General features: G+C 42.5%; 5 protein-coding genes and 1 pseudogene across 21 annotated transcripts in view; 4 read left to right on the top strand and 2 right to left on the bottom strand.

Moving 5' to 3' along the window:
- TMEM59 (transmembrane protein 59) overlaps positions 1 to 24313 on the top strand; it is a 27195-nt gene extending 2882 nt beyond the window's left edge. Inside the window, exons 2-9 of one of the 4 annotated variants that reach the window (XM_055307130.1) lie at positions 1095 to 1127; positions 2097 to 2202; positions 4178 to 4272; positions 7333 to 7485; positions 8689 to 8770; positions 9216 to 9300; positions 13334 to 13442; positions 24012 to 24313. In XM_055307130.1, coding sequence (XP_055163105.1) covers positions 1095 to 1127; positions 2097 to 2202; positions 4178 to 4272; positions 7333 to 7485; positions 8689 to 8770; positions 9216 to 9300; positions 13334 to 13442; positions 24012 to 24167 — 819 coding nt within the window. In that variant the 3' untranslated portion in view covers positions 24168 to 24313. The remainder of the gene's footprint in view (positions 1 to 1094; positions 1128 to 2096; positions 2203 to 4177; positions 4273 to 7332; positions 7486 to 8688; positions 8771 to 9215; positions 9301 to 13333; positions 13443 to 24011) is intronic. The other 3 variants (XM_055307131.1, XM_055307132.1, XM_055307133.1) reach the window with 3 other exon arrangements.
- Positions 14592 to 24004, top strand: LOC129497800 (heat shock protein HSP 90-beta-like; annotated as a pseudogene).
- Positions 24314 to 32218: 7905 nt separating the features above from the next.
- Positions 32219 to 40827, top strand: LDLRAD1 (low density lipoprotein receptor class A domain containing 1). Of its 2 annotated transcripts, XM_055304664.1 has the most exons (5): positions 32219 to 32239; positions 32764 to 32815; positions 37215 to 37352; positions 38994 to 39122; positions 40679 to 40827. In XM_055304664.1, the coding sequence occupies exons 1-5, from the start codon at positions 32219 to 32221 to the stop codon at positions 40825 to 40827; spliced, it is 489 nt and encodes a 162-aa protein (XP_055160639.1). The 2 variants fall into 2 exon arrangements, with proteins under 2 accessions (XP_055160639.1, XP_055160640.1); XM_055304665.1 differs by lacking the exon at positions 37215 to 37352.
- An 18031-nt stretch (positions 40828 to 58858) lies between these two features.
- LRRC42 (leucine rich repeat containing 42) lies at positions 58859 to 79715 on the bottom strand. 5 transcript variants are annotated; one of them, XM_055304877.1, is made up of 9 exons: positions 79259 to 79290; positions 78282 to 78313; positions 73675 to 74161; positions 67965 to 68096; positions 66692 to 66810; positions 65362 to 65450; positions 65091 to 65204; positions 61222 to 61306; positions 58859 to 59364 (listed from the first exon to the last, which is right to left on the bottom strand). In XM_055304877.1, the coding sequence occupies exons 3-9, from the start codon at positions 74145 to 74147 to the stop codon at positions 59090 to 59092; spliced, it is 1287 nt and encodes a 428-aa protein (XP_055160852.1). In that variant the 5' UTR covers positions 74148 to 74161; positions 78282 to 78313; positions 79259 to 79290; the 3' UTR covers positions 58859 to 59089. The 5 variants fall into 5 exon arrangements, with proteins under 5 accessions (XP_055160852.1, XP_055160851.1, XP_055160854.1 ...); XM_055304876.1 differs by lacking the exons at positions 78282 to 78313; positions 79259 to 79290 and adding an exon at positions 79587 to 79715; XM_055304879.1 differs by lacking the exon at positions 78282 to 78313 and having other exon boundaries at positions 79259 to 79307.
- Positions 79571 to 111388, top strand: IFT25 (intraflagellar transport 25). 9 transcript variants are annotated; one of them, XM_055304889.1, is made up of 9 exons: positions 79817 to 79929; positions 82220 to 82343; positions 87168 to 87265; positions 88668 to 88738; positions 89588 to 89700; positions 104396 to 104502; positions 106090 to 106158; positions 109317 to 109360; positions 111176 to 111388. In XM_055304889.1, exons 5-9 carry the CDS (start codon positions 89603 to 89605, stop codon positions 111287 to 111289), a joined length of 432 nt encoding a protein of 143 aa, XP_055160864.1. In that variant the 5' UTR covers positions 79817 to 79929; positions 82220 to 82343; positions 87168 to 87265; positions 88668 to 88738; positions 89588 to 89602; the 3' UTR covers positions 111290 to 111388. The 9 variants fall into 9 exon arrangements, with proteins under 9 accessions (XP_055160859.1, XP_055160866.1, XP_055160865.1 ...); XM_055304884.1 differs by lacking the exons at positions 79817 to 79929; positions 87168 to 87265 and adding an exon at positions 79571 to 79698; XM_055304882.1 differs by lacking the exon at positions 87168 to 87265 and having other exon boundaries at positions 79818 to 79929.
- Positions 111389 to 123210: 11822 nt separating this feature from the next.
- DIO1 (iodothyronine deiodinase 1) lies at positions 123211 to 139861 on the bottom strand. Its single transcript, XM_055304881.1, has 4 exons — positions 139497 to 139861; positions 131820 to 131963; positions 126625 to 126824; positions 123211 to 124134 (listed from the first exon to the last, which is right to left on the bottom strand). Exons 1-4 carry the CDS (start codon positions 139816 to 139818, stop codon positions 124042 to 124044), a joined length of 759 nt encoding a protein of 252 aa, XP_055160856.1. The 5' UTR covers positions 139819 to 139861; the 3' UTR covers positions 123211 to 124041.
- Positions 139862 to 143429: the final 3568 nt, after the last annotated feature.

The raw sequence follows: 143429 nt of genomic DNA, 5'->3' as shown, positions 1-143429 counted from the left end.
TTCATACCTTACAGACCTGGTGTGGGAATTAAAGATAATGTATGTGGCACTCTTAGCACATAAAACCAGTTTGGTACATACAGTATCAGTGGTGCTAAATATTGAGAATAGTTAGCTTGACTTAGCTCTGAGCAAGAAAATGCATATATTCTATAGATAATTATCATTGAGGTACCTTCTGATTATTTAGTTTCATTCATTTTTGTGGGGAGCAACATTTCCTTGTGCTCTAAATCTAAGGTACATTTAAGATAAGCTTGTCAATCATTTGAGATACATAAACCATGAAATGTTTACTTAGAATGATATTATCTAGTACATGATTCTTAATAGCTACCAATTGAGTCCCTTCTCTGTGCTGGACATTGTATACCTTAAGTGTTAGCATAGTGTCTGGCACATTGTGGGTGCTCATTAAATATATTATTATTATGCCTATTTGTTAGATAGTATAGCATAATATTCATGATACTGTGTATATAAAATGTGAAATCCTTGTCATAAGAGTATTGTCCCCATCTTACAACCAAGGAAACAGGCTGAAAGAAATTGTCACTTGCCAGAGGTTGTACAGAATAAGTGGTGAGGCTGAGCTTCAAAGCAGGGCTGATTCCTGGATCTAGGTTCTTTGCAGCATGCCATACTCTCTTTTGAAAATAGGACTGGGGGGCTTACTGGCTTGGTTTAAGGGAAGAAAACCTACCTGAAAATGCAATGGCATGCATTATAGCTCATACTAATGAGTTCAAGCTTCCTCTGTGCAGTATAAGGAGATGTGGTGCTCCAAATACATAAGAGAATTTCTTCCACTGTTTTACAAAGCTTCAAAAGCTACTCAGGTATGAAGTTTATCTTAATTGTTAAAATTCTTTCAGTTTCACCTTAACAATAAATGCAACCAGAACTGAGGTTCAAAAAACATGCTAGCTTCAAAATTGCAACACTTGTTTAATGTCAGACTGCAGCCATCTCTTCTTAATGGGTTATTGGTGCTGCATAAATCTTACTAATCCTTCTGCTGTAAAGAAATACATACCTTTCTCTTCCATTGGTTGTTAACTGGTATATGCACATGCTATTTGCTTCCTTATTAGGTGCCTGCCAATTTGTACACAGTGGATCACACAGTAAGTTGAGAGGACTCCCTTACATGTACTGGTTGTGTTAAACACTGTGTGTATTTCACCTAACAAAAGCTTAGTGAAGACATTGTCATTAGTCTTATTAAGCAGTTCACGTTTTCCAGTAATGAAGAATCAACCCTATCCTGAACTCCCATAGATAGATAATGTTGCCTATCACTGTTGTCCTCTGTCTTAAAAATCTGTTATCGTGATTAACACTACTACCTTTTATTGAGCACCATCTGTGTCCCAGGGACTATATCAGGAATCGCCATGTTCCAGCATTATTGAGGGGTTTGGAGGTTATGTATAGCCATTATCTCCTTTTCTGATGAGAAAACTGAGATTTAGATAGGTAAAGTAATTTATGCAGTGTCATTCACCTGAAAGATTTTAATCCAGGTCTGGTAATTCCAGAGGCTTTTCCTGTACACCACACTGTTGCTCTTGTTTGTGTTTTCAGTCAAAGTAAGCAAAGTTTAAAAACACTTTTCATAGATGTATGCTTCACTTCTTGCGGGCCTTTATTGCACTATTTGCCATGTGAAGCTAGTCATGACCCTTTTTCCTGAGAAGCCTGATAATTATAAACATTTATGTGGCAGAAGTATGTCATTCATCAGAAGGTACTTGCTTACTCATTTCTACCTTTGTTAAAATTCTGATTATGTCACTGTTATTTTTATTTTTAAAATTTTCCGTCAAAACATAACCTTGGAATATGGGAAAAGGAGATATATAATTTCCCCCCACTAGGTTTCTTTCTTGAATATCACTTTTAAAATAAGAAATTAAATCCTCTTTATGGCAAAGGTCTTGGGTATTACCTGGTTCCTACCGTATTTCTTTCGGTTATAACCTTTTATTGGACATTTTAATAGTAAACCTACTAACTTTGTTTTCTTTTTAACTTCCCCCCCAAGGGAAAAATAATATTTTTTTGGTAATCCTCCTTCTTCTTGAACTCCCTAGGAAGAGGAGTTGTATGCATGTCAGAGAGGTTGCAGACTGTTTTCAATTTGTCAATTTGTGGATGATGGAATTGATTTAAATCGGACCAAAATGGAATGTGAATCTGGTAAGATGCTATGCTAAAAGTATATAACATTGTGGGTTTTTTGGGTTGTGTTAATACTCTTTATATATGTTCCTCAGAAAATGATAGGCATGTTGTTTAAACTAATTTCTAACATATTTTAAGAATTATGAAGTTAGAGTTTAATCAGCTGCTGCTACAAATTTCATGGGCTTTAAATTTCATCTTTAGGGTTCCCTGCTATATGAAAGTAAAGCATTCCTTTGAAATCTCTCCTAAGCCAAAATGGCATAAAGCAAAGAAGCAATTACCATTAATTTATATGGAAAATTTTTTGACTGCTCTTAGATCCAAAAAATAACCTCTCTTAGTCTTTTCTAATACCTTAGGACACATCTTGCTAAGATGCATAAAATAAATCAAGATAAAATACAGATGCTTACACAGTTCAAAGCTATGGTGGCCTGATGCCGAGCTTATTTCCCAGGGAAGGAGCTTGGCAGTGCCACTGTTGCTGCTCAGGAGTGTGTGCTGCCTCTGTAATGGCTAGCCACAAAACAAATGCTGAACACTGTTTTCACTTTTTTTTTTTTTTCATGAAAGCATGAATCCTCTTCAGATTTCTTTTGGTTTGTAAAAATAGATATGAACTTCTGAAAAGTGGAGGCTACTTCTATTTGTTGAGACAACGTTTATTTTGTACTATTGCTAGGACACCTTTGTGTAACGAAGCATTTGGTTTAATTACCCTTCTCATAATTCATCACTACTTTTTCAATGGATAGTATAATTTTCCTAAGCCTTTCAATCAGGCCAGTTGATTTAGCTCCAAGGTCCAAGGTTTTTTTTTTTTTTTTTTTTTTTTACTGAATCAAGCCTTTGACTCACTATTTAATAGTGTATTCTTTGTGGGTCATGCTGATAAAAGAAGTAACCAGAGTCTTTGTCATCTCTTAAACCACTGTTCTTACCTTTTGCTAAAAGAGATGCATTTAATAAAAGAAACCTGTAATCAAGACAAAATTGACATTTAACTTTTTAAAGAAACCATAATGGAATTTCCTCCATTCATTACATGATGCTGTTTATTCAAGGTAGCAGGAGGTACCTTTCTCCCTGTCATTCTGCCATGACTTCTGTCTAAGTCTCCTTGATATCATGACCTTGTTTTTTTGTGGCTCAGTCTCCAACTGGCCACCTTTATATGTGCATAATGCTGTTCAACTTATTGTCTAGTACCTTTGAGAAATATATTACAAATATATGACTGGGTTGGAAAGAAAAATTGTTACAGTGGTAAAGTGTTATGTATCACAAGAGCGAACCAGCTCTAGTGAACCAAATGAAGAGGGTGTATACCCACTTCAACTTTAGAATCCTGCTGTAGAGCATATTCTAAGTTCAGTTTCTCAGAATTTAGGGTGTTAGATTAATTGCTTTGTTTTATTTTTCTTTGCTATGAGAATATCCTTGTTTCTCAGCAGAGTGATCTAGTTCTTAATGTTAATATTGTGTATTTGTGTAAATCACTAAAATATATTGTTTTGTTCAACTCTATGACATAGGTGATGGTAATTTGGTATTTCCATTTTAAACATATAGAAATCAATAGTTGAAGAGGTTAAATAGCATAGCCTAGGTCATATACACAGCCAGACGTGTATGGCGCCAAAACTTCAGGATGCCAGACCACTGTTTTTCCCACTTTGCATACCATAGTGGTGAAGATCCCTTTATGAATGTCATCATATAGCCTGAGCCTGAGTGTATAATCAATAGGTTTATACCTGAACCATCTGACATGTGGGAGGTAGAAGATACAGAGTTTATTAAAATAATATCTTTGCTACTGTTACTGAATTTGAAAATTCATATTGATAAAACGCTTTTTAAGAAATTTTTTTATAAAATGCCAAATCCCTTCTTTTCTATTCTTCCCCCTTTTCTTTCCTTCCCTTCTCTCCTTTTCTCTCTTTCTGTCTCTTTTCCTTGTAATTTGACTGTTTTTCTCTTACAGCATGTACAGAAGCATATTCCCAATCTGATGAGCAATATGCTTGCCATCTTGGTTGCCAGAATCAGCTGCCATTCGCTGAACTGAGACAAGAACAAGTATGAAACAATACTGCCTTTCAGAATTGCCTGCTTAAATTGCACTGATTTGTATTGAAATGTTTATCACCCACTTAGATACTATTTTAGTGTTATATTTTATAATTAGTTTTCAGCAAACAAATTATATGTTTGCAAATAGGAGTGTCACTTGCATAATTACTTTTGTATAATGCTTCACTGTTAAAAGTTACATTTACATCCGTAATCTCTTTAGTTTTTTCTCTTGGTCCAATAATGATATTATCCTCATTTTGCATATGAAAAAACTGAGGCTCAGAGAAAGAAGTTCATAGTTGTGAGTCATTTTTTTCCTACCCCAACTGCCATTGCCTTAGCTTAGGTCATCATCATTTCTCGTCTGTATTGCTAAACTTGCAATCTGTTTTCCCACTTGACCCTTTCTAGTCCATCCTTTAGTATATGTTCAGATATTTATATTCTAAATAGAAATCTCACTGTGTCATTCTCCTGTCTTATATACTTCAGGACCCACTTACAGGGTTAAGTCCAAACCACTTATCATGGTCCGGCTCCTGATTATTTCTCTTAGGTTATCTTTTTTTTCCCCACCCCCTCATACTCTGTACTCCAAATATACTAGATAAAGTTTGTTAATTTTATTAGCTTTTGCATAGGAAGTACAGCCACATGGTATAGAATTCAGAAGGTAAAAAGAATATGTAGTAAAAAATCTCCTACCCCTGTATATCCTAGCCATTCAATTTTCCTTGTCATGTAGCCAGGGTTACTAAGACAGACGTATTTTATGCAGATACAAGGATACATATATTCCTTCTTTTTTAAAATACAAGTATACGTAAAGAATATCTATTCATTTCTTTTTTTCACTGTACAGTCCATTGTATGGATGTATCATTTGTTTAAGCAATCTCTTATTTGGACATATAGGTTTCTAATCTTTTTCATTTATACGCAATGTTGCACACCTCTCACATTTATATCTATAGAATAAAATCACAGTAGAATTGCTGAGCACAAAATATTTGTGTGTTTAATTTTGAGAAGTAGAGCAAAATTCCTCTCTGTGGAATTTGTACCAAATTTTAATAATTGAGATAAAATTCACATACTATAAAATTCACTCTTGTGAAGTATTCAATTCAGTAGTTGTCAGTATGTTCACAAAGTTTTGCAACCATCATCACTAATTCCAAGCATTTTTACCACCCCAAAAAGAAATCCCATACCCACTTCTCTCCTTCCTCAACTCCTGACAGTGTGCCACTTTTAATATATTTCAAATTTGTGTTTTTCATATTACAGGTAATGTTAAATGTGTTTTCTGATTTTTAAGAGCCATTTTTGTTTTTTTTTTTCTCTTAGTTGTATACATACTGAACAGTTCTTAATTTTTAAAGTATGATGAGTTCTTTCATGGTTCTGTTCCTTCTACTCCCCATCCTTTTATTGAATCCCCTTGATTCAGGGCAGGTGTCATTTCCTTTGTGAAGCCTTCTTAACACCTTCTCACCCAGGTTTGGGTTAGGTGCCCTTCTCCATACACACATATTAATCAATTTTTAACCTCTGTTCTATATAGATTACACAGATTAAACATAGGTATACGTTGTTGAGTAAAATATACATGATCTGATCTCCTAAAATTTTTAATCTCAATGAGTACTTGTTTGGTGAATTAATCAGTGAAAAATTTCAGAGCTATTAGTGGGAAAATTGGATCATGAATATAGATCTTTTGATTCAACAAATTGATCTCTTACTCCATAATGCCTCTGTTTTGAAATATAGCAGCATCAAGGCTCTCCCTAAAGTACAGCAAAAGGTGTCCCATACTTATGCTCTGGAGGGGCCCACTGCTGCTAAATAAGTAAAGAAGTCAGAACTGGGGGGACATGATACCCATTAATGTTAAAATCAGTAGCTTACTGTATATACTCAGCCCATAAATACTCTTATCACACTGCCCTGCTATCAGATGTCTCTATTTTATGCATATATGCTTTTGGTTGATTTTTTTTCCCTTCCCCTTTTCCATCAATGTTTATTATAACATGATTTGTTTTACATGAAAGCATTAAGATAGGATGGTATAATTAGTCTCTGCCCCTTCTACCTCTTAAGGCCTTGCTAATCCTTATTTTAATCATATCTTAAGATTCTTCACAATTTTGGACCTGATTTAAAAGCCTGTTATTCTTTTTTTTTTTTTTTAAGATTTTATTTATTTATTCGTGAGAGACAGAGAGAAAGAGAGACACAGGCAGAGAGAGAAGCCAGGCTCCATGCAGGGAACCTGATGTGGGACTTGATCCCGGGTCTCCAGGATCATGCCCTGGGCTGAAGGCGGCGCTAAACCGCTGAGCCACCTGGGCTGCCCTAAAAGCCTGTTATTCTGATAGAGGTGGCAAAATGAAGTAGCCTGGGATTCTTTTTTTAAGATTTTATTTTTATTTATTCATGAGAGACACGGAGAGAGAGACAGACACAGGCAGAGGGAGAAGCAGGCTCCCCACAGGGAGCCCGATGCAGGACTCGATTCTGGGACTCTGGGATCACATCCTGAGCGGAAGGCAGACGCTCAACCACTGAGCCACCCAGGCATCCAATAGCCTGGGATCTTAAGCCTTATCACAGTTCATTTGCGTAGGAAACTGTTTAATGCTAGTTGTTGTGGTAGAATCACTTAACTTTTTAGTCCCTGTCCCAGTAACGATTTGGAGAAACTTGATTAAGTTTGCTCTCTCTCTCTTTTTTTTTTTTAAAGATTCTATTTGTTCATTCATGAGAGACACAGAGAGAGAGAGAGAGTGATAGAGAGAGAGAGTGAGAGGCAGAGACATAGGCAGAGGCTCCATGCAGGGAGCCCAATGTGGGACTGGATCCCGAGACTCCAGGATCACGACCTGAGCCAAAGGGAGTTGCTCAACCACTGAGCCACTCAGGCTTCCCCATGTTTGCTCTCTTGAATATATATATATATATATATATATATATATATATATATATATATATATATATATAAGTCATATATTTTTAAAATAATGATTCAGTGTTTTGTTTTGTTTTGTTTTTAAGCTCATGTCCCTGATGCCAAAAATGCACCTACTCTTCCCTCTAACTCTGGTAAGGTCATTCTGGAGTGACATGATGGACTCTGCCCAGAGCTTCATAACCTCTTCATGGACTTTTTATCTTCAAGCTGATGATGGAAAAATAGTTATATTCCAGGTAACCACTGTGCTTCATAGATTCATCTAAATACCAACAACAGTAAATGTGTATGTCTTAAATGAATGTCTTGGCATAGAGCCATATATATTACCAAATAATAATTACTGATTTGGCCTACATTAAAACATTGGGCATCAAAACACAGTGTTACTTCTCTCTGCCTGTTGGAAGCCTCTCTCAAGCCCATTGGTCCTTATCAAGAACTCTGAATCTTCTAAATTTTATAGTGGTTAAATTGATAAAATGAAACCTCTAGATATGAGAGATAAGAGTAATGAATATACTTTGAATATAAATCATGGCATGTATATATATCACATATGGATATGCTATTTTCCTTTTAATTTGGTAGTTAAATTCCTCAAATGTATCACAAGCTATGTTGTGAGACTTTCTCTTAGGTAATAATTAAACCTTTTAATTATTACTAGTAACAGAACGGCTCACTGTAAGGCTAGAATGTGATTTTTAGCACTATCCTGAGTCTTGGGTCCTTTATACATATTTGGTAATAAGTAAAACATAAGGAGTTTTTTCTCTTTAAATTCATGAGTAAATCTCTATGTCCTAAAGCTAATTAGCTTAAAGTTTAAGTTAAATCTCAGAGCGAAGCCCTCATTCATTCCTCATTAGATACGAGATTCACTTTGTTTCTCTCTTTGTATCAACTTGAGCATAACTAGACTGGAGAAACTCCCACTCCAGAGGATCTGTGCTGTATGGAGGATGAAAAGTATAGAGTATTTAGCTGTAATGTATGAATTACGCATACTTAGGGAAGAATGGAATGTTTCAGATGAGAAAAATAGAGATAATAGGTGTTTAGCTCAAAATTTTGGCAGTCTGCTAAGTTATTCTTGATCTACTAGAATTAGCACTCATTTTTGCAGGATATGATATTTAATGCAGTATGTTGTAATTTGTCCCTGCTTTTTAATTTTTTTTTAATGTTGTCAGAAAGTTAAACTGACTAAATACTTGACGATGCCAGAAATCTGTCTGTTTCTTTGCAAGGCACCGGCTCTGATGTTTAGGAAGTGCAATTAAAATATATTGTGGCTAATGTGTTTTATTTTTTATACCATACTTCTGTTACTTTTTCTCAATTTGAATGTTTATACAGATGATGTGTTATAGAACTTGTTACTGAGAAAAGCATAAGAAGTACAAATGGCTTAATTGCTTTCATTATCATTTTAGTCTAAGCCAGAAATCCAGTATGCACCACAGTTGGAGCAGGAGCCTACAAATTTGAAAGAATCGTCGCTAAGCAAAATGTCCTGTAAGTTTTATTTCAAGTAGCTTGGGATAACAACATTAACAAATCTGGTTGTGGTTTGGATTTGGTTGTATGATTGTTCTTACGCTAATAGAAAGTAAACAAATAATTTTTAAACAGTAGTTTAGGATCTGGAGAGCTTGTTAAAAAACAGATTTCTGAGCCCTACAATTTTAACTTGTAGGAACATAAAACATCAACCTAAAGCTGAGCTTACCTTTTAAAATGTCCTCATTCATAAGAATTTGCAAATAAAATAGGAAATCCATAATGTGGTAGAATAACCATTCAGTTTTAACATGCCAGAGGAACTTGCATTTATTATCAATGTATCAGATTATACTTATAAAAGCAGCTGGGTATCTGTACAGTGTATATATCTAGGAGTAGTCATTTGAGACTAGCTTTTGGGATATAGGATATCATAAATTGTACCTTATTATTTCAGCAGATCTGCAAATGAGAAGTTCACAAACCCATAGGAACTATCTTGAAGATGGAGAAAGTGATGGCTTTTTAAGATGTCTATCTCTGTATGTATTCCTGTTTATTTGTATGTATAGGAGATAAAATCTGGCTTGTATCAGACAGATACATTCCTTTTTATTTTAAAATTATATTAGCTGTTCAGAAATTTAAAAAAACTTGTTTACCTTACCTTGTTCTACCAACTTGTACTTTTTGATATTTTAGTTTATTTATTTATTTTTAGAGATTTTATTTATTTATTCATGAGAGACACAGGCAGAGGGAGAAGCAGGCTTCCCCGCAAGGAGCCTGATATGGGATTCAATCCCGGATCCTGGGATCCCACGCTGGGCCAAAGGCAGACGCTCAACCGCTGAGCCACCCAGGCATCCCTATTTTAATTTATTTAAAAGATAATACACATACCACTGTAATAAAACTCAAACAGCTAGTTTTCTTCCCAGTACAAAAGCATTCTTGTTCTTGTTAAGATTCTCTGATTTATGTTAAGAAATATGTTTCTCCATATGTTTAAATCAAGCTTTAAAGTGTATCTGAATGGTTTGGGGTTGGATTTTTGTTTTTATCTACAAGACCGCACCTGAGGCTAGAGAAGGTAGATGAGGGGTACAGATTAAGGAGGGCTTTGTATTCTATACTAAGGAGTATCAACTGTATGCCCAGGATCCTTAAAGATGGCAGGGAAAGCAGGCAGGCAGGAGTAATGGGTACTTTACGCTCTACTAGGAAGGAATATCAAGCCTTCTGAAGGTCGAGTGGGGTTATTAAAATATGCATACTTCCCTTCCTCCAAAGAGTTCTGATATGAGCTCTCCTCGTCTACCTCCATAACCCCCTTCAAAAGAGAGAGACAGTGGCCCATAGAACTTACTGATAATTATCTACTGTGTCAGATATCAGGCCAAGCATTTGAGTAGAGGTGGTAAACAAGTGCTTGCCCTCACAGTGTGTATGCTCTGGTGGGCTGTTCTGTCTCTAGTGTAACACTGTAGTAGTCCAAACTGCCTGCTTCCTGCAATTTCTTATAATTAAAAGAGTTTCTTGACAGGTTTTATCAGGTATCAGTGGGGTTATTTTGGTACCTAAAGATTAATTCCTTTTACCTAACACAAGTCTTTAAAGACTGGATAAGAAAATGAGGATTTAACTTTAAATTTTCCCTTCCTTTCATTTCTAAACCTCCTTTTGACCTTGGCAGAATTCAGGTATAATTTTTCTCTCTCTGATATTTAGGATTTTTGTTGCAATTTGATAGTCTTATGAAACCTAAGTGATCAATCTTAAGTTACAGTTTATTCTCAATACTGTACTACCTGGCATCTTATTGGTGACTTATTATCCTTTAGCATTTTGTCATTGTATTTTATGTTCTTTTAAATCTAACATTTTCAAAGTAATTTTGTAAATGTTTAATTTAAGAAATAACTAATTTTATAACTAGAACTTTAATGCCTAGAAGGCTCTGTGCATAAACATGAATTATAATAGTATTCTACATTTTAATTTAAAAAATAACTCTTTAAAATACCTTTCCCTTCAGTGAGCTCATTTGACTCTTAGAACAGTACCTGTGGGGCAGCCTGGGTGGCTCAGCAGTTTAGCGCTGCTATCTTCAGCCCCAGGTGTGATCCTGGAGACTAGGGATCAAGTCCCACGTCAGGCTCCTTGCATGGAGCCTGCTTCTCCCTCTGCTTGTGTCTCTGCCTCTCTCTCTCTCTCTCTCTCTCTCTCTCTCTCTCTCTGTTGTCTCTCATGAATAAATAAATAAAATCTTTAAAAAAAAAAAACAGTACCTGTGATAAGTAGGTGGGTCAGAGATGAATTGCCCACCCCTAAGGTTATATATCCATCACATTAAAGTTCAAATCTAGCTTTTCTAATTCTGCATCTTCTACTCATCCAGTTCTGGCACAGGTGTCTGTTTCCTAGAATCATGAGTTTTCTGTGATGACATGCAAGATCACCTAGCCTCAGTGGAATCTGGTCTTTTGACTTTTAACTGCAGTGCTTTTTAATAGTACAACATAGCTGTTATGGAGGTACCCTTAGCTTCCAGAATGGAAATTGAGGTCAACTCATTTTTTTTCACTTGCCATTTCTTTTCGGAGAGTCTGTTATGTACCAGAAACTGTGTCAGGGACGTGGGACCTAGAGAAAGGTGTTCAGTGTCTGCCTATATGGAGTTCTCAGGTCTAGTATGATAGAGACAGACATGCAAACAATAAACAAGCAATGATGATTGCTATATATCATACACACCTCATATACAGAGTACAAGGAGTATACCTTCAAAGGAAGAATTGACAGAGGACATAGAAATAAGTCTTAAATAATGAAAAGAGATTTTGACTAGTGTAGCATGTTTCTTTAATTTTTTTTTCAGCTGTGCTGGCTTTCTACTAAATATATAAAGTATATTAATATGTATGGAGAGTTAGATCAGAGACCAAACTGAGTGGACAGGAACTAGATAGGAGAAGGAAAGTAATCAAATCTAAGTATGGGAAGAGGCATCTACGTGAAGGATAGAAGATCAAGTTGAAGAGCTGTGGTAAATCCTGCAAGCACTTATGAGGTCTGAATTAGGTAATGGACAAAGGAAACAAGAGATAACGGAGACAGTTAAGAATCTGTATGATTGTTTTGTTGTGGAAGTGGAAGAAGCAGATGGACTTTAAAATGAGCCCCAGTTTTCTTGCTTAATTAACTAGCTGTTACTGGAATCCAGATATCAAATATATCCTTCTCATTTCATGGAAGGAAATTCCTTAGTACTTGGGTTAGGCTGGAATATGTAAAGTGGGTGTTTTTTCATTAAAAATATTTTTTATGGGCAGCCCTGCTGGCGCAGTGGTTTGGCGCCGCCTGCAGCCTGGGGTGTGATCCTGGAGACCCAGGATCGAGTCCCACATCGGGCTCCCTGCATGGAGCCTGCTTCTTCCTCTGCCTGTGTCTCTGCCTCTCTCTCTCTCTGTGTCTATGAATAAATGAATAAAATCTTAAAAAATTAAAAAAAAAATTAAAAAAATATTTTTTACTTTCTTTCTAAATTGGAACACTTACAACACCATGTAGATATTCCCTGCTTTTAGATGCAGTGCATTTTCCAGTGTCTATCTCTTTTGCTGGGAGACAAATAATGACTGTGCATACATTTTCCTTGGCATGTTCAAGTTTGGGCAAGCCATCAAGTGAATGGGTTATGGTGGTAAGTATAGACTCTATATCAGGCAGTACTGGATGAGCACAGATGTGAAAATCAGACTGCCTGACTGCCTGTAGTAATTATCACAGCTTTTCAGAACTGGACTATTAAATACTTAAAAATAGCTTGACTTCTTCCTATTCTTTGAATCTTAATATACAGTTTGGCAAACAATAGATCAATTATGGGCAAAACTGTTGCTAATTCTTGTAACTGGCTGACTTTATGATATTTTAAACATAAGAAAAATATAACTATCTTTTTACTAAGATATACTAATAACGGGTACAGAATGGCTCATAAAAGATGTGCTCTTGTAAATTGAAATTAAGTAAATTGTGTCAGATTGTTTGAGGTATTCTAGGAACACTAATTTCTGGAAGCCTATTGTGAGTCCTTTTATAAAACAAATGATCATTTCATAATGTACCTATTGTATACCTTAAATCTTTTGAGATACTGGGTTTTCTTAAAAGAAGTATCACTATAGTGCCTTGCAGAATAATGTATGACATATGTATAGAAGCATATAATTTACAGTACACTTTGATTTGCATTATCTCATTTAGTAATTGAAAAATGCTTTTGAAAATAATTTGTTTTAATTTTATATATTTAGCAAAAAGCCAGTATATCTGATATTTTAAATTGTAGAAGTGATAGCCATGATACAGAAACTTGAGAAATGGAGGACGCTAATATAAAAGCTATTATAATATTTCCTTCTGGGTATGTTTTTTAAATAGTTTTAAAGGAGTACAATGAAGTTTCCGTTGTATTATTAAACTAAGTGCACAAGGTTAATTGCCTTTAATTATTAAGAATCTGTTTTTTATATTATGAAATTTTAACATGACTAACTTGTTTTTTAGTAACTCTGGCTGGATTTTAACCACAACTCTTGTCCTCTCGGTGATGGTATTGCTCTGGATTTGTTGTGCAACTGTCGCTACAGCTGTCGAGCAGTATGTTCCCTCTGAGGTAAATTTAATTCCAGCCCTCCAGCCATATGAACACTGAGCCTTGTGATTTACCTTTTTAAATGCCTTATTTGTGGGATCCCTGGGTGGCTTAGCGGTTGAGCATCTGCCTTTGGACTAGGGCCTGATCCTGGAGTCCCAGGATTGAGTCCCACATCGGGCTCCCTGCATGGAGCCTGCTTCTCCCTCTGCCTGTGTCTCTGCCTCTCTCTCTGTGTCTCTCATGAATGAATAAAATCTTAAATACATACATACATACATACATACATATCTTATTGGTTAACTAGAAAAACAAGGCCTCTCTACTAATAGAATGAAAGATTAGGTGGTTTTTATTTTTTGTTGTTTTTTTTTTTTTTTAGATTTTATTTATTTACTCATGACAGACAGAGAGAGAGGGGGGCAGAGACACAGGCAGAGGGAGAAGCAGGCTCCATGCGGGGAGCCCGATGTGGGACTCGATCCTGGGATTCCAGGATCATGCCCTAGGCCAAAGGCAGACGCTCGACCACTGAGCCATCCAGGTGTCCCCAGATTAGGTGGTTTTAAGCACACATGGAAATGGCAGGTGTGCAGCAGGAGAATCACTGTTTCTGGTTTTCTATGGTGCTAAATACCAGAGTGACATAGACATTGGCTGGTTTGAGTAAGGTTTCTCTCTTTTTCCCCGTTTTTTTGAGCCTGAAAAGAACCTGTTGACACCAGTTCAGTTTCTAAGGTGATCTGAAAGAAGAGAGACTTGTAGAACTACTTAAAATTTTAAATTAATTGCCACAAGTGTCAAGGAGTAGTTGCTGCTTTAGAATCAGCAAGGCTGGAGTATGTGATTTTGAGTTAATGTGTATTGATATCTAACCTGAGAGAGATGGAGAACTGTTGTGACTTCCTTGGTAATTAAAATTTAACTGGCCCAAGAAACCTAACTGTGTAAAGGATTTTTGTTTTAGGAAAAGGCTATAATTTGGTGATTCAACTTAGCTTTCAAGAAAAGAAAGTTATTTATATAGCTAAATAGAGGATAATAATGTCTATGGACATCAAATCCAACTGAAATAAACTTAAGTTTCTTGTGCCTCCAAAGTGTTATAGAAAAAGATTTAAAGGAAGAAAGGAGAGACGTTAAAATAGAATCTAATAATAAATAGTTAGCATGTGCCTAATGGTGCTTGAACAATTAGACTGTAAAGATGGCTTTTTACGGTAAGGTTTATGTATGAGTAATGATTATGATAATATTATATTACATGTTTTTTATTAAGATGCTGTGTGAAAAAAGCAGCCAGAAATTAGAACAGGATAATGTTGGTAACAATTATAGAGTTTTTTAAAATTTACAAAATATTTCCATGTATGTTCCATGTCCAGCAATATTCTAGAGCAGGTTTTGTTACTCATTTTATAGACGAGTAGATAGTAAAATGTTTAGGTAACTTTCCTGGGTTTGCACGGCTGTGAAAGTATTGAGACTGGAATTCAGCTTATATCTTTTGACTTGCAACTCTTTTTTCCTGTGTACTCTCTTCCCTAGGGCTGATAAGGTGGTACAAATAATAAATGTATAAAGGGTTAAGGAAACCAGAGTCTATGTATTGAGATCGTCAGGGAGGACTTTTGGATAATGGGGGTCTTGACCTGAATTTTGAAAAATGAGTAGTGAGGCATAGATTAGCAGAGAGAGGAGGGTGGTTAATTTTCCCAAGTACAGACAAGAATCAAATGTCAAGTGGGGCATCTGGGTGGCTCAATTTGTTAAGTGTCCAGCTCTTGATTTCAGGGTCATGCGATCAACCCCCATTTCAAGCTCCATGCTGGGTGTGGAGCCTGCTTAAGATTCTCTCTCTCCCTTTGCTCCTCCCACCCCCTCTGCACTCATGACCTCTCTTTCTTTCTCTTTCTCTTAAAAAAAAATAGCAATCAGGGAAGTACTGTAAGAAATTGACTTGATGAGAAGAACTTAAATTAGGAAATCAAATGGATAAAGTTAGGTTTGGGATGAACTTTTGAATTGTGGAAGTATTAGAGAATAGGTAAATTTCTATAGAACTCATCTGTATATGATATGAATATACTGATTACATTCTCTGCTGCATTACCTACTTGTGTTCTTGTTAATTCTGATGTTCATATTTTAATCATTTTGTTGTTACTGATAAAACTGAAATTACTTATCTTACATAGGAATGCCTTTGCCTGTTACTTCTTTTTGAGCTGCTTCATGCTCTCTACATCCTCATATTAATAAATCTTTGTTGACCCCCACCCACCCACTGTGTGGTACCTCGTTCCTTCCTTTTTGTATCATCAGCACAGTTCCTTTTCCTTACTCCCAGGTACCCCTTGTCAAAGAAAGATTCCATAGAGATCCATCCAGTTATTGTCAGGAAAGACTGAATGGCTGGCCTCAGGTGGAATTTACCTGATCAATCTACCACAACCTGGATCCTGGTCCCCAGGCCTACTGACTGATGTCGAGCACTTTCTCCCAGGCACTGTTCTAAATGTTTTATCTGAATTGGCACATCCAGTCCTTTTCCTCACAGTTCTGGAGGCTGGCAGTCCAAGATTAAGATCCCAGCAGGGTTGGTTTGGCACATTCAGTCCTTTTAGTATCTATGTGAGATGGCTGCTATCATTATCCCCATTTTCTGAATATGAAAACTGCAAAAGAATATATAATTGCCCCAATATCACTTACTAGTAGTGGCAGAACCAAAATTTGAAGCCAGGTAATCTGAAGTTTCTTTAATTAGCCTGAAATCATAAATAGGAGAGTTGATTATGTGTTTCATATCAGGAGCTGATCTCCTGTGTGCCCTCTTTGACACTAGGAAATAGATACCACCTGGACCACATGGTTCATGTTTTTGAGCCAGGATCCTTAAATTCTCTCTTATCCAAACAATTCTCAGATGGGCATATCACAGTTTTTCAGAACTGGACTATTAAATACTTAAAAATAGCTTGAATTCTTCCTATTCTTTGAATCTTAATGTATAGTTTCCCTTACTCGACTTAATGGATATGACCTCTTCTCCTTGTGGCTTTGGCTACATCTTACAGACCTAGGGATCTTTCCCTCCCTTTCAGATGACTCTTGATCTTCTCTTCCTTTCAGATATTGTCACTGCTCTAATAAATTTTGTTTTGACTGTACAGCTTTCATTCTGTGAGAAATTCTCTTGTTTTCCAAGTTCTTTGGGGAAATACCTCACTGTTCCCACATATGCCCCTAGACCCCTGTGATCATAAAGCCTTAGGCTTTATGATCAACACTACACATGGAGTTCTGTCGGCAGTTCTGTTATATGTCCCCCAGACACCTGCCATATGTTTCTTTCTCACCCCTCTCTAGAATTCTGCTACATATCCTTAACAATCAAAATTATGGCTACACTCTCAAAAGTCCTGTACTTTTCTAAGGAGATATATATTCTAGAAAAATGTATGGAAAACAGCCCCTTAAGATTCACTGCTTTTAGGCTTTTTTTTTTTTGTATATGAAACCCACTTTGGCTAGGTAATAATGTTTCAGATACTTTTTGTTTGTTTTAGAGATGCTATATATTTATTATCGAAATTTGTAAAGTACATATAAAGAGGCAAAAAAAAATTCATCCAAAACTGTTGTAGGCTAAAGATTTTATTTATTTATTTATTTATTTATTTATTTATTTATTTATTTATTTATTTATTTATTTGACAGAGAGTGTGAGTAGGAGGGATAGGGAGAGAGAATCTGAGACAGACTCCTCATTGAGTGCAGAGCCCAGAACGGGGCTTGGCTGAGGACCATGAGATTATGATCTGAGTTAAAACCAAGAGTCAGATGCTTAACTAACTGAGCCACCCAGGCACCCCTGTAGTGTTTCCATTTTAGTGGATTTCTTTTCAGCATAAGTAATTTGTAATACATACTAATATTTTGTTTCTTGTTTCAAAATACATTTCAGTGTAAATGCTCTGTCCCTGATAGTTTTTCCTCTGTTTGCTGTAAAAATAGCTTAAAACTGCATTAGAAAAGTTATGTGGTTTTCTTGACCAAAAGCTACCTCTTTGCACTTTCATAAAGCTTTTTCATTGTTTTCATTATTGAAATAGAAGTCATTTTTTATCCCTTTTCATAGTAACTTGCAACTTCACTTTGAGTTCCACAAGTATAACTTGTGTGAGCAATGTTATGTATATTTTGTTATATTATTTACATATATGATATTGTATGTTTGTAGGAAATCATAAGCCTGCTGAATGTGTGTCTTTTCAGTACTGACCTAGTATCTGGGAGCTCAAACATAAAATAGAAAAAGCTTCCTTTTCAGTCACTACAAACAAAGTTTAAAATGGTGGTAATAAGATAGAAGTGTGATCTTAGAAACTTAAAAGCAGCTTTGCTTTTCTTGTTTAAGAAAGCTCTGTAATAATTGAGCCTGCTTTGCATGTAGTGGTACCCATCATATCATTTGATTATAATGACCACAAAAAGTTGGCAAATAACTCATTTTTTTGGTTGATCTTAAAGCAGTATCATTTTTGAGTGGCTTGACTTAGATTTTGATTCTCATTTCTCTATTTTTTTCCTGTTTCTTATTTTTTATGTCATTTTTGAAACTTCTTGTGATGACACTTTGTCTTGTTGAGTTGTCTACTTAAGATAAAGAGTTGTCATTCATAGTGGTCCTAGTCAGGCAGGTCAACCTTGACATGGGAGAACAAGATGCAGCAGGATTGGAAAGCTCTTCCTAAAGATCCAGCAGAAATCTGCTATTGCAACAGGTGGTGATATAGATGCTTCCTTGGTGTTATCTCCTCATCGCTGTGCTTTCTTTTTTTTTTTTTTTTTTTTTTGTCAAGATTGTGATCCTCTGATTTCATGTGGTCAGTTAAAAAGGGTTTTAGCTCTCTTGAGCCACTCCCATGCAGCCTTGTTGCAGAGTATAAGCCAGACCCAGTCCCTGCCCACCCTGGTCTGTAGTGCTTGCAGCTTTTCTCCTTTACGAGGCCTGAGGAAGTGCACCATGGAGAGGAGGAGGTGGAGACTTCTGCCTTCCAAGCAGGAATTGCCGAATTCATGTTTCGTGTCATTGATACCTTCCATTCCAACAAGGAAATTCTCCCTTGGGAATTGATCAGTAATGCTTCTGGTGCCTTGGCCAAGATTCTCTGTGAGAGCCTGATAGACCCTTCCAAGTTGGACAGTGTTAAAAAACTGAAAATTGATGTCCCCAACCCCTAGGAACACACCCTGACCTTGGTGGACACAGGCCTTTACATAACTAAAGCCAACCTCATAAATAATTTGACAATCATTGCCAAGGACTAAAAGCGTTTATGGAACCTCTTTAGGCTAGTGCAGACATTTCCCTGCTTGGACAGTTTGGTAATGGCTTTTATTCTGCCTCCCTGGTAGCAGAGAAAGTAGCTGTGCTCACAAAGCATAGTGATGATGAGCAGTATGCCTGGGAGTCTTCTGCTGGGGTTCCTTCACTATATATGTGGACTATGGTGAGCCCATTGGCCGGGCTACCAAAGTGATCCTCCACCTTAAAGAAGACCAGAGTACTCGGAAGAGGCTGATCAAAGACGTGGTGAAGAAGCACTCACAGTTCATAGATTATATCATCACCCTTTATTTGGAGAAGGAACAAGAGAAAGAAATCATTGATAATGAGGCAGAGGAAGAGAAAGGTAAGAAAGAAGATAAAGATAATGAGAAGCCCAAGACTGAAGGTGTGGGTTCAGATGAGGAGAGTGATAGCAGGAAGGACAACAAAAAGAAAAGGAAGATTAAAGAGTAATATATTTATCAGGAGACCCATTTGGACCAGAACCTGTGATGACCTCATTCAGGAGGAGGAATATGGAGAGTTCTACAGGAGTTCTACAGGAGCCTTACCAGTGACTGGGAAGACTACTTGGTAGTCAAGCACTTATCTCTAGAAGGTGAGTTGGAATTCAGAACATTGCTGTTCATCTCCTTTTGGGTTCCTTTTGATTTCTGAGAACAAGAATAAAAAGAATAGTATCAAACTCAGTCTGCCATCTATTCATCATGGACAGTTGTGATGAGTTGATACAAGGGTATCTCAACTTCATCCATGGCTGTGGTTGACTCTGAGGACCTGCCCCTGAACATTGCCTGAGAAACACTGCAGCCGACCAAAATCTTTTTTTTTTTTTAAGATTTTATTTATTTTTTTCATGAGAGAGAGAGAGAGAGGCAGAGACACAGGCAGAGGGAGAAACAGGCTCCATGCAGGGAGCCTGATGTGGGACTTGATCCCAGGTGTCCGGGATCACGCCCTGAGATGAAGGCGGTGCTAAACTGCTGAGCCATCCAGGCTGCCCAGCTGACCAAAATCTTGAAGGTCATTTGCAAAAATACTTTGAATGTATGCCTTGAGCTCTTTGCTCTGGCAGAAGATAAGGAGAACTCTAAGAAACTATACAGGCCAATCTCTAAAAGTTAAAAGCTTGGAATCCATGAGAACTCGACTAATTGGCAACTCCTTTCTGAGCTGCTACACTATCACACCTCCCAGTCTAGAGATGAGAAGACTTCTCTTTCAGAATATGTCTGACATGAAAGAGACCTAGAGGTCCATCTATTACATCACTGGTGAGAGCAAAGAGCAGTTTGTCAGCTCTGCTCTTGTGGAGCAAATGTGGAAGCAGGGCTTTAAGTTAGTTTGGATGACCAAGTCTATTGATGTATACTGCATGCAGCAACTGAAGGAGTTCGATGTGAAGAGGCTGGTCTCAGTTGCGAAGGAGGGCATGGAGCTGCCTGAGGATGAAGAGGAGAAGAAGAAAATGGAGGAGAGCAAGGCCCAATTTGAGAACCAATGCAAACTGATGAAAGAAATCTTAGATAAGGTGACAATTTCTGGGGCACCTGGGTGGCTCAGTCAGTTAAGCATCTGACTCTTGGTTTTGGCTCAGGTCGTGATCTCAGGGTCCTGGGATGGAGCCCTGCATTAGGCTCTTCGCTCAGTGGGGAGTCAGCTTAAGGATTCTCTCTCTCCCTTTTCCCTTGCTTCTGCTTATGCCCCCCCCTTAAATAAATCTTTAAAAAAAAATAGGTGACAGTTTCCACTAGGGTTTAGTCTTCACCCTGCTGCGTTGTGACTAGCACCTACACTTGGACAGCTAACATGGAGCAGATCATGAAAGCCCCCAGGCACTTTGGGATAACTCTGCAATGGGCTGTAGGATGGCCAAAAAGCACTGGGAGCTCAACCCTGACCACTCCATTGTGGAGACACTGCAGCAGATGGCAGAGGCAGATGAGAATGACAAGATTGTCAAGGACCTGGTGGTACTGATGTTTAAAACTACACTTCCTCTTCTGCCTTCTCACTTGAGGATGCCCAGACCCACTCCAGCCATATCTGCCTCGTAGTCAAGTTAGGTCTCAACGTTGATACAAATGAAGTGACAGCAGAGAACCCAGTGCTGCTCTTCCTGATGAGCTCCTCCCCGAGGGTGATGAGGATGCCTTTCTCTTGGAACAAGTAGATTAGGAATTTCTACTTGCAGACCTTGTGCCCTCTGTGTAGTGTCCCCATGGCTTCCCCACTGGCCCAGAGTGGCCCTGGTTCCCTCTGCTGATTCTGAGCGGGTCTTTTTCTCTCCTGTCCTCTGTCTAAAGCAGGATACAAGGGCCTCAAGACCTGTCTCTTCCCACATTTGACATTGGGTTTGAATGTGTGATAATGGGTTTTTTTGTTTATTTTGTCTGGAAACCAAAGTATGCAAAGTAAAGAAGATACAGTTCTATAGAAAAGAAGATGGAGAAGAAGAAAAGAAGAAGAGTTTTGGAAGATTCCTAACAATGTTCACATTAGTAAATCGTGTACATTTTTGAATACCTTCCTGTGTGCCAGACTCTATTCAAGAGACTAGAAATACAATTGAGAATATTATGATCAAGATGAAACAAAGTGAAATGATGAAGGCTTCCAAGACTCAGTAAGTAGGGTAAATAGGTCTTAAATTGTAATAAACATTATTTTCTTTGTCTTAAAAAAAAAAAAAGACCAGGACTTTGCTGTTCAGAAGTGTTAAATCTGATAAAAGAATCAGAAAATAATATAAGTGCCACAGTTTTTAAATCCAAATTCTATTAAGAAACTGAGTTTTAGAGCTTTAAGGAGCTTATCCATGATCATGTAACTGGTTAGTGGCAGAGCCAAGCCAGTAGCCCATACATATTTACAAATTTACTTTTAACTTTTAGAGGTAATATGTGTGACCTCAATTGTCTTCTTTTTCTTCACTTCTCAGATAAACTAGTTAATAGTTTAAACAACTTTTCCAAGTAATTACTGCATTTTAATTTTATTTTTATCTTGTTATCTATTTTTTCTTCTTCTTCTTCTTCTTTCTTCTTTCTTCTTCTTCTTCTTTTTAAATCAACTTTAGACATTATCTAAGGTCTTCCTACTGAAGGATTAGGAATTTGGTTCCCTCTTACGGTCTCCCACATCATCTTCATCTCTTCACATTCTGGTTTTTGTAATGTAAATTTTGTAGACTTTTAGTGATTGCTTTATAAGTTTCACCTGGCTCCTTATTACTTCTTTTCCTTCCCTCTTTCTTCCCATACTCTGTCAATTTTCATTAGTTATTTTGACCCTTGACAATAAAATGTAAATGTTAATTCTTCTGTATATATACTTCCATGCTTTGCTACTGATTGACTTGAAAAATTAAAATCCAGTAGACAGCGTTTACAATATTATGATTATGTAAATATCCAAAATAGAACCAGATACAGGGGTGAATAGAGTCACATAAAAGCAAATATAAACCTGAATTACTTAAAATTTTCTCAAGAGAATCTTCTCACTATCTCTGCTTAATGGAATCTTCTTTTGTTTTGTTGTAGTTTTCTTCCCATTTTCTAAGTCATCTCAACTACTGCGGTTTCTTGTATTCTAATGCGTTTTGCTTTCTTGAATTGCTTTTGCTTAAGTACTTTCTTAAGTAATTTTTTCATAAAAGATACTTGGGTAGTAAACTTATCAAGTTAACACTGTTGAAAATCTCTCTATTGTACCCTTGTATTTAATTGGTAATTTGAGAATACAGAGTAGACACAAAATCAGTATACATACTACAGATTAACCAGTCATTTCTCTGCACACATTTTATACTTTCTCCCTGTTCTAGATAGCTTCTTCCACTTCGATGTTTGAAATCATTGCATCAGTTCTGGTTGCTGTTTCAAGGCCTTTAAATGCTGTTAGGTAAAGCTGTGAAAGCTTTTCTTTCACAGTGCCCCAGAGCAAATTGTGACATGTTAATTCTGGTTTTTAAGGAAGCCACATTATATCAGATTTGTGTCTGTCTAATCCATCAACCACTGAATTTTTCTGGAAGATACTCTCATATTGGAAAAGGATAAGGTCCTGGGCTCCCTCCTTGTTGCAGGATAGTCATTGCCTTGAAACTGTAAGCAGCAGACCACATCTGAAGCATGTCCAAGTAAGCAGCCATCATGACAATCACTTTTAGAACATTTTCATTACACCAAAAAAAACCCTCATACTTAATTAGTAGTCATTCCCACTGCCTCCCAAGGACCACCACCACCACCCTGAGCTATAAACACTCAAAATGTGGTCTCTCGTGATTGACCTCTTTCACTTAGCATTATATGTTCAAGGTTCAACCATGTTGTAGCATGTAGCAGTATCAGTAGATACTTAATCTCCTGAAAGTGCTCTTTATTCAGCGTCTTTAAAAATACTTTTCCGGTATCAAGTACTTTTAGGTGGTTTTTGTTTACATTCTAGTCAGTTTCCCTGAATGTCAGCACTTCAGTTCTTAATTGATAGATTCGGAGATATGTTGCTGTATGAGTTAACAAAATCTACCCATTTCCTAGTAAAAAATTTTCACTTTGCTTTTCCAAACCTTTAGGAGATAGACCTAATCCAAATAGACCTACTTTGGTAGGTGTTAGACATAACTGTTATACTCCAGGGAGTTTTAGGTTATTTACACTGATTCTATGTTATGCTTTCATTCTTTTGTTGTGGTGTCCTCTTGGATATGACAGTGATCATTTGAGGAGCTTTTATACATTTATGAAGAGATTTGTATCTGTATTAAAGCATTTCATGTGTATTCTTTGTTCTACTCATAGCCTTTTAAAATATCTTTTTCCAGTGTATTAAGTCAAAACTTACCCCCAAATCACTTGATCACTTTGTTAAAAGAGCTAAGATCTTAAAGGAATTGATCACCTAATACATTAAACATCCAGAATCCGTGCTTTTGATTTGATCACACTAACTCCATTTAAACCTGAGCAATTTTTTCTTGATACTTAGTTGTTAATACTTCTAAGTATTTTAAGTTGGGACATGTGGAAAAGTTTTCTTTGGCCATTGATTGAGGGCTAAATCACGTATCAGTCACACTGAATTAAAGGCATTCTTCATGCTTGAGAATGTCTATAGAATTTTTTGTTTTACCAAATGCCCTAGATTAAATTGTTATTTGAAGACATACTCAGAGAGGTTCTTAACTCTCCAAATTGTTAATGTGCATTGATTTTCTTTTGCAGAAGCTGAGTATCTATGGTGACTTGGAATTTGTGAACGAACAAAAGTTAAACAGATATCCATCTTCTTCTCTTGTGGTTGTTAGATCTAAAACTGAAGACCATGAAGAAGCAGGGCCTCTACCTACAAAAGTGAATCTTGCTCATTCAGAAATTTAAGCTTTCTTTTCTTTTTTAAAGTAAAGGGTTAATTGACATCTAAATTTCCATTCCTCATAGAGCTTCTCAAGATGGTTTCATTGGATATAGGGCTCAAAAATCACTTTAAAACACAAATAAAGTTACCCAAATCTGTGAAGACTGTATTTGCTGTAACTTTATCTGTAATTTCTTTTCTAGTAATTTAAGAGATGGATATTTGGGATTGCATTTTTATTTTACTAATACCTGTAGCTATTTTATTATTTACATTGTTTTTTGTTTTCTTTCTTAGCCAAATTCTGTGAGCTGATCATTGCTCTTCCTCACCTTCTGCCATAATACTGTCTGTCACCTTAGTTAATAAACTGAATATTCAATAGGACTTGATGCTTCTGCTCAGAAATGGCCCACAACCTGTATCTTGAAATTTAGCAGGAAATACCCTTTAATTACACTACATTTTCAGTTGTATTGACTGAAGACATTAAAATTTTACTTGAATAATATGTGCCGAAATTTGAGTTAATATACTCCTGATTTTCCAGACCTTTCATTTCACACCTACCCAGCCAGAAAAGAATTATGGAATGTTTTGTCTATTGCTGTGTAATAGGATGATCAGCAAACAAATTGAAGAAAAGATGACCCTCTAAGAAGTGCATTTTATGTTATTTTGTATAGGCTACAGAGTTTTTGTTGGATGAATCTTTCCAAAGAACCATTTTTCTCTGTTAGGAAGCATATCATGTATAAGTTAAAGATATTTTCAGAAAAAAATTTTCATGTTAACAGTAAGAATTAGACTCCTGTGATACAGAATTAAGTATAGATTTCACTTGGCAAAGACTTGCCATTATCATTCCTTTAACCTACAGTAATGCAGATTTAAAAGTAAGAATAACATTAGGTGGCCCAGTATGCCACAATCTTAACATGATTCAGTGTATCTATATCATGAAATGTTAAAGAACTTTGCAGACCAGCCCTTCCCTTACTCCCAGGCCATTGCTGGCACGTGCAGTAGTGCTGTCTGACCACAGAGTGAGACACACTTACCTGACAGACAGCCAGGTCATCAGCTTTCTCTGAGTCAGAAGGAAATACAGCTAACTGATCAACTAACACTTTGGTCACAAAATGATAGGTTGGATTTTTTAAAGAGCTTGTCTAGATTGGGAAGATAAAGGGTTTGAAAATATGTGATGGGAAAGAGGGGAAGAATTACTGGGCAGTCATCAAGTGGTTTATTGTCTCTTATTTCTCGTGAGAAAACAGTTGAAAAATAATGAGGCATAGATTGAAGTCACCTAAAAAAGAAAAAAATGTCTTATTTTCCCACTCATGGTACATACTTATGTCCCTTAATCAGGCACAGGCTTAATAGTAATGCATCCAGCGAAGCAAACTGAGGGGGAAATCGATAAAGTGCTACACATAGAGAGGAGCCTGAGAGCCCGCTCTTAGGGCAGGCCTCCCTTCTAAAACCGTACAAAGTAAAACCTAGATAAGGAGCAACTGGATAATTTGTCCTATATTCTTCCCCCCCCTTTCCTTGGTTTTGTTTCTCTTCTCGAACGAGTTACCCCTGAGACCTTTCTTATTCCTCTTGAAAGTTCTGATTCAAGTTTAGACAAATTTTCCCCTCTTATTTATGACACAATTCCATATATGTGAAATACCCATTTTTGTTATTTAGTAGGCACTCAAATATTCATGTTGTGCCTTTTTTAGTTTAGCATGATTAAGCCATACTGACATTTTCAAAAAGTTTTAAACAAAAGAAAAAACTCACCATCCTCCTAAAAATGCACAAGCATAAAAATGTTTGACTTAAAATTCCAACAGAAGCATAAAAACCAGTCCCTTCTTTTAAAGTTTAGCCCTTCTTGGATGGGCCCATCTTCACTTGTTCCCGTGAGACAGGCAGCACCTGCTTTCCTACTACACAGCATCTTGTTGAGAATCTTATCTTGGTCTAGGTGAATTGTCAAGACCCTTGATTTTCTGGTTCAAACCTCCCAGACTTCTAAGAATGTCCTTGGATCAGGTCCCTGGTCTAAAAAACATAGTAATTCAGCCAATTGCAGAGACAGTAATAACCACCTTAATGAATGATTCTAGGCCCAAAATTCCCAGTCTTTTCACAAAACTTTATTTGATGATACATTTTTTTCAGTAAGCCAGGAATTACCAGGTTATCTGGCCCATCAACCTTGTCTCAGAAATTTCTATGATGCATTATCATCCAACTTGAGCTGCTGATCATCATGTGAAAACCATTATTTTTACTGTGAGCTGATAGTCCAGCCAAAAGCAAACAACTTCATCCTTTGTTATTGGTGTGGCTTTATCTTAGATATATGTGCCATTTCCATTATGATTTTTTTTTTTTGAAATATACAAAATAGCTGTTTTTTTATGGACTCTTGAGTATCTTAGGACACATACTGGGAATTATTGATCTCGAGATTTCTAGACCTTTTCTGATAAAGTTACCCAGCCCCCCTTACTTTTGGAGCAAACTATAGAACAGTCATGTGAGTCCCCACACCACCACACCATGGCAGTGATTTTGTGCAGGTATCCTGTTCCAGATTCACAGTTTAACTCTCCCAGCAACCACTTGAGAGCCTGAGTGTCATGCCCTATTCTGGGTGATAGGACTTCAGCAACAAACAAGACTGGTTGCTCAAAACTCTGGGGAAGGAGACAGACTATTAATGTGATAAGGCCTATGACTAGGTGAGCATAGAGTACTATGGGAGGACATAGGAGGACCTATGAGAGGAAGTAGTATCTAAACTTAAACCTGGTGGGGGAGGGAAAGTCTAACGAAGTACTCCAGGCTGTGGGAGCAGTGTGCTCAAAGACCTAACCGCTTGAGGGTGGAGACCGCAAATCGGTTGGCAGGTTGAGATAGAGCATGCAAAAGCATAACAATAGATGTGGCTGGGCAGGCAAGATAACAAAGAACCTTAAAAACTTATGACTTAAAAAAAAAAAAAACAAACTTATGACTTGATCCTGAGCATGGTGGAAAGCCATTGGAAGATTTAAAGCAAGAGAGTTACAGTGTTTTAGAACCATCCACTTGACAACAATGTGGAGGATAGACCAGAGGGGCAAGTTTAGAAGCCAAAGATATCAGTTCTGTAGTAACCTCTGGGATCTATTAAATTATATACTTATCTAGCTACACTGAAATGGGAAATTCCATTCCCTTCCCAGAGTTTTTTTTTTTTTAATGCTCAAAAATCCTATTTCATTTTACTTCACATATATTTTTGAGCCCTTATCTATAAATCTGTCTCCCTCAAATTATTGTTTGGACAATAAACCTTAAGACTGGTCTCTGGGTCCTGGCCACAATCTAAGTGTTGCCGAGCAGACTGGGAAAGCTGTTCTGTGGAGCCCAAGCTTCTTACCAGACTTCTATTGGGCTAAATTTTTGAACTACAGTGCTAGGTCAACTTACTACCATCCTCAAGTTCTGGGTTTGCTGACCCAGCCTCTACCCACTCAGTGCTCCTGAGCCCCTCCTACCAGGGGTCCAGTTGCTAAATTGTCATGTTTACATTTGAGTATCATTAGCATCTGAGGTACCTTTTAAATCCTTCTTTCCTTAACTACTTGTTCTAGGCTAGTGTCTGGGGGTGGATGTATGTACAATAATAGAGATATTAGTCAAATAGTGGAAAACACAAACTCCTATGAGAAGCTAGCTTGTACAGTCTGGATTTTCCGACTCCTTGCAATAATTAGGTTGTGAAGCACAGTTTATATGCCTTTTCTGAAATTTGTGATTGTTGAAGTCAGCTCCGTATACTTCACGAATAAGTGTTCTCTTCCTGTGATGTTGATGACCTAACTTGCTGAGGGCAGGTGTTCATAACCTCTTTCACACCATGGACCTTTTTGGCGATCTGGTGAAGCCTGTGGACTCCTCAGAACCATGTTTTCAGATGCATAACACTAAATATGAAGGACTGCAAAGGAAACCAATTATGTTAAAATATAGTCATTAAGATATTTTAAAATTTTTGTGGTTGTGTATATATGTACTTCTTTATTAACACATAAGTTAAGGTCTAGTGGTAGTTCTAGAACCTCTGTATTTCAAAGTGATTTCAAGTTACTATTTTGAAATACCTGCAACACCTGTAATATGATACCTGAATCTCTGTGGTTTCTATTGGTGACAAAGTTGCAGGTACTGCTCATAGACTGTGGATTGTGGCCTACATTCATAGTTGAAGGAAATGCTATATTTCAATTAGAAGTTAGTAAAAAACAAAAAATTTTTTTTCCCATCCAAGTTCACTAAACCCCTGGTTTAGAGGTTGTCTAACTTTTGTCCTTTTTTTAGTTTTTATTTGAATTCCAGTTCACAGTTTTACTTTGTCATTTTAGGAGCGAAATATTTTTGTTTGCTTGTTCAATTCTAAATTATTTGGGTTGTTTTTTTTGTTTTTTTTTTTTTTTTACTGCTTCCTGTGTGCTTTTTATACTTGAATTGTTCTGCAACATTGGGACAGCAATAATCAAAGGTTTGAGTAGAAGGAAATCAGCGAATGATTAGATTTGAAAACCTTGATAATGTTACCTCAAGATATACCATCATGCAGTCATTGCTGGAACCCCACATCTGTTGATTCATAATGCATAAGTATGTAAACTTCAATAAAATGTGGATCATCTGCATTAAACAATATTATAATGCTATGTTGTGAAAGTGTCTGCTGAGACGTGTCATCATGGTGCTTGTCTCTGCCCTACACCAAGCCCTTTAAAGCAGTCTCACCATACCCTTAAATGGGTGATTGTGACATTCCTTTAGGAAAGCAGGCTGGGGCCCCCCATTTCCACTCTAGAGTTGAATAGACAGTCTGAGAGAGGAAAGGTGCCAGCCAGAGCTCCCCAACTTATGGGAGGCCTAGGGGAGGAGTAATAAATGCTAAGGCAGGGGCAGGTCTCCCCTCTAGGCAGGTCTGGAAGGAAACCTCTCAGGTCCCTGGGTCCATCTAATGGTGGTACCCGTTAGCATTCTCCAACCCAGGTTGGGCCCTGGACTAAGAAGCAGCCCTAGCAGCTCTCTATCATCGTCAACAAACCAAGGCCTCCAGAAACAATACTGTGCCCCCGAGGGAGCAGAACATTTTCACACACCTGCACTTACTTCATTCTAACCATGGCGCACTGAGGCATGTGTTCTTGTCTTCATTCTCCAGATGAGGACATAGATTTCAAGGGGCTGTGACCTGCCACCTTAAATTAGTATTAATTTGGCAGAGCTGGGATGAAGACCCAGGTCCAGAGGGTCTCTCCTAGCCACAGCCAGGCTAAGACAGAGCCCTGGACAGTAAGGTATATAGGGAAAGGTAAATCAAGAGGAGGAGGGAGAGTCAAAGAAGGCTTCGTGAAGTGAGATTTTTACCTGGTTCTGGGCACAAAAGATGGATTTAGAAAGGCAGAGGGAGCCAGCAGAAGCCCCTCTAAGCAAGTGGCAAACTACAGCCTGGAGAAATATGTAACAAAGTATTCAAACCCAGCATAAAGAAATGCACAAACCAAGAAGAAAAAGACAAACCACCCATAGAAAACTGAAGGGCAGGTATGAAAAAGCAACATGCCAAGGAGGAAATCCATCAGACCGACACACAGGAAAGGGCAGCGCAGTAGCATGGGGTCGGGCAAGGCTTCCCATTTGAATCTCCTGAGGATCTTGTTAAGACGCAGGTTCTGGTTCGGCAGGGCTGGAGTGAGACCCTCGTTCTCACCAGCTCCCAGATGATGCAGGTGCTGCTGGCCTGAGGAACACAATCTAGAGAAGTGAGGGTGTAGCTACAGGTAGAGAGTGAACTTTTCAGCCAGCCAGACCTGTATCCTGACTCTGCCTCTCTCTACGGAGAAAAGACACCTTTGATTTTGCTAAACTTAATAGAAAAAAAAAAAAAACTCTAAAGCAAAAATGACTAAATCTTAACATTTGTTAACTCTGGAGGGTAGATACATGATTCTTTGTTACCTGTTTCTTCCTACTTTTCTATGACAAGTTTTAGGGACTTTTGTTTCCAGGGGAGGAAGAAGGGGAAGAAGGGAGAGGTTAGAGCAAGTAGGTGGAGGGGAGCTGGCATGGTGTGGGGCGTCAAGTGGGGAATTCCAACTGAGAGGTCCTTTGATTGGGGCACTGCCTTTCTACAGGAATGACTGGAAAAGTTTAGAGGGGCAGATGAGAAAGCTGAAGCTCAGAGAGGTTAGCCTGGAGGTCACAGCTCGTGGCGGGGGACCCTGTGGACTATCAGCACCAGAATTCCTGCTCTCACTGGAGGTTGACCCAGGCGCAGCTTAAGCAGTCCCTCACCAAGGCCAAAGGAGCTCAGCACAGTTGCCCAAGGGAATGCAGGGTGGACATCTCCAGTCAATCACAGAGCCCCGAGGCCTGACCTCAGAGTCCGTCGGAATCCCGCGTACCAGACATCCTCTACCCAATTGCTGTTGGTGCACAAGACAAAATCTAGCTAGCATTTTTTTTTAAGATTTTATTTATTCATGAGAGACACACACACAGAGAGAGAGGCAGAGACACAGAGAGGCAGAGACACAGGCAGAGGGAGAAGCAGGCTCCATGCAGGGAGCCCGACGTGGGACTCGATCCCGGGTCTCCAGGATCACACCCTGGGCTGAAGGTGGCGCTAAACCGCTGAGCCACTGGGCTGCCCTCTAGTTAGCATCTTGACAGATACTGTGGGGTGTCCTGCCCACACCCCTCAACCTGTTCTACCTCAGGATACATCAGCCTGGCTTGCAATTACCCCCACGGCAGCGCTTCGCCTACGGCAGGCCAGAGGTGCCAGCAGTCAAAATCCTCCCTCAGCTGATGACTAGCAAGAACTGGCAAACAAATGCCCCAGTGCCCTCACCTTCAGGTGGGGTAACTCTGACGGGCGTCTCCTCCCTTGGCTTCTCAAATTCCTTGGCAGGAGAAAGTTCCATTTGTGCACAGTGGGAACGTGCTTGATCACATGCCTGTGACTGGGTCCTTCCCTTCCCGGTGTCACCTCCCTCCCTCCCCAGCTGGCATTTCCAGGGATCACTCCCAATCAAACCTACTTGCCTTCCAATCTGGTCTTATGGTCTGACTATAGGAGTCCCCAACCTAAGATGCTGCCTTCATTCAGTCTAATCCTTTTGTTTTATGGACGAGAGAATTGGGGGGGGGGGGCAAGAAACTGTTCCCTTGGCCGGCCTCCAGAGGGCTGCCCTGCGTCCATCCATCCCCTCCCTCCTGGCCCCCCATGCACTAGTGTTTATCCTAATGCAAAAGGGAAGCCAGTCCCAGGTAGACAAACTCTGGGCCTCAGAGGTGGGCTGCATAGGGGCCTTCCCCGGAGGCCCCACGCTTAGTTCTGAGGCGGATGCCTCTCCCCACTTGGTCCTCCTGCCAGTCCCTTAAACTCCCAGGGCCTTGGTCCCCTCAGCAGCAGGGATGAAGTTGCCACCTGCGGAGTGGGCAGCGGGGGTTATTCAGGTGAGCGACCCACCTGCCCCTCCTCCATCACGGGCACCGTCTCCTGAAAGATGAAAAGGTACATGGCCCCTTTTTAAAAGAAAATAATTTAAAATTATTTTGCTTTATAATTTTAGTGGAAAATGCATAGTCCCTCCACATGGATTACCTATTAAATTGAATAGAAGAACGAAAAGAAAGGGATTCCTGTATTTCAGCCACTAGAACATTAATTCTGGGTATTTCTGCCTGGATCTTCATGCACCAGTCTCATCCTTGATATGGAGGAAAGAGCAGGTCCTCCCCCTGCTGTGTGACTCAGGGGCAGCTTCTCCCTCTCTGAACCTCAGGCTCTTTGTTGAGGATCCCAACCGAGGAGCAGGCGCCTTCCATCAGAGGGCAGAGTGGAGAAGGGCCGAGCAGAAGCCTGGGAGGGATCGCCCACAGGGAGGGTGTGCCCAGGCCGGGGTGCCCTGGAGACCGGGCAGGAAGCTGCACCCAGTTCTCTGCCCAGGAGGTCCCAGTGCCAGGAGGCTGGAGCTGGGCGCTGGAGGCCAGACATATGAACAAAATCTTCCCCCAGGTAAGAGCTGCTCTAACACGGCTCCTGACCTGGGGGGCCAATCCTGGGGTTAAGGGTGGGCTCCAGTAAAGAGACGAGGCGCTGAGGTGGCCCAGGTCTCTCAGGCGCAGGGGGAGACCCAGCAGGTGAACCAGCGCACTGTCCAGGTGGCAAGTGCCGGGAGGGGACGGAGCAGTGGGAGCCAGGTGGACGGGAGGCCGAGGAGGGAGGGTCGGCATTATGGGGAGGGGGCACCAAGCAAAGTCCCTGCAGGGATGAGCCCGAGCAGGTGTGAAGGATGAACGTTTGCTGAATGCACAGTGGAGAGAAGGGCATTGCAGCCGGAGGGCCCGGTCCAGCCAGAGGTGGGAGTTGGTGGGAGTCGTAGAGCGGGCGCCGGGGGGTTGAGGCACTCAGCACTGGCGGGCGTGGGGTCCTTGGGTCCACACCAGGCTCTCCTCCACCCTCCCGCGGACCCTCTGCCGTGTGGCTCCCTGAGGCCAGCCCACAGCCCACAGAAACCCTCGTTCTGTGATCTTGCACAGGGAGATGGAGGTGACCATGCTGCTGGAACCGAAGTCCTCCCCAGGGGGGAAGGTAAAGGACCAAACCCCCAGGTGGGGCTCCCTGGAGGCTGGGCCGCTGCTTCCCTAGGGCCCCCAATGTCCCTCAGATGTCTGCCCCCACCCTGAAGCCATCCATTCCCAGCTTCCTGTCGCAGACATGCTGATAGTCACCTGCTTAAGATGGTCATTCTTTCTCTCCACGCATTTGTTGAGCGCTGTTTGGGCGGCCCATCACCTACCCCGCACCACACACGGTAAAGAGTCCTGGAGCCAAGTCCCTGACTCAGGGGGTGGCCTGGGCCATTGGCTGTACCTCTGATGGACGAGGCGGGCGGGATCACACACTTAGTTAGCACCTATGATGTGACAACCAGGACAGATTGCTTCCCCTTTATGCACTAAAGAAAGGAACACACATTTATTGAGCATCTACTACATGCCCGGTCTTGGCCACATTTTGTCAATGAGGAAACAGAACCAGGAGTAGAAAGCAATAATAATAGCTCTACAGGATCAACACCTCCCACCCCCACCCTGAGATGTGCCTGGCACTGGACAGCCTCTTTGAATCCCCAGGACAGCTCCGAGAAGGGGTCCTGTTTGGGGGTGATAACAGATGAGGCAGCCGAGACCAAGGGTGTTTGGGGAGCTTGGCCAAATTGGGACCCCACACTACCGGGAGGTGGGACTGGGGGATGGGGTTCAAATTCAAGTTGGGGTGCCCTGGTTGCTCCCCACGGGTGCTAGTTAACTTCTGGTTGGACTCCCGCGGGGCCTGGGTGTGGGGCAAAGGGCCCTGCCCCCATGTGTCCAGGGCCTCTGAGCGTCTCCTATGACACCCCCGCCCGCAGCCGCGCCGCTCAGATATTTGAGCAGCAGCTCTTGGCTGCCCCGCTCCACCTGCCTCCCTGGTGACGGGAGTCGCCCGTGTTTGCGGGTGACCACGACCAGGGAGCCCTGGCCAGCACTGCGCACTGCGGGCTCTTGGGCCCTGCCGCCCCCACCCCTGCCCCATCTGCGCCCCCGTTGGCTCCGGCCAGGCCCCTCACAGACCCCCCAGGCCCTCGGCCAGGCCTCCGCCCCTACACGCTGCCCCTGGCGGGCCTCCCCCTGCGGCCTCCCGCACCGGCCTTGGAAGGTAGAGCCCAGGGCTCCAGCTGGTGCGGGTCCGCGGGCAGGCAAAGCAGGCAGCCCTGGGATGTGAGCGGATCGGAAGGAAGTGTCACCTGAATCTCTGCGGCAGAGTAGTCACAAAACACCCATAGTGTGCCCTGCCCCTTCGGCGGTGGGGGGACCCTGGAAACACACAGATGCCAGAGACCTGTGCTGCCCCTTTCTCTGAGACACCGTGGCCCGCAGGGCAGGGCAGCCGTGGTGCCCACCCTCTCCCTTGGCCCCGCCCACGCCTTGTCCTCTAAGTGCCACAGCAAGCTTTCAGGGGGTAAGGACCAGCGCTGTGGCTGTCGTCCTGTGCCCTACACAGCAGGATGCCTCCAGGTCCCTAATAAAGCTTCCTTTCATTATTTCCACAAGCAGGCAAAAATGAAAGGCCCAAGGAAATTTGAAGGAGCAGGAGGTCTCCACTCATTGTTATTTCCAGGGTGCTTGGGATACAGCCTGGCACAGAGCAGGTGCTCAGTAAGCACTCATGGTAGCTAAAGCCTTTGGCGCCCTGACAGTGTGCCAAGCACTGCTCTCCTCGGTCAACTAGCTTAGCCTAACTCTCTCAACAACCCCAAGGTAGGTATCATGATCCCCCTTTTCCACATGAGGAAAGAGGCATAGAGGAGTCAGGTGACTTCTCCATGTGGCCCAGCCAGCTGGGAATCCAACCAGCACCCTGGCTGGCTCCAGAATGCACAGTCAGTTGGCATCACGCAAAGGGCCTAGGTTTTGGCATGGGCCCGCGTCCCAGCTCCACACCAGGTGATCTGGACCTTCTCTTCTCCTCTATAAAATGAAGGTTGGTTTTGAAAAATAAAAGTCATCACCACAAAAGGCCTGCTTTAGTTTTTCTCCAGGCAGCAGCTCACTAAGCAGGTGTCCATTTCTCCTGGTCTCCAGAGAAGTCCTTGAGGGAGGACAGCCTGGCAAGGGCTGTGGAGCAGACACCCGGGCCCCCAGCCCCATTATTGCTCACCAGGCACTGGTCCGGGTGAGGGATGGGTGCTTGGTGGAGGTGAGTCCACTGGCAGGCCCAGGACCATCAGGGCAGGCTCAGGAGCCTCCTCCTCCTGGGAGCCCTTCCTGCCCCCAACCCCACAGGTGGGGAGGCGCCCCTGGAGGGGCAGGCAAGGGGGATCCGCCACTGGTTTCCCACCCCACACTAGGCCACGGCCCCCTCTGCTGCTCGCGCCGGGGAGCCTGCCTCTCTGCCTTCTTGCTGCTCCTGCTGGTGACTCTCGCAGCCCTGATCGCCCTGGTTACCATCCTTGGACGCCCACCACGCACACCAGGTCAGCGTGGTCCAGAGAGGGTGGGCTGGACTTGCCAGGAGGGGCTGGGGGCCACAGGGTGATAAGGAACCCTAACGCTACTGGCTTCTCCATGATGAGACTGTGGAACAGTTCCTGGGGTGTGTGCACAGACGTGGCATGTGCACACACACACATGCACACACACAGAGGACTCTGAGCTGCCATTTGCACATCTGTAATAAGGGTTACTGAGAGGACCTGGCTCCTCACGTCACCTTCCTCAGGAACTCTTCCCTGAGCCCTAGGCTGGCCCATGTGCCTTGGCCCCCACAGCCCCCAAGCCCCTGGGTGGTGCCATCTGTCTGTGTGTCTGCCTCCACCTCAGAGGACAGGGATGTGTCTGGGACATTCCTGCAGCCCTGGCTTCCGTGGTGAAGCTCAACACAGTCCCTGCCTCATGGAGCTAGCAGTTGGGAGATTAATGGACATGAAGGCAGGGTTCATGGGGGCTCTGCGAGTCTGGAACAGAGGGGCTCTGACCCAGTCTGGGAGTCAGGTGGGCGCCTGGAGAAATGAAAGGGAGCTGGGCCATGAAGAACAAGTGGGAATTGGTTAGTGGAGGGCGTGGCAGGAAAAGCATCCTGGGCATAGGGAACAGTATGTGCAGAGTCCCAAGGGTGGGAGGACACATGAAGAGAAGGAGAGATGGCAGGAGGCCAGTGGGCACCTGGGGCAGGGGCAGTGGGTGGGGCAGGGGTCACCGTCCTGAGAAGGGGTCACCATCCAGAGATCCACGGGATGGGGCTCAAGCCGGGGGTGGGGTGTCATTTCTGAGCGATGACTCTGTAGCCAAGCGGGAGGGGGTATAAGGGAACAAGGCAGCAGTGGGGGATAAAATCCGCAGGACTCTACACCCCTGTGTAAGAACATGAGACTGAGGAGAAGCGGACACGTGAGGAGTTCACTCGTGTGCTCATGTGTACACATGCGGGTGTGTCTGTGTATGTGTGTGTCGGGGGGTGTGTCCGTGTGTGTGCATATGCGACATATGAATGTCTCTGAGACTCAGCCCCCGCACCAGCCAAGACCGCTCCAGGAGGTGAGACGTGGTGCGTGTGTGCCCAATCACACGAGCACAGACCCACTCCCGTGTCCAGCTTGCATGCACCCGGATGTCACATGCGCAGCCTGTGGGGCCAGGGTGACCTCTGCCCCTTGTCTGCCAGTTTCTCTCCTTTCAGTCTTTGGAGCAGCCCCGGGGTGTGCGTCCTCCCAGTGGGATGGAAGGGAGGACTCAGCCACCCACATTTCTGGACACTGGGGGCCCAGCCCCAGCCTCAGGAAAGGGCGGGGTCAGCGGGCCCAGGCCGTTAGCCGTGTGACTGGGCCTTGCACCTTCCTGAACCTTGATTTCTCATCTGTGAAGTGGGGCTAATGATGGCACCTCACGGAGCTATTCAGAGAAAGGACAGAATCCGAATGTCAACATGCTCTGCAGCCCGTAAGGTTGTGCCCAGAGGTAAGGGATTGTGGCATCATGGTTCCCAACCGGCCCCAGTAGATTGCTTCTGACCACCTGGCCTGGCCCCAGGAGCTCCACCGTTAAACCCGCTTCAGTGACCAGAGCCCTGCCCTCAGGAGCTTCTGTGACAGTCAATAAGCTCTCAGTCAAGGAGGGAGCCATGCATTACTCTGCACGTTCTGTGTTCTAGGGTTATTGACACAAAAGCTTTATGCCATCTCCCCAGCAGTCCTATGGGGTGTGTGCTCCAGTCCCCACTTACAGACAAGGAACCAGAGGCTCAGAGAGGTCAAGTCATCTGCCCAAAGTCACACAGCTGGCAAACAGTAGAGCGGGGACTTGGACCTCGTCTCTGTCCCCACTTGGCCCAGTACCCTCCTGGCTGCCCCTGCCCCTCCGCCGGCTCAGAGCAGGGCTTTGTTGTGGGAACTGGTGCGGACACGCTTGGGAGCACCACCCCTGACCTTCTGGGGTCTCCCCTACCAACTCAGGGGCCCAGGCCTGTGTGACGCCAACAAACAGGACAGGCTTCCTGTGCCACGACCGGACGAGCTGCATCCCAGCCAGCGGGGTCTGTGATGGTGTCCGCAGCTGTGCCCACAGCGAGGATGAGGATGAGGCCATGTGCCGTGAGTGCCCACTCAGTCCTGCCCTGCCCCGCGTGGGCCCCCACCGTTCAGCCACACGGTTTGGGGTTGCCCCACCTCCAGCCCAACAACGCTCTCAGGTCCCCGCACATACCAGGCACTTTCACGTCCCCAGGCCTTTGCTTACGTGGTCCCTCAGGGAGAACCACACGTGCTCCCTCCGGCCCAGGTACATGCACACCTGTGTGTCCATGCTAGGAATGCCTTTCCTCTGTGCATCTCCACTCAAGTGTTACCTCCACCAGGAAGCCTTCCCTGGCTCCCAAAGTAGGTGAAGTTCCCTCCTCTGGGCTCCCGTAGCCCCTCTGCTTCCCTGTTTCCCAAGCCTACTCACATTGGCACATTTACCACCCCCATCAGACTGTGAACCCCTCTAGGGCAGGCCTGGTCTAGTTGATTGGGGGCCCCTCTGCTCAGCAGAGGAGTATCTGGGATGATTTCCTGAATGAATTATGGAACAAACAAATGAATGAATGAGTGGGAAGACCTGGTCCCAGACCTTAGAGACCTGACAGCGCCCAGGAGAGAAGAGCCGTGGCCACATGGACTTGGCACTTTCTATGTAGGAGGGAGAGAGTCTGCTGAGTTGGAGCGGGTGGGATGAGGGAGCAGATGGGGGAAGCGTCACTGCATCATGGACCCTCTAGACTAGAAGAAATGTTAGAGGTCATCTAGTCCAAGTCACAGCTCATGCCCAAAGCCTCTCCTAACAAACCCAGGCCACCTAGCCTCTGCTTGCATACTCCTGGGCCAGGGGGCTCCCTACAGCCTGAGGCAGCTGCTCCCATCCCGCATCACATGGTTTCCACGGGAATGTCTCCCTTGGGCTGAGTTTAGAGCTGTCCCCCTGTAGTGTCCTTGATTGCTTCCAACTCTCTTCTCTCATCTGAACCCCATTTTAATCTACCTCCCATGATGGTGGCAATGCAAGGACTTGAAGATGGCTTTCTTGCTCGCCACGAGTATCCTCTTCCCAGGGCCACATGCCATACTCCTACATCATACTCCATACTCCTACCCGCCCTCATGGCTGGTTTTCTCCACTCCACCAGCACAGCCCAGGACACATACAGGTTCCTCTGTCCCTCTCCTTGGTCAGGCTCCAGAAGCATCCATGACACTCTTGGCCGGCCCTGGCTCATCCAAGGAACAGAGGCTGTTTCCTGCCAGAGGCCTCTTGTGACGTGGCTTGGGTTCGTACTAATTTTGGTAGCCCCTTCACACCACTGCCCACTAACCACTTTCAAGAAGGGTTCTCTGACTCCCCCTCACCAAGTATGTGAACCCACCCCCGCTGTGTTCTGGCACCCAAGTGCAAGACTTAGTGGAGGCTTCTGGAGAGGTATGATAAAGGAGGCTTCTGGAGGCTGGGAGGTGGGCATGCACCAGGGCTGAGCCGGGAGTGAACAGGGAAGATGCCGCTCTCTGGCCGTCTTGTCGGGGAGACAGGGAAAGAATACTCCTCTGCCTTGGCTTGACCTCCTCTCTGGGAAAGCGCCTCCTGTGCCCTTCTCCCTGGGAGCCCGAGTTTGGCAACTGCCAGGGTGGCCAGGACACTCCTCCTCCAGATAGACGTTGGAGGCCAGGTGTGGACTTCCTCCAGCTTCGTTTGTCCCACCGTAGGGGACATGCCCCAGAGCCTTCCCCGCTTCCTCGTGGCCCGCTGTGGAGACCCGTCTTCCTGGATCTACTCAGACCAAAAGTGTGATGGGACCAACAACTGTGGGGACTGCTCGGATGAACTGAGCCCAGGTAGGGGTCCGGGCACAGGCCAGGCAAAGGGCAAAAGCTGACTGGAGAATCTCAGAGGTTCTCCTTCCTCCCCTTCTCGTACACCATGAAGAACTTTTCCACCCCTGTTTGAGTGCCTCCGGGGATGGAGTGCTCACTACCACTCCGAAAGTCTCCTTTTGGATGGTTATTCTGTGGTGGGGACAAATGAGGAAACCAGACCCCGGGGGGTGAGACAAGGAGTACATACGAAGCCTAACTGGGATTTTGGCCTGAGTTTCCCTCCTCACCTCTGCACCTCCCAACCACCCTGAGAGGAGAGCAGGGTGGGAATCACTGGCCTCAAATTTAGATGTAGGTAAACTGAGGCCAGAGCAGAGAAGGGACTTAAGAGAAGAAGTGACCTGGGTGCAAACCCAGGTCTCCTGACCACGTCTGGAACTCTTTCACTGCCCTGGATGTTCCTTTCAATTTCTTCCCTGTTGTTCAATCAAGAAACATGTGCTGAGTATTTGTAGGGGCTGTGCCTGGCACCAGAGTCTGCTGGAGGATAGTCAGGAGTCACACATGTGTCCTACCCCTGGGACTACCATCATGCTGATGGCAAAAGCAAGTGCTGGGGACCTAGAGATGGTTTGGGGGAGAGATGCAAGTAAGAATCGGGGGGAGGGGGCAGCTCGGGTGGCTCAGCAATTTAGCAACGCCTTTGGCCCAGGGTGTGATCCTGGAGACCTGGGATCGAGTCCCACATCAGGCTTCCTGCATGGAGCCTGCTTCTCCCTCTGCCTGTGTCTCTGCCTCTCTCTCTCTCTCTCTCTCTCTCTCTCTGTGTCTGTCATAAATAAATAAATAAATAAATAAATCTAAAAAAAAAAAAAAAAAAAGAACCAAGGGGAACTTCTTAGAAGAGGCAGTATTCGAGCAGGCCTTAGAGAGTGGACAGGTTTCAATAGGCAGAAGCTGAGCCTGCAGGGAAGCACCCCGGAGGCCCAGGGTACCAGGGAGTCTGTCACAAGTCGGTTAGGGTGGCTGAGTCAGGGTGAGGGAGGGAGGACAGGCTGGGGGAGAAAATATGCTCCCATTAACCTCCCAATGCTGACCACATGCCTGGCCCTTTGCTTATCTTTTCTACTTTTACTTATTTATTTTTTTAGATTTTATTTATTTATTAGAGACAGAGAGAGAGAGAGAGAGAGAGAGAGAGAGAGAGAGGCAGAGACACAGGCAGAGGAAGAAGCAGCCTCCCTGCAGGGAGCCCGACGTGGGACTCAATCCCGGGACCCCAGGATCAAGCCCTGGGCTGAAGGTGGCGCTAAACCGCTGAGCCACTGGGGCTGCCCCACTTTGCTTCTCTTAATAACAACCTTGATTGGATGAGGAAACTGAGGCTCAGACAGGGTGGGAGACTTACTCGGGCGATGATCTGGGGAGTCCAGATGCTCTCTGCCGCAGGGAAATAGGGAATGCAGTCAACCCGTGTCGGACGGGGTGGGGCCGGTAGGGAGCTAGGGCAGACTTCAGACCCGGGGTTCTCCGGGACACAGCAGCTGCTCTTCTGCTGCCTCTTGCACCCACAGTGACTGTGTGCCCAGCCTGTGGCCCGGGGTGGTGGCGCTGCCCCTCCACCGTCTTCCCGTACTGCGGCTGCATCCCGAGGATCCTCTGCCGTGACCGCGTTCAGCATTGCTCCGACTGGTCTGATGAGTACTCCTGTCCTGGCCCCTGAGTGGGCCACCCAGGCCAGAGTGGGGGCCGGTTGGGATGGCGCTGATAACCTCGACTCCAAGAACATGAGGGCAGGAAGGAGGCTTCTGGATCATCCGGTGGGGTCCATGCACTGTCTCCCAATAACAACCGCCTCCCCTGCTTTCAAGTGTCCAACCTCCCCTCGAATGTCTCCAGTGACAGGAGCTCGCTACCATGTCAGACAGCTCCTAACAGCGATGAAAGGAATCTGCTTTCTGATTTTAGGCATGTCCTCTGGGGTCGCACAGAGGAAAGCTGTTGCTCTGCCCCAAGACAGGCTTGCAGATCCTGACCCAGTCACCCCTTAGAAAAAAGGTAAAACCAAGCCAAGGAGTTCAGCTCTTACGGATGGCACGTGTTTGTGAAGTGATGCCACTTTCTGACCCTTTGGTACCTAAGATAGATACTGCTGGGCTCCCAGGCAGCCCTGGCATTGTTCTCAACTCAGGGATCCTAGCAGGCCTACTGATTGATCACAAGAGATTGCACACGAGGCAGCGTACCTGCCATCCTCCCTGTGGGAAGCCATCAGGGAGGCTCTGAGTTGGAGAATAGAGGATCAGGAGAAAGAGCAGCTTGAGGAGCTCCTCACTGCCCTTCTGTTTCTTTCTTTCTTTCTTTCTTTCAAGATTGTATTTATTTGCGAGGCAGCGAGTAGCAACATGAGCAGGGAGAGGGAGAAACAGACTTCCTGCTGAGCAAGAAGCCCTATGCAGGGCTTGATCCTGGGACCCTGGGGTCATGACCTGAGCTGAAGGCAGATGCTTAGCCAGCTGAACCACCCAGGTGCCCCTCTCTCCCATTCTTCACCTCTGTCCCATTCCCTACCCTCCCCCTCACCCACCCACCTCATGACCAGCTTCCAAGCCAAACAGCCCAGATTTCCTGAGGGAGGGATTGTATTTTGGTCCTGCCAGCCTGACTGATGAGCTGTTTCTCTGGATACTTTCTAGTTTCACAATAGCCAGACAGGCAAGGATGGGTATCCTGTTAAACAGATGAGAAAACTGAGGCCCAGAGGAAGAAATGACTTGCCCAGGTCATAGAGCAAAGTCAATGCTAGAACTGAAACCCAAGCAATGTCTCTGGTGTCCTAGCTCCAAAGCCTAACACTTTTCTGCTCCCAGTGGGATTATACTTTGGTCAGGAACAGAATGTGGGGTATTTTTAAAAAGTAATTTGAGGGTACCTGGGTGGGTTGAGCTTCTGATTCTTGGTTTCAGCTCAGGTCAGATCTCAGGGTTGTAAGATTCAGGCCCGAGTTGGGCTCTGCACCTCAGCGTGGAATCTGCTTAGGATTCTCTCTCTCCCTCTGCCCCTGCCCCGTCTCAAGTAAATAACTCAAAAAAATTTTTTAAAAATAAATAAGGTAATTTGAAGGTCAGAATGTGGTCCATCCCTATTCCAAAAGAGAGATTTGGAATCTGGCTGACAAGAGAGTTCCTGTTGAGGAAGACCAATATATCTGCATTGGAAATTAATAAAGTTGATTTTAGATAGGAGCCTTCTGTGAGTTTTTAATTGAAAATGGGCATCTGAGAGACTATTGAGCTCCAGTTCATTCTTTTCCTCACTGAGCCACCTCCATACGCCTGCTCTGGGCCGAGGCAATGCCAGGCACCCAGGAGTGAAGAGACCTGGGTCCCAACACACAATGAGCACAGGGTCCCATGGAGGAGGCACCTCACACATAGAGAGGATGGGTGGATAGGGCAGCAGGAAATGCTGGGCTGACACCACCAAGGAGGTACCTTTGGGGAGTGAGGGCACAATCCTGTCCCTGAGCCTGATGACCTGAGGACCAGCTCCTGGGATGAGGCACCTCAGGGATCCTGGCCGAGGGACAGACAGCGCCGGGCTCTGGCACACTTGGCTGAGCTTCCCTCCAACTACAGCCCAAGTGAGGCAGTTGGGGCTCATTCGGGGTGCCCTCAGTTCTGACGCCTAGTCCAGAGCAAGGGCACTTGTGCTGGCTCTGGAGGGTGGGAGAATTTCCAGGGGGAGAGGTGGAGGAGGGCATTCCCCACCGTGGGGCCAACGTGTGTACAGCTGTGCGGGTGTGACAGGGTACAGCTCAGCCCAGGAATGCCCGGCAGGCCAGAGTGGCCAAAGCTGGGGGGGAAGACAGTAGAGGATGAGGTGAGGAGGTGCACAGGGATATGATCCTGCAGCGTACAGCCTGTCACACTTCCTCCTAAGGTGAGTGGGCCTCATCAGGGGCGACAAGCAAGGAAGCATTCTGGTCCTACAATGACCTTTAATCACAAGAGTGTGAGAAAGAGATGCCAGTCCTTGGGCAGGGGGGTGGTCAAGGGCTACGTACTGCTGGATTACCTGGACCTCAGGGAGCAGGGGGAGGGAAGGGAGGGGAGAGAGGGGCGGTGGAGTCCAGACCTGAGAGGGAGAAGCAGTCCTCTTGCCCTGTGCCTTCTCCAACAGGACGCCAGTGTCCGGGGAAGAGAGGGCCGAGCCGGTTCCTGAGGAACAAGAAAAGGGCCGGAGGCTGGTTCCAGCACTCAGATGGACTGTGTCCCCAGTGACCTGAGCACTGGCTGGAGAAACAAGGTTGCTGGGAGGAGCTATGGGAGTGCACCCCAGTCTGCTCCTACGGTCAGCCTCAGTGTTTCCTGCTGGTGCCGGGGGTGAGCCCTGCAGGGGAGAGGCAAGTGCCACCCTGCCCCTGCCCCCGCCCCCCAGAGTCATCCCTTCCTGGGCTTCTTCAGTGACCTGTGGCTCCTTTCAGAAAAGTGCCCAGGGGCACTGGTGCCACTGGTTGCACATCACCCCCCCTCCCCACACAACCAAACCCACCCACTGGGGGGTTAAGATGCTTCATTTTGCAGGATGGAGAGTCAAAGCTGGGATGATGTATCCCAGCCACTCAGCGTGTCATAGCAAGGCAAGACCCGAAGCCAAGTTCCCAGGTGCACCGTTGGCACCTGCTGAGCGTTTACTAAGAAACCAGGAGCATTACATTCCATTGTCATGGCAAAGCTCCCAGGGAGGTTCTTTCTTCACACGCTCAGAGCAGCCAGGACCTTCCAAGGTGCGTGGCCAGTTGTTGGGGGCAGAGCCAGGAGTCTGGGGAGTCAGCTGCGGCGGTTCCCTGTTGGACTCTCAGCTTCAGGAGGTCTGCGAAGCTTCTGGTGGTGGTGACTCTGGAGCAGGGCTAGGCCGGCACCATGTGGGAAGCAGGCAGGGGGCAGTGCAGGGTGAAGAGGGCAGGGAGGGCGGGAGGGCCAAGGGGCTGTCAAACAGTCCCCCACACTGCAGACCGGGGGAGCCTCTGATCCTAGGCTGCAGGGAGTGAACCTGACCCTGCTCACTGCACGGTGCTGCCAGAGGCTTTCGGCAGGAGGAACACAGTCTATTCTTCCCTTCTGAGGAGGGGCTGCAACGTAGCCTTGCTTCCCTGCCGTCAGAAATGATGATGTCCTCACCAAACTACTGCACAGGCGTATTGAGAAGAAGTGAGATCCGGGATGTGAGCGCTACTTGGAAATGTTAAAGCTTTAAGCAGAAGAAAGGGGAGTGCCAAGCGCTGTGCCAGGGGCTTTAACGAATATTAAAAGGCAGCATTTAGGGCAGCCCGGATGGCTCAGCGTTTTGGCACCGCCTTCAGCCCAGGGCGTGATCCTGGAGACCCAGGATCGAGTCCCACATCAGGGTTCCTGCAGGGAGCCTGCTTTTCCCTCTGCCTGTGTCTCTGCCTCTCTGTATGTCTCTCACGAATAAATAAATAAAAATTTAAAAAAAGGGCAGCATTTAGTCAGCATGTAGTACATGCCAAACACTGCCCCAAACTCAGATATGCCTTGTCTCTTGTATCTCATTTCTCCCCCATGTAATGTGGTTTGATTAGTCACACTTTACAGAGGCACAGAGAGATGAAGTTGCTTGCCTGAGATCACATGGCCAGGACCAAACCTGGATAGGTCCACATCCAGAGCCTGCCACATCCCCTCCTTGATGTCTCACTCCTTCTCAGCCAGGATTCCCTGGAAGAGAAAGCTGGAGCCCAGGCCAGGGCCTCACAGCCCGTAAACAGGAAGTGGCTGGCACTGGCAGGATGGCATTTGTTTTTTTCTTGCATATTGGTTCTTCCTTTCAGAAAGAAGCAGGTGCCACAGCCACCTCCTGAACAATACTCCGTCAGTTGTGTCCAGAAAGACACAGAGCCCAAGGCAGCCAGCCAGGCCCTTCCCCTGGTTCACCTCAGCAGAGCGGGGGACTGAATGCATCGAGAATCCAGGAAGCAAGTGTCAATATTTGCCATCTCCCAGCTTCCCTGCCTCCCCCCACCTCCAGCCCTGATCAGTACTTGGAGCACAACAGGTTCTTTGCTGTGCAAACATGAAGGGATAGATGAATGGAATTTAAAGAGGCTCAGCCTTTGCTCCAGGGTTTGGACTAGAAATCTGGGCTGGTTTAACCCTCTGAGGTCACTGTTTGCCTAGGACTCTCCGTTCATCCTTAGACTCACTAAACCACAGATGCTGGAAGCTGGGAGGAACTCATAGCCTGGCCAGGCTTTTGACAAGAGGACACTGGGATCAGCTCTGGTGGCCATCACCGGTATTCTGAGGCCCCCCTGCAACTCCAGGTCAAGGCAGAAAAGATTTCTCTGAATCCTCTTTTTAAAAAATAATGTCTTAAGGTATAACTTACATACAGTAAATGCACAGATCTTAAGTATATGTTGAGTCCTTAAGCTCAATGAGTTTTTTTTTTAAAGATTTATTTATTTTGTTTAGAGAGAGAGAGCACAGGTGTGTGGTGAAAGGCAGGGAGAGAGTATCTAAAGCAGACTCCCCACTGAGTGGGGATCTTGGCACAGGGCTCGATCTCACGACCCATGAGATCATGACCCGAGCTGAAACCAAGAATTGGATGCTTAACCGAGTGAGCCACCCATGCATCCCTTAAGGTCCATACGTTTTTTAAAACAGCTTTATTGAAATATAATTGACATAGGATAAATGACACACATTGTAAGTGTACGCTTTCATAAGTTTGACCTGTGTATATCCACGAGACTGTGACAGCTAAGATAGTGAACATATTCATCCGCCCTCAAGTGTCCTTGTGCCCCTCTATAATCCTTCAGCCTTACCGCTCCCCAGTCCTCCCCCCTCATAACTCAGGCAGCCAGTGATTTCCTTTCTTCAGTATAATCTGTCCTTCTTGAGAATGTTATATGAATAGAACCATACAGTATATACATTTTTTGTCTGGCTGGCTTCTTTCACTCTGAATAACTATTATGAGACTTACCCATGTTGTAGTCCTTCCTTTTTATTATTGACTAGTCTTCCCTTGTGTGAATATACCACAACTGGTGCATTCCAGGCCGAAGAGAGGCACTTCTTCACTCTTCCATTCATTTGCTAATGGATTTTGGATTATTCATCATTTGGGTGTAACAAATAAAGCTGCTATGATCATTTATGTACAAATCTTTATATGGACATAATGTTTTATCTTGGGGTAATACTTAGGAGTGAAATGGCTGGATGTGGTTGGTATATGTTTACCTTTTTATGAAATTGCCCGTTTTCCAAAGTGGCTGTATCATTTTACATTCCCATCATTGCAATATGAGAGTTCTATTGCTCTATATCCTTGCCAATACTTGCTATGGTCAGCCTTTTTCCATTTTAGCTATTCTTTTTTTTTAAGTTTTGTATTTACTTAAGTAATCTCTACATCCAGTATGGGATTTGAACTCACAACCCAGAGATCAAGAGTCATATGCTCCCTGGACTGAGCCAGCCGGGTGCTCCTTTTTTCAGCTATTCTATAGGAGTGTGGTAGCATGTCAATGTGATTTTACATTTCATTTCCTTAACGACTAAGGATGTTGAACATCTTTGCCATCTCTATTTCTTCTTTCGGGAAGGATTTGTTCAAATATTTTACCCATTTCATTTAGATTGCTTGTTTTTTCATTACCGGGTTTGACAGTTTTTTATATACTCTGAATATACATCCGTTATCAGATGTGTGATTTGCAAATATTTCTCCCAGTCTGTGGTTTGTCTCTTCATTCTTTCAACAGTGTCTTTCCAAGAGCAGAAATCCTTTATTTTGATGAAGTCCAATGCATCAGATTTTTTCTTTTACGAAGCATGCTTTTTGGTTTTGTATGTATGAAATAATTGCCTAGCCCTAGCCCTAGGTCACAAAGATTTTATCCTATGTGTTCTCCTAGAAGGTTTATAGTTTAGGTTTTCTAATTAGGTCTATGATCCACTTTGAGTCCATTTTTGTACATAGTGCAAGGAATGAATCAACATTTTTTCTGCTTTGTTTTTGCACGTGGTATTATTCCAGCACCCTTTGTTGGAAAGACAATCATTTCTGTACTCAATTGCCTTTGTATCTCTGTCAAAAATCAGTAATCTGAGTATTTGTGGTCTGTTTGTTCCACTGATCTATTTGTATGCTGTAATGCCAGTACCACACTGTCTTGATACCTGTTGCTTTATTTATTTTTTTTTATAATTTTTTTTTAATTTTTAATTTTTATTTATTTATGACAGTCACACAGATAGAGAGAGAGAGGCAGAGACACAGGCAGAGGGAGAAGCAGGCTCCATGCACCGGGAGCCTGACGTGGGATTCGATCCCGGGTCTCCAGGATCGCGCCCTGGGCCAAAGGCAGGTGCTAAACCGCTGCGCCACCCAGGGATCCCGATACCTGTTGCTTTATAACAAACACTGAAACAAGGCAGTATTAGCCCAATTACTTTGTTCTTTTTATTTTTATTTATTTTTATAGAGATTTTATTTATTCATGAGAGACATACACAGAGAGAATGAGAGAGAGGCAGAGACACAGGCAGAGGGAGAAGCAGGCTCTACGCAGGGAGCCTGACATGGGACTAGATCCCGGGTCTCCAGGATCTAGCCCTGGGTTGAAGGCGGCGCTAAACCGCTGAGCCACCCAGGCTGCCCTACTTTGTTCTTTTTAAAGGTATTTTTTGGCTATTCTATCTAGGTCCTTTCATTTCCATACGAATTTTATTTTTTATTTTTATTTTTTAAGATTGTATTTATTTATTCAAGAGAGACACAGGCAGAGGGAGAAGCAGGCTCCCTGTGAGGAGTCCGAAGTGGGACTCGATCCCAGGACCCCAGGATCACAACCTGAGCCAAAGGCAGACTCAACCACTGAGCCACTCAGTGGAGTCCCTCCATAACGAATTTTAGAATCAGTTTGCCGATTTCTATAGAAAAGTTTTGCTGGAATTTGGATTGAAATAGCATTGAAACTACAGACCAATTCTGGGGAGAACTGACACCTTAACACTGCTGAGTGTCCCACCCATGACTACGTTGTCTCTCTCTATTAGTTCTCCTTAACTTTCCCTCGGCAATGTTGTACAGTTTTCAGTGTATAGGTTTGTACATCCTTTGTCTGATTTATCCCTAAGTATTTCCTATTTTTTGATGGCAAGTGGCATTTTAAGATTTTAATTTCTGATTTTTCACTATTACTATATAAAGATAATTTTTTGTACATCAATCATGTATCATATACCTTGCTAAACCCTCTAATTAGTTCTTTTTTTTAAGATTTATTTATTTATTTGAGAGAGAACGCACATGCAAGCAGAGGGAGGGCAGAGAAAGAATCCTCAAGTGGACTCCATGCTAAGTGCACAGCCTGATGTAGAGCTTGGTTCTGAGACCCTGAGATCCTGACCTAAACAGAAATCAAGAGTTGGAAGCTTAACCAATGAGCACTCAGGTTCCTCTCTTATTAGTTCTCCATTTTTTTGTAGATTCCATCAGATTTTCCATATTATAAAATCATATCATCCATGAATAAAGACAGTTTTCTTTCTTTCTTTCCAATCTGAATGGCTTTTATTTTTTCCCTGCATTCAATGGCCCATGAAAAATGTTGAATAGAAGTGGTAAGAGGAGACATACTTGCCTGGTTCCTGATCTTGAGGAGAAAGCCTTCATCTCAGGGATCACTGTCCTTCACTGTCTGATGTTCAGTGTTTTAAAATTGTTGCTTCATGCATTCTGTTTGGTTTTTGTTTGTTTGTTCCAAGCAGGAAGGCAAAGCTGGTCCCATTATTACATCTTGGCTTCATTCTGAATCCTTTGAGCGAGGCAGAGGGAGGCACTTTCCCCAAGTTGCAGATCTGTTCTACCTCATAGCCAGGGTCCAACCCATCGCTATTTCACTTTATAGGGCCTCCTAGCCTCCACAGAGGGGAGTGGTCGGAATGGATGAGGTTAAGGCCTCCAGAATTCCCCACTTAGCCTGCTCCATATTGTGGGGAAATACCGGACCTGAGCATCAGTCCAAGAGGACACCCTGAATTGCCCAGCAAGTCCCCCACATGGCCGAGCCTAGTTTCCCATGGGCGCAGCACACTGAGATCTACAGAGCACTTCGCTTGGAGGATCCTTGTTCTCACGCCATTAGCTTCATTTGGTTTCCCAAAGAGGAGTCCTGGAACCTGCCACAACAGATTCTTGGGGCAGGGGGAATGTGGCTGGATTAAAATGCAGGATTTGGGGTGCCTGAGTGTGCAGGTGCAGAGTCTGCTTCTCTCCCTCCCTCTGCCCCTCCCCCTGCTGTGGTCTCTCTCTCTCAAATAAATAAATAAATAAATAAATAAATAAATAAATAAATTTTGAAAAATAAATAAAATAAAATAAAATGGAGGTTCCTGGGTCCATCCAGCAATCCCAAATCAGAATGGCATGATGGAGCTTATTGCACATTTTTTTTTTTTTTTTAGCAGAGTCCTCAAGTGACCCTTGGGAACTTCTGGGAATCACTGATCCAAATCTAAGTCAATGATATTCTCCCAAGAATGACAACACTTACTAGATGTGCTATCTTGTTAAGTTATATCATCCCTTCCTATTCCTAACCTCCTGAGCATTATGTGGCATGAATTTTTTTTTAAAGATTTTATTTATTTATTCATGAGAGACACAGACAGAGGCAGAGACACAGGCAGAGGGAGAAGCAGGCTCCATGCATGGAGCTTGACGCGGGACCCGATCCCGGGACTCCAGGATCACTCCCTGGGCCAAAGGCAGACGCTAAACTGCTGAGCCACCCAGGGATCCCATGGCATGAATTTTCTTTAATAAAATGAATCTTGGGGCACCCGGGGGGCTCAGTCAGTTAAGCGTCTGCCTTCGGCTCAAGTCATGATCCCGGGGTCCTGGGATCGAGCTCCATATTGGGTTCCCTGCTCAGCTAGGAGTCTGCTTCTCCCCTCCCTCTCCTTCTGTGTGCTCTCTCTCTCAAATAAATAAATAAAACTTAAAAAAAATGAATAAAAATAGTCTTTTTGACCACTTCACAGAAACCTTTGAGATGCCCAGGGAAATTTGACAAGCATCAGAGATTGCCAAGCCTAGAAGGGACTTTCAAGGTCATCTGTCCAATCCCCTGATTGTCAATGGATTGTCTCTGTATCAGCCTCGCCATATAATCACCCCGCATCTGCTTGCACACTTCTGATGACGAGGTGCTTGCTACTTCTCCTAGCAGCTGTGAGTTTAGAAATTTTCTTCCATTACTGACTCAAATCCCTCTTTAATTAGTTCTGCATCCAGAAAACGTATCTGTTCCCTCTGTCTCAGGAGAGCCCTTCCCCTGAAAACAGCCAACCATTGCCCCCAGAGAAGCTGGTCAAGCTGCACAACCTCCAGGTTATTGGTGGTGTTCCCCCCCCAACCCCCTGCCCTGGGACCAAGGGTTTCCATCTCTGGAACAAACCTGCTTGCAGAGCTGCATAGGGCTGCCTTCGCTCACCTGTGGCTTGGCTTCCTCTTGCTCAGTGTGAGCCACTGTTGCCCTGGCTTGGCCACTGCTTTCCTCAAGGAGGAGGACAGATGCCTCAGCCAGCTCCCCTTCTTTCCTGGATCGTTTCTCGTGGCATACAGACATAGGTCACGTCTCCATCTGTCTGACTAAAAGAGCCTGTTTCCACGCCAGGTTCTCCTCAGGCTGCCTTCTCGACCCCAAGTCCAGAGCTTGTCTCTGTCTTGCCTGCCCTCTCTGCATCAGGGAAATGCTCCTCTCTCATGGTTTCTGTCACGGGGCACTGTTTTGGCATCCTCCTCCTTCCGTTGTTTCTTCTCAGTTGACTCTTCCTCTGCTTTCCCTTTTTTTTAAGGTTTTATTTTTATTTATTCATGAGAGACACACAGAAAGAGAGGCAGAGACACAGGCAGAGGGAGAAGCAGGCTCCCCAGAAGGAGCCTGATGTGGGACTAATCCCTGGACCCCAGGATCACAACCTGAGCCAAAGGCAGATGCTCAACCACTGAGCCACCCAGGTGCCCCTTCTGCTTCCCTGTAAGTGCTGCCTCTCCCTAGGTCTCCCTTCCTCCCCTGTACACCCCATTTTATCTCAGTGCCTCATAGTGTGGTGAGGGTGTCCTTTCTCCCCTTGGAGAATGTGATGACAGCCACAGCAAAGGGTTGGGGGGAACCCCCACTGATCCAAACGGGTAACACTTTGCGTACCATTCCAGGTTCTTAGTGTGAAGCCTGTCCTTCCTGCCTGATCGCCTTCCCAGCCCTGGCCTCTCCTCAGTCTCCCTCCAAGGCCTATAACTCCCTGGCCCCTCAGACTCACGGATCAATGATCCCCTGGACAGATTCGTTGGGCTGCCCCACCTCAAACTCGACAAACCTCAACCTGAACTTATGTGGCCTCCAACCTTGTTCCTTTTCCAGGGCTTCTCATCTGGGTGTTACTGACCTCAATGTGGAGACCTTGATGTCGTCTCTGACTGCTCCCACTCCCGTAGATCAACACCAAATCCTTCCTGTTCCCACATCAAGCTCCACACCAAGCTCCACAGCTGCAGAATCCATGGTGTCTTCATGGGTCCCCATCACTGAGCAGATGCCTGGCGCATACAGATGCTCAACAAATGCATACAGTGTGGGTGGATGAAGGCCTCTCCCTGTGTGCCCCTCTGTGGCCTATCTGTGCCTTCCCTCAGGCCCCCGTGTCTCCTCGCTGGACTTCCAGTCCTGGGCAGCTTCCACGGAGAAGCCAGAGGTATCTTTCTCGGCCACAGGTTTGCGTCACCCTTGCTTTCCTCCTCTGTGTGGCTCCTTGTGAGTTTCGAGATAAAGGTCTTCTCCTGGAGTGGTCTCTGCTCCACCTTCATCTCTCAATTCTCTCCAGTTCCCACTGGGTCCAGCTCCAGAACTCCTGAAAGCTTCATATGGGCCAATGTTGCCACAGAGCTGGGACTGCTACCTCACATTCATTCTTCAAAACTCACTCAAGTCTCAGCATTTTTTAGGAAGCATCTCAGGCTTCACAGGTCTTGGTTACCCATTTTAGCATTCCTTCCCTGTGGTCCCAAAGCTCCCAAAGCTAACCCAAATCACAGTACTGATCACACAAAGCTGTCCTTGGGAAGTCACTTGTCTGTCCCCTACTTGAGGACAGAGATTTTGTTTCATCTGTTCTACCTAACAGAGCCCATAGTAGGTGCCCAATAACTGTTTGCCATATATCAGTCTTTTCTCTTAGGCCTACAACAGATTAGATGAGGCTCATCCGCATTATGGAGAGTCCTCTCTTTTTTTATTTATTTATTTATTTATTTATTTATTTATTTATTTATTTATTCATTCATTCATTCATTCATTTATTTTTTAAAGACTTTATTTATTCATTCACGAGAGACACACAGAGAGAGGCAGAGACACAGGCAGAGGAAGAAGCAGGCTCCCCATGGGGAGTCTGATGTGAGACTCAATCCCAGGACTCTAGGATCACAACCTGAGCCAAAGGCAGACGCTCAACCACTGAGCCACCCAGGTGTCCTGGGGGTAATCTCTTTTATTTAAAACCTAATGGTTTTATTATTACCCACCTTTATAAAATACATTCACAACACCTAGACTAACTTTTGACCAAATCCCTGGGCACCGATAGTCTAGCCAACACGACACATAAAATTCACCACCATAATGAATAAACTTCTTCCCTCTGAACTTCAGCTTCCCCATCTGTAAAATAAAGAGCTGTGATAATGTTCTAGGATTCTAGAAATCATTATAATTAGATAACAGCTGATTTAGACTTTACAGCACTTTTACTCTATTATATAATTTAATTGGTAGAATAATCCTATTAATTAAATTAGTTACTGTATTGTTTTTACAGTTGAGGAAATTAAGGTCCAGAGAGAGGAAGAGAGTTGTGGTGGCAGAAACTGGACTGGAGCCTAGGTTTTCTGTCTCTGAGTCTAGACCGCCCAAAGTTAAAAGAGAGGAAGTTGCCAGGAATCAGAGGCTGATGCAGGAGCAGAGGGAAATTTCTCTACAAAAACTCAGAGTATGACCATCATAGTTGGATGTCAAAATCAGTCTGGTGGGGACAATCTAGGAATTCCAGAATAAAATTTCTCTTCTCCAACTGAGAGAGTACAGGTATAGCAGAGCTCAACGCCTGGTGTATTAAAAACTACTAACTTGGGTAAAAAAAGTAAAGATGACAAAAGATGCATGTTAAAGGTGGCCAGAACAGCTGGTAGCTGCTCTTTATTTGCCATAAGGTACGTAGCATTTAATCTTACCAGAATATTCTCTTATAAAACCTATTCCAGGGCAGCTTGCGTGGTTCAGTGATTTAGTGCTGCCTTCAGCCCAGGGCCTGATCCTGGAGACCTGGGATCGAGTCCCACATCAGGCTCCCTGCATGGAGCCTGCTTCTCCCTCTGTCTCTGTCTCTGCCTCTCTCTCGCTGTCTCTGTCTCTCATGAATAAATAAATAAAATCTTTTTTTTTTTTAAAAAACCTACTCCAAAGCTAAGCCTTTGTGTCATTCCTGGACCAAAGGTACAAAAAGACCTTCAGGGGAAGGACTACAAAGAAAGAAAGGCCTTCTGGTAACATGGTCTATTTATTTTGACTTGGTATTACCTTTGTTTACTTACAGGATTCCAGAGATCAAAGCTAAGTTGGACACTAGAAAGGCAGTGGGGAGAATCTCAAGACCAGGAAAAAACCTGCAAGCTAACTCTGCAAGATTTATCAAAAAGCCAGAGGTCCCAAGCACTTTCAGGGCCAGGAAAGATGATTGCTTGCCCTTTCTTTACCACTTTCGTGCTTTCTCATTTTCTTGTATTTCTCCCTGCCTAAGGCTTCAGGAGATATTCTGTCTCTTTGCCTGTTTCAGCGTCCAGAGGCCACCTGTATTCTTTTGTTTGTGGCCCCTTCCCTGCATCACTCTAACCTCATTTCCACAAGCCTCCTGCATCCCTTCTAGAAGGACCCTTGTGATTACATGGGGCCCACTCGGATGCTTCAGAGTCATCTCCCTATCTCAGGTTTGTTTGTTTATAAAGATTTTATTTATTTATTTATTTATTTATTTATTTATTTATTTATTTATGAGAGACACACACACACAGACACACACACACACACACAGAGAGAGAGGCAGAGACACGGGCAGAGGGAGAAGCAGGCTCCATGCAGGGAGCCCGACGTGGGACTCGATCCTGGGTCTCCAGGATCAGGCCTTGGGCTGAAGGCAGGTGCTAAACTGCTGAGCCACCTGGGCTGCCCAGGATCTTTAATTTAAGCACACCTGTGAAGTCCCTGTTACATATTCACAGGTTCTAGGGGTTACAATACAGACATCTTTGAGGGGCGTCATTCAGCTAAACCACAATGGATAAGGGGCATGTGGGAGTTTGTTCTAGTCTACTTTTAAATATGCTTGAATAAAAAATAATGAAAGAAAATACTTCTTTGATCCCAATACCCCAGTTACCATCGAAATTTGGAACTTCAGATTCCTTTACTGAGTACAACTTCTTGAATTTATGTGTGGTTCTTATCTCCACTTCCTCACTTCCTATTCTCTTTAATCTATTCCTTTCCTTTTTTTTTTTCTTTTTTTTTTTGACATTGACCTCTCCTTCCAACTCAGTTGAGGCCACAAACCACCTTCAGCTTGCCGAATCATCAGTTCTCATCCAACATGATCTCACAGAGCATTATCACTCTGTAAAACCTCCTTCTTGTCTAAACATTCCCACTCTAGGCTTCCATTACACACCATCCTGGTTTTATCCTGACCTCAACACCCATTGTCTTCTGCTTGATCTTAAGTGTGGGAAGGCCGCAGGCCATGTATCAGGCCTCTTCCCGATTCTGTCTACACTCAAAGTGATCTCGTGCAGTCATGGGCTCTATCAGTTCTACACTGCTGAACCCCAACTTGGCTTCCCCCCTAAGCTCTAGACTCCTGTCCAGGCACTGGTCTACCTGGACATCCCCCCAGGCATCATGTGCATCTGTGACAGAACTCTTGGTTCCCACCCACCTTGAACCTGTTCCTCTCCTCGGTCGTCCAATCTTAGTAAATAGCACCAGGACTCACAGTTGTTCAGGCAATATTTAAGGAAGGAGTCATTTTTGGTTTTACTGTTTTTGTTCCTTCCCATCCTGACACCAAGTTCATCAACATGGCCTATTCGCTACCCCTTCAAAATAGGCCCTGAATCCAGCCTCTTCCCATTGTCACTGTTACCGTCCATGTTGCGGCTTCCATCACCTCTCACCCAGACTTCTGTAATGGCCCCCAAGGGACTCTGCTCCATTGGTGTCCCCACTGTGATCCATGCCGCACATACAGGGCCCCCTGAGCACCATGAGTTACTTACTCAAAATATAAATCAGGGGCACCTGGGTGACTCAGTTGGTTAAGTGTTGGACTCTTGGTTTCAGCTCAGGTCATGATCTCAGGATCATGAGATCGAGCCCAGAGTGGAGCCTCACATCCTGCAGCGAGCTCAGCAGGGAGTCTGCTTGAGTTTCTCTCTCCCTTTACCCCTCCCTATTGCACTCTCTCTCAAATAAATAAATCTTTAAAATATATTTATTTATCAGACATGTGATTTAGGCTCCATTGGCAGCTTTCTGTTACACTGCAATAAAATTCAAATTCCATGACCCTCAAGGCCGAGGTGATCTGCCACTTGCCTCTCCTAAACTTGTCTTTTACTACTTACAATGCACTAGCCATCTGGCCTTTTTCTTCTTTCTGTCCCTAAACTGTGCCAAGTAAGCATTTACCACCTGAAACTTTTGCACTTGTTCTTTTTTACCAACACCTTCTTCACCCAGACCCTTGAATGATTAGTTCCTTGTCATACTTCTCAGCTCAACTGTCACTTCCTCAGAGAGGCCTCCTACAATTCCCTAAATTGAAGTCTAAATTAACCCTCCCCATTACTGTTTCACTTTCTTCAAAGTACTTTTCTCCACGTGAACTTAGCTTATTGACATACTGTCCTACTTTGTCTCCTCACCCTCCTTGGATGTAAGCTCCTTGAAAGCAAATACATCTTTTGTATTGTTCACTTTTGAATCCACAGCACCAAGCACACATTAAATGTTCGATACCTTTCCATGTGAATAAATTAGTACTTGGCATTTAAAAAATGTGAATGTATGAGAAGAAAAGCTGGCCTCATGTCAGATTATGTAATTCTAATAAGCCAGAAAATTCAGATTCAGCAAATCCAGTTGTGGCACAGGGATTTTCATTTTAACAAATACCTACTCACCCGCCCTAGATGCAGGGCAGGGGTCCAAGGACCATACTTTTGAGAATACTGATTTATTCATTCTTACGTGCACTAAATAGGTAGATGGCCTAAAGTGGTAAACTGAAGATCAGCAGAATTAAGTCACTTGTCTAAAGTTCACAAAGAGGGGGATCCCTGGGTGGCTCAGTGGTTTAGCACCTGCCTTCAGCCCAGGGTGTGATCCTGGAGTCCCAGGATCAAGTCCCGCATCAGGCTCCCTGCGTGGAGCCTGCTTCTCCCTCTGCCTATGTCTCCACCTCTCTCTCTCTCTCTCTCTCTCTCTCTCTTCTGTCTCTCATGAATAAATAAGATCTTGAAAAAAAAAATAAAGTTCACAAAGAGCGAGCAAGTAAATCCGAAGAGGAAACAAGAAATTCTAATTTAAAAGTAATCTTCGCAGAGAGCAAAACACACATACAAATTACCTTGTCTCTTTTATGCTAGTTATAAATTCTTGGCCTCAACCATTTGTTTCAATCATTTAAACGAAGCCTAGACTTTCATAACTCCACCTGAATGACTACAATGAATCGCTCAGATCAAACAAGAAGTGTTTGTTTAAAGGCATCACCAGCAGAGGAAAATGAGATCCTTGAAAGAAAAAAAGTATTAAAGAAAATGAAGCGTTCACTTCAAAAGTATACTGTGTTTACAAAAGAGAAGTAATGAGAAGGGGCTTTGAAGATTTACCCTCCAAAACGATGAGAACAGGTGGCTGTTTGAAGAGGAATTCCAGATGCCCCTCTCTGACAGTGTTGCCCCACGGCAGCAAGGTGGGGTGGGGGTCTTGGGGGTGACCATCAAACTAGACTTGTTTGACTAACAACATATGCTAAGTTTGACAAGAAAGGCTGTATATTTGCACTAGGAATTTGGCAAGGTGTGTTACTGTCCACCCAAATGACATTTCAAAACTCTACTTCTACAAAGAAAAGCAATCTGCATCTAATCTTTTTCATTTTACAAATTTCAGAATCATAACTTTTGATATGATGCAGGGCAACAGGCCTTTACAGACATAGCAGCTTGCCTAGCTCTGAATTGCAAGTAAAACATGTATCAGACCCAAGATCCGCCCGTATTAAAATCCTGGTTAAACTGCAACACATTTCCATATGTCAAACTGGTCACACTGACATTGTCATGCCATGTATGCTGGGTTGTTTTTAACTGAGGAACAGCTCACCTGCCAGAGGGACGGACCCCTGTATCCTTGAGGTATTCACTCCCTTCCTTTTACTCACCAGTTGAGTCTTGCTTTAAACTCACTGTAAGGCTGCAATATGGTCCGCAGCAGCACTGTCCAATAGAAATATAATGCGAATCAGAAGTGTTAAGACATGTAAATTTTGTAGTCACATTAGACACATAAAAACAGGTGAAATGAGTATTTTAACTCCCAAATTACCATTTTAACATGTAATCAATACTTGAGAATGGGAGATTTTTTTCATATTTTGTACCTTGATATGATCTCCAGTGTGTATTTTACAGCACATCTCAATTTGGACTAGTCCCATTTCAAGTGTCCAATGGCCACATGTCACTAGGGCTACTATATGGGACAGGGAAGGTCCTGAGCCTTGCTATTCTAAGTGTGGTCCACAAATTAGAAGCACTAGTATCTTCTGGAAACTTGTTAGAAATGTTGAATCTTAGGCCCCATTCCAGATCTATTGACCAGAATCTGCATTTTAACAAGATCCCCAGGTAATTTATAAGCAGTATAAAGCTTAAGCACTGCTCTAAGGCAAGTCATTGGTCTCAGGTTCCTAATCAGAGGTGATAATCCTGGCTTTGCAGGACTATCATGAAGATTCTTGGTGGTTTACTCTATAGACTTAATTGAGATTTTAATAAACGGTAGCTATTATTTAAGGTGGCAATGTAAGAGGCAGCTTTAGAGTTGGACAGAAAGTATAAATTCTGTGACCTTAATCAACTCACTTAGATCGACGCTGAGTTTTCTTTTTCTTTTTTCTAAGATTTATTTATTTGAGAGAGAGAGAGAGAGAGAGAACACAAGTAGAGGGAGAGGGAGAGAGAGTCCTCAAATAGACTCCCCCCTGAGAGCAAAGCCTGATGTAGGGCTCAATCCCAGAACCTTGAGATCATGATCTGAAGTCAAGAGTCGGATGCTTACCCAACTGAGCCACCCAGGTGAGGCGGAGTGTTCTTAACTCTAAAGTGGGGCTAATACCTATCTTCCATTGTTGTTGTGGGGACAGAGTGTGGCGCACAGGTGTTCAATAATGGTAGACACATACATACACACACACACCCCTTCTTGGGTGGGCCATGTTGTACTAAGTCATGCTCTGCTGCCTTATTTCAAATGGCCTTCTATCCCAAACTAAAGTGTTATTTCCTGAGGTTTCAGTCTACACAAGCAGAACTTAAGGACAGCAAAAACGTTTATTTGAAAAAATTACTATGTATTGAAAATATACATTAGAAATTATTACAGACTTCCATAGCATTCCCCTCCCCCACCACAAAAGTAGAAATATCTGCTTGCTATGCTAATGCCATAGGTAAAGTTAAACAAAAAGGAAAACACCATCAGCCTCCTTTCCTCATACATCAGATCAGAGTCAGGGGGAAAGAGGTCAACTCCTATCTACCAATCAGTAGGAATTTAACAAGTCCCAGTCTTCCACAGCAAGACACACATATTTCTGCTTTGAAGACTGCGAAGCATTGCTCTGTTCCTTCTCTGGCTCTTCAAAAGCTCTCTTCTTGCTCTTCTTTGACTCCTGGCTTGAGACAACTTCACACTTTAACAATGGTCCATGGCAGTCTGGGGCTTTCTCTTTATAGAACTGGAGTTTCTCAGAAGAGTTCACGTGGGTGTCTGCCAGTGGACACTTCACAGGGGCTTCTGTTCGAGCCCGCTTGCCATCTGTAAGAGTGACAGAAGGGAGTGGCCCTGAGTTGATTACACTGGTGTGCTAATGCCTGCTCAAGTCCAGAAAGAGGATCCAAGGAAAACGACAAAGGCCCAAACAAAGAGGCTTGGATTAAGCTTATTCTCTTCTGAACAGCCTAGCAAGTAACAGTGGCATGTGCACTAGCATAGGCTGAAGGAACATACCCACATGGGAGTTCGACAGATTTGGATTCAAATCCCAGATGTGCCACTTCCTGGATAAGCCTACTTATCCAGTTACTCGGGCAAGTAACGTCTCTGAGATTGTTTTCTCATCTTCGTAAGGATATAAAACCAAATTCATAAGCATGATGTGAAGATAAATAAGGTAACATATAAAGTGTTCAGCACGTTTGCCACAATGTTTGCTTTTATTAAAAGCTCAGAAAAGGTTACCTCTTATTATTCAAAATCAGGACTTTGCTTCTAAACAAGAGCCAAATTTAGGGCACAACTCTTAGCAAATGATACCACTTTATTCTACAGTTGTGGTATGCCGTGAATTCTAATTTTGTTACCTTTATTTTTCCTTCATTTTGACTTTATCACTTAACTCCTTCAAAAAAATTATAGTAAAATAACATAAATTTACCACTTTCATCATTTTTAAGTGTAGAGTCCTGAGGTACTGCATTCATTCACATCCTTGGGCAAACATCACCACCATTTCTCTCCAGAACTTTTCCATGGTGCAAAATGGAAACACTGTAACTGTTCATCAGGAACTCCCTTCTCCTCTCCCCAGGCTCTGATACCCACTACTCTATTTTCTTTTTTTTTTTTTAAGATTTTATTTATGAGAGAGAGAGAGAGAGAGAGAGAGAGAGAGAGAGAGAGGACTCCATGCAGGGAGCCCGACGTGGGACTCGATCCTGGGTCTCCAGGATCAGGCCCTGGGCCGAAGGCAGCGCTAAACCGCTGAGCCACACAGGCATTCTTTCTCTATAAAGTTGACTATTTTAGGAAGCTCCTATAAGAAGAATCCCTCAACATGTTTCTTTTTGACTGGCTTATTTCACTTAGCATAACTTCTTCAAATTTCATCCATGTTATAATGTATGTCAAAACTTCCTTCCTTCTTAAGACTGAATAATATTCCATTGTATTGAAATACTATATGTATATGTTGTTTATCCTTTTATCACCCCCTCTTTGTGAAGATTTTATTTCTATCTAATCTCTACATCCAACATGGGACTCACACTCACAACCTCAAGATTAAGAGTGGCACACTCCACTGACCGAGCCAGCCAGGCACCCCATTCACTCTTTTTTTTTTAAATTTTTATTTATTTATGATAGTCACACACAGAGAGAGAGAGAGGCAGAGACACAGGCAGAGAGAGAAGCAGGCTCCATGCACCGGGAGCCCGATGTGGGACTCGATCCTGGGTCTCCAGGATCGTGCCCTGGGCCAAAGGCAGGCGCCAAACCGCTGCGCCACCCAGGGATCCCCATTCACTCATTTTTTGATGGACACCTGGGATGCTTCTATCTTTTGGCTAGTCTTAATTCTAGCCAAAAGATAATTAAAAAAAATCTTTTTTAATGTTCTGTACTCACTACTTTTGTGCCATGGCAAATCCTTTTTGGAACAAGAGGGAATATACATACGTACATACGTACATTTAACGAGCTATTTTCCTGGTGGTGGTGCTCAAAGCTAAGTGTGAACTTACACTGTAGTATGTCAAGAGAATACAAGTCTTGATGATCTATTTAAGTCAATACTATCATAATTACTTTTCCCACTGAGTGAAAATGGGCTGACTGCTTTACGGGTGCAAATAACCTAACAGCAAAAATTCCAAAGAAAAAAGAATTTCTCACAGAAGTGCTGAGCTGCTGTTCGAGGCTCCCCAGATTCTTGTGGCTTCACAGCTTCTGAAGTCACACGCTCCCACTGCAGAACAATCTAAAATGTATTTGAAAAGATTTTAATCTGAACAAAATCTCGAGTTTTTAATCTCAAGCTTTCCTGTTCCCCCTAGCTCCCTTTCCACAAACACAAATCCTTGTGGTAATCTTACTTCAATTGATAGGTGAAAGAGTAACCAAGTCAAGCCTAGATTTTCTGTTTTAATGCAGGAGTTGATCAGAATACAAATATGCTAGATATATGTATTTGCATGACTCAGGAAAAATCTATAAAGCTGATTCCCTGTCTATCTTCATCTCTATTGCAAGCTAGAAAAAAGTGCATATCCTTAAATAATAAAATGTAAGACCTTAGTCAAAATATTTTTCACACATTAGACTCAATTTTATGCCTTAAACTATACCAAATATAATTCAAACTCTTGTATGTGTATAAAATGCCCACATTCCCATATTCTTACATTTCATGATCAGTTTCCATTTTTCAAAACTGTTACAGATGTATATTTATTATAAGCTACTAAAAATTCTTTTGGAAATCTGGCTGAGTATAAACTATACATAAAGTGATTATTTTACATATACTGCAAGTAACAAGAACTTTTAATATTTCTCATTATAGGATGCAATAAAATGATCATAAAGTCAAGGGAAACACTTCAGGACACAGAGATAGAACAACACAGAATGTTAAGAATATAGTTCTAGACTTAGCAACACCACCTCTAGCCAGGGTACCGTTGGCAAGTGATTTATTTTGGGGGGCTCAATTTCTTCATCTGTAAATTAATATTAATAATACTATACTAATACCCTCAGGCTGCTGTGAGGATTAAATGAGGGGTGTGGCTGTGTCTGGCACACAGAAAGCCCCAGGAAATACTAGATGTCATCCCTTCTACAAAACTTCTCTAGTTATGGGGAATGGGTCATATTGAAGAGAACACCAGGATAAACCAAACCTGGTGATTCAGTGGGCAATATGGAAAATAGTCCTTCACTAACAGAAATATGTATGTCAATTGCAAGAGCTGCCTGGATACAGGGAAGAAGAAAATGAGCTTGGTTCTGGACATGCTGAACCTGGGGTGCCTGGCACCGATTTACAGACAGTATTTAGGAAAGGATCTGTGTCAGAGAAGGTACAAACTTCCCTGCAGGGACACTGGAGATCACCAGGACAGTGAAAGGAGGCAGTGAGGAATCAGCCAGAGCTGGCAGGAGAAGTAAGAGTAGAATAAGGCGAAAGGCCAGGAAGGTGGAGAATGGGGTCAGATGCCACGTCCAAGAAAATGCCTGCTGCGGGGCAGGGAAGGCCAGACCTAGAGCACAAGGGATTAAGAACCGAGTGGGCAGCGAGGAGGTGGACAAGGTCACAGGAACCATGTCACAGCCGTACTGGGGGTGAAGACCACGTTCAAGAAAGTATAAGGTATGTTTAGGCGTGTAAAGAAAGCAGCCAACACAGCATGAGACTGAACACCAAAGGGTGGGGAGGAGAGGGAAATCATTATAAGTGGAATATCCCAGCGAAAGCTGAGGACCTCAGGGACTGGGACTGAAAAATATTCAAGTGCTCAACCCTGGAATGAAACGGCACACTTGACCCCTGGGACAGGAGGGAAGCGGGATATGAAGAAATAGGAGATATTGTGAGACAGAGGGAAGAAAGTAAGGGGACTCGTGTTATCTGGCCTCATTGGTCTGTGTCACCTGCAAAGAGCACAGCAGGAACCTAGAGTGAGCCCCAAGACATTTCAATAGGGGGTCAGCAAGAGATGGTCCAAATGCTATGGCTGCGCCCCGGGGCCCACTCACGTGCATGGGACGAAGCTGCATGTGTGAAGGAGCCCCATCTTGCCTCTGAGCTTTGCTTTATTATGTTTAACAGATACCATGTTTTTTACGAATGGAAGGTCTGTGGCAACCCTGCATAAAGACAAGTCTATTGGCACCATCTTTCAATAGCATTTGCTCACTACATGTCTCGGTGTCACATTTTGGTAATGCTTGTGACATTCCAAATCTTTTCATAAATTTGCTAAAAGCTCAAGTGATGGCTAACTTTTTTTTTAAGATTTTATTTACCTATTCATGAGAGACACAGGGGGGGGGAGAGGGGGAGGGGGGAAAGAGAGAGAGAGGGCGTGAGCCAGAGACACAGGCAGAGGGAGAAGCAGGCTCCACGCAGGGAGCCTGATGTGGGACTCGATCCCAGGACTCCAGGATCAGGCCCTGGGCCAAAGGCAAGTGCTAAATCGCTGAGTCACCCAGGGATCCCCAGATGGCTAATATTTTTTTAACAATAAAATATTTCAAATTAACACTGAGTACATTATTTTTTAGACATAATGCTATTACACACTTAACAGACTACAGTATAAATTCTATATGTACTGGGAAACCAAAAAAATAATCTGATTTATCGCAATACTTGTGTTTTTAAAAAAGTTTATTTATTTGAGAGAAAGGGCATGGTGGGGAGAGGCAGAGGGAGAGAAAAGAATCTCAAGTAGAATCCCTGCTGAGCATGGAGCCCAATACGGGGCTCAATCCCACAACCCTGAAATCATAACCTGAGCCAAAATCAAGAGTCTGAGCAACCCAGGCACCCCACAATATTTGCTTCTTTGTGGCAGTCTGGAACCACACCCACAGTATCTCTATGGTATAATCTGTGCTTTCAAGCCAGGTTGCTAGGTATTTTACTTCAACCTTACCAAGCTCTGTAAGAAATCCTGGTTTCTTTATATAGATGAAGAAATTGCAACTCAAAGTTGTCTTAAGTCATAAAACTATTGTGTTGTCCAGCCAGGATCCCAAACCCATGTCTCCCTGACTCCACAGCCTACACTCATCCCCTCATGCCCTGCTACCAAACTTCATCAAGCCTTTGCATGATCATCCCACACCTGCCCCAAGTCCACTGGATATATGTTTAAGATTCATCCACAGCTACAAACTGTTATAACGATTTCAGCATGTATCTTATGTACAAACACAAAAGTGCTCCTGAAATACTGATTCACCCCTTCTTGATTACTTACAGGGAGATGATACAATTAGGCACTTGGATAGGTCCACCATCATGCATTATAGTGGAGCCAAGGAGGAATCCAGAACAAAACAGTTAGGTGGGTCCTCGAGGCCTCTACCAAGAAACAGTATCTGAAGAAGAAGGGCACCAGCCATAGGCAAACTGCAATTTACTGGTGCCCTACTACCTGCTTACCTTCTAATTTCCTACTTAGGTCTATACTAAGTTGAGGAAGACCACCAAGAAGGTAAGACCAAAGCAAAGGAAAGTCAGCCAAGAAGCTGAAAATGGGAGGGTTCACTCAGAGGACAAAAAAGACATTTCCTCACCAAAGCTCTACAAGGTAAGAAATTTGCCCACACTAAGGGAAAGAGTGAGATTTGAACCCTTATAGGTGTGACTTTTTTTTTCCCCAGCATCTAATGCTGCTAAGAGAATGTGTCTTCTTGAAGCTGGACATACTGCTTTTTTGCATAGCAGGCCAGAATTCATTTATTTTCTGAGTCATTTTCAAGATGGCATTTTCTTGACGACATTTTCTCCTAGGGCAAATATGGATGAGCCACAATATAGTGACCAGAGCATGATCTCTAAGGACTGACATCTAACACTTTGCCTTAAGTAGTTGGGTCAGGTATAGGCCATTACTGTCTTTGATCTGATGTGAAGATGATAATTTAGCCAGACTACCCAGAAAATTAACGTTTGTTCAAAGTGTTGATTAAGGCACTTGGACTTAAAATGAAAAGCTATATGCACTGTGAGAGAGAAAAATCTGCAGTACCTGGTCAGCCCAGCCCTCTGTCTTACAGTTACTGTGATCAAATTCCTTTAAAGGCACTTTGGAGTGGACAAGGCCTATATGGGTCTGGAGCTTGTGTTTGACGGCTTTGATGTCCTACGAGGGAAAGAACAAGAAAGCACACACCTGGTCAATTCTTGCTTGCTTTCAGTGGGAAATAAATACCATCACAAACACCAGTCCTTTCTAAATACCAATTAGCAGGAGCAAAAAATATCTAATCATAAGTCTGCGAAACAAGCAAATGTCTTACCTTGAGCCCTGTCCCAGAAATATCTAAGCAGTTTAGTTTTCTAAAAGAGAAGAGGTATCCAATTCCCGCATCTGTGATCTCAGGGTTACCTAGATGTCAAAAACATAGGCTATATAACAGTATACAGCAGAGCTACTGCTAAAGTCCAACAATAAGCTCAGAAAAAGGCCAAACAATGATAAAATATAAAGTACCGAGTGAGCAAACTTTTCAGAGAAAATGATACAAAGATCTTCTTTATCTTCATCGTGTCTGTAATATGGGAACAGCCACACCAAATGACCCTTAAGATCCTTTATAGCTCTAACTTTCTAGGAGGTGGGGATTAGCAGAAAAATAAATGAACCAGGAAGTTAACCCAAAGGGTTTAATCTGGAGCCCTATAAAAACAGCATCCATAAACATGTATTAGAATGGTTTATCGGACTTTGTGTGTGGCTATTTCACCTCCAAAGTAAAAAGATTTTTAAAAGATTTTCAAAGGTTTTTAGACACAGAGACTGTTACTACTCTTACTAATTTGCACTGTCTTCAGAAATCTTTCTTACATATTACCTTTTCAAATCAGAGTATTACATTTAGCACTGAGTCCTCAAAGCCATGAGTACAATACCCAGCACATTCCAGATGCTCAAAAAATATTTGCTGAATAAATACACTTTTCTGGGAGGGAGGTTGGACATTCACTACGGTCTTCGTTTTACAGAAGTTGAGGCTCAGAGAGGCTAAATAACTTACTCGGGGTACACAGCTATTAAAAAATGTAGAACAAGGAGTGTCCTTTGACCTTAAACCCCTGTTCCTTTCATTCTTTTGACACCATACCATCCTGCCATATATTGAATGGACACTCCGTTAAATTGTAAATGATCTCTATCAACTTTTTACCACTGAAGTCACATCTGGTTAATCCTGAGTAAGTTATCACAACTGTGAATTCATCAAGATTTTCATCAAGCAAGTATTGATTAAAAGATCTAGCTGACAGACACTATGTATGAGCAACTCAAGGTAAGTAAAGGTGAGCCATATGTCTTTTATACATGCCATGAGAAGGATGAAAGGCTGTCCTGTCTGCACACAGTGAGTGGTCCAGATGAATCTGGAAAGGCTCTTCCTACCCTAAAGAGGGGGCAGCAAACCAGGAAAGGTACCTGGCCAGGAGTCAAGAGCCTCTGGCTTTATTCTTGCTCTGCCACTAACTTGCTGTGGCATCTAGGAAAGTTACCACCCTTAATCTTATCACCTCTAAAATGATGGGGGAAGAACTAGGTGATTTCTAAAACCATTCTTCCAACATTAAGAACTATAATTTCTAAAAAAAACTTACAAGATAAGTCTAATAATGTTAGATTTTCAAGGCCTCTTTTCATCACTCGAACTGGTGCTGTCATTTTCCGTACCCCAGCATCAGATAAACAATTATCCTTCAGGTGGAGTTGAGTTACGCTAGGGAAACAAAGTCCACAGATAAATCAGAGTTTGAGAAAGTCTATGCACAAGAACATGCTTTCATAAATTTCATCTAAAAATACATCCTGTTATCTCATACCCAATGCATTTAATGGAATTATAAACCTTTTGGTGCTATTTACTAGTTGAGGGTGGGTTAAGTTAGGGATGGAAGTGTCATGTAGTACTAATCTCCGATGGCAGAGGGCACTAAGGCTATATGGTCAAATGAGGTAAACAGAGACTTCATTAAGGGGATAAATATATCTTGTTTAACACAGAAGCTACATTCATGAAAAATCCTATTTGAAAACCAAAAACACTCTAAACAGGTCAGGAAAGTCTACTAAAGAACTCCTAGGAGAATTCTTTTTGCAAAGCAAACAATCCTCTAATTTTAACCTAGCTTTATAAATCTAGATTTTCAGACTGGTTTTTAGGTACACCCATCACCCAATCCATCCAGCTAACCTGAAATTTTAGGGTATTAATTTGCTCCACTGTCCCACACACAAGACATCTGAACCTTTACTAAACCTCACACAAAAATACCTTTGTATGGGGTAGTGTGTAGGTGTCACTGTCTGAAGCAGGCCCCAGGAAGCTGGTTAGACTTGAGTTTGTCATACTGTTATGCTTCTGGCTGTTTATGAAACCACAAAGGAATCCATCTGGCCTCCTCTCTGCTGTCCAGACTGAGCAACTGGAGATCAGCTGGACTATTTGCAAATGGTATAAACTGGGTGATTTCTTTAAATTATGATTCTTGCAAAGAATGAGGTGGTCTTCAATAGTTTACTTTTTAAATAATTTATAGTTCATTGATAGTTGAAATACAAAAGGATGATTTTTGTTAGAATAAACTAGGACTGGAAAACTAAGGGCAAAATCATTTTCACCCCAGGTTGTTTCGTGTATTGCATGTTGAAATAAAGGTTATTTAGAAAATGAACCAACAGACTTGGTTTCCTAAGAACTGTTCAATCTATATTGCTTGTGCCTAGTAAAGGAGATTTAAAATGTTTTAGAAAAGAAAAAAATTAGCAAATAAACACAGGATTGGAAAGTGATTAGCATTCTTCAAGATGATCCCACTGGGTCATCTTTAAAAAAAAAAAAAATTCCATCTACAAGTGGTGGCAGGTCAATACCTAGACAGGGCCTCATTGGTGAGATGTTCTAGAAGTTCATGCTCATCTCCAAGCTTGCAACAGGAAAGATCCAGGCAGGTCAGCTCCCGGAAAGACTTAATCTCCTCAAGTTTTTCTGAAATCACCAGGTATCTGTGGGGCATGGAGAGCAATCAATAGCTTTTCTTTTCCTTCTTTTAAAACATTACCTTTTGTGGCTTCATGATATAGTCAACATTCCATCAGTACAAGGAACTATGTAATAAGCAGACTTCACCAACTACTATGTGAGCCCAGGGTGAATTTTTTAACTAGTGAATGCTTTGAGTCTTTTTACATGACAGTGGAATAAAGACTTTTAAATAAAAATATACAAAAAAATTAAGAAAAATAAAAATAAAAATATATGAGCAAAGGCAAGACACAAGAGAAAACATCTTCGTCAGAAAACAGACCTTGAAAAAAAACCACAAAAAACAAAACAAAACAACAACAAAAAAAAGAAGACAGACCTTGGTGTTGGGACCTGATGGGAGAATTTCCAAACTTTAGGACACTCAAAAAATTAATCATTCATTCTTTTGAAGTTGCCTTTTATCTTATGCTCAAGTATCTACTAGCTTGAAAACTGGAACACGGCCTGGAACTCTGAGTTCTAATCTCTGCACATCCCTAAGAATATACCAAGAGATGTTTGGCAGATCACATTTTATCTTTTCTATTCAAACATGTTTCAGTAGCTGCCCACTCCACTGCGCCTGTTAACTTCACTCTGAAAGTTCGTGCAGTATGACAAACTACAAAGACTTAGTCTCCTCTAGATGGTTAAGACAAACCTATGAGCACAATTTAATTACAATGGAGCACCTTGCCAAACTGCTATCAGGAAGCATCAGGGAGGCCTCTGGAGAGGAAAAGAAAAGGGCATTCCACAGCCCAGGCTGGGGCCTCCACCCTGCTTTCTAGTTGTTCATCTATTTCAGATGATATCAGTGAGAAAAAAATGAAAAAGGATTAGGAGTGACAGGAAATAGGGAAGAGAAGATCCTAAGAAAACAGGAAAACTGACTTGTGGCAAGACAATGACTTTTTCATCCACTTTCCTCATGGATATCTAGAAGTTTCCACAGCAAAATGGTATGCTAGAATCAGTGGAGTTACACTTAAAAGTGTTCACTTCTCTTTTCTGTCAATAGGATCATAATTACCAAAGACAAAGAAGATAGGATAACGTGAAGGCAAGAGGGAAGTTAGATCTCTTTTCTTCCTATTTCCAATCAAAATAAGATGTACTGAAAGCTGGTCACTGGCCTGACTGCTAGGTACAGATGGCCTGGGGCACTGATACCCTCTCTAAGCAGCCTGGTGACAGAGCTCAGCTGGATACACAACTGAGCCTTATTTACACAGACGTATTTTAATTGCACTGTAAATAAAGCTGCTGTTTTCTATCTTCCAATCACAGAGTTGAAGTGGGTTAATGGGGATTTGGGGGATTACTGGCAATCAGAGAAAGGAAAACACACATCCTTTGATCAATTAACCAAAAGATTTTTAGTAATTCTGAAACAAGGGTTATCTGTGAAGGACATAACAATGTATAATGTGATTAACAGAACAAAAATCAAGGCTGAGAAACCAACATGTAAAGCAACAGACGCTACTAGATGCTTATCTAGGACCTGATCAAAGCTCTAGGGTCTTGCTCAACACCCGTCTTCCAATTAATGAGTTTAGAATTGTGTAATGGAGAAGCAAGAGAAAGTACATGGACATATTTTAGTGTCAGATACAATTGAGTTTGGATTGTAACAATCCTAATTACTTGTGTGACTGTGAAAAGTTACTTAACTTTTCTGATCCTCAATTTCTCCCACTGAAAATGCGGCAACTGATTACCTTCTTTTAAGGATAAAACTAGACACAATATTCCAAAAGCACACGGCATCTAATAGAATCTCATCTCATTTCATGGTAGTTATTATAATCACTTCATTACACAGGGTGATATTTTAAGGAAAACATGTTTGCCTCCTGTAACCACTTGGATTAAAAACCACTGGGCTTTCAACACAGGAAGGAAATCGTTTATATAAGTTGGAACCCAGTTGCAAAGACACTGGCTCTCCATCTAACAAGCAGCTTTGTGACCCACCCTAAAACAGTGAGTGCCTGACCCTCCCCAATTACTTATTTTTAATAATTTTTTCAATCTCCTTCTCTTTGATCTGAACCCTTTGTTTGCTATAGCATCATCAGCCCTGGATTGTAAATGCAAACCCAAATCTCTTGTCCTCTTCCTATTTTTCTCTGGGGATCCAAAAGGAGAAGGGAAGTTTGGGATCGCAATTGAAAATCATTTTTAAAAAAAGATTTTTAAGTAATCTCTACACCTAATGTGGGGCTAGAACTCATGACCCTGAGATCAAGAGTAGCATGCACTTCCAACTGAACCAGTCAGATGCCCCCACAATTGAAAATCTTAAACTTGTATCTGAATAAGACAGCAAAGTTTAGGATTCTTGCAATAAAGACTACATTAAAAATGTTTCTTATATTTATATTTATGATCATAAAAATAATATATATTCCCTGTAGAAAAAAAAATCAAGAAAGTGTGAAAAATTATAAAGAAAATTTAAACGAATAGCAATCCCACAATCTACATTTTGAAAGACTTTTTCTACATATGCAATGCATATAAAATTCCTTTTTTTAAAAAAATTGGATCATATAGCATATGCAATTTTAATCCTTTTAAATGTATCATATAAGAATATTTCACATCATTTTAAGTAATCTTTGAACATTAATAGCTATATAATATTTCACCATATGAATGTGCCATAATTGACTTATTTCCAGTTGTTGGATATTCAGCTTTCAGGTTTTCACTATTACAAATAGTATTATAATGAACACCTTATATAAAAGTATTTGTTCTCATGTCTGAGTTATTACATTAAAAATCAGGAGAGATTCCCAATAAATGGAATTAATGAGTCAAACGGAATGGATATTTTTAAGGCTCTTGATACATGTTGCTAAGCTGCTTTCCAGAAATGCTAATTTATGTGCTCACCAAACATGAACGAAAGGGCTATTCTCATCCAATCTGACCAATGGCAGTATATAGATATCACAAATGGATAAAAGCATTTTCACTATCATGAGAAATACTTAAGCTAGAACGATAGATGGGGAGAAAACAGAATACAGATTATAGATAGTATATTCCTAAATGCATAAATATATTTGAAAATGATTATCATGAATAGTGGGATTATGAATTTCTTAAAATTACAGCTTTATATATTTCCCAAATTGTACTGCCTTTATAAAAATAATTTTAAAACAAGGCATCTATCATAATTCTACTTTTCATGTTTCAATTTTTCTACAATGAACATAAATAACTTGAAACAAAACATGAAGGGGTAAAATATATTGTAAATATATGTGCTACAGTGAAATATTGCTCGGATTTTTCATTTAGGTAAGGTAATTCTTTTTTCTACTGGTAACAGCCCCAGGCTCAGCTGTAACTAACCATAGCATGGAGACAGAGTTTTTAGAAGGTGCTTGCTCAGTTCCTAAGTCCACAGTTCTGCTCCCGTCTACATGTATGTTTATGCCTTGTCTTTTTAAAGTACAATATTTGAACCAGAGTGATGCCATTAATTCTATGAGCCAATTAAATAAAGAATCCTTCTTTTTTGTTTTTTAAAGATTTTTTTTTGGGGGGGGGAGAGAGGAAGAGAAAGCATGAGCTAGAGGGAACGAGAGAGAGAGAGAGAGAGAGAGAGAGAGAGAGAGAGAGAGAGGGAGAAGCCGGCTCCCTACTGAGCACAGAGACCGACACAAAGCTCTAACCCAGGACCTCAAGATCATGACCTGAGCTGAAGTCAGACATTTAACCAACCAAGCCACCCAGGCACCCCTCCTTTTTTTGTTTCTTAAGGCATATGAATTTACCTTATGCTTTCTGACATGACTTTCTCCTCTTACATGCTCTACTTTAGCCTTGTTTTAATGGTCATATTGATGGTGCATTTAATAGAAAGCTAACTTTTCACATTTTCTAATCACAAAAAAGTTCATGTAATGGCACACTACACACTTTTAAAATCTACAGGTATTGATAGTAAATGATTTCCAAAATATATAAAGCAAGCAAGATGCGTGATGGTGTAAGCAGTGTGCTGCCACTTGTATAACAAAGGGGAGAGCTATAGATGCATGTACCTGTACAAGATGTCACTGGAATGACATAAAAGAAACTGTGAACAGTAGCTGCCTCTGGAGAAATAGGAGATAAAATGGGAGGGAGGCCATGTTTCACTGTATACCTTTCTGTGTTTGAATTATTTTCCATGCACATTTTTTAGTTTTGTTTGTTTTTTTATGTAGGCTCCATGCCCAGCACAGAGTCCAACACAGGGCTTGAACTCACAACCCTGAGATTAATACCTGTGCTGAGATTAAGAGTTGGGTGTTTAATCTACTGAGCTATCCAAGGCACTCCTAAAGGTTTTTTTTTTAAAAATTAGTAGATGCTTTAAAAATAATTTTAGGTAATGGTAAAATAAAAATTTTATCTATTTTATTTTTTAAGTGGAGCACAAAGCATGGCTTCAATTCATGACCCCGAGATCAAGACCTGAGCCTGAGCTGAGAACAAGAGTCCAGGATACTCAACCAACTAAACCACACAGGTGCCTCTAAAAACTTTAAATAAATCAATAAAAGCAAAGGCAAGTCACAAGAGAAAACATTTGTTCTGTTAGAAAATAGAGTTTGGTGTTGGGACCCAACAAAATGAGTCATGGGAAACCTCACTAAAATGAGAGTGGTCAGGTTTTCATCAAGGGGAGCTCTCACTCCCTATCACTCAGAGTCAACAGAGGACCCGAAGCGAAGAAAAGCCTGACCTGACCTTACATGGACTTGACCTTTCATGTGTGAGTCTTACTCTATGACTCCCAGCCAAAGGAAGAAACGCTTCTTTCCTCCTCCCCTCTGACAAGAGCTTCACCAATGAAAAGCCACCCCATTCTAAACTCCTAGTTTATTCCAATGTACTTTAAGTTTGGAACAACCTTCCCAACTTCTCTTTTCTCCTGAAAAAAGTATGCCTCTCCTTTGTTCCCCCAGGCTTGCCGGTGGTTTTCCAATAGTTGATTGTCCCAGATTGCAGTGCTCTTTTATTCTTCAATAAACCCATCTTCTGCTGGTAAAATAGCTGCCAGTTTCTATTTTTAAAGTGAACAGACCATATTTGAAAATTTCCATATTTCAGGATACTTGAAATTTTGATCACCTTTTAAAGCTACTTTTTTATCCAATGCCCAATATCTAGAGGTCTGAAAACTGGAATCAGCCCAGAACTCTGGTTACTAATCTTCACATCCTCAAGAGCATACCAAGAGATATTTGGCAGATTGTGTCTTGTCTTTTCTCATACTAGACTACAAGTATTTTTTTTACTGAATGGAGGAGTGGTGACAATCAAGCAGTGGTGAAGCGGTTTCAAAATAAAGCTGTGTTTTCTGGTGGGGGCGGTGGGTAGGGAGAAAGACATTTTCTCAAAATGGCCGGCCACTTTTTATTTAGAAGTTTTAAACTGAAGTGCTATTTGATGGGGGAATGCCCCCAAGCCCACAAAGCCCCAGAACTAGACAGACTGAACATACCCAAATAAAATACTCAATACTCTAATCAGAACACCCACCTGTTTCGCAAACACAGGGAGCAAAGTACCAGACTTCCGTAGGCCTCTGTGAATTTCTGTAAAGCCCTCAGCCCTGCACCTGGCTCTGTGAATTTCTGTCTGGCTTCCGCAGCAGAAAAGAGCTTTTCAGCAATCTGCTCAGGAAAGCCAATAAGGGAATCAATGTGATCAACGTTGTCAGAGATAAAGCCCAGGACGAGGCTGAAGAGAGATTTAGCAGAGTACCGAAGATTCCCCTCCCGGGTATATGTGAAGATGAAATGATCAGTCTTCTCTTTCTGCGCAGTATCATCTTCCCTGTTCATGCAAAGCTCCACAGAGAAGCCTTTGGGAAACAGTCTGAAAGGCCTTGGCTTCTGCAGGCTACTCCTGACACCATCCAAGGCCAGATTGACCATGTGCAGCTGACCATTTTCTCGTACGTAGATGGGTCCTGGGTCCAGGTGGTTTTCGGAGTTGAGGTAGTAAGACATTGCCTTGCTTCCAACTGTAAAGGCAAAGCACAAAGGAAGCAAATCCAATTAAAATGCCATTTATAACATGCAACTTCATCTTGCTGTGCCCAGAGTTTTACGAGCCTACCAGGAAGGCCCTTTGGTTGGTGTGGGGAAACAAAGCTTCCCAGCTGCCTATGAACCTGGCACTGCAGGCTGCCTCTATCTGGAATGCTGTCTCCTACTTTCCCCCTTTTCTTTGTATCTGGTGCACTCCTACTCATCTTCCAAAAGCTAGCTCGAATCTCATTTCTACAATTCATCCTGGGGAAGTTACAGAAGCACAGAGAGTCATCTACAAGAACAAAGAAAGTCACAGCAGCATAGCTGATAATCACAAAACAAATGGAAACAACCTAAATGTCCAACAGCAGGGATATTATTAAATAAATTATGATACATCCATACCATGGAATGTTATGCAGCCATTAAAATCATAGTTTTTATTGATTTGAAAGTTACAAATGTACAAACAGTACACATGAAATTTACTATTTCTGTTTTAAAAAATGTATTTACACACAGAACAAAGACCAGAAACATAACTTCCTTGCTACGTTGGCACTTCCACATACTTTGTTGACTCAGTGTTCTGCTACTGATTTATTTCTGGGCCTGTGTTCTACTGGTTTGAGTTCCTTGAGGAGAGGGACCAGGTTTAATTCATCCAGACTCTGGGATGCTCTGGGATATAACATAGTGCTCTGGGATTTAACAGTCCCTGGGTGGATATTTGTTAGACTAAAGTTTACTAATTTTCCAAACCTTACACAGACCACCAGCAATAGGCTTTTTTGGATCTACAAAGACCTCCATTACAAGAGCTGGGGGGAAAAAAAGTTATTCTACCTCTTGGAAACATCTTATCTCTTAGGGCTCTATTAGGACACTTTTGAGGTGAGGCAAGACACCAAACACAGTAGGCATTTATGCAATGGTTGACATTTTGTGCTCAGGCATTAGTTGGAATAAACATTTGTTTTCCTGAGAAACTGAGATTGCTATGTTAAATGAAAGCCGCTGATTATCATTTCCGCAACAACACAATGATCTAAAGAGAACTGAAAGTTAAAATTCTATATATGTCAAATAGCTGCCATTATCTTTAAAAGACTGACTTTCAGAGTGAACTAACTCAGCTTCTTCTGCATCAATGCAGGGCTGGGATGTAGTTTTGATGCCACGTAAAAGTGTCAGCAAACAATCAAGTCAGTGATCAAAAATGCTGAGTCTCTGGAGATCAAATAGTGATCCTGTTTGTGGACAGCAGTACAATCCACGTTTCTCCTGAGGATAATTATGTGTGTAAAAGCACATCAGAAAGAAGGGCCCTGACTAGCCTGACAACCTCACCCTTTCCTGCTCGGCTTCTTATGCCCTACTCTTCAACCATGCCATACTACCCAAGTAAGCTGGCTGTGCTCTCTTGTCCCACTGGTCTTTGCCCATTCTGCTGCTCCCTTTGGTTGGACCATCCTTTTCTGCTTTCCTGACCTAGCTCATCCTTATTCATCATTAAAACTCAGCTCAACCACGATCCCTCTCCTGGGAAATCTTCACTAACCCCTGCACCAGTGCATGCCTGTCTGGTTTTCCCAGAGCACCAGTGTCTCTTCTATATATAGCACTTAGCACCATGTCCTATGTTCACTTGCTAACGTTCCCAGAGCTGTGATCTTTGAAGGCATGGCATTTATGTTTTTCATCTTTTTCTCAGGCCCAACACAGTGCCTAGTCTTGAGTAAGCCCTCAACAAATACATGCTGAACTGAATAAGAAGAAGGGTGAGACCTCAAAGGGACAGACTCAGTGCTCTGAACTGCAGGGCCTGCTGATACTGTTGCTAGGAGCCAGCTCCTCTTCTAGGCAACAGCTGCAGACTCCTCCCCCACTTGCCAGACCCTTCTGCAGGTGGTAGAAGCAAAGCAAATGATGGGAGAATATTGCTACTGGTACTACCAGGGGAGGGAAAAAACCCTAAAACCCAGACAAAAAAATTCCTGTCACAGTGCCAGCTCTAATAACCCATACTCTTGCCAGTATTCAGTGACTGCTGCTAAGGAGATGCCTCACTTATTCTAAGCTGTTCTTTCAGCAGAGGTAAGTATCTGGCCCCTTCAACCTCACAGATGTTAATCTTGATGAGGAGATAAAGCAGATTCTCTGTCTTTATCTCTGGATTTGGACATTCAGAGCCCTATTCTACCTGTGGATCAGAAATTAGCCACCCTAATGGCCCTAAAAAGGATTGACTTGACTGTAATAATAGAAAGGCAAATTCTATGAAGAGAACATATTATAACGTATCAGCACACTATAAGCTCCCTGACAACGAAACAGGGTCTGTATTTCTCCTGACCCCCACTCCCAGCAGTGTGTTCCACAAACTTTAGAGTCAAATGGACAAATGGATAAATGATCACTTCAGGTGAAAATCAGAAAGGTCTGGTTCCATCCAGCAGAGGGCACAAGCGTCTTGGGACCAGAATATGGACGCTAACCCAGGCTGCCCCAAATCCTGGCAGCTTCTCTTTGCATGGATCGCTTTCAAAAAACGCAGTTCTGGCTATTTTTTACTCCTAAATTACTCAAATGCTAGTTGTCTTTCTAAATTATGAAAAAAAAAATCCAGTATTTCCTGAAGAGTAAAAAAGCACATTATCTGTCCAGAAGGCCCAAGGCTCCTCTGCTCTTCAATGAAGGTACTTGAGGAACTAACCTTGGTTCAAGAAATCCTGGTAACCTTTGATTTCTATTAAATTTGTGCATCTTGCATCCTCTCAATAAGAAGCTTCCGGAAAGTTTGTGAGGTACTATAAAAAGAACTAAGAATAAACTTAATGTTTAAACCTTTCAAGGTTAAGAACCATAAAGGCAAGAGAATTCCACATAAAGCTTCCATACTTAGCTTTGCTTATGCCTGGCTGTACATGGTGGTCGGTTATAAATGGGCTCTCAAGCAACAAGGCCTGTTCTACACCATGGCAAAAATCCCATGCAAACTGGAAGATTAAAATTAGTATCTGGGGATCCCTGGGTGGCGCAGCGGTTTGGCGCCTGCCTTTGGCCCAGGGCGCGATCCTGGAGACCCGGGATCGAATCCCACATCAGGCTCCCAGTGCATGGAGCCTGCTTCTCCCTCTGCCTATGTCTCTGCCTCTCTCTCTCTCTCTCTCTCTCTCTCTCTCTCTCTCTCTCTCTGTGACTATCATAAATAAATAATAAAATAAAATAAATAAAAATGTAAAATTAGTATCTGCAAGAAAGTCCAGCTTAGATTTGCATTAACTATATTTTATATTGAATCAACAGAGTACCGGGCATTCTGACAGTCTCCCAGCCTGTCTCCAGAGAGGCAGTTCTGTAAACCGTACAACTGCACAGAAAAATATTACATAGTGCATGTTCTAGTTAGTATTCAGTCACCACAAAGGAGCCAAAGTTACCACAAAGCGTATCATTTCATCTTATGAATAAAACATAACCTTACTTACTACATTACAAACTCAGTTCTCTACCGCCTCTTTGAATAAGAGGCAAAATAAAATAATTGATAATTAAACATGACAACTTTTTAGATCTTGAAGCCAGTTTGCCAAGCAAGAAGCAGGACCATACCAATTAAGAGGACTGGAGGGAAGGAATCAGAGACAGAGGTCACAGGATTAAAACTGTGAGCTGGGTCTATGGCTCTCTAATTTGAAGGGGGGGAAAAAAAAGCACCTAACTTTAGTAGGTAAAGTAACAATTCCCAAAGAGTAAATCATAGTAATAATGGTGACGATGATCATGATACTGGGTGTGATAACTACCAGGTATTAAGCAGATACCAGTTGTCAGGTACTGTGCTAAGCACTCAATTAAGTGATCTCACGTAACGCTCAACAATCCCTTGAGGTCAAGATTGCCATTTAACCGGTAAAAAGGCTCAGAGAAGTAAAGTAACTTACTTAAGGAACAGAGCTAGTAAGTGGCAGAGCCAGAATTCAATCTCAAGGCTGTATTACTCCAAAGCTCTAGCTCTTTCCACTGCATGATGCTGTCTCTCAAGAATAAAAATATGACATCAGCCTTAGGAATTAAAAAAAGATGTTAAAAATTAATCTCACCCACCTGTTTGATCCTCTGGTATTCACTGGCTTAAGCTGGGGGTAGGGGTGGGGGCAGGGAGGAGATAAAAACCAGTGGACATCTGAGGAAAGAGTTGGTGGGAACAGAGCCAGGACAGAGCTACATTGAGGCCTCCCTTCTTCCCTCTGCCAGGGCAAAAATTACCCACATCCACACACCAGGAAAACATCTGTCAAGCCATGGCCTTCATCCCAGGCTTCAGACACCCTTAGTTTATTTGAAAATGTAGCATTCTTGAGAAAATTTCTACACAAAAACTTGAACGGAAATTAGTTCCAAACCACCTATAACTAACTAACGATCTCACCTTAATTGTTCTGTGCCACCATCATTATTCAATTCTCCACTCCTCTTATTATTTTTACCTTACAGCGTGTGCGCTTTCCTACCTGCCTTTTCACCCACACCCTTTCCTCCCCCAAAGCTCCAGAGAGCCACACCTGACTTAGCTCCCTACTTCCTTCCAGGAGCATGCCAATCTCTCCTACATCCTGACACTCTTAACAGTTCTTCTACCCGCCAACTCTAGACTTTTCCACATAAAATCCCAAATCCAGACAGCCCCCACCCCCTTCTCCCACTCTCAACATCCCTGTCCTGGCCTCTCACACCTCAGGCCCTTCCACTCCTCCAAGGCACTTCTGAAACGAGGTTCCTGGTCCCAAACACCCAATCTCACCTCCACCTGCTTCTCCTTCCTGCCCCACACTGTTCCATCCCCATTGATTCCACCCCCAGGCACTCTTCCTCTGTCCTTCACCAAGTATTCTTCTTCCCTTCTTCCTAGTCTCCTAGGACTCCGATCTCTCTCTCTCCTCTTGTCTTCTGTCTATAACCTTCAAAATCCCCTTCCTTCACGCCTCCTTATGCCCAACTTCAAAACCCACAGCCCCAACTTTTCTTCTCCACCCCCAAGACCCCACCCCTTCCATTCTAAGCCCGGATCCTTCCCTTCTTACACTTCTCAGATCCCCCTCGGTTTTCCTCTTCGCCGGTACTGCGATTCTCCCTCCCTCCCTCAATTCCCACGCATGCCCCTCCCCGAGCCCGCCCAAACTAACCCTGCTCCCACCTTGCCCCCAATTACCCTCCGCGGCACCCCGCCCCCACCCTTCAATCCATCTCCCACACCCTACATCCTCCTCCTCACCTCTCACCCAAACCACACCCCAAGCCCGTCCCTCCCGGCCCACCCCTCCCCCACCCCGCCCCTCCCTCGCACCCCGCCCCCGCCCCCACTCGCAGCCCCGGGCTGCGTGAGCGGCCCAGCCCGCGGCCGCCACCTACCTGTGCCCCTGCCCGGGGCTGCGAGCGGCAGCTTCGCGGTGGCGGCTCCCTCCTCCCGCGGCGCGGCTGATGGGGGAAGCGGCTCGGCGCCGCCGGCACAAAGCTACGGAGGGTGGGACCGAGAGAGCTCGGGAGGAGGGAGGGGGCTGGGGTCGACCTGGCGCCGTGGGACCGCGGGGCTGGCAAGGGGCGGGGGGGCGGGGGGGCAAGGCTGGGCTGGGCAGATGCGCGTGCGCGGGACCCGGCATGAGGGGCGGGGCCGGGCCGGAGGCGGGGCCGGGCCGGAGGCGGGGCCGGGCCCTGGGCTGGAGACCCGAGGGCCGAGGGCTCGGATCCGGGAGAGGTGGGCACTGCGCGTGCGTGCTGGCGCGAAGGCGGGTCCCCCGGGTGCTGCAAGCCCCAAGGAGGGTAGGCGGTGCGGGCTCCGGCTCTTGCTGGGGAAAGACCCTCGGGTGGGGCCGCGCGGCTCACCCCGCTCCGTAAAGGAGAGCACAGGGCGCGGCCTGAGAGTCGGGAGGGGCGCGCGCCTCGGGGGCGGGGCCGAGGCCGGGCCGGGCCAGGCCGCGCGGGGCGGGGCCTGCGGGAGAGTCGAGAGGTGCGCGCCCCCGGGAGCTCCTGGGAGGCCGAGGGGAGGGGGCGGGGCTGGGGGCGGGGCTGGGGGCGGGGCTAGGGCCCGGGCGCGCGGAGCGGAAGGAAGATCCCGAGCCCGGACCGTCCGCGCGCCTGGAGCTAACGGGAGGCGCAGGCGAGCGGGGCGGCGGCGGCGGCGGCGGCGGCGGGGGCGGGGGCGGGGGCGGGGGCGGTGGGAGCGGGGCTGCATGCGGCCGGCGGGGCGGGGAGCTAGCGGAGGGGGCTGTGAGCCGGCTGACGGCGCGGGGACAGGGTCGGGGGGTGTCCAATTCCCCCGCGGCCCTAGAGACACCAGTGCCAATCCACCAACTTTTTTGAGCCCTGAATAATGTTTTCACTCCCCAAAGGGAAAAGCAATTGCAAATCGACACGAGTAAGCCTGCCAAACTGTAACCTCTCAAGTGCCACGTAACCCGTATATTAGGAACCATATAGTTCGTGTAGGATGTGGGGTACTTGATACCTTTTATGTAATTTAGGGAGGGGCGTCCACAAACCTGAGCCCTGAGGACCCTGGGAGGCCTTGAAAGGAATGACCTGGGCCGGAGGCAAGGAGGTGGTGTGGTGTCCGAGCTGGTTTGCCTTTCCAGTGAGATACCCAGCCGTGGGCCCTGGCTGTTTCCTGACTTACACAAAAGGTCCCCATCAGTAATGGGGACAGTGCCAAGGCAGGGATCAAGAGTACTGCGGACTTGACCCTCGAGGTTTTCAGAAAGAAGGGCCAGAAAGGGCATGTGACCTGGAGAGTAAAGGGTGGCTAAAAGTGGCCCTGGGGTTAGACTACAGAATAGGGCAGCGGGGAAGAAGTCCAGGGGTGGGGACCTTAAAAATGCAGAGGAGGGCACCCCCCATTAATAATCTAGGCTTTGAGGGGATACGTGTGTATTTATTTGGAGTAAGGTATCCTAGGGTGGGACGTTAGACTACAATGCGGACCTGCACCCTTGGAGTGGAAGCAACATTATCTGTGGGTTTCTTTGGGGCTGATATGCCTCTTTCTTCTTAACCATAATCAGGGAACTTTAATGAAAACTCAGATTCTGCCATTAAATAATTATACCCAACACAGGAAATAGGAAGGACAGTGATGGATATAAGAGGTATGAAACGAGTTTTGTGTTAAAGGACATGCTGGCTTCCCTCAGACGAGGTAGATAATAAGAATGTGAGGCAAGAAAAGAACTGAACATTTAGAGACTATATATTTTTTTAAAGGTTTTATTTGGGGATCCCTGGGTGGCGCAGCGGTTTGGCGCCTGCCTTTGGCCCAGGGCGCGATCCTGGAGACCCGGGATCGAGTCCCACGTCGGGCTCCCGGTGCATGGAGCCTGCTTCTCCCTCTGCCTGTGTCTCTGCCTCTCTCTCTCTCTCTCTCTGTGACTATCATAAATAAATAAAAATTTAAAAAAATAAAAAAAATAAAGGTTTTATTAATTCATGAGAGACACAAAGAGAGGCAGAGACACAGGCAGTGGGAGAAGCAGGCTCCCTGCGGGGAGCCTGATGCAGGACTCCATCCCAGGACCCTGGGGTCATGACCTGAGCCAAGGGCTGCTGCCCAACCACTGAGCCGCTCAGGGGCCCCTAGAGTGTATATTCTTTTCCTTATACTACACATCAATGCTGGGTTCTCCCCTAAAATATAACTTTTTAAAGGCAAGTTCTTTCTGTTAGTCTCCAACCCCCAATTTGCACCCCCAAATATATTACCATAGGGTTTTTCCACCCCTGTACTATTTACATTTTGGGCTAAATAATTGTTGTGGGGGACTGTCCTGTGCATGGGAATATTTAGAAATATCATGAAATGCCCACTAGATGCCAATAGCAGCCCTCCCCCCAAATTGTGATAACCAAACTGTCTCAGAATTGTCAAATGTTCCTTGGGGGGGGGGGGCAGCAAAGTCACTCCTAGCCCTGTCGAAAACAACAGGATAGAACCCATTGTCTGTAACCTGGCTCTTAGGATCCTTCCTTATCTGTTCTCAATCTGTCTTTCGTAGAACTTGATCCAGTCCAAAAGAACCACAATGCAGAAATCCTTACTTTAGTTTCCTCCATAAATTATCATCTACCCTTCTTGGACACTTTGAGGAATGGAAAAGACTTAACATCTTTACTTTGCCAGTAAGTTCTTTTATCTGTGATGTCTTCTTGCTTAAAATTTGTGTTTGTTGAGTCCAATTCTCCCTCTTGGACTTGTAAAAGAAAAATTCTAATCCTTTTTCCATTTTGAACAGTTGTGATATTAATCACATTTCTCTCATCTCTTTTTTGAAATATTTCAGTTACTAATTCTTTCAGCTTTCTCCACGTAATAATTTATAGATCCTCGTGAACTTTTTGTTTTCCCCTGACAATATCAAACCTGACAGTGTCCTACTTATACAACCCAGAATGATGTAGTATCTGGATGTAGTTCACACTGTTAGCACATAACATTATAATATTAGTTGCATGCATGTTCATTTTCCTTGACTCTGAGCTTGAAGGCAAAAACTAAATGTTAGTCACCATCTCTATCTTAGGTTGTAGTTGTCTTTGCGTTACTAGCAAGTGCAGTGCCTGGTCCTTAGTTGGTATCTGAAAATTTTGATGGAGGGCAGCCCAGGTGGCTCAGCGGTTTAGTGCCGCCTTCAACCCGGGGCAAGATCCTGGAGACCCAGAATTGAATCCCGCGTCGGGCTCCCTGCATGGAGCCTGCTTCTCCCTCTGTCTCTGTCTCTGCCTCTCTCTCTCTCTCTCTCTCTGTGTGTGTGTGTCTCTCATGAATAAATAAATAAATAAATAAATAAATAAATAAATAAATAAATAAATTTAAAAATTAAAAAAAAATAAATAAAAATTTTGATGGATGTAGTTCCTCCTTAACTCTAAAGAGTTTATATAATCTAAGATTATATTCCTTTACCTTTGGGGGCAGATATGGTACACTCTTGCCTTACAGTGTGACTCTATAATGAACCAAACGTATATGTTTTACACATCTAGATCAAGGGTCAGCAAACTTTTTCTGTAAAGGGCCAAATAATAAATATTTTAGACTTTCTGAGCCTTATAGTCTCTATCACAACTACTGTGTCACTGTAAAAGTAGCTATCAACAATGTATAAATGGTTGACCATGGCCAAGTTACAATAAAACTACTCATGGATACTGAAGTATGGATTTCATATAGTTTCATGTAATCTTCATGTGTCATAAAGTATTATTTTAATTTTAAATAGTATTTTAAGATAAAAAGCATCCTTTAACTCATAGGCCATATAAAAACAAATGGCTGACTAGATTTGGCTCTGCCACCCCAGTCAAGACCAATCCTTGTGTGATTGACTTTTTAAATACAGGGCTTTATTGTTATCCCTATTAAATATATTGTTCATCATATCTCATCTTTCTAGCTTGCTCACATCTTTTTATGTGCTAATTCTGTCATCTAGCATGTTAGCTGATAGCCAGCTTTGTGTCATCTGCAAAATTGATGATACTTTTTCTATCTTTAATTCATACAAATGTTGAATGGCGAGAGGACAGAGGTTTTTCACAGTTAATTTTGTCCCATTAATCATCATTCTTTGAGCATAGCCAAAGAGATAAATATTTACCTAAAGTACTGCCTGCCACCCGATCCACATTTCTCTGTCTGGTCCATATAGGAATCTTGAGAAGCTTTGTCTAAAGTTTTGTTGAAATATTCAGAACATGTTCTTAATTGGTTAGTAACTCTATCAAGTAAGCAAAAAGAAATGTATAGGTTTGGTATAACCTTTGTGAACTAATGTTAGTGCTGCTTTCTATTGTACAACTACTCTCATTTACGTTTTCAGGGCTATCATTTTAATAATGAAATTTAATAATGTTAGAATTTTGTTGAGAATTAATATCTGAGTTCATCAATCTGTATTTCTAGGAATTTACCATTTTCAAATTAAGGACTAACAATGTTCATCTAACACTAGTTCTCTGGTATCAATAGTATTAAATGCAAGAAAAAAGTTAAGAGGCACAAATAGAAAATGTTAGAACATATGCCTTTTTTCTTGACCAGTCATGACTTTTAACACTATCATAGTAGATTTTAAAATTCCAGTAAAAAATGAACCTTATGCCAATAAATATAAAAACTAAGAAAGGTAATATTTCTACAAAATATAAATTTCAAAATTGACTCAAGGTGGTATGGAAAACCTGAAAAAAATCTGAAATATTAAAAAAAAATTCTGTTTACAAAGATTTTACCAGGCTTACAAGATAAAATAACCTTCTGTCTTATACAAATTGCTCCAACAACTAGAAAAGGGGGAAGCTCTCTAACTTATGTTGGAAGTACAGTCTTGATTATAAAACTAGATACAGGAATGCCTTGGTGGCTCAGTCCATTGTGCATCCAACTCTTGATTTCTGCTCAGGTCATGATTTCAGGGTTGAGATATCAAGCCTCTGTCCCCTCTCTGCCACCACCTCAGCACTTTGAGCTCAACTTAGAGTCTGTTTGAGCTCAGCTTAGAGTCTGCTTGTCTCTTGCTTGTCTCTTTCCCTGTGCTGCCCCTCCCCTATGCCATGCCCTTTCTCTCTCAAGTAAGTAAATAAATAAAACCTTAAAAAAAAGAGATAAGGAATGAATAACAAGGAAAATTATAACCAATCTCACTTAGAAATGTATTTGTAAAAATTCTAAATAAAATGTTAGCAAACTGAACCCAACTATGGATGAAAATGATAATATATCTTAGCCATGTAAATTGAGTTTATGCTAGGAACTGGGGATATGATAACAATAGAAAATCTTGATTTAATTGATCATATTATCAACCTGTAGAAAAATCTAAATGATCATTTTAGTAAATGTTAGAAGAGCATTTGATAAAATTTAGTGTTTGTTCATGGAAAAATGAAACCTAACACACCAAGAGAGAAGGAAATTTCTATAACCTGATGAACAGTGTCTAACAAAACGTTCAGGGTAGCCCTGGTGGCGCAGCGGTTTAGTGCCGCCTGCAGCCCAGGGTGTGATCCTGGAGACCCGGGATCGAGTCCCACGTCAGGCTCCCTGCATGAAGCCTGCTTCTCCCTCTGCCTGTCTCTGCTTCTCTCTCTCTGTCTCTCATGAATAAATAAATAAAATATTTAAAAAAAAAACCCAAAACCTTCAGTGAGCATCAAATTTAATGGTGAAATGTTGGAAATATTCCTTGTATGGTAAAGAATAAGACTTTTTAAAAATAATGTTATTTTTTAAAATGTCCCATTTATAATAGCAATAGAAACCATAAGACATCTAATAATAACTCTAACAAAAGAGGTGAAGATATGTTTGGGGAAAACTAGAGAATCATTTCAAAGCTTAAAAGAAGTCTTAAATAAGGTTGCCTGGGTGGCTTAGTTGGTTAAGTATCTGCCTTTGGCTCAGGTTCTATCTCTGCCTTCCTCCCTCTTTTTCATGAATAAATAAATAAAATCTTTTAAAAAAGTCTTAAATGAAGAGATATGCCAGGTTCATGTATTTGAAGACTCATTATCATAAACACGATATTCTCTCCCAATTAATCTGTATATGGAACAAAATTACAATCAACATCTCAAGAAATTTTTTTCCTCTAGTTCATTTTTTTCCCCAAAGATTTTATTTGAGAGAGATAGAACATGAGTAAGGAGATGGGCAGAGAAAGGGGGAGAAGCAGACTCTCCACTGAGCAGGGAGCCTGAAATCATGACCTGAGCTGAAGGCAGATGCTTAACCGACTGAGCCACCCAGGTGCCCCATTTTTTTGTAATTTAAAAATCTTTCTAATAATTAAGATACAAAACATAAAATTATGAAAATTAAGTAGAGGAATTTGCTTTATCAAATGTTAAGTAAGACTTATTTTATCCTTTTACTTTCAGTCTATCCTTATATTTACAGTGTTTCCTGAAAAGAGTATCTGTTGGGTTTATTTAAATTCAGTCTGATAATGTAGTGTTTAGTTTGTTAACATTTAATAGAATAATCAGTGCACTTGTGTTTAAAACTATCTTCCGAGGGGGTCCCTGGGTGGCGCAGCGGTTTGGCGCCTGCCTTTGGCCCAGGGTGCGATCCTGGAAACCCGGGATCGAATCCCACGTCAGGCTCCCAGTGCATGGAGCCTGCTTCTCCCTCTGCCTGTGTCTCTGCCTCTCTCTCTCTCTCTCTCTCCCTGTGTGACTATCATAAATAAATAAATTAATTAATTAATTAATTAAAAAAAAACTATCTTCTGAAAAAAAATAAAAAAATAAAAAAAATAAAACTATCTTCCGCCATTTCTTTTTTTTTTTTTAAGATATTTTATTTATTTATTCATGAGAGACAGAGTCAGAGACATAGGCAGAGGGAGAAGCAAGCTCCCTACAAGCCTATATTTTCTACAGGTTGATAATATGATCAATAAATCCCTACAGATTTAAAGTAGCTATCTTTGCTAATTCCAGTACTTGGATCATCTATAGATCTGCTAAAGTGATTTTGTATATTGGATGTAAAATAGACACTGAAGTAAATAATGCTTTTTCCCAGAGAGGACACACCAGTTTCTTTGCCCTGCAGCCAGGATAAGGGGCAGATCACTTTAGTCTACCTAGGGATTAAACGGAGTTATAATTTTATTTAAATACTTTCAGTTTACATTTGATTTCAGATATTTGGAAGTGAGATCAGTTTCCTCCATCAGGGCTTTGGGAGCTAAGTACCCAAGATCACAGAAATCTTTCTTTGCTTTTCAGTTCATACACCCGTTTCCTATGAAGCTCCACTTAGGGCATGGTTTCTCTGATCTTATTAGGGGTTGAGCTGGGTTGGGGCAAGGTTGCAGCTTTACTTAGTTGCACTTTATGACACAGCAATAAGGCTAAATCTCAAAAACATAATGATGAGTGAAAGAAGCCAGATACAAAAGAATGCAAACTGCATGATTCTATGTATATAAATTTCAGGCAAAATTAATCTGTTAGAAATAAGGACCATGCTTATCTTGGGAAGGAGGGAACGGAAGTGACTGGGAAGGGGCATGCGGAGGACTTCTCAAGTGCTGGTAATATTCCATTTCTTTACCCTGGGAATAGTTACCTGGGTGTGGTAACTTTGTGAAACTGTATTGCTCTATATACTTCTGATTTGTGTTCTCTTCTTTATGTATGTTTTATAGTTCAGTAATTTTAAAAAGTGTGTGAGGGTGGGGAAACAAAAAAAAAAAAAAAAGAAAAAGGAAACTCAAGCTACAGACTAGGAGATATCTGTGACACATATAACAAAGGATTTGTATCCAGAATGTTTTATTTGAAAAATTCCTATAAATCAAAAGGAAAAGGACAACAAAGTTTTTTTTTTTAATTTTTTTATTTATTTATGATAGTCACACAGAGAGAGAGAGAGGCAGAGACACAGGCAGAGGGAGAAGCAGGCTCCATGCACCGGGAGCCCGATGTGGGATTCGATCCCGGGTCTCCAGGATCGCGCCCTGGGCCAAAGGCAGGTGCTAAACTGCTGCGCCACCCAGGGTTCCCAACAACAAAGTTTTTAAAAAGCACCCCAATAGCAAAATGAGCAAAGGATGAGGAAAAACAAATAACAGAAAAAGAGGACTGAATGGCCCATAATCATATGAAACAGTATTCAGTTTCACTAATAATCATGGAAATACAAATTATAACCCTATTTAGATACCATTTCACATCAATGAGATGAGCTAAAGTCAAAATATCTAATAATACCAAGTTGGTGAGAATAAAAGGAAGCAGAAACACTTATACACTGCTGATGGTAGTGTAAATTGTTAAAATTTCAAGATCAAATTGATCAATTATTGACTTGAAGATATGCTGATTCTAAGTTTCTGCAATTTTACTTCTGTAAAGACAGAGACTTTTATCATAAACACTTTCTCCTCTAAATACTAAGATGCACATTTCTCTATACACAAAGATGTACATTTCAAATTTGCTTGTAATAGCAAAAAATTGGAAACTTACCTAAATATTCATCATTAGAGAAATGGAGAAATACCTGACAGCAGTTAAGATGAACAAAGTAGATTTACATGTATCAACATGATAAAACTTGAAAATTATTATATTAAATTAAAAAAGCAAGGATATATATACTGAGGAAGCGTCTAAGTTTTAAAAGGGCAGTACATATTGTTTATGGATATGTATATGATAAAAGTATAAATACATAGTAAGGAGGGATATTCATCAACTCCAGAATAGCTCTTATCTTTGAGCCAGAAAGGTGATGGGTAAAAATGTTAACATTTATTAAATCTAGGCAGTGGGTATATAGTTGTTTAATATGTGACATTCTCTGTACTATGTTGATTATTTATTTGAAATAGTCTCATTTTTTTTTTAAAGTTAGCCAGAGGCCAGGGTATGAAGTGTATTGGAAGCCTTCCTCCTTTTTCCAAACACTCTTTGTCTTATCATTCTTTATAGATACAGCTTTCATAGTCCCTTTGCATCTATATATTGGTTTGTGCCCTGTTACCACCAGATCAAGGAGAAGGGTGAGTGTGACTGATAGAATCTTATCTAGTCTTCTTTGTCTAATCTACCGGGGTCCATGTTAGAGTTCAACAATGTTTTTACATATATTTTTATTAAACCGAAAATATTACCATACGATAGAAATGTCTTTCAATCCATGACCCAAGTGACTGATTTAGAATTTAATAATAAGCAAAAGTTTTTCTTCTCTCTTATTTTACATTCTGCTCCAAAAAGTAATGATGGTAAGATATCTTTTAACATGTAACTAGTATTATTTGCTACTTCAGTTGATAAATGTATGGATAAACAGTCATGTGGGGTGCCTGGGTGTCTCAGTTGGTTGAAAGTCTGACTCTTGAACCCACAGTTGTGGGTTCTAGCCCTGTGCTGGGCTCTGTGCTGGGTGTGGAGCTTACTTAAAAAAAAGAAAAAAGAAAAACAAAAAACAAAAAACACAACAGTCATGAAAACATCTATTCTTTTGCTCCAGATTATTTTTTAATGTCAGAAATATAATGATATAAATAGTTTGAAAATTTTACACATTAATTCATGTTACCTTAGCCTGTTAACTATTTCTGTATCGTTATTGAGGACTTTCAATTTTAGAATCAGAAAAATGTTGTCAGAGTAGTCAGTGTTGTCTTTTGTGAAGTAAAGTGGTGGAAATAATCGCTATTTTACAGATTATTCCTGGGAGAGGTTAGAAGTTTACTTTCATAAATAAACATGTTAGAGTCCCTCCCACTTGTTGAATAGCTTGGTGGTTAAGCTGTGTGCTAGGCAACAGGCTTTCTTTCTCCCTTTACTCCGATGAAGTTCAGAGAGTCAAGAATTTGCTTTTGTTATTATTGTTTTACTTGCAGATTAAACACTTGAAGATGAGAAAAAATGATCTGTGTTTGAGCTCTGAGGGGGCTGAAGTGATTTTAGCTACATCAAGTGATGAAAAACACCCACCTGAAAATATGATTGATGGGTAAGAGTTACTATTTTTTCTTCCTTAAAGTCTTGATATTAGGTCAGTGAACCTCCTGAGTACTGGGATTATGCTTTACAACAACTAGAACTTTTAAACATAGTTTAATAAATGTTTGATGAAGTACATTACTTGACAATATCCACCTTAGGTACCATTTGTGAAACAAATTCAGTTGAGTATACTTAGGTTTTTGATCCTTTTCTTTATAATTTTAAAAGTGACCTCTTATGTAAATAGTTTTTTAAGAAGTAGTTTAACAAGACAAAACTTCAAACAACAACTACCTCATTTTATGGAAGAGTACATTTTAATATCTGGTTATGATTTTATTCTAAGTTTTTTTTAGTAAATAGGAATAAAAACATTATAACTTCTCATGTATTGCCTATTTCCTTAGTGGTCTAAGCAACATCTTTGTTGAACTGAAGGTTTAACCTCCTGCTCTCCACCTGTACTGTTTGGTTCTCAGTTTCTTGATACCATTCCAATTTCCTCTCCTTGCTGTGTTAGAGCTTATTCTAGGTAGAGATAAATATCATTCTTAGGCTTTTAAATTCCAAGAAAAAGTGGTTAATGGAAAAACATTTTTAATAGTTGTGACTATTTTATTACTCTCTTGAGTTCTCTTTCTTGGCATCTGTACAATGACCAGAGTTTGACTCATAGAATCATATAATTTTAGAGCTGGAAGGACTTAGGATTGTATTTTATCTAAACCTTTCATTTTAGAATTGCAGTAAGAGAGGTCCAAAGAGGTCAAGTACTAGTTTTAACTAAGGGCAGAGCCAGTTATAACACAGATCTTGTGGTATTTTTGTGTTCTATTGTGAATTCCATGTATCTGGATAAAATTCTAGCAACTCAACCGCTCCCTTTAAGCCTACTTGTTATCTCTTCTCTGACATCTGTCCTTTGGCCTCATGTAGGATTAGTTTACCTTTTTGTTGGACTCAAAGAATTTAGTATATGCATCTATTATTTTTTTTGTCCCTTTTTTGTATAATTCTTTATTTTTAATATTTGTGTCCTCTCTTAACTATGAATTCCTAAAAGTTAGAGACTATGACTTATTCAGCTTTGACTCCAGAATGTCCTTTTTTTTTTTTTTTTAAGGATTTTATCTATTTATGCATGAGAGACACACAGAGAGGCAGAGATACAGGCAAAGGGAAAAGCAGGCTCCCTGTAGGGAACTGGCTATATGACTCTGTTGGAGAACCCCGGGATCATGATCTGAGCCAAAGGCAGAGACTCAACCACTCTGCCACTCAGGCATCCCTGACTCTAGAATGTCTTAAAATAGTTTTTGAGTAGCTTATTGAATTAGACCATCAAATATTAATCAAACTCAATTAATATTGGAAAGTAGCCGAGAACACACACACATATATATGCACATATTTTATATTTGCACAGGGCTTTGTAGTTTCATAGATGTTATGTCATTTGACCCTCACTGTAAGCTTGGGAAATAAGGTAAAATATTTTAAAAATGTATTTTCAACCTTATTGTAAAGATGAGGAAAAGGATAATTGTAGGTAAAGATGACTTGTTCAAAATTACACAGATAACCAAGTGGTGGAATCAAGATTAACACTCATGTCTTCTAACTCCCAGTTTGGGGTTTTTTGTACTATACTATGATAACTCAGACTTTAGGTTTGAAAACAAAACTTAGCATCTGTTTTTCACCTGTGCCTCTTAATCCTTCTTAGTTTTTTATTTCCTGAAATTCAGGTAATAGCTATTTATCCCACTCTGCCTTGGAGTAGAGAAATTAATGTGGGAACTGCTGTGAGGGTGCACAGGTAACTAGAGATGTACCTTAAGTTGTTTTCAGAAATAGACATCTTTCTGGGCCACCAGGATGGCTCAGTTGGGTAAGCATCTGAGTTCTGCTCAGGTCATGACCTCAAGGTCCTGGAATCAAGCCCCACATTGGGCTCCATGCTCAGTAGATAGCTTGTCCCTTTGTCCTTCCCTCACTCATTCTCTCTCTCTCTCTCTCTCAAATAAATCTTTTTTAAAAATTAAAAAAAAGAAAGGGGCAAGATGGCGGAAGAGCAGGGTCCCCAAATCACCTGTCCCCACCAAATTACCTAGATAACCTTCAAACCATCCTGAAAATTTACGAATTCGGCCTGAGATGTAAAGAGAGACCAGCTGGAATGCTACAGGGAGAAGAGTCCGCGTTTCTATCAAGGTAGGAAACGGGGAAAAAGAAATAAAGAAACAAAAGGCCTCCGAGGGGGAGGGGCCCCGCGAGGAGCCGGGCTGAGGCCGGGGCGCGTGTCCCCAGGACAGGAGAGCCCCGTCCCGGAGGAGCAGGAGCTGCACCAACCTTCCCTGACGGGCGGAAAGGGGCTCGCAGGGAGTTGGGAGCAGGACCCAGGAGGGCGGGGATGCCCTTGGGCTCCCGGGGACACTCACAGACACCTGCGAGCGCAGGGGAGTGCTCCGAGCTCCCTAAGGGCTGCAGCGCGCACGGAGGGACCGACCGGAGCAGCTCGGAGGGGCTCGGGAGCGGCTCCAGGGAGGGAGCTGCAGGGCGGGAGCGCGAATCCACCAGCGCAGGCCCCGGAGCACAGGGCGCCGGGACACAGCCCAGGATCCGGCCTCCCCCGGGACTGGCAGAGGCCGGGAGGGCCCAGGACAGCAAGGACGCTCCTGCCCGGAGCTGAGCAGATCAGTGGCCCCGCCCCGGAGCCTCCAGGCCCAGCGGACGGAGAGCCGAGAGCCCCGAGCCCCGTAGTTCCTGCGGAGGCTGAATCCAGGCTTCCAGAGTTGCCATAGCAACTGCGGCTGATCCTCCCTGGGTCCCACGGGGTAAACAACCCCCGCTGAGCCCTGCAGCAGGCAGGGGCAGAGCAGCTCCCCCCAGTGCTAACACCTGAGAATCAGCACAGCAGGCCCCTCCCCCAGAAGACCAGCTGGACGGACCAGTGATACTCCCCCGTGTTCCAATACAACTTGTTTTTGGCCACTCTGCACTGAGCAAAATGACTAGAAGGAAAACCTCACCTCAAAAGAAAGAATCAGAAACAGCCCTCTCTCCCACAGAGGTACAAAATCTGGATTACACTTCAATGTCAGAAAGCCAATTCAGAAGCACTATTCTACAGCTACTGGTGGCTCTAGAAAAAAGCATTAAGGCCTCACGAGACTTCATGACTGCAGAATTTAGATCCAATCAGGCAGAAATTAAAAATCAATTGAATGAGATGCAATCCAAACTAGAAGTCCTAACGACGAGGGAGGGTTAACGAGGTGGAAGAACGAGTGAGTGACATAGAAGACAAGTTAATGGCAAAGAGGGAAACTGAGGAAAAAAGAGATAAACAATTAAAGAACCATGAAGACAGATTAAGGCAAATAAATGACACTCTAAGGAAGAAAAACCTACGTTTAATTGGGGTTCCCGAGGGCGCCGAAAGGGACAGAGGGCCAGAATATGTATTTGAACAAATCCTAGCTGAAAACTTTCCCAATCTGGGAAGGGAAACAGACATTCAGATCCAGGAAATAGAGAGATCCCCCCCTAAAACCAATAAAAACCGTTCAACACCTCGACATTTAATAGTGAAGCTTGCAAATTCCAAAGATAAAGAGAAGATCCTTAAAGCAGCAAGAGACAAGAAGTCCCTGACTTTCATGGGGAGGAATATTAGGGTAACAGCAGACCTCTCCACAGAGACGTGGCAGGCCAGAAAGGGCTGGCAGGATATATTCAGGGTCCTAAATGAGAAGAACATGCAACCAAGAATACTTTATCCAGCAAGGCTCTCATTCAAAATGGAAGGAGAGATAAAGAGCTTCCAAGACAGGCAGGAACTGAAAGAATATGTGACCTCCAAACCAGCTCTGCAAGAAATTTTAAGGGGGACTCTTAAAACTCCCCTTTAAGAAGAAGTTCAAGTAACTCTGAACCTGAATGGGCTTAATGACCCCATCAAAAGGTGCAGAGTTTCAGACTGGATAAAAAAACAGGACCCATCTATTTGCTGTCTACAAGAGACTCATTTTAGACAGAAGGACACTTACAACCTGAAAATAAAAGGTTGGAGAACCATTTACCATTCAAATGGTTCTCAAAATATACCCTAAAAACTACAGAACACTTCTGAAAGAAATTGAGGAAGACACAAAGAGATGGAAAAATATTCCATGCTCATGGATTGGCAGAATTAGTATTGTGAAAATGTCAATGTTACCCAGGGCAATTTACACGTATAATGCAATCCCTATCAAAATACCATGGACTTTCTTCAGAGACTTAGAACAAATTATTTTAAGATTTGTGTGGAATCAGAAAAGACCCCAAACAGCCAGGGGAATTTTAAAAAAAGAAAACCATATCTGGGGGCATCACAATGCCAGATCTCAGGTTGTACTACAAAGCTGTGGTCATCAAGACAGTGTGGTACTGGCACAAAAACAGACATATAGATCAATGGAACAGAACAGAGAACCCAGAAGTGGACCCTGAACTTTATGGTCAACTAATATACGATAAAGGAGGAAAGACGATCCACTGGAAGAAAGACAGTCTCTTCAATAAATGGTGCTGGGAAAATTGGACATCTACATGCAGAAGAATGAAACTGGACCACTCTCTTGCACCATACACAAAGATAAACTCAAAATAGATGAAAGATCTAAATGTGAGACAAGATTCCATCAAAATCCCAGAGAAGAACTCAGGCAACACCCTTTTTGAACTTGGCCACAGTAACCGGAGAAGGACAAACAGTGTATGTTCTCATTCATTTGGGGAATATGAATAATAGTGAAAGGGAATATAAGGGAAGGGAGAAGAAATGTGTGAGAAATATCAGAAAGGGAGACAGAACATAAAGACTTCTAACTCTGGGAAATAAACTAGGGGTGGTGGAGGGGGAGGAGGGTGGGGGGTGGGGGTGAATGGGTGACGGGCACTGAGGGGTACACTTGACGGGATGAGCACTGGGTGTTATTCTGTATGTTGGTAAATTGAACACCAATAAAAATTAATTTATATATAAAAAAAAATTAAAAAAAAGAAACAGAGATCTTTCCAAAGATTAGCCCATATTACTGAACGATTAAGGACATAACATTTAGAGACTAACCCTTAGTATAGAAAACTATATAGAAGCTATATGGAATAAAAGTATATACTGACCTGATAATTGAACAGAACATATCAGAGACTTTTAATGTATATGCATTTCTGACAAATAACAATTAGACTTTTATAGTAAATATTAAAAATTATTTTTTGCTCATAAGTTGGTTTGTCCAAATGGAAATAACCATATAATCATTTGGAGAAAACAGTGCCATAAAATTTCCCCCAGTAGATAGTTTTCTCCCAATTCTCAATTTCCTCAGAAATAAGAGTTAAAGGGTAAGCCCGGGTGGCTCAGCGGTTCAGCCCAGGACCTGGTCCTGGAGACCCGGGATTGAGTCCCACGTTGGGCTCGCAGCATGGAGCCTGCTTCTCTCTCTGCCTGTCTCTCTCTCTCTCTCTCTCTCTCTCTCTCTCTCTGTTTCTCATGAATAAATAAATAAAATCTTTAAAAAAATGAAAGAAGAGTTAAAGAAAGTAATTATATTTCTACTTACCTTTGACTCTACTTTTGCTCTCTGGTATTTAATATGTCAATGAAAAAAGAGAAAGGAAGTTCTATACTAGGAAAAAAAATAAGTTAAAAGAAAAAGTAGAAGAGAGAATTAGTAGGATACTAGATTTATAGTTAAAATTCTTGGTTAAGTGAACTATATATGTTACCTTGGACTAAAGGCATATGTGTTACTCTTTGAGCCTCACTTTTCTGATCTGAAAAATGGGGATAACACCCACCTTTCCTGACTACATAGAAGTAGTGAAAAAAAATCGCATGAGGTAATAGATGTTAAATAGTTTTTAGCTATAAAGCTTTAAAAGAAAACTACTGGTTTGCCTAGGTGGTACAGTGGGTTAAGCATTCAATTCTTGGTTTGGGCTCAGGTTGTGATCCCAGGGTCATGAGCTCAAGCCCCACATTGGGTTAGATGCTCAGCACAGAATCTGCTTGAGACTCTCCCTCTGCCCTTTCCCCCACCCCCATGCTCTCACAGTCACGCACTCTCTTTCTCTAAAATAAATAATTCTTTAAAACTACCATTTTAATAACTTCATTATACATATGAGAATTCGGTTATATGTCATTTAAAAATTTATTTTCTAAATTACAGTATAATTTAACATAGTGTTATATTAGTTTTGGGTGTGAAATACAATGAGTCAACAATTCTGTACGTTATTCAGTGCTCATCACAAGTATACTCTAATCCCCTTCATCTATTTCACCCATCCCCCCACCCACCTCTCCTCTAGCAAATACCAGTTTGTTTTCTATATGAGTCTGTTTTTTTTTTTTCTTACTTGGTTTCTTAAATTCCACATATGAGTGAAATCATAAGGTATTTGTCTTTTCTTGACTGATTTATTTCACTTAGCTTTATACTCTCTAGCTCCACCCATGTGTTGCAAATGGCAAGGTTTCAGTCTTTTCTATGGCTATTATTCCATTGTACATATATCACATCTTCTTTTTCCATTCATCTATGGATGGACATTGGGGTTGCTTCCATATCTTGCCTATTGTAAATAATGCTGCAGTAAATGTGGGGGTGCACATATCTTTTCAAATTTGTGTTTTCTTTTTCTTTGGGTAAATACCTAGTGGTGGAATTAGTGGATCATATGGTGATTCTATTTTTAGTCTTTTGAGTAACCTCCATATGGTTTTCCACAGTGGCTGTGCCAGTTTGCATTTCCACCAACAGTGCACGAGCATTCCATTTTCTCCACATCCTTGCCAACACTTCGTTTCTTGTATTGATTTTAGCCATCCTGACAGATGTGAGGTGATATCTCTTTGTGATTTGATTTATATTTCCCTGATAGTTAGTGATATTGAGCATCTTTTCATATGTCTGTTAGGCCATCTGTATGTCTTCTTTGGTGAAGTGTTTGCTTATGTCTTCTGCCCATTTTTAATTGGATTGTTTGGGTTTTTTCGCTGTTGAGTTGTATAAATTCTTTCAATATTTTGGATATTAACCTCTTATTGGATATATATCATTTGCGGATATCTTCTTTCTTTTGGTGGGTTGTCTTTTTATTTTGTTGATGGCTTCCTTCACTGTGTAAAAGCTTTTTATTTTGGTTTAGTCCCAATAGTTTAAATTGGTTTTTGTTTCCATTGCCAAAGGGGATATATCTAGAAAAATGTTTCTACCACACATGTCAAGGTATTACTGCCTATGTTTTCTTCTAGGAATTTTATGGTTTCATGTCTCACATTCAGGTCTTTAATGCATTTTGAGTCTATTTTTGGGTATGGTGTAAGCAAGTTTCAGTTTCATTCTTTTATGTTTAGCCTACCAGTTTTCCCAACACCATGTGTTGAAGAGACTCTTTTTCCCATTGTATATTCTTGCCCTTTTTGTGTCAGAGATTGACTATATAATCATATAAGTCATTTTTAAAAAGATTTTATATATTTATTTTGAGAGAGAGAGAGAAAGAGCAGGGGGAGGAACAGAGGCAGTGGAAGAGAAAGAATCTCAGGCAGGCTCCACACTGAGTGCAGTGTCTGACATAGGGCTTGGTCTCACCACCCTGAGATCATCACCTGACCCAAAATCAAGAGTCAGAGGCTTAACCCACTGAGCCACCCAGGCCATCCCTATGTCATTTTTAAAACCAGTACATTTCTACATGCTATTTGGTGTTGTTATATTGGTCATTTTTATTAAAATTATGTGAGAAACAGAGGGCAATTATAAGTTATTTAAATAAATAAAACTTAAAACCATATAAATAAAAAATAAATTGTGAAATAGTAAGCATCATATAAAATATCCAGAATTGTGAGTTGGACTTGTTTTGTTTTGTTTTGTTTTTGGTAACAGCTTTATTGACACATAGTTCACATAGAATGCAATTCACCCATTTAAAATGTACAATTTATTGGGTTCTAGCATGTTCAGAGTTATGCAGCCATCTCCAAAATCAATTTTAGGGCATTTCATTACCCCAAAAAAAAACATTGCCCCTTATATTTCCCCTATCCCCACCAGCCCGAGGCACTCACTAATACACTTTATATTTCTTTAGATTTGCCTATTCAGAGAGTTCTTATACATGGAATCATACATATGGTCTTCTGTGACTAGCTCCTTTCACTTTACATGTTTTTAGCATTCACTCATATTATAGCAAATATCAGTGCTTCATTCCTTTTTATTGCCAACTAATGTTCCATTGTATGGGTATAGCATATTTTATTTATCCATTCATTAGCTGATGGATATTCAGGATGTTTCTACTTTTTGGCTTAATGTTCTCCAATCTTATTAAAAAATGTCAACTTAAAATCCAAGAAATTCAGCAAACCCCAAGCAGGCTACATATAAATAGATCATACTGTAATCTGCTGAAAAATAAAGAAAAAAATTTTAAATAGCTGCAGAAAAAACAAAACAAAAAACCACATTAACTACAGGGGAACAGTAGTACCAGTGACAGCTGACTTTGTATCACAAACAGTGGAATACAGGTGACAATGGAACAATATCTTAAATGCTGAAAAGAGAAACAACAAAAAAAACCCTGTCAACTCAGAATTCTGTATCTAACTAATATGTACTTCAAATATGAGGGTGAAATAGAGACATTTTATTCACCACAAGTAGACCTACATCACAGAAAATGTTAAAGGAAGTTCTGCACATTGAAGTGTTAATAATACTAGATGGAAATTCAAATCTACAGCAAGAAATTAAGTATATTGGAAATGGTAACTGTAAAAAAATATCCTTTTTCTTTTAATTTTTTAAAAAGTCAACTGACCACTTAATGGTAATGAAACACATTGTACTGTGGGATTTATTACATATATATGTAATAAACGTTATACATAACTATAAAATATATGAAAATAATGGCACAAAAGTGGAGTTCAATGTAAATTAACTATCATGAGGTTCTTATGACCTTGAGAATAGACACACACACAAAAAGAAAATTAAATGGAATTTTAGTTTTTTTAATTATGTTTTATTTTTTTATTTAGTCAAAAGTAGATAGGAAAAGAGAAATAGAACAAGAAAAAAATAGTTGGGAGGGACAAATAGAAAATAAATAGCAAGATGGTAGGCTTAAACCTAGCCATATCTATAATTATATTAAATGCCAGTAGGCTAAACACTTCAATTAGATGATAGAAATTGACAAATTGTCAGACTGGGTCAAAATACAAAGCACAGGTATATGCTGTCTGTAAGAAGTGTACTTTAAATATGAAGTCACAAATAGGTTGAAAATAAAAGGATGAAAAAGATGCATCCTATAAACACTAAACAGAGAAGTGGCTGTGGCTTATTCATATCAGACAAAGTAGAATGTAAGATAAGGAGAATTACCAGAGATAAAGGGGACATTTTATAATTTTTGAGCATCCTTTCTTTAGAAAGAGGTAATAATCCTAAAGTATACTGACCCTGATAGTCTTCAAAACACATAAAGCAAAAACTGACAGATGAAAGTGAGAAATAAACAAATCTACAATCATAGTTGGAGATTTTAACACCCTTATTTCAGTAATGATGAAGCAGTCAGACAAAATCTAAAGATACAGTTAGTAAAGACATGGTAAAGATAGGATAATCTATACAACGCTGTCAGTCACCTTGACTGAATTGACATTTACACAACGTTATAACCAACAATGGCACATGGAAGAAGTATACATTAAATATTCACTGAAATGTGCTGGACCATAAAGTCTCAATAAATTTCAAAAGATTGAAACTTAGGGAATGTATATTTTTAAAAATGGTACATTTGAGATGATGGATATGTTAACTAACTCTACATGGTTTCCCAACATGTAAGTCTATCAAATCATCATGTTGTTCACCTTAAACTTACACAATGTCGTATGCTGATTATATTGCAATAAAGCTGGAGAAAAAAAGAATTTGTTCTCTGACCCCTATGTAATTAAGCTATAAGTAAATTTAAAAAAAAAAATCTGGAAAAATATTCCTGAAACTCAGAAATTAAACATGGTACTACTTCTAAATAACCCCATGGGTCAAAGAAGAAATCACAAGGGATGTTAGAAGATATTTCTAACCAAATGATAATGAAAATACAATATATCCACATTTGTGGATGCAGCCAAAGTGATGCTTCCAAGGAAATTTTTTATAGCATAAATACTTTATCTTTAAAAGAATTTTTAAAAACCAATAATTAAATTTCCAACATAGGAAACTAGATAAAGAAGAGCAAATTTTACCCAAAAAAGTAAAAGAAAATAAAGGTAAGAGCAGAAATCAATAAAATAGACAATTAGAAAAAGATTAGCAAAGCCAAAATAGATTATCTAAAAAGATTATTAAAAGTTATAAACGTCTAGGAAGATTGACCCAGAAAGAATAGAGAAAATATAAATTACCAGTACCAGCAATGAAAGAAACAGTATCACTACAGTTTCTAAAAGATTAGTAAGTCACTATCAAGGACATATTTAGGATATCAATTCATTATATTGTATACCTGAAACTAATATGTTATATGTCAACTATGCCTCAATTTTAAAATATTTTTAATTAAAAAAGAACAAATTTAGGCTAATAAGTTTGACAATTTAAATGGACAGATTGCTTTAAAAAACTCAACCTATAAAAATGACAAGAGATGAAATAGAAAATTGGAATAGTCATGTATCTGTTGCATAAATTCTATCAAATATTTAGAAGAAAAAATAATATAGATCTTTCAAAAATAGAGCAGGAAATATTTCTCGAATTGTTTTTTATAAGAACAACATGCCTGATATCAAAACCTGACAAAAGACATTACAAGGAAAGGAAAGAAAAGGATAAAAACAGAAATTAAAGACCAATATCTTTTATGAACATAGACACAAAAATCCTTATAAATAGAATCTGGCAAATAGAATTAATCCTGGGAATGCAAGGTTGGCATATTTACCACATTATCATAGGAATACAAGGTTCAGTGTAGTTCACCACATTGCCAGAACAAGGGAGAAAAATCATGATCATCCCAATAAATGAAAAAAAAGCATTTGACAAAATTCAGCGTTCATTCATGATAACAATTCTTAGGAAACAAAGAAGAGAAAGGAACTTCCTCAATCTGATAAAGGCATCCACTAAACAGGTTCAGCTTAGTGGTGAAATAATAAATGCTTTCCCCCTGAGATTAGATGGAGAGCAAGAATTTTTGCTTTCACTGTTCATATTCAGCATTGTTCTGGAGGTGTTAGCCCATGCAATAAAGCCCCCCCCCAAAAAAAAAGACATAAAAGGATAAAAATTAGAGTAAAATTGTCTGTTTATAGATTGTATTAATATTTCATAGGGGGACGCTTGGGTGGCTCAATGGTTTGGCGCCTGCCTTTGGCCCAGGGTGTGATCCTGCTGGGATCGAGTCCCCACATTGGGCTCCCTGCATGGAGCCTGCTTCTGCCTCTCTCTCTCTCTGTGTCTCTCATGAATAAATAAATAAAATCTTTAAAAAAATATATTTTATAGGAATATACAAAAAACTAAGGAATCTATTTTTTTAATATTTTTATTTATTTATTCATGAGAGACACAGAGAGAGAGAGAAAGAGAGAAGCCAAGACACAGGCAGAGTAAGAAGCAGGGAGCCCGATGTGAGACTCGATCCCGGGACTCCAGTATCATGCCCTGGGCCAAAGGCAGGTGCTAAACTGCTGAGCCACCCAGGTGTCCCAGAATCTATTTTTTTTTTAAAGCCTACTAGAGCTTTAAGTTTAGCAAGGTCAATATGCAAAAATCAATTTTATTACTATATAATAGCAGGAAACAGTTTGAAATTGAAGTTTAAAAAATTCCATTTCTAATAGTAATCAAAACATAAAGGAATTAAGAATAAATTTAAACAAGCTATGCAAGACTTTTTACACTGAAAACCATAAAATGTTGCTGAGAAAAATTAACTAAGTAGATGAAAAGATATACTACATTCATGATTGGAAAACTCAATATTGTTAAGGTGGCAATTTCTCCCTAAAATAACCTATTGATTCAGTACAGTGTTGATCAAAATCTCAATCAACTTTTACATAAAACACTTGATTCTGAAATGTATATGGAAATGCAAAGTCCTAGTCTAATCAGCATAATTTGAAAAACAGAAAGTTTGAGCATTTATGTCACTTGATTTCAAGACTTAAAATAACAGTAATCAAAATAGTGTGGTATCTTTGTAAAGATAGACATATATACCAATGGAACAGAATAGAAAACCCAGAAATAGACCCACATATACAAGCTCCATTAATTTTCAACAGAAGTCTAAAGGATACAGAAACAGGTCAATGGAATAAAATGAAGGGGACAGATCGACCCATATGTAGTCCATTAATTTTAGGCAAAGACACCAAGGTAGTTCAATTAGAAGAGGAAAGTCTTTTAATAAATGGTGCTGAAACACCTGAATAAACATACTCATAAAAACAAACCTCTACCCCTATCTCTCATCAAACGCAAAAGTTAATGCAAGATGGAGCATAGATCTCCACTCAGAGCTAAAATTACTAAGCTTCAAGAAGAAAACATCAGAAAATACCTTTGTGATAATGAGATAGGCAAAGATTTCTAAGAGATAAAAATCACTAAACGGGGCAGCTGGGTGGCTCCATTGATTGAGCCTCTGCCTTCAGCTCAGGTCACCATCTCAAGGTCCCAGGATCCAGCCCTGCATCAGGCTCCCTGGTCAGTGGCCAGTCTGCTTCTCCCTCTGCCTGTCTCCTTCTCATGCTCTCTCCCTCCCTCTCTCAAATAAATAAAATCTTCTTAAAAATCACTGAACATAAAAGAAACAAGTAATAAAACTGGATTTCACCAAAAATAAAACTTCTGCTTATTGAAAGACACAAGTAAGAAAATGGAAAGGCAAACTACAGACTGGGAGAAAATATTCACAATACATATATATCTCATAAATGAATCCTATAAAAATATATAGTAAAGTACAGTTGACCCTTGAACAACATGGGTTTTAACTGCAAGGAATTTTTTTTAAGTAAATATATAGAGAGAGGTATAAATGTATTTTCTCTTCCTTTAGATTTTAACATTTTCTTTAGCTTACTTTATTGTAAGAACACAGTATATAATACATATAACATATGAAATATATATCGTGTTGTCAGTGAAGTTTCTGATATATACGTGTTTCATATATATAAGATTATACGAAAAAAGTGCTTAGCAACATTTGTTATCAGGGAAATACAAATTAATATTGTAGGACACCATTTTATATCCACTAGAATGGGTAAAATTAAAAAGACTGACAATAGCAAGTGTTGACAAGGGTATGGAACAACTAGAACTCTCTTGCATTGCTGGTAGGAATGTAAAATACTACAACCACTTTGGAAATCTGGCAGCTTCTTATAAAGTTAAACATACCTCTGCCCTATGACCCAGCAGTTCTAATAATTACCCAAGAGAAATGAAATTTGTCCCCAAAACACTTGTACAAGAATGTTTGTAACAACTTATTCATAATACTAAAAAGCTGGAAGCAATCCAAATATCCAACAAAATATCAAACAGAAGAATGAATAACCAAATTGTGGCATAGTCTATGGTTATAGAAATCAGAGCAGTAGTTGCCAAGGGCGGTAAGAATTGTCTGGAAGGAAAGTTTCTGGAGCAATGGAAATGCTATATATCTTGATTGGAGTATTGGTTGCCCTAGCCTATTGGTTACATAGGTATATACATTTATCAAAACTCACTGAATTGTATATTTAAGATAAATTTCAGTGTAGTTAAATTTTTCCTTCAAAAAAGAAGGAGCTTATATAGTTAAAATAGAAATGGTTATTTCAGTGGGCAGTACTATATATATTATATATATAAGATTTATGACATAAATTTGAATGCATGTTTGTTTTTTTCAACACACATCTTTTGCGCATCTAGGTCAGCCATTGTGATAGTTTGCTGGGGTATAAAGATAATAGAAAGTGGTTGGACTCAGAACTCAGCATCTAGCAGGAGCCATAAAAGCACAAGAGATAAGTACCAATGTAAAAATGGATGCTGAGTGCAAAGGCGGTCTGAGGAAGTGATTCTTATTTGTTGAGGTTGAGAGATGGGACCAAAGAGCAAATAAACTTGTAAGGGAGGAAAGGCTTTTGGGTCAAGAGAACCTCATGATCTAAGTAAGGCACAGAAACATAAGCCTATATGACGTGTTTGCAGAATCTTAATTGGCCCAATGTGACTACAATAACAGGAGAGGATACCATGACGGGAGACCATGCACTTTAATAATGCAACGAGATCATATAGGGTCATAAAATGCCATACTACACAGTCAGATTTATAGGCTTAAATAAGAGGCCACTGAAGGCTTTTAGACAAGAGTGACATCAATTCTGTTTCTGTGTTTTTTAAAAATGTATCTGCTAGTAGTAAAGAAGAATTATTAAAGTTGGGGAGATATTAGAGGCAGAAGGAAGAGATAGAAAGGGATTTCAAGAATCCAGGGTCATTTATTTAAAATACTTATTCACTAGAATTTTGTGATTAAACATTTTCATTTGGCTCTTCTTTTTTCTTTTTCTTTAAAATTAACAATAGGAATCCAGAAACATTTTGGACCACAACAGGAATGTTTCCCCAAGAGTTCATTATTTGTTTTCACAAACATGTAAGGATTGAAAGGCTTATAATTCAAAGTTACTTTGGTAAGCAAATCATACATTAATATTCATCATCTTTTATTTTTCCCATAGGCAGAGGGCACATATGTAAACTTTGGCAAAACTCTAACTTTCCTTTGCAGCATGGAATCCAGTTTTATGGCTGGAATGGGAGAGTGGGGAGTACGGGTTAACTGCCTTGAGCACAGTTAGCTTCTCTAAAATTGCAAATTTGAAACCCTTCCAAAGCGCATAATAATTTCCATGCAATTTACTATGTGAAAATCTTTGGCAAAGATCCCTATTATGAACATAAGAAGCCAGCTTGCCAGAACACTAGGTTCTTCAACATCTTTATTCCAGATTCATTTGGCTTGGGGTTCTCTGTCAAATTCTTCTCGAAAATCTGATAACCTTGGTTATTTGCATTGGATAATTTTGATTCTTCTATTAATAATGGCATTTTCTGAGGGATTTAGGAGGACACTCTCCCATTGGAACATCATTCTAATCCTGTCTTGTGTTTATTTAGGGATAAAGTATTTCAGACAAAATCATGGCAGGAAAGAATACATCCCAGATGGTTCAAATGAGAAGACTTTATTGATAGGATTACTTACAAAATTATGGTCTGGGTAAGGGAACAAACCAGGGATGGTGAGAACGCCTTGAAACTAGCCACAGCAATAAGCCATTACCACTCTTGGGATAAGGGATGGAAATTGTGTTACTGGAGCCCAGTGAGAGCTGTAGTCTGTGGCTAAGGACCTGCCCAGCAGCAGCTGTAATCATGAAGGGACCCAACCACTGTCAAAGACGTGGCACAGAAGCAGGAAGGGAGTGGAGAAAAAACAACGTGCTCTCACTTCACCACTGCCCTCCAGTTTCCTCCCAGTGCCTCCCATTAGCCAAATCTGACCAGTATCTAGTGATGCAATCCACACGGGACCTCCCTCACAGGGCACAGAGAAGAGAAGAATGATTCTGGGGTAGCAGGGTCTGGATTAGGGGTAATAGAGGAAAAAACAGTTCTGAAGGAAGATGCCTGCATTCTGGTTAAGTCTATTAACTGTCATTAATTGTAGAAGCTCATAGACACAGACATACCTAAAGTTTGAATTGCACTTCTGGCCCTTACTGGCTCTTTATCTCTGAACACTTTGCCTGACTTCTCTAAGGTGCCTGATTTCTCTAAGCCTGTTTCCTAATCAGTAAAGTGGATTAGTAATACTTTTTCTTATAAGATTATAGTCAAGAGTAAATGAGTAAATGCTTGACTTAACAGTAGTTTCTTCATAAAGGTTTATGAACAAGATCACTAACAGTATTATTATTATCAGTATACAAATAACTAGATGATACCAAATTTAAAAAGACTCTACTAACTGTATTGTGTGCTTTGCAAACATTGTAAGATTACAGTGACCCAGGGCTGCGTTTTACCATAGGTCCCTATAGAAAAACAGAGCATGTGAATGATTTTCAGAACATGGTATTTCTGATCCCAGTACTTTGTTCAGTCCCACCAGTGCTTGACACTTTGATACAGAGAAAAAAAGGAATATAGGGATAGCAACATTAGATCAGATAGATAATTTACCCTGTATTTATTTTGTTTCCTTACAACATAAGTAAGGACCTTGAAGATTGAAAAGAGCACATCTAAAGAGCCAGTTGATTTTGAGCCATGGATTGAAAGAGGTATGTGCTTTTTTTTTTTTAAGATTTTATTTATTTATTCATGAGAAACAGAGAGAGAAGCAGACACAGGCAGAGGGAGAAGCAGGCTCCATGCAGGGAGCCCGATGTGGGACTCAATCCTGGGTCTCTAGGATCACGTCCTGGGCTGAAAGGCAGCGCTAAACACTGAGTCACTCAGGCTGCCCTGTGCTTTTTCACCAGCATTGTTCTGGGCATGAGGAAGTAGAGCTGTCCTTTGATTCTGTATTTCCAACTGAGCTGCATTTTGGTGAAGAAAAGATGTCTCTTGTTGACTTATTTAGAGCCTAGAAAAACCCAGGTTTGAATACAAGACTACTTCTTCACTTACTGGTTATATAACTGTTAGCACGTTAATACTTAATTTTTCTGAGTTTACGAATCCTCTGAAAAATGGGGATGGTAACCCATGGTTTAGGGTCTTGTAAATATAGTGTCTACCATATCATATATAGTAGACAATAAATATTAGTTTCTTTGTCTTTCCTTCTTAACTAACTAATGGTACTATTTAAATATCATCAGCAGAGAGGCACCTGGGTGGCTCAGTGGTTGAGTGTCTGCCTTTGGCTCAGGTTGTAATCCTGGGGTTCTGGGATCGAGTCCTGCATCAGGGTCCCCACTGGGAGCTTGCTTTTCCCTCTGCCTATGTCTCTGCCCCTCTCTGTGTCTCCCATGAATAAATAAGTAAAATCTTTAAAATACATACATACATACATACATACATATCATCAGCAGAATTGCCCTTAAACACTACAAATTGGCTTTGTGTGTCTATTTCCTTTCCTTCCCAAAATTCCATGAAAATAATAGTAAAGGAATAAAAGGAGGCATAAACCTACAAGGACAAAACTAAAACAAACCAAAAAACCTATAGGAGACCAAAGAGGATGTGAGGTATCCATCTAAATTATGGAAGAGAGGACACAGGTAGAAGAGACTAATGTAGCTGAATGGAGTAGGTTATAACCTAAGTGCCCTCCAAGGAGAACGTCAATGTGAAGCAAGACAGTTTGCCCAACAAAACCCCAGAAAGGCAGGATTTTTGAAGGCAGGAGGTACCACAGAAAGTATGAGTGGGACATGGACCAGAAAACAAGAGGGAATAGTTGAACATCTGTATACAGAGTGACCCTAGGTAAGTTCTCTTATCACACAAAGCTAGAAGACTCCTCCTTCCTCCCACAAACCGTCTGCAAGGACTAAGGAGGAATACCGAATGTTAAGTCTCAGAACTCAGGGAGACCAGACATAGAAGAGAGAGTAAGTGAGACATAGAGTACAGGAGATTTAAGTGGAAGCCTGCATATTGAATGGTGAGAACACCTCTGTGCTCTACTATTTATGACAGCAACCGAGAATATAGCCCTGGCCAGGAGACTAAATATTTTTGGGGAAACTGAGTGGCTCCAGAAAAAAAGATCTATGGATACTGACATAGACCACCTCATTCCTGGCTGCTCTGTTGAAGTCCGAGTCAGTGAGCATGGTTCATGGCACATAGTTTTCAAATGATTTATTTATTAAGTAACAAAAGATAGTCAGAAGATCACCAGACATTTGATGAAGGCCTCAAACCCTGAATATAATCAAGCCTTTAGCTCTAACTCAAGTATATACGAAACAGAGAGTAGATGAATAAATGTAATGAAACCTTAAAGAGGCAAAATGACAAAATGTGGGATATTCTACAGGAATACTGACCTGGTCTCTTTAGTAAGTCAGTGATGTGGGGAAAAAATGTGTGTGGGAGAGAGAAATCAGTTCAAGATTAAAAGAGACTTAATTCTGATTTGAATAAACCAACTTTTATAAAAAGACATTTTGGGGACAATTGAGAAATTTGAATGTGGATGGGGTTCTATATGATATTAAAGCAATTTTTAATTTTAGCCTGATAATAGTATTATGGTTATGTAAGAAAATATCCTTATTATTTAGAGATGGATAACCAGATATTTGGAGGTAAAATGTCATGTTCTTTAAAATGCTTTAGCAAAAATATTCCATAAATCAAGTATAGTGAAATGTTAGTAATTTTAAAATCAAGATGATGGGTAAATATACAGGAATTATACCCTGTCTTCTTTGATGTCAGCATGAGATTTTCCAATTTTTCATAAAGAACTAAGCAAATGAAAGAAGGTATTATTAACTCCTGGTAGAGGAGGAGTTATATAAGAAAGAAAATGGGATCATAATTCAATACTTATTTTAGCAGTAAATAACATTTACGTAGGCGATAATGTAACTGTCAAGTGTTGATTTCAAAATTGAGAGGATGGCAGGAGGGAAAGGTTGAAGGAAGAGGAAGAAGATACTGATCTCAGAGACCCAAATTTTCTCCCACCATACTATAAAGTCAGTAAAATACTACAAATCAAGAAAAGGAATATAAACATGTTAACCTTCTAGGAAAAAAAGCTGAAGGAGATGAAAGCATTTGCCACTCAGGAGTAGGACTGGAGGGGAAAGGGTCAAGCAGGGGATCACTATTCATTACCTCAGAGAGATCTTAGGAAAAAAAGGTACCAACTACCCTGTTGGTAGTATGTTCCTTTAAAAATCACATACACCGACTATGCTGATACAAATAAAATTAATTTCTGAATAAGGTCAGTATTTATTATTATATCAACCAAATATTTCATATTTCTAGAAGAATGATATAATTAACTTGTGAGCAATTAAGTTAATCTGCTTTAAAATTATATAGGTAAAGGTTTTCTAAAGTTGGATACCAGAAAAGATCACTTCATGGGCAGCATAATTCAACATCACATTATAAATTCAGCATGAGAAACTGAGTTGCAGTCATTACCCATGAGAGTGGTAATAAGATGGCTCCTATCAGGCCTGTAATATAACTGTTAGTGGCTTGATCCTTTCTGTAATTTACATTTCCTTTTGTTTATACTTGCTAGGGATGTTTTAGAACTCACAGTTTATCTTTCATGCCTTTTACATCAAATATTCTCATTTTGATATTGAATTTTAACCCCCAAGCTCTGGTAAGTCTGATCTAACTATAGTTTACCAGACATCATGTTTTGGTGAATATAAACCAAATAGACCGGTAGCTGGTAGCTGTCCTCATGCATTTTGATCCCTAACTCATTTCTGTTACATTTGTGCTTTAGATCTAGTCCACACAGAGGGGCAGCTTCAAAATGAAGAAATTATGGTAAGTCGATATACTTTATAGAGATAAATATTATCTTTAGCCAGCATAATCTATTTACATTTTAATTATATCTTCTCAGTCATGAAATTAATAAATACCTTTGTGATATGTTAGAGGTTCTATACCTAATCAACCAATAGAGAAGGTTATTCTCAATAATACTATAATCTAAATCTCAATAATACTATAAATACATTCATAAACTAGGCTTTTATCTATCATAGAATAACAGCAAGAATAAGACAATTCACATATTTGTTTTTATTTTGTTCATTTATTTTGAAGTATTTATTTGCTTTGCTTTCTTTCATTTGATTCTGTAGGCCTTTTAAAATAGGAATCAAAAAAGGTTGAGATGCCAAAATCCGATGTTAATTTAAGCATGAAAGGACAAGGGAGATTCACATAAGGGGAAATGGAGCATAGGATCAGCAACAAATAAGCCAAAGAGAGATGAGGTGGAAAGAGAACCAGCATTTTTCGACAACATTCCATTGGGCTTTGCTTGTCAAGTGGAATGAATGCCTGTTGATGAGGAAGCTGCTGCCTCATCAGGAGTTTCTCTGTTCCTGGTAGTTTATCAGGCCCTGGTTTTAGACAAACAAAAAGGTGAAACAACTGAATATGTGGGGTTTTTTGTGATTTTTTCTTTCTTTCTTTCTTTCTTTCTTTCTTTTTTTTTTTTTTGGTGGTAGTGTTTAATTAAGTTTTCTCTAAATGAGGCTTAACGAGGAACCTTGTCCATTAAGTTTCCTTCTTCACAACTTGCTGGGCGCTGCTATGAAATCTGTGCTTCAAAAGATTCTGTAGGAAGTTTTTGAATGCTATTAATTATCTTCTCCACCAAATGTGCCCAATGACTGGAGAGGCCAATGGGGGCCAGAAAAGTAATTAATTAGACTGAATTTTATCTGCCTGTTTTTCTCCATCTTTACTAATGGGTTATGATTAGTAAGCCTCTGTTAAGTGTTTTGTATCAGGGCTCATTGTGAATCAAGGAGCATTGCAACATTTCAGAATATTTAGAAAATAGTAAGGGGGAGTAGGCAGCTGGAAGTCACCCATGATTTTATTTCCCTGCCACAAGAGCTTTTGTTATACTTATTTTCTTCTAGTGTCAATGTGCATCACATAGTTAAAGTAGTAAAAAATGAAGAATTTTAAGCAATATTGTGTTACAAGTTTTATAATTTTAAAATGAAACGTATGAAAAGAGGCAAATGTTGACTATTTTTCCTCCCTCTGTCATTGTAAGTAATACAACAGGAACATCTTATGCATGTTCTCACTACCATGATTTTCACCTTTTAAATTATTCTCTAAGATTAAATTTCAAGGAATAAAATTACTGGGTTCATCAGTGTAAACATATTTATAGCTGTATATATATATATATATATATATACACATATATATGTATATATATCGTCCAATTGCCTTCCAGAGAAACATATCAATGTGGAAGTATAGTAATGTTTCAGGATAATAGAGTCAGAGGAATCATCAAACAAAGGAAATCTCCTAACATTGAAAAATACTTTAGAAAGACACTTTTAAAAAACTAATCAAAAATGTAAAACTGCAATTTTTAGCTCTGCTTGCTATTTTTCATCAAACCAATGCTGATATTTGCCTGGTAATACATCCGAGCAGCGGTACTGTTACATGCATCTGGCTTCTTTTCTGAATATTATATCTTACACATTATTATATTCTTAGGATATCATTCTTGCACCAAATCCTTTCTTCTGCTAACTGCTGTTTAACAGTTAACTAGAATTGCTAAAAGCTTCCATATTGATTTTTCCTTTACAGGCACGAGACGGCCATGCCACTTACTTGAGATTCATTATTATATCAGCCTTTGATCACTTTGCATCTGTGCATAGTGTTTCTGCAGAGGGAATAACAGTCTCAAGTCTTTCTTAGTAATTAGAACAGAATACTCTTGCATGATTTTTTTAACCATATATTTATTTAAACATGAAGTTGTCAATTGATATACTTTATTAAAGAGATTTGTATCAATCTGCTTCAGTTTTTATTTTCTCTTCAAGATTTTGTGCAAAGGAATTTGGTTCATTAGTCAGGAGTGATTGGCCACCATGTAGGCTACAAGGAAGCTCTCACTTCAATATAAACTATAATAAAGGAAATGCCTATACATGAAAACTTGACTGAATACATTGTGTCCGCACGGCATCTAACATGGTGCCCTTTAGGTCTCAGTGCATTAATATTTTTTAGGTTCAGTGCATTAATTTTTTAATTTATTGATTGGTTGATGAAAAGGACTAAGTGAGCAACATATACAGTAAATGTATGAGTTCAGAAAAGAGAAAATACTTATGGGAAGGTTTCATGGAGGCTATAGAACTTGAGCTGGGCCTTGTACGAATAATTTTATTTTTTTTCTTTTAATTTTATTTTTGCCCTGATTTGAAAATCTCAAGAGAATTAAGAAAAACATAATCTGATTTCCCCGGGACAACCATTGTAGATAGTAGTTGATTTTTTTTTTTTTTTTTTTGTATGCGTTGGGAGGGTAAGAAACAGCATAGGGGGCAGCCCTGGTGGTGCAGGAGTTTAGTGCTACCTGCAGCCCGGGATGTGATCCTGGAGACCCGGGATCGAGTCCCACGTCGGGCTCCCTGCATCCAGCCTGCTTCTCCTTCTGCCTGCTTCTCCCTCTGCCTGCTTCTCTGCCTGTGTCTCTATGAATAAATAAATAAAATCTTTTTAAAAAAAAAGAAAGAAAGAAACAGCATAGGACAGATTGGAGGGAAATAAAACTTATCTGAATATACCTTGTTATTTAGCTTAGCTCGACTTTGAAAACATAAATAACTAATATAGCCAAAAATTAAAACAAAAAAGAAATTCCAGAATACTGAAAACAAAAATGCACAAACCAAATGCTATCTCAAGTTGATAAATACACAGGAAACAATGGCATTGGAGCATAGTATTTTGTTTCTGTGGTTCATATTAGCTTCTTAGGGCCACCATAATAATGTACTCCAAACTTGGTGGCTTAAAACAATGGTCATTTATCGTCTCACAGCTTTAGAGGCTAGATGTCAGAAATCAAGGTACTGACAGGGTTTGTTCCTACTAGAGTTTCTGAGGAAGAATCTGTTTTATGCCTTTCTCTTAGCTTCTGGAGTTGTGGGCAGTGCTTGGCAGTCCTTGGCTTGTGGCACCGTGTAGCTCCAATGTCTGCCTGTGTCATCATACGGCATTCTCTCTGTATGTCTTCACCTCATCTTCCCTCTGTACATATCTGTGTCTGTGTCTCTTCCTCTCTTCTCTAAGGACACCAGTCATATTGGATCAGGGCCTACTCTACTCCCGTATGGCCTTATCTTAGCTAATTATGTCTGTAACAATCCTATGTTCAGGTAAAGTCACATTCATAAGTACCAAGGATTAAGACTTCAGTGTGTCTTTTTCAGACACATAGTTCAACCTGTAACATAATCTTAGTTTGTGATAGTTGATTTTATGTGTAACGTTGGCTGGGCCACGATGCCCAGATGTTTGCTCACACATCCTGGATGTTTATGTATGGGGTATTTTTTGGATGAGATTAACATTTAAATTGGTGGACTTTGAGTAACGCAGATTGCCCCCTATCTCATCTTTGAAGACCTTAATAGGACAAAGGTTGACCTTTCCTGGACAAGAAGGAGTTCTGCCAATAGACAGCCCTCAGACTTTACAACAACAGCTCTTTCTCTGGATGCCCAGTCAGCCAACCCTACAGATTTTGGACTTGCCAAACTCCATAATCATATGAGCCAATTTCTTCAAATTAATCTCTCTCACTCTCTGTCTCTCTCTGATTGTCTTCATATATACACATACATGATGGGAAGAGAAGGAGGCAGTGGCTATTATTATCATCTACTACAATTACACACTATATGCTCCTGATGTGATGCGATATGAAGCACACAGGCCAACCTTGGAAATCTTCCACCAGAATTCCTGAGCCTGAATTGAATCAAGTTCTAGAGTAAACTTCCATTTTTCAGGAAATACAAGGGATGGAAAAAACAAGGAAAATGCCACCACAGGGAAGCAAATAGACTAGTAGCCATTTTATAGCTCACAGAAATGCCCACATCTATGCCTTTCGCACACGTGGCGGAATATATTTTCTGACCTTCCTTGTTTGGGTAGGGCCAGGTGACCAGTTGTGGGCAATGAGATGAGAAGTGATAACTAGGCCTGCATGAGACCCCTCAAAGCTGTTTTCTTTCTCTGTCATGATGACCAGCAATGATGTTCTGCGCGCTAACTACTTCACCAGTCTGGCTCTGGAAGTCACCCTGATGATAGCAGGGAACAGACCCTCTCAGTCAATGGGAGACCGAAAGACATACAGGAGGAAAAATAGGGTTTCTTTGTTTTAACCAAATGAAATTTGGAGTATAAACTGGCCTATCCGGACTGATTCACAGATGAAACTAGAATGTGGCTAATCCTAAAGAACAAATGACCTGGTTTCTTCCAACAGGTTGGTGGCATGAAAAATGGTAATTAAGGAAGGAGTCCACTCTAGATTCAAAAAGACACAAGAACCCCAGTAGCCACATGCCATGAGTGGATCTTATTTGGATGTTTTTTAGTAAAACAACTGAAAATAAGACATTTGGAAATACACTTATGGATTGGGTGTTATTGTTCATTTTGCTAGCTGTGTTACGAGCATTAAGGTTAGATAAGAAAATGCTCATATTTTTCAGAGATGCATATAGAAATATATAGGGGCAAAATGCCCTGATATCTGGGATTTGCTTTAAAATACTTCAGACTTTTGGGATCCCTGGGTGGCGCAGCGGTTTAGCGCCTGCCTTTGGCCCAGGGCGCGATCCTGGAGACCTGGGATCGAATCCCACGTCGGGCTCCCAGGGCATGGAGCCTGCTTCTCCCGCTGCCTGTGTCTCTGCCTCTCTCTCTCTCTTTCTCTCTCTCTCTCTCTCTCTCTGTGACTATCATAAATAAATAAAAATTTTAAAAAAAATACTTCAGATTTTTTAAGGGAAAAAAGTGTTAGTTGAAACAAATATGGCAATAAATTATTATATCTGGGTGGTGGATACATGGAATTCCACTATACCCACCTCTTTGTCTTTGTGTGTGCTTGACATTCTTTATAATAGAAAAATAAAAATCAATAATGCTACTGAGGGTATCTTCGTGCATAAATCTTTGCCTGCCCCTCAGATGATTCCCTTAGAGGAGATTCTCAGAAGGGAATTGGTCAAAGTTAGGAACAGTTTTAAGGTTCTTAATACTTTCTGATAAGCCATTTATCAAGATTTGTTGAACAAATTTACTCTTAGAAAGGTAGGTTTTAGATAAATGGAGGAGAGTAAGAAAGGCATTTCAAGAGCAATGTTGGTGTGATTGAAGATGTGAAGAAGAGTACTCTGTCGTCAAACACCTTTGGAAAGTGATGAATATTTAAGTCTGACTAGGGCAAAGAATAACACTAAACCCATACATTACAGCCAGATAACAGAGAGCTTTTAATGCTTTCAAACATTTTCCCTCAACACTGGAGCCATTTAAGGTTTTCGAGAAGGAAGGTGACTTAGAGCAATTGTGTTCATGTTCAATAAAATGAAACGCTAAGGATTTTCTTTTGGCCAACTTCCTAAACTGAAATGTCAGTGATTCTTTGTGTAAGAAACAGTGTTGAGGCTCACAGATTGCTGGAAGGGATCTCCGGGGGTTGTCTGATTGATCTCTTTGGCACAGGCCTAGTAAATTATCTCTTAAGTCTTTTTTTCTCTGTGTCTGTCTCCTGTGGATGCCGAGAACAAGTCGTCAATGTAGAGCTTGTAATACCACTTTATGACACTTAAAAACAGCATTCTTTCACCTTCGTTTTCCTGGCCTTTAAAAATTAATTTCACCTTATAAAAAACCTCTCCAAGTTTCAAGCAATAGGTATAATAATATGCGGCTTTATCTTTTTTTCTTTTTTCTTCACTGCTGAAGCCCAACATCTTTGTAAAGTCTCGTTTGTTCCCAGCTGGCTTCTTCTAGCTCCTTCATCCCTCATTTGGATTTCTCTCCACCTACCTACTGACTCCTGACCCATTATGCTGCGTGTCCTGTGTAGTCGAGACCTTTGAATTTGCCTCCTCTGCCTGGAGGGCTCTTTCCTTAGGTATCTGTATGGCTGTCCTCACCGACTTCAGATGCTTCCACAAAATCCCCTCAGGGAAGTAGTCTGTCTCATCAGCGTGGCCACCCCCCACCCACACACACCACTGCTGCATAAACACATTTGGTCTTCCTTCCACTTGTTTTTCATCTTGGCTCTGGGAGTAGCCACCCTGTGTCCTGTGCTTCAGGGGTTCTGGTACCTTCCTCCTCTTTTCTCACAACCACTAAAATTCAACTGAGATTTTTTTTCCCCTTTAATCATATCCCAAGTGTGCTGTGAAAGATGAGGGCAGTGTGGCCTCCTTTCCAGGGTGAATATCTTGGGTAGGGGCTAAATTGATTGAATTGCCCTTGGCTCTCACAACCTTTTAGGGATGGCCCTGCTTATTACTAACACGTATTTCCTTCTTATCATGTATATCATGTTTATTGTCTCTTTCCCTCACTAGAATTTAAATTCCATGAGGGCAGGAAACATTTATTGCTTTTGCTTATGACTGTATCCTCAGGCCTTAGAACAGCCTATAGTAGATTATCAATTAAAATGTGACTAAATAAATGTTTATTTATTTGCATGTCTCATGCCATCCTTGAGTTTTTAATAAAGCTAGCTAATAAAATATGCATTTTGGATTATGTACTATGGGCCAGTGCCTACCACAGTGCCTTGTATCAAATTTTTACTTTTTAATTTTATCATTTTTTTTAAAGATTTTATTTATTTGAGAGACACTTGGGTGACTCAGCGGTTAAGCGTCTGCCTTCGGCCCAGGGCATGATCCTGGGCAGGCACCTGCATGGAGCCTACTTCTCCCTCTGCCTATGTCTCTGCCTCTCTGTGTGTGTGTGTGTCTCTCATGAATAAATAAATAAAATCTTAAAAAAAAAAAGATTTTATTTATTTGAGAGAGAGCACAAGGGGCGGGGTAGGGGAGGGGCAGAGGGAGAGGGAGAAGCAGTCTTCCTGCTGAGCAAGGAGCATGATGCAGGTCTTAATCTCAGAACCCTGGGATCATGACCTGAGTCAAAGACAGACGCTTAACCAACTGAGCCACCCAGGCACCCCAGGTTTTTACTTTAAAAATCTAATGACATTTTAACCATGTACTCAAACAGGGCAGAGAAATATTACATAAATGAAAATTCTTGAGAATCTCACTCATTTATACAGACTTTTTAAAAAGCATTTCTGTTATGGTTTTGTCTCAGAAATGCCCCTCTATGGAGGGCATCCTTTGGGGGCTTCACCTTCTATGTGATGCTCCAGTAGCCCTTTGTAGCTGATACCAAACCTTCTAAAAATTAACATGTGGCAGTGTGCAAAGTTTTTTTTTTTAAATAATTTCTTTTCTTTTTTTTTATTTTTATTTATTTATGATAGTCAGAGAGAGAGAGGCAGAGACACAGGCAGAGGGAGAAGCAGGCTCCATGCAACGGGAGCCCGACGTGGGATTCGATCCTGGGTCTACAGGATCGCACCCTGGGCCAAGGAAGGCAAGCGCCAAACCGCTGCGCCACCCAGGCATCCCAATGCGCAAAGTTTTAAACAGGCACATAGCTTTTGACAAATTCCATTTCTAGGAATATATCCTAATGACATAATTAGATAAATGACAAATGAAAAAAGATTGATAGCAATGCTATTTACAGGACAGGAAACTGGAAACAACTATGCATCCATATATTAGAAAGCATTTATACAGACATCAAATATCCTACTTTATAAAGGGATATAAATCATATGTAAATATAGGATGGATATTTACATATCCTAAAGAGGATAGGATGGATAGGATACCTAAATATAGGATGGATATCCATCCTATATCCATGTATATCAATAAGCATGATATACATGATAAGTTAAGAAAGCAATATGTGTTAGTAATAACCAGAGAGATTTTTACTCCATCCCCTTTCTCAAAACTCATTATTCACAACAAAAAGAATTATAAACAGAAAGAAAAAAGAATTTCATCTTAAAGGAAGTAGTTACAACCTCTAACTGGAAAGGACTTTCACTAAGTACTGTGAAATCAGGATTTTGGTGAAAAGGAAACTGAGAACTGCCATGCTCTCCCAGACCTAGAGACCTTGAACATGTCACAGACATGAAGGTCTGATTCAACCATTTATTAGACTGAGCCATCTCACCCCGCAGGTTACTTCAGAGGAGGGGGAATGTCCCCAGAGGGTCAGGGAGATGGAACTGAAGGAAAGACAGACAAGATACAACAGAGGAGACTGCTGGAGGAGGCATGGTGAAGGAGGGCACCTTGGACAGCTGGGGCTGCAGTAACAAAACACCACAGGCTAGGGCGCTAAACAGCAGAAATTTATTTTCTAACAGTCCTGGAGACTGCAGGCCAAGGTCAGGGTGCCAGCATAGTTGGTTTCCGGTGAGACCTCTCTTCCTGGCTCATAGATGAGCGCTATCTCCTTATGTGCTAATATGACCTCTTTATACAGGCGAGAAAGAGCTCTCTGGGCTCTTTTTTTTTTTTTTTTTTAAGATTTTATTTATTTGAGAGAGAGAGTATGAATAGGGGTAGGAGTGAGGGAGGGGGAGGTAGAGGGAAAGGAAGAAGCAGACTTCCCGCCAAATAGGAAGCCTGACCCAGGGCTTGATCCCAGGACCCCAGGATCATGACCTAAGCCGAAGTCAGGTGCTTAACTGACTGAGCCAACCAGGCGCCCCTCTCTGGTGTCTTTTCTTAAAAGGACACCCATCCTTTTTGTGTCAGTGCCCTAGCCTCACCTCATCTAACCTTAATTACCACCTCTAGGCCCTGTCTCCAAATACAGTCACCTTAGGGGTTAGAGTTACACCCTAAGAAATCTATGCATAGCAGGTAGTAAAAAGGCAGTTGAAGCAGAGAGAATGGGACTGAAGGGGATTTCTAGGAGCCCCACTGCAAAGGAGTTAATGAACTTAATAAGAGGGTATTTAAGACAGCCAATCTAAATGAAAGTTGTAGATTGCTCCAATTTACTCCTCCTCATCCTTCTATGCTCTGTTCCAGCAAACAATAAGCCCTATTAAAGTGTAATCAGAACAGACCCAGAAGGGGACTGCTTTAGGTCAAGTTCTCTAGAAACAGAGCCCAAAATAGGGACTCTTGAAGGAGTGATTTATTGAATGAACTCTCTCAGGAAGCAGGATTAGGCAAGAGGAGAAAATTAATCAAAGATATGGTTTCAGGGGCACCTGGGTGGCTCAGGCAGTTGAGCCTCCAATTCTTGGTTTCCATTCAGGTTGTGATCTCAGGGTTGTGTGATGGAGCCTTCCCAACAGGGCTCCTCACTTGGCAGAAAGTCCGCTTGAGGACTCTCTCCCTCTGCTCCTCCCTCCCTCCCCTCAAAATAAATAAATCTTTAAAAAAAAAAAAAAGATACGGCTTCAACTGAAGCCCCAGCCTGATCCCATAGGGAGTTCTGCACCATGAACGGGACCAGAGAGGTATACTGTCACTTTGAGGCAAGAGACCAGGACTTTGTATTCTAAATGCATCATCAATCATTTGGACCATGGGTCACCCTCAGGGGAACACAATCTCTCAGGAATTTCTGGATAACATAGCGCCTGTTGAGGAACCTTCTCAGGAAAAGGGGCATCTGTGAGCCAACACTCACCGCAGCTGGCAGATGGGTGCCAGCTTGGTGAGAGGGATCTGGGTGGATCTCCAACAACATCCACTATAGCAACACTTCTGAAAGTGTGGTCTTTGGAGCAGCAGCAGCAGCCCCTTATCTGATAACTTGTTAGAAATGCAGATTTCCTATCCCAACTGCAGATCTGTTGAGTCAGAAATACTGGGGTTGGGCCCCATGAATCTGTGTTTTAACAAGACCTCCAGGTGATTTTGATGCATGCTGAAGTTTGAGAACCACTCACTGTACTATAGGGAACTGTAACTAGCAACGAAAAGAAATGAAAGAAAAAAACAAAAATAAGGTGGATACACAGCGTATGTTGCAAGGGAAATTAAAGAACACAAGAACCGAGACCCAGGATTATTCCTTAAAAAGACAAGAGGAGATCAGAGAAGAGACACAAGGATTTAAAGAAAAAAATTATAAGGCACAGAAGATGAACAGTGAGCTGCCGATGCTAAGGAACAGAAGAGGGACACCTGGGTGACTCAGTGGTCCAGCGTCTGCCTTTGGCTCAGGGTGTGAACCCGGGGTCCGGGATCAAGTCCTGCATCAGGATCCCTGATCCCTGAGCCTGCTTCTCCCTCTGCCTATGTCTCTGCCTCTCTCTGTGTCTCTCATGAATAAATAAAATCTTAAAAAAAAAAAAAAGAAACAAGAGAAAAAGAAAACCCTTTCAGAGGTAAAGCCACATAAGAAGCAAAGAGATGATGATGGAAATCATAGCAGTCAGCATCCAGTTAGGAAAACTGCATTTGCTCCAGATATTACATTTAAAGCAGAGAGGGAAATAATGCAGAGAATCTGCTACAAATGTGGAAGAGGCTGGGAAAGCAAATAGGAGATGGGGATGTAACCCAGAGATGGCAGCCATAAGCCACACTCGCTGTTGACCAGTGGAGGCACCATCACAGTCTCTGAACAGAAGCCCCCCACCGCGTTGGCTGGTGATAGCAGCCAGGGTGCACAGTCCCCTGCCGTCTCTCCAACCAGAAGTGAAAAGAAAAAAATGGCTTCTCCTTTCCACCCAACTTCTAATCTCCCACCAGTTCTTCCCTCTGGCAGAACCTAACAAGAATGCAACCTTCAGGCTTTCGGCTCTGTGGGCAAATGGGAATGGGCAAGAACCAACAAATTGTATCTAGTGTAGTGATAAACTCAGTTTAAGAGAAATCCAGGTCAGAGGACAGAGTTTGAGAAAAATCACAAAATGAAATAGAAAAGAACATAGAAAAAAGAAAGAAAAGAAAGAAAAGAAAAGAAAAGAAAAGAAAAGAACACAGACTTTAAAAAAGTTCTAGAGAAAGTAACAGCTATGGAAGAACAGAGGATACAACATAGCCATAATTCTAGTTCCTGAGCAAGAATGTAGGACAAAATACAATAGAAAAGGTGTTCCAGGCAACTGAAGAGAATGTCCCTGATATGAAGAAGAAGAATTATTATTATTTTTTTTAATTTTTTTTATTTATTTATGATAGTTACACACACACACACACACACAGAGAGAGAGAGAGAGAGGCAGAGACACAGGCAGAGGGAGAAGCAGGCTCCATGCACCAGGAGCCCGATGTGGGATTCGATCCTGAGTCTCCAGGATCGCGCCCTGGGCCAAAGGCAGGCGCCAAACCGCTGCGCCACCCAGGGATCCCCTATTATTATTATTATTATTTTTAATCTTAGGACCAGAAGAGGATATTGTATTTGCCTTAGTTGTTCAGGCCACTATAACAAAAAGGCCATAAATGGGTATCTTATAGACAATGGAAATTTATTTCTTATGGTTCTGGGGCCTGAAACTTTGAGATTGGGGTGTCAGCAAGGTCAGGTGAGGGCAGTCTTTTGAGGGTGCTGACTTCTGTATCCTCACCCAGTGGAAAGGGGCAAGCTAGCTCCCTGGGGCCTCTTTTATAACAGCACTAATCTAATTCTTCAGGGGTTCCTCCTGAGCGGTGATTCATTCAGTGCTCCTCCCAGTCCTACCCTAATCCTGTCACATCAGGCTTTAGGATTCAGCATATGAATCTGGGGGGAGACAAATAATTGAGACTCTAGCAGTATTACAGGAAATTTTGATATCAGAACGATCAACACTGGACTATGTCTTGGTGAAGTTACTGAACCTCAAGTATAAGGAAGGAATCTGACAGGTTTTCAGGTAGGACAAAAGCAATTCGGGTGCCGTGAGAAATCAGTCAGGCTGGCCTCAGACTCTTCCGATCAAGACTGCTAGACAATGGTAAAGCGAGTCAATCCCAGCTGGTGGTCCTGCAGGCTCCAGACAACAGGCTGGCAGGTGCGAGCATGTCAGATGTCAGGGAGTACAGCATCCAGGTGCCCTTCTGTTTTTTTTTTAAGATTTATTTACTTGAGAGAGAGTGGGGGGAGGGGCAGAGGAGAGGGAGAGAGAGACTCTCACGCAGACTCCCCGCTGAGCGCGGGGCCCAACATGGGGCTCGATCTCAAGACCCTGAGATCAGGTCCTGAGCCCAAATCAAGAGTCAGGCGCGCCCCCATGTGCCCTTCTTGGAAAAACTACTTGAGACTCTTGATGATGTCATCTCTGTGGCAGACTAGGAATCCTGAATCCTGCAGTGGACACCTAACCATGCTGCATGGTTATGTTAACACACCTGCTTAAACTCCAGGCTGAGCTGACCAGGAATGAAATAGTCCGAGGCCAGTTTAGCAGATTGGAGCCCAGACCCCCTGCGCCGCTGCCTGCACATGTTCTTTTCGACCTCTGACGTGCAGTTCTCTCCACAAGTGTCCTTTGCCCTTCCTGTACTCTCCAGGTCCCCATCACAGACTGTGGAAGGCCTGGGCCCCCCCGAAGCCTACCCCAGAGGCCACCACCTCCGCCAGGCTTTCCCAAACCCGGCTGGCTCCGCAGGATTGCTCTGTCCTCTGTACTCCCCGAGCAGCTAGCCTTTATCTCAACACTTCCCCATCATACGCACCTTGAATTATGGTCTTTGCCACGTGTGCCTTGTCTCCTGTGGGGTGAGGTGGGACTGGGTCCCTCTGGGCATTTCTCAGCATCCGGAAAAAGAATCAAGGCCCAATGAATGCCTGAAGCTTTAAGCTGAAGAGAACTGACTTGGAATGCTTGGGGTCTATTTTAACATTCTGAAAACTCCCCTGAAAACTGTCCAGGCATGAATCGGGAGACCATCTGAGGAGTGACCCAGAGAAGCATGGTCTTCTCTGCTGTCTGCTTGTATGGAATCAGCACTTTGGAGGGACAGTCCCCAGCTGTACGTTGGTCCTGCTGTTTGCACAGCTACTCCCCCTCAGTGGACCCTCACAAACTCATTCCTGCAATTGCTTGGGCAGGATGAAGACTTTTTATTCAGGGTCCCTGCTGTCCTGCCTTCCCTCCATCCCCGACTCCCTAAAAAGGGGGCCCAAAGAGGCAGTTGTGGAATGGACTTATAATAATATCAGCCAGCACACCCATGGCATTTTCTCCAAGGCAGGCACAGTTCTGAGTGCTTTACTCACAATTCCTCTATGTTGCCAGCACCACCAGTATCCCTCTTTACAGTTCAGGGTACCAGTGCAGCTTAGCCAAAGTCACAAAGCTAGCACAGAGCAGAGCCAGGACTCTGGCTTGAAGTGAGAGGTAGAGTTGGAATCTCAGCTTGTTGCTTACTAGTTGTGAGACCTTCCACAAATTCCTTAGCTCTGAGTCTTAATTTCCCATCTGTAAAATGGGGATAATAATCTCCTCTTTGAAATAAATACAGATTAGATGACTTAACATATCTGAACATGGTCTACCTGGTAGATGATTAATTAATAAGTTTTTTTAAAGAATAAAATAGCAACATTCATAGTGTTAACATTGTAGCACTTAAGGCAGAGCCAAGGAGAATGTGTTTTCATGCTAGAAAACTGTCTCCCACGTCCATTCTTTTATGTCATGTTATGAAGGTAGCTGGATTCCAATGTGAAACATTCTTTAGCTGGAGTTCACAAGACAAAGCGACATTTGATATGTAACCCACGGAGAATGAATGTTCTTCCCACCAAATGAGGCGCTTCCAGCATATGGTATTTTTGCTGATCAAATTACATTGGGCTATAACTCAAGATAAAACAGGCTGACACAAATTGGAAAAGAAAATGTAAAGATCACCCCGAAGCCGTCTCAAATAGCCTGAGATATTTTAATCATTCTGTATTAGCTTGCTGCATCTTAAAACATTTTCTTTCAAATCAAGTCACAGCTGTGTGTGCTTTAGGCTGTGGCCGTCATAGACAAACATGAAAAGAAGCAGAGTTAAAACAGATGAATACCAATGGTTGTCCATTGGTCTGATGTAATCTAACACAAATGACCATCAGGAGACTTGCAAAGAAATCAGAGAAATAGTTTCGAATATGAGCTTCTGCATAAATGTACAACAGCTTTCAATTCCTCATCTCTCTCTCTAAGCAACTGGCATTCTCCCCATGCTGGGTTCTAACAGCCAATTTAGTGTCTTAGATGATGGTGTCCATAAACGGCAGATTTGGTAAAATGAGTTTGACTCACATGAGGACTGCTGTATCTGACCACGTGGGATCAGAGTGGCTGGAGACAGACCGCACACCCCAGCAGTATGCCGGAGGGGAGGGACCTTTCTCACATGGGGACGGTGTGCAATTATTGTGGTCTCCACCGTGGGGGCAGCATCGAGGTGAAGGGTCTTTAACCTTCAGCTTACTCGCTGCTTCGTTTCCTGAGTACAGTTGTTTGGTTAGATCAGACCAATCTGAGCTAGTGACATGGGTCAAGAGGTAAAAGCCACCTGGGCTGGGAGGAGAGCCAGGACTTGAGGAGCCCTCCTGTGGATCACCTATAGAACTGGGGGATCTTTCCGGGCTAACTGGAGTTTTTCCAGAACAGCACGAACTTCCTCGGGATGGTAGTTCCAAGGGCCAGGTTTACCCTGCAAGAGAAATGAATCAGCATTCCCAGATTTCTGCCCCGCAGGAATAGGTAGCTCTGGAGCTTAGCTGAGAGAACGGGGCTGGTGATGGCTATGGAAGACTTGTCACAATGCTGTCGTCAGTGGCAGAGGCAACTGTAAGGTGGATGAGATCACCCAGGAAGAGGGTATGCAGTGGTGCCAACATTTAAGGGGCACACTGGACAGAGATATATGAGGAGAACTGGAGGGGGTAAAGTGAATAGTTTCAAAAGGACAAAGGGGTCTATACAAATAAGCTGCTCTTCCATAATTAGACCTTCAGACAGGCCTTATCCTCTCTACCCCTCACAGCAAGTTCCACCCATTCTATGTCAGAACCACCTCTGCCTCCCAGTCCCAATGCCCTAGTTCAGCCCTCTTTACCTCCTACTTGGACAGCTGTGCCACCTCCTGACTATCCCCGTCCTCAGTCCCTGCTCCCTCCTGTCCATGCCTCACCCAGTAGCCCATGATCTTTCTAAAATACTGATCCAGGGGCACCTGGGTGACTCAGTGGTTAAATGTCTGCCTTTAGCTCAGGTTGTGATCTCGGGGTCCCGGGATGGAGTCCCACATTGGGCTCCTTGCAGGGAGCCTGCTTCTACTTCAGCCTATGTCTCTGCCTCTCTCTGTGTGTCTCTCATGAATAAATAAATATCTTTAAAAAAATAAAATACAGATCCGATCATGCCTCTCTCCTGCTCAAAACTCATCAATGGCTCTCCTTTGCCCTAAGAGATAGGCTCAACTTCTTGGGTCCAGAATGAGACCCCTGTCACCGAATGCCCCCAATTCTCCATTCATGCCGTGCCCTAACATGCCTCAGTGCCTTTGCCCATCCTCTTCCCTAGATTTGTAATGATTTTCACTCACCCTGCTCACTTGGCTGGCTTTCTAGCCTTTAAGGCCCAAGCAATTGTCACCACCTCTGAAGAGCCTACCCTTCCTCAGGGGTCAGGAAATTTACACTCTGACAGTCAAATCTGTCCTGATGCCTCACACTCATCCTTTCACATCTTGTCTGTGCTGATTTCGTGCTATAACAGTAGGATTGAATTGTCGTGCCCGGGATTATTTGGCCCACAAAGTTAAAATATTTATAAGCAGGTCCTTTGCAGAAAAGGTTTGGTAATCCCTGCTCTGGAGTCTCAGTCCTTGGGACACTGGAGCACTCTGTGTGGATCTTCCTTTAACCCTTAGACTCAAAGTAAGAGGCAGGCCATTTTCAATTCATTTCTGTGTTGCCAGTACTTCCACAGGGCCTAACCCCGTTGGCCTCAGTCATGCCATCTTAGAGCCATGTCTCTGGGGAGAAGAAAGGAAGAAGGACCTGAAGTGTCCTTGTGCTGTGGACCTTGGCACCTTGGGTTCATTTGCACGTTGTCGCTCATTTCATCTGCAGAAGTAGGGCTAGCGTGACACATGGACTGAGGAGCAGCCACCTGGTTGGGCTTCATGGGCTCTCCAAGGTCTGAAATCCCTTCAGCAGCTATGAAACAGTTTCTGCCCTCTTAGGGGATGTGCTTGCATCCCCCACCCCGGCCAGGCTGGAAGGCCTGAGCCAGGCACAATCACCAGAAAGCAAGCCAAGACTCAATTCCTGCCTTGAATCCCTGCTTCAGTATTGCCAGCTCCTGTCAGGTTTGTTCTTTTTTTTCTTTTTTTAAGATTTTTATTTATTTATTCATGAAAGACACACACAAAACAGAGAGAGAGAGAGAGAGAGAGAGAGGCAGAGACACAGGAGGAGGGAGAAGCAGGCTCCATGCAGGAAACCCGACACGAGACTCGATCCCGGGACTCCAGGATCATGCCCTGGGCTGAAGGCAGGTGCTAAACCACTGAGCCACCCAGGGATCCCCCAGGTTTGTTCTGCTCCCACCTCCCACAACCCCCTCCAGGTTCAGGCCTGCCTCAGAGATAAGCAGCTTCACACCCTCCTACTCCTGGCCCATCCCATCCGAAGGATTTAGAATTGGAATCAGAGCTGGGTGCAGTGTGACCTTGGGTAAGTCAGAGTCCTTCTCTGAACCAGGGCTAGGCCAATCTTTTGGGTTCAGAAGGCAGCCAGAGGCTGCAGCTCTGTCCAAATGCTAGGGGCTGGGCAGCCGGACTGGCTCAGCGGTTTAGCGCTGCCTTCAGCCGAGGGCATGACCCCGGAGAGACCTGGGATCAAGTCACACGCTGGGCTCCCTGCATGGAGCCTGCTTCTCCCTCTGCCTGTGTCTCTGCCTCTCTCTCTCTGTCTCTCATGAAAAAATAAATAAAATCTTAAAAAAACAAATGCTAGGGGCGTCCCTGTGAATTATTTCACCCCCTGTAAGGTGGGGGCAGCACCCCCATTTTGTGGAAAAAGAAACTGAAACTCTAAGAGAGGACTTGCCCCTGGTCCCATGGCCAGTTAATGGCTGGGCAGCGGCTCGAATGCAGGTCTGCCTGTGCCCTTCTGGGCCCCTCGCCCCCAGTCACCTTGTAGAGGATCCTGCCCTCCTGGAGCACGAAGAGCCTCTCGGGTAGGGCCGCGTAGAACTGGCTGCTTTGGTTCCTCATCGTGTCCACCACCACGGGGCATGGGGGGGCTCTGTCCAGCAGCAAGCGGGCTGCCTGCAGGCGGTCCTGGAGAGTCTGGTGAGTCCTGATGTTCACATTGTTCTTAAAGGCCCAGCCATCTACAGAAGCAAAAGGGGGGGGGGGCTCACAGGCTCAACACATTTTCCTACAGGTTACATGCCTCCACCCCCACCCCACCCCCTTGAACTGAGAGTCCCAGGTAGGGGAGCCCATGGCCGTGACTCGGCCCACTGTCCTATTACAGGTGAATACATGAGATGTCATAGGGAGTTACTGACTGAGCCAAAACCGAAGCCCAGGGCTCCTGACTCTGAGAACTTGGCTCTTCAGCAGGAGGGAGTCCACTAGGCCAGTGCTTCTTGAACTTGAATGTGCATTTGAACCACAGAGGATCTTGTAAAAGGAATATTCTGACACAGTCTATCGAGGGAAGCACTGAGGGTCTAGCTGGTGCCCAGGAAGCCGAGGCTGCTTGGTCCCTGGACCACACTCTGAGAGGCAAGTGTCCAGAGCCGCGGTTCTCTACGTGCATTCTGGCCAGACCAGCAGTGCCGCATCACCTGGGGGTTGTTGGTAATTCTCAGGCCCCATCCTAGACTGACCAGGAATGGGGCCCACTGATCTGTTTTCACAGCCTTCCAGATGATTTAACAACACACCGAAGTTTGAGAACTACCATTCTAGAGTCTAGACAATCTCCCTCTTCTAATTATTCTCCACCAGAATGTTCTTCCCGAAACGCACATCTGACAGTGTCACTCTCCTGCTTAGGTCTTTTGATGGCTCCCTGTCATCCTCAGGATAAATCTCAAGCTCTTCAGTGACTGGCCTGTCTCACCTGCATTCCTCCAGCCTCTGCTCCAGCCAGGTGGGTGAAACACCTGGGATTCCTTGACCCACAACCTCCACAACCCTCACTTCCACCCTGTTCCTCTTGCTGCCTCCATCCAGTGTGAGGAGAGTAGGACCTTCTCTTTCCTAGGACTTCTGCTGCCGTAGCTGATATTAGCTCTACGGAGGGCCTCACGATGCCTGCCACTTAGGGTGAGCTCTTAGCCAAGTACAGCTGTGACCCTGACAAGGACTCTTACTTTCAACCCCTAAGAAATATTCCTGCCTCCTGATCTTGTCACCTTCTAACTCATCATCCAAAAATCTCTGACAATGATTATTTACACAAAATTTAATTAGGTTTTTTTCTCTGCTTAAAAACCAATTACAGAACCAGCGCCTTAGCAAACACGTAATGATCCGAACCGTCTCTCCCCCCTCCCACTTCTCGTCATGACTGCTGCTGGTCCTTCCACATCTAGCTGAAGTGACTCCTCCTCAAATGAGGCTGACCTCCCCCTTCCCTGTCTCCTTACCATATTTTCTGTATTTGAGATCCTTCCTGTCCTCTTAAGCCTCAACCCTAACATAGGGCTTCTCAACGTTGGTACTATTGGTGTTTGGTGGTAGGGGCGCCATCTTGTGTGTTACAGGGTGTTGAGTAGCATCTTTGGCCTCTACTCACAAATTATAGGTAGCACCAGCCCCCTCACCCGTTCAATTTGTTTTTGACAACCAAAATCGTCTCCAGGCATTGTCAGATGTCCCTTGGGGGACAAAATTACCCTCCTTTGAGAACAACAGCTCTAACACCCCCTCCTCTGGAAAGCCTTCCCTGACACACTCAGCTCTGTGATATTGGGCAAGCTCTTGAAATCTCTTTAAATCCTCGGTTTCCCCATCTGTTATAGTATTAATAGAACCAGTGTTGCAGTTGGCTGTGAGGCCGACTTGTATGGAATTCACAGTGCTCTGGTTCACAGAAGCTGCTTGAAAAATGCTGGTTTATTTTGCTTCACTGCCCCAAATAACAGACAGGTGGGAAAGCTCCCAGTTTTTATTCTATACCACAGGTATTCTGCTACTTTGCTCTGGAGATGCCCCAACCAAACCCACTTAAGGCTGCTTAACTTAAATGGAAGGGGTTTTTCATTTGGCCTCATTTGCCAACATGCCCTTCTGTCTCCTCACAGGAAGTGGTACTAATTAGTTAATGGGCTGAAAAAAAATAACCATAAAGTGCTACTGACCTTGCCCTTCTACCTGCCCCATTCCTGGGGAGCCTGGGGCCCAGGTAAGGTGGTCATGAGTTCCTTCAGAAGCCACATGGTCTGTCTTTACAGTCATAGCTGCCTCCCAGGGCAGTAGAAAGTTAAGTCTATCGGTGGAAATGGCTCCATCTCCTCAGTGCTTCAAAGTCCCCTGCTCAGGAAACTCCCTCCAAGAAAAACCAGCTCTCGGGAGAAATTCACACCAAGATACAAGTGCCTGGCCACAGTTTAAAGTAACCATTACCCATCCCAAGACCTGAAAACTGTAGATGATGATAACACCAGCTTACATTTGTACCATGTTGAGGTAGTCTGTCTTGTGCAACCATTAGCTCCTTGGAGCTTCACAACAACCTCCTTGTGGGAGGCCAAGCTAGGATTCCCACCCTCATTCTGTAGCTGAGAATACAGAGCCTTGGAGAAGAGCAGAGACTCACTTCCCCAGCTTTAATAGTGAACTCCTGAGAGGCAGGAACTGTGTGTATCTTTCCTCTCAATATCCCTAGGCTCCGCACAGGGCTGGCGCATGGTAGGTACTCTTTAAATATTGTCAGGTGAGTGATTCTGTGAAGTTGGTGTTATCATCCTATTTCAGGGTCACAAAAATGGGCACAGAAGGTAAGTTGCCCAAGGTCCTGTGGCCAGCATGTGGCCAGCACGTGTTAGAGCTATGACCCATACTCAGGTCTGAAACTCCAAAGTCCATGTTCTTCCCGCCATGCTTCATGCCTCCCTATAACTCACCTGGACAAACATGTATTGTATGGGAAACTGATTTGGGCCACAGACCCAAGACCTTGTGGGACTGGTGGATGCTGGCTCTGGGCATTTTAATTCTGGGGCTCAAGCCATGCCCACTTACATCTGATTGACAGAAACAATACCCTGGGGAAGGAGGTGGGGAGGAGGAAGAAACGCCCGAACAAGGATTGGCAAAGCACAGAGGCAAGAAACTGGTCTGCATCAGAACAGGGTCAGGAAGTTCTTTACTCTTTGGCTTGAGATAGACAGCCCTGGGTTCTGGAAAGTTTCGTCCTGGGCTGATCCCAGGAGAAATGGGTCAGGAGGCAGGTATCAGGACCAGAAACAATTTCTGTGATGATCCACCCCTCCTGTTGCAGTTTACAATCTGTTCCTTTGGAGATTAAAGCTGGATCTTGTTACTCTGAGTGCAGACCCTGGATCAGCAGCATAATCATCACATGGGGAATAGCACTGCAGCCCTGCTGATCCAGAAGGTCCCTGGGTCATTTAAGCACATGCCAAAGTTGGAGAAATGCTGTCAGCTATGATGACATCAAGGCATCATGTCTTCTCAGCCATGAAGACCTCAGATACCTGACAGAGCCCAAATGCTCTTTCTTAGCTGCCAGCTAAGTGAACAGAGTATTAAGTTGAAAGAAGTTCTCAATCCTTTGGGTGTAATAAATCCGGATGCAATGGGCCTGGGGTGGGGCCCTGGAATATGCATTTTTAACAAGCCACCATGTGGCTCTGACATCAGGGATCCAGGGACTGTACTGGAGAAAACACTGTTGGACCAACTTTGCTGATAATGGAAGCAACCTACACTTAACACACGGATAAACCAGCAAAGCTAATACTGGCCTAACCACACTCACTCATCCTTCTTTTGCTGAGCTCCACGACACGGGGTCTGCCAAGGACTGGGAGACAGACGAATCTTGTGGGAGATGCCGAGTACATGACACTTGTCCCACCCAGCCACACATGACTTCTTGCCTTCTTCAATCTTTGGGTTTTAGAGTTGGGCCACTCTCATGGGTTCAATCCCCTTGAAAATCGGAGAGACAGTGGTGTATCTGATCATTTTGTGAAGTTCAGGGACTTACACCACGGCTGTAGGGGTTTCAGGAAGAGCTTTCCCCAACAGAGCTGTCCAGCAAAGGAACAAGATATCCTGTGAAGTAATGAGGGTGTGTGACCACCTGTCAGGGGTGAAGGAAGAATGCCTGCCCTAGGTGAAAGCTAGCCTGGGGCAGGGGTTCTCCAAGGTTGGTTCCCAGACCAGCAGCTTCAGCATCACCCGGAGCTTGTCAGAAATGTGAATTCTCAGGCCCCATCCCAGATCTGACTGATGAACTCTGGAGTGGGGATCCAGCAGTTTGTTTTAACAAGCCTTCCACCTGCTTCTGATGCTCAATCAGAACCAACTGGGGGGCAGCCTGGGTGGCTCAGCGGTTTAGCGCCGCCTTCGGCCCAGGGTGTGATCCTGGAGACCCAGGATTGAGTCCCACATCGGGCTCCCTACAGGGAGCCTGCTTCTCCCTCTGCCTGTGTCTCTCATGAATAAATAAATAAAATCTTAAAAAAAAAAAAAAGAACCAATTGGGAACAATTGACCAGGATGAACCAAAGTGTCCCTGTGAGCTTGGAGAATCTTAGGAGGGATCTCACATGTAGACATAAAGCAGTCATTTCACTTGTGACATTTCAGGACTAAATTCCTCCTATTAGCTTCTCTCCTTTGATTTTCCTATTCATCCCTTCAAAATTTTGGGAACTTGGCTAGCTGGACCTGTCACTCCAGGTTTGTTTGTTTGTTTTGTAGATTTTTATTTATTTGAGAGAGAGAGAGAGAGAGAGAGAGAGAGAGAGAATGAGCAGGGGGAGGGATGCAGAAGGAGAAGCAGGCTCCCCACTGAGCTCAGAGCCCCAACACAGGGCTCCATCCCAGGACCCTGGGATCATGACCTGAGTCTAAGTAAGACACTCAACTGACTGAGCCACCCAGGCCCCCCACTCTAGGTTTTCTGCTCTGTGCACCAGGTTGGAAGCACAGACTGGGGAGCTAACAAGTGGTGGGTAAATCCAGAAGGAACTGAAAAATAGCAGATCTCAGTAAATAGTGGCTCTTTCCCTCCTCTTCCTCTCCCTTTCCCAACCTTGGGGTGGGGGTGGGGGACTTGTGGAAAGCAGGGGGGGAAGAGAGGAGGTAGGAAGAGGCAGGGACAGGGAGTCTCTCTGTACCTGATGCATGTGCTTCTTCGATGTAAATGATGAGAAAGTCTGCTGTGGAGCAGAAGTCTTCAATAAGTCTCTTGAATTGGTCAAATTTGAAAAGAAATGAAGGTCAGGTACAACTTCCAAAATTGAGCACCAATGGCCTGTTGCCTGAAACAGGAACAGAACCATCAACCATCAATCCCCTACACACAACATTGATTCCCCTTTGCTCCAGATGCTCTCACTTCTATGATTTTTATTTTCCCTGGAAGATGGAGCCAGGCCATGGTGGGGGTCTGAAGCCTACAGAGCATGACTTAGCAGAGGCTGGAGCCAGTTTTCACTGCTCCACAATGAGGGGATTTCATCAGGGGGTCTCAGTGGACACCCTCTGCAGCCACTAGGTGGTAATTAAAATAATGAGAGTCCCTCTTGGGCAATTTATAAGGCACGCACACATCCATTTTCTCGTGTGATGAGATTAGTGTACTGCAATGTAAGCGATTTTTCTCCTTGTCTACAGACATGCTCTGGGTCACACACCTGGTCAATGGTGGAGTTAAAATTAATACTCTGGCTTCTACACTCTCAATTCAGTGTTCTTCTCCTTCAAAGCACCTGTTTCCTCATTCACAAGTGGGCATAATAATAATACTTACCTTATAGGGTTGTTATGAGGATTACAGGTAGTATAGATAAGAGTTTAAAATGGTGCTTGGCCCATAGTAGGTACTCAACAAATGTAAGTTGTTGGTATCAGCTATGTGGTCCTGGAGCTTCCAAGTGAAAGAGGCAGCGATGGAGAATGAAGGCCGGGGTTGGGGCGGTGGCGACTGGCTACATGATTTGCTGACTCAGTGCAAAATGTAAAGGCTGGATCCCTTGTTCACAAAGTAGGGAGCAAAGTGCCACTAAATATATGAAAATAAAAAGATTTGCTTTGCTTCCATGGCTTCTCTCTTGCACTGGCATGGTATTTTCTAGCTACTATTTAGTGTTGCATGCTGCACAGACATAGGGATATTCATAGGGTGAGTGTGGATCCTCATGGTCACCCAGCACCCCCCAAACTCGGTGGTCACGTGTGTGTGACATGGCCTTGGGCCACTGGTTTCCCTCTCCCTCCAGCCACCAGACTGACACACTCTGCCCCGGCCTGGAGCACAGGAATTGAGCTAGACATTTATCCATATGCCCACCACCCACCCCACAGGGTCTAACAAGTGCATTCAGGGACATGCTGGGTCCCTTGACAGGGGCAGAGAGGGGACGAGAGGCTTCTCCTACCCTGTTACCATCACTTGACAACCTGCACCTGGCACTGTGGGCCCAGGTGGGGGACAGCTGCCTCCACGCCCTGCCATGAGATGCTGCAGGATGCATACACCTGACCCCAGCCTCTGCTGTGCCTGTGTTCGGGCCCCTCTGGGATCAAAAGGCGATGGCAGTCACAGGGCAGGAGTGGGGATAAGGCTGGACGAGCCCTGCATCTGAGGGTGGAAGGGGGGGTCATGGAGAACATTCCTAGGGAGCAAGAGGGCAGGATCCTGCATGAGCCCAGCTCCAACCCCCTTGGCATGTTCTACTGTCCCAACAGGTTTCACTTACAAAATGCAAATTCAAAGGTAAAATGATTAAGGATTTGAAGACAGCTTAACGCAAAACATTAAACCCCAAATTCAGGGCCTTTTCCTGTGTGATTTACTGGCCCCACCCCCATGAAGCCAGCGGTGGGTGGGAGCCTTCTGCAACCTCTCCCACCTTCAACTAGGGGCAACTGTAGGGCACCGCCAGCACCTGGTGTTGCCCATGGCCAGAGTTACACCATCGAGCCCTGCCCTCACATCTCAGAGCACAGCAGGGCCATGCACTGTAACCCGGCCCATTGCAGTATTGTGCCCTCCAGACTACTTGTCACCCCTTGAGGGCAGAGCCTGCCCCTCCTTCATCCTCATGTCCCCAGGCACACTCTCCTTCTGCCTCCAAGCATTTATGTGGCACTTATAGTGTGCAAGGCACTCTGCTACACTTTGGGGATTCAGCACAGAACAAGGCCAGCAGGTCTCTGCCTGCATGCCATTTGAGGTCTGTTCCATGGCAAAAAAAAACAAGTAAACTCGTAAATGTGGTCATTTCAACTTGTGATAAGTGTTACAAAAGAGTCTATAAAGGAGTGACCTGCTTTAGACAGGTGGGTCAGGAAAGGCTCCCGAGGAGACGCCATTTAACCTGAGAAGTGAAGGCTAAGAAAGAGCCAGCGATGGGCAGAAGGAGAAGGGCATTTCAGACCAAAGGACTCTATGCTGTACAAAGACCCTGAGGCAGGCAGAGCTTGGCACGTTTCCAAAGACCTGCAAGGCCACTATTACCAGAGCTAGGCCTGGGGAGGGGGCCGGAAGTAAGGGAGGGTGGGTAATTAATGAGTGGCAGGACTGGAGAGAGGTAGGTACGGGCCAGGGAGGCAGGCTCTCCCATCGGAGGGTCTGCCTCGACAGAGGACAGAGGGTCCTGGTCTATTCTCTGTCCCCGGCAGCCAAGAGATAAGCAGTGACCCAGGCTGGGGTGACTGGACCATCCCATAGAGATCTCTTTGGCTCTGGAGTAATTGACACAGCAGAACAGAATTCATCCATGGCCCAGTGGCAGTGCCCCTGTCTGGGATGGTGAGTCCTGGGCTGGGGATGGGGTGGGGGCAGCTGATTCCCAAGGCAACCACCTTGGCAGCAGACTTTTGATGCAAAAAGACAGACCAGGCCCAGTGCTCCAGCTGTGGTTGATTCTGGGGATCTCGCAACACATTCTTAATGTGTTCTTTGTATGTGTAGGTGTGTGACTAAGGCCAGAGTGAGTTCCTGCGGCTTGCAGGCTGGAACCCTGACTCCTACGGTAGGGATGTATAATGAAACATGGTTGGATTTACACTTAAAGATCACTCTATGGAGAAAGGCCTGAGGATGAGAATGGAATTGGGGAGCATACAGTTAGGGGGTGTCAGAGAAATGCACGTGAGAGATAACAGGAGCCCGGGCTAGTGTGTAAGCTGCAGAGAAGGTGAAAGATGGAACAGACAGGACTTGCTGATGGAGGGGAACAGAGGGCATCTTAGCTTGCTGATGGTTATTTTCATTAGTTATATGCTCACCTTATTGTGCAATGAGTTTGAAGCAGCCTACACATATAATAAAATATGTTTTTAATAAAAAAATAATCATGCCCTTCTGGGAAGCAGAGATCAGGAGGGAAAGATGAAAAACAAATAAAGCAGTCTTAAGGGCCCATGCATTCATTATAACTGAACTAACATTTGAGTTTCCTGGTGGCCATGTAAAGACAGAAACAATTGGTTATATAGTCCTCATTTTTCAATACCTGAAGAGAAAGCTGACCGGGAGATACAAAGCTCTCCTTGTCCTTGGCTTATAGATTCTCTCCTAAGAGGCCCTACGGGGCACTGAGTGGGCCCCAGTTCCTGTTGGTTGATTACACAAGCCCTCGCCCATGTGACAGGGCTGCCAGACCTCACAGGGTAGGCTCAGAGGCCAGTTAAGGCCAAGTGGCTAGCCCTTGGCCTCCAGTGACCCCAGAGAATCATGTTTTAGATAAGAACCCAAAAGTCGTCAGGTCAGGACCAGTGCTAAATATTAGCTATCTGGAATTTTGTTTTTAATTGGAGAAAGAAAATTCAACGCTCGCCAATTAGGAAACTGGAAGAGACAGAGCCTTGTGTTTAATTATTTATAGTGTGGTTGGGTACAGTGATCAGTATCAAGGGCAAAGTTTAAACTTAGTTCCCCACTTTTGTGATAGCAGAGAGGAAGGATGAGTGCAAGGGGTTGATGGTACAGAGGACTGGCACTCTGCCTGTGTGCACAAGTCACGGTGCAGAGAACACCATTTCGAATACTGGGCTAGTACTGTCAAGTCCAACCTGTCTGTGTAAATGGGAAAAGAGCTTTGTAGTAGCTGGTCTTGAATCCACCATCATGACCTCCACGCCAGTAAATTAACCCCTGTACGAGGCTCTCTGTCAGCAGACAAAAGCCCATTTATCGTTACTAGATGACACCTCCTAAGTACACTTGGAGAGATTTTAGAAGATAATAAATAGGACTGAAATAAATCCAGTTTTATATAAACTCCCAAGTACCTAGAAAATAAGTTATCTAGACTTGCCTTCCTATCACAACACACCAGTCAGTCCATGTTTTGCTGTGTGTGTGTGTGTGTGTGTCTGGGAGTGTGTGTGTGTCATGTGTGTACATGTGCATGAACATGCAGAAGAGAGGAGGCAGCTGGGGATTCTCTGAGCCTCTGTTGTCTTATCCAACAACCAAAGGCACACTAGCTGAGAGAGTCAGAAGCCACGAGTTCTAGGTCAGACTCTATAAGAACTCCTGGTATGACTGACTCTGAGCAAGGAATTTACCTCTCTGGGCCTTCACATCTGAAAAACAAAAGAACTACTTTAGATTATCCATAGAATCTTCTAGACATTTCAGTCTGTGGCTGTAAAATGAATTCAGATTTATACCCAAAGTATACATCAGAGTTTTTTAGTGGCTGGTGGTTTTCCAAAGCAGTTACAGGACCTCTTTCTATTAAGTAGACCTGATCATTGTTAACACCCTGCTTGAAAATCCTTCTAGAATTCACCAATACCCTCAGGATGAAGTCTATAGTCTTCAGCAAGACACATAAGGTCCTTTAAGCACTGGTCTCTGATCATGTGTTCAGCCTCATCCTTCACCACCTCATGCCTCCCACAGTCCCGCTTCTGCCAAACTGACCAATGCTCCTCCACACCTCGGACTTCTGTGGCTCCTCTCCTCTGCCCTGCTTTGCTCGCCACTTCCCTCTTCTCTACCCATCCCAAGGCTTCACTCTCCCTATACAGTTGGCTCACCAGCCTTTTCTCCAAGAGGCCTTCCTCTAACCATCTCCCTACCCTATCCCACTTCTTCCAGAACCCTCTGGTTCCCTCTCTCACTGTACCATCTCCCCCTCTGGGCTATGAGACTTTCCAGGGGAGACACCGGTCATATTGATTTCTGTACCACCAGCACCTACTATTTCCAGACCATTCAGTACAATTATTTCTGGATCAGTGTGCTGAAAGTCAACTCTGTTTTACAGGTAGAGTTTTCTTTTGTCTCTTGGTCCCCTCTCTCTACATTCTTGGGTCTCAGGTGCAATAGCCGGGACCAGAGACAAATGGAATAGTCTTTAAAACATAAACTGGTCCATTGAAAGTGAAGAGTTAAAAGAAGCAAGTACCTTCTGTAAACTGACCACGAGGCAAGTTGGCCTTCATGGCACTGGTCACTAGATGATTGATATCCAGTGAACTGACCTGGTGCTAGCATAGTGCTTGGCACATAGTAGACACTCAATAAAAGTTAGATGTTATTCTCAATAGCTCCTATTATCAGTGGTCACTTAGTGGATGTTGAATAAAAGGAGGTCCTTTGTGTAGTGCAGTTGTAAAGTCATGAGCAAAAAACTCTTTCCCTTCCCTCTGCTTGAAATACTTTTCCCTTCCCAAGCTACAAAAGTCTTTCTCATCTTTCAAGGCCTAGTTCCAAAACCACCTCCTCCAGGAAAGCTCCCAAGCCCTGCAGGCAAACTTTATATACCTTTACAGTCTCCCACATCTCACAGAACTGTGAGGATTTATTTATCGCATCTACCTCTGTGCAATGAAGCCATAAACCCGTGGAAGGAGCAAGCTCTTACCAAACTCCGAGTGCCTGGGATCTAGTGGGGCACCAGGCACAGAGGAGGTGCTCATGAATGCTTGCTGAGGAGCACTAGAGAGAATGAAATGAGGAAGCCCAGACTCTGGGTCTGACTTGGTCACTCCCTGGATCTGCTACCTCTGCCTCTTGGTGTTCTCCAGCTCCCTTCTAAAGTGAGAGGATTGGATTAGGTCAATGTTTCTTAAAGGGTGTTCTTTGGAACCTCGGTGATGACAATGGCCATTTCCTCAGGTGGAGAGCTGGGGGTCGTGTGTGTTAGGAAAATCAGTCAGTACTTTATCAGTTTTTCCAAGTTTTGTTGGTTTTTAAGCTTCAGGGCTTCTTAGAGCTTTTTAAATATTTGTGTGCTCTATGAATTTCCAGGAGGAGAGTATGATGTGCAGGTTTTCCCAAATTACTTCAATCAGGAAACTTAAAGTGGCAAAGCATATCTGTGGTATTTGGCTTCTAAAGAATATGGTTTGAAAAATACTAGATTGGGGCACCTGGGTGGCTCAGTCAGCTAAGTGTCCACCTTCAGCTCAGGTCATGATCCCGGGGTCCTGGCACCAAGCCCCACATCAGACTTCCTGCTCAGCAGAGAGCTTGCTTCTCCCTCTCCCCACCCTGCTTTTGTGCTCTTTCTCTCTCTCTCTGCCAAATAAATAAATAAATAAATAAATAAATAAATAAATAAATAAAATCTTTTTAGGAAGGAAGGAAGGAAGGAAGGAAGGAAGGAAGGAAGGAAGGAAGGAAGGAAAATCCTAGATTAGTCAACTGCCTCAGGGACCTTCTCCACTCTATCTGCTGGGTCCAGGTCCTGGGAATTCAGAGATGAATCAGACACAGTTCTGTCACAAGGCTCCCCATCAGGCAGGAAAAAAGCACTTGTGCTCGGCAGCCAGATGCTGGGTGGGAAGAATCAGAGTCCAAGGAGAGGGCAGACACAGAGCCAGGAGTTCAGCAGAGAGAGTGCACGTCCAGCTGTAGAGATCTGAGACAGCTCATGGGACAGGAGTGGATGGGAGCAGGCCCCTGAAGATGAGGGCTCTGGGACTGTTGGTGATTGAGGGGAAGAACCAACATCAGCAAAGTAGAGAAGGGAAAGCACAGGGGCACGCAAGGCCCAGGAGTTCCTGTGGAGGCTAGAGCATGAGGGGAAGCCTGCAGGTGAGCCTGGGGTGGGAAGTGGGAGTTGGCCCAGGGAGGGCTTTGAACACAGGGCTGGGCCCAGGCTTCCTTCTGAGTGCAGGTCGGTGAGCCAGGCATGTGCTTGTGGAAGGGTGATTTGGCAGCCAGTCACAAATTTGGTGGGAAGAGGGGGAGGAGGAGGAAGGCGGCCTGGCAGGAGGAAAAGAACTGTGAGGACGGAAAGAGAGGTCGATGACACCCCAAATCAATAGAACTGGTATGCCTGGGGGAGCGAGAGAGAGAGAGAGAGCTTCAACACATATTCACTGAGCACCTACCACTGTGGAGCAGCAGCCACCAGGGCACAAAGTGGGTTAGACCATGGGCCTCGCCTGCTCAGAGTGTGCAGGCCAGTGAGGGTGGCAGACATGAACCAAACACCCACACATCACTACCTACCAGGTCGGATAAATAAAGAAAAGTGGAGGACGTAAAGCATAGAAGAGGGGCTAGCTTAGTCTGGGGGAGCCAGGGAAGTGTCGCTGAGCAGCAGTTTGATGGGCAAGCAAGGGCTGACCCCACAGAGCTGAAGAGCATGTGGCAGGAGCTGAAGGCCAGGGTGGCTGGTTTGTGGGTTAAGGGTCTGGGAAGGTGGTGATGCCACTCAGAAGAACAGAATCTAGAAGTCCCAGTTTCAGGAAGTGAGAAGAAGATAAGCACCCAAAAAAGAAGCAGCTAGAGTAGGAGAATTCAGGACTTTCCAACCCACCTCCCCACCCACCTCTGGCACCCCAATTCCAAGCACATTTCAAGCTTGTAACAGTTTCCTGACCTTGCATGAAGTCCCAAATGTTGCACCTCTGTCCCGAGAGCCGGACCACAGGGCAGTTGGGGGCCAGACCTCCTGGCTCAGTCCTGTCCTCTAGTCGCTGCCATTGGACTTTCAGGACAAACCAGAAGTACTGCATGCTGTAGAGGGTGGGGGCCCAGTTGTCATAGGAAAAGTGGGGGTTCTTCCCATTCATGGCCACGATGTGTTGCTTGACTCTTGCGGGAAACAGTTTCAGGAACACTTTGCCCACAGCCACCTGCACAGCCACCTGCAAGAGGACCCAGAGCCTCTTCAACCACAGCACTGGCCGGGGCAGCCCCATCTCGGCACATGCAGAGCTGGCTCTGAGGCCGGTGGGCAGAGAGGCCGCAGCCAGGCGGTACTGGGCGGAGCTGAACAAAGGTGCAGGCTGGACCTGGCCAACCCGAGACAGCAGGAAGGTGCCAGGACAGAAGGTGCCTGCCCTCCTGCCAATGCAATGGGAAATTCCGAACCAAGTGCTCAAAGTTCTGCTCTAATTATTATCATTTCTGATCCTTTGCCTTAGCCTTTGAGAGATCCTTGGACTAGGAGACTGAAGATCTTAAATCCTCCCTCTGGTAAATTTTTAAAAACAAATACGTAGAGAGATCACACTTAAAGCGATTCCGTGGTCCTTTAGAAAGCCTCTGTTGCAAGTAAGTTCTAACACTGATTATTCTTTTAATAATGGAAATTGTTCCTTCACTGATGAAAGATCTTTTTCCACTCGCAGCTTCTAACTGGTGGTTGAGTGTTTCTGGAAGCACAGCCCTCCCCAGAGAACTTGGGTCTGGAGGCTCTCCAGGCAGAGACAGAGCTGGGCCATCCGCAAGAAAATCTGGACCTGAGACTCCGTGTAGTATGTGCGCGCGCGCGCGTGTGTGTGTGTGTGTGTGTGTGTGTGAGATACCTACAACACTCTGCACTCAGTAGGGAGTCTAGAGTGGGGAAGACACAAGTAAATGGAAACTGATTTTTTAGTATTTTAAGCACAGAAACAGGGGGAACCCCTGGGTGGCTCAGAGGTTTAGCGCTGCCTTCAGCTCAGGGCGTGATCCTGGAGACCAGGGATTGAGTCCCACGTCGGGGTCCCTGCATGGAGCCTGCTTCTCCCTCCTCCTGTGTCTCTGCCTCTCTCTCTCTCATGAATAAATAAATAAAGTCTTAAAAAAAAAAAAAAGCACAGAAACAGATGATGGTGAAGGCTCTCACCCATGGAGAAGGGCAGTTAATTCTGTTTAGGGAGGTCAAGAGGACTTCCCCCGAAGTGATACCAGAAAGGCAGAACAGCAGTTAGCCAGGCAAGTGGAGATAGTGGTCCTAGTGGAAGGAGCCACATGTCTGAAGCCCTAGAAGCCAGAGAATGCATGGGCCACTGGAAAAATTAAAAGAAGGATCATAGAAGCTCAAAGCTGGAAAGTGTTTCGAAAATATCTCAAATTACTTTCCTTTCAAGTAACCCAGAGGGGGAGGTGGCCCAAGGCCAGTTCTGCAGTTAACAATTCTCTCAGGAGTTAGTTCGGGAAGTTTCAAGCTTTCCCTGCCTGATGCATTTGCCTACCGGTGTGTCAGGGCAGAGGGAAAGGAGACAGGAAAGCTGGCTGCCACAGTCATAAAGGTGTTAATCTTGGCCTCTAGCACACTGACTTTACTCAGAGAAGAAAAAAACAGCTCCAAAAGATGTTCTGTCTCTAAGAATCTCACTGAAATGCCAGGCTGCGCCCCCAAAGTATAGTACCTGCCCTCTTTAAGCAGTAGTAACCCCTCATGCATAGCATTTTGCCATACAAAGTATTTCTGTTCTTTGCTTGTTTTAAATAGACTGGATTTTTTTTCAAGTGGTTTTAGATGGACAGCAAGATTAAGCCAAAAGTACAGGGAGTACCCAAATACCCGTGTCTCCATATCCCACAGCCTCCCCTACTCTCCATATCCCTCCAGAGTGGTACATGTGATACAACTGATGAGCCTGTGTTAACTAATCATTATCCCAAAGTCCATAGATCACATTAGACTTCACTCTCAGTGTTGTACAATCTATGGGCTTTGACAAACCCCATATGTAACGGGATATGTATGCATGTATGCTTACTCATATACATAATGATATGCATCCACCATATATTATCATAAAGAATAGTCTTGGTGCTCTAAAAACCTCCGTGCTCCTCTAATTCATTCCCACCTCTCCCCAAACCCCTGGCACCATTAATCTTTTTAGTGTCTCCATAGTTTTACCTTTTCCAGAATGTCCAATAATTGGAATCATATAGCACGGAGCCTTTTCAGTTTGACATCTTTTACTTAGTAATACACATTTAAGAAACCTCCATATCCTTCCAGGACTTGATTACTGTTTGTTTGTTTGTTTGTTTGCTTTAGCATTGGATAATATTCCATTGTCTGGATACACCACAGTTTATCTATTCACCAGCTAGTGGTTCCTTCCAAGTTTTGGCAGTTATGAATAAAGCTGCTGCTATAGACTGAATGTTTGTATCCCCTCCCTGACCCCAAATTCATAGGTTGAAACCTAACCCCCAAAGGGATGGTATTTGGTTTTTTGTTATGCCTTTGTGAGGTGATTACATAATTAGGGTGGAGCACTAATGAATGGATTAGAGTTCCTTCAACGCATCATCCATGTGAGGACCCAACAAGAAGACGCTGTCTAGGAACCAGGAAGTGAGTCCTCACTAGATACAAAATCTGCTAGTGCCTTGATCTTGCACTTCGCAGCCGCCAAAACTATGAGAAATAAATTTCTGTTGTCCGTGACCCACCCAGTATGGTATTCTGCTATAGTGGCACAAATGGATTAAGACAGTTGCCATAAACAACTGGATGTGAGTTTTGTTTTGTTTTGTTTTTAAGATTTTATTTATTTATTCTTGAGAGACACGGATAGAGAGGCAGAACTACAGGCAGAGGGAGAAGAAGGCTCCTCGTGGGGACCCCGATGAGGGACCCAGGTGCCCCTACGTGCAAGCTTTTGTGTGGACATAAGTTTTTAACCCATTTGAAGTAAAAACCAAGGAGCACAATGGCTGGATCTTATGGTAGGAGTATGGTGAGTTTTGAAAGAAATTGCTAAACTGTCTTCTAACATGGATGCACCATTTTACATTCCCACCAGTCATGAATGAGAATTACCATTGTTTCATGTCCTCACCAGCATTTGGTGTTGTCTGTGTTCTGAATTTTGGCCATTCTAATAGGCATGCAATACTATCTCACTTCTGTTTTAATTTGCAATTCCCTGATGGCAAATGATATTGAGCATCTTCTTATATACTTATTTGCCATCCTTATATCTTCTTCGGTGAGGTGTCTGTTCCAATCTTGCCCTCATTTTATAATCAGCTTGTTAATTTTTTTCTATTGTTGAATTTTAAGAAGTTCTTTGTTTTAGATAATAACCCTTTGATGAAGCCCTTTGTGAATATTTTGTCCCAGTCTGTCGTTTGTCTTCTCAGTCTCTTGATGATATCTTTTGTAGAGCTTTTTAATTTTAATGAAGTCTAGCCTATTAATTCTTCCTTTCACAGATTGTGCCTTTGGTGTTGTATCTAAAAAGCCATCACCAAACCCAAAGTCATCTAGGTTTTGTCTTATGTTATATTCTAAGAGTTTTACAGTTTTGTGTTTTGTCTTATGTTATATTCTAAGAGTTTTACAGTTTTGTGTTTTATATCTAGGTCTAAGTTTCATTTTGAATTAATTTCTGTGAAATGTGTAAGGTCTATGACTAGATTCATTTTTTTAAGCATGTGGATGTCCAATTGTTACAGAACCATTTTTAAAAAGGTTTTCTTTCTTTCTTTCTTTCTTTCTTTCTTTCTTTCTTTCTTTCTTTCTTTCTTTCAGAGAGCAAGAGAGAGCACAAGCAGGGGGAGAGACAGAGGGAGAGGG

This window comes from Nyctereutes procyonoides, unplaced genomic scaffold (assembly GCF_905146905.1).
Source record: "Nyctereutes procyonoides isolate TBG_1078 unplaced genomic scaffold, NYPRO_anot_genome, whole genome shotgun sequence".
NCBI lineage: Eukaryota > Metazoa > Chordata > Mammalia > Carnivora > Canidae > Nyctereutes > Nyctereutes procyonoides.
The sequence above is the reverse complement of the archived record's forward strand: the minus strand, read 5'-3'. Positions and strand labels throughout refer to the sequence as shown.

Bases quoted from the DNA above. Each gene is read 5' to 3' on its own strand.
- LDLRAD1 (XM_055304664.1), top strand. From the start codon at position 32,219: ATGAACAAAATCTTCCCCCAG. The intron at 32,816-37,214 runs GTAAAGGACCAA...CTACCAACTCAG, and splicing joins AGTCCTCCCCAGGGGGGAAG to GGGCCCAGGCCTGTGTGACG. The intron at 37,353-38,993 runs GTGAGTGCCCAC...GTCCCACCGTAG, and splicing joins TGAGGATGAGGCCATGTGCC to GGGACATGCCCCAGAGCCTT.
- LRRC42 (XM_055304876.1), bottom strand. From the start codon at position 74,147: ATGTCTTACTACCTCAACTCCGAAAACCACCTGGACCCAGGACCCATC. The intron at 65,205-65,361 runs GTAAGACATTTG...TTTCCCTCGTAG, and splicing joins TTTCTGGGACAGGGCTCAAG to GACATCAAAGCCGTCAAACA. The intron at 59,365-61,221 runs GTGAGAAATTCT...TCACTCTTACAG, and splicing joins AACAGCAGCTCAGCACTTCT to ATGGCAAGCGGGCTCGAACA.
- IFT25 (XM_055304884.1), top strand. From the start codon at position 89,603: ATGAGAAAAAATGATCTGTGTTTGAGCTCTGAGGGGGCTGAAGTGATT. The intron at 89,701-104,395 runs GTAAGAGTTACT...AATTAACAATAG, and splicing joins CCTGAAAATATGATTGATGG to GAATCCAGAAACATTTTGGA. The intron at 109,361-111,175 runs GTAAGTCGATAT...TTTCCTTTACAG, and splicing joins TTCAAAATGAAGAAATTATG to GCACGAGACGGCCATGCCAC.